General features: G+C 41.0%; 3 protein-coding genes and 3 pseudogenes across 3 annotated transcripts; 1 reads left to right on the top strand and 5 right to left on the bottom strand.

The window, feature by feature from the left end:
* Positions 1 to 815: 815 nt before the first annotated feature.
* Vopp1 (VOPP1 WW domain binding protein) lies at positions 816 to 66899 on the bottom strand. Its single transcript, XM_075955326.1, has 5 exons — positions 66680 to 66899; positions 36375 to 36433; positions 20210 to 20287; positions 7252 to 7388; positions 816 to 3231 (listed from the first exon to the last, which is right to left on the bottom strand). Exons 1-5 carry the CDS (start codon positions 66731 to 66733, stop codon positions 3041 to 3043), a joined length of 519 nt encoding a protein of 172 aa, XP_075811441.1. The 5' UTR covers positions 66734 to 66899; the 3' UTR covers positions 816 to 3040.
* A 7436-nt stretch (positions 66900 to 74335) lies between these two features.
* On the bottom strand, positions 74336 to 75228 carry LOC142839180 (vomeronasal type-1 receptor 100-like; annotated as a pseudogene).
* A 7675-nt stretch (positions 75229 to 82903) lies between these two features.
* On the bottom strand, positions 82904 to 83384 carry LOC142839504 (U8 snoRNA-decapping enzyme-like). Its single transcript, XM_075955664.1, has 2 exons — positions 83021 to 83384; positions 82904 to 82950 (listed from the first exon to the last, which is right to left on the bottom strand). Exons 1-2 carry the CDS (start codon positions 83382 to 83384, stop codon positions 82904 to 82906), a joined length of 411 nt encoding a protein of 136 aa, XP_075811779.1.
* Positions 83385 to 83507: 123 nt separating this feature from the next.
* LOC142839577 (vomeronasal type-1 receptor 90-like) lies at positions 83508 to 84425 on the bottom strand. The gene has a single exon (XM_075955795.1). It carries the CDS (start codon positions 84423 to 84425, stop codon positions 83508 to 83510), a length of 918 nt encoding a protein of 305 aa, XP_075811910.1.
* Positions 84426 to 105145: 20720 nt separating this feature from the next.
* Positions 105146 to 115240, bottom strand: LOC142839576 (putative vomeronasal receptor-like protein 4; annotated as a pseudogene).
* A 565-nt stretch (positions 115241 to 115805) lies between these two features.
* Positions 115806 to 117008, top strand: LOC142839575 (vomeronasal type-1 receptor 90-like; annotated as a pseudogene).
* Positions 117009 to 121896: the final 4888 nt, after the last annotated feature.

The following is a 121896-nucleotide window of genomic DNA, read 5'->3' as shown; positions in this document are numbered from 1 at the left end:
ATTCTTCCTCTGGAATCACCTATCCTTAGATATAGTCTTGAGCAGAAGGACTGAGATACCTCCAACCCTGCCCTTCCCGCTTCCCCAAGAGGATTATACAGTTTACAAATCTGTATAGTAGAAGATAATACAGAAATAAGATGCTTCTCAAAAATGTTCAGTGATAACAACACGGCCTGGCAACGGCCCTGAAACAAATACCCCAGATGTGGGCCGACAAACAGAGAAGGGATCAGGCTTCTCAGACAAGTATTTAAAGAAGCTGGAATATAAAACTCTGAAAACTTTGTCATTTAGCAATTCACCCAAAATGGAGCTTAACTCTGGCAGCTAAATCCCCAGTCATATCCAAGAAGCACAGTTCCTGACTATATGGACCAGGACATTTGCAGGCTTGAGGTGAGAATGGGCTCTGTTGTCTTGCCTGTCTTGGACTCCTGCACTCATGCAGTCCTTGGGCCTTGGGTCTCTGAGCAGCCAAGATGACACCTGTGGACACCACATCCAGTAGTACTTTAGAGGGCTAACTTCCTGCAAGAGAGCAGGGCCACATTCCTGTCCCCAAACAGCATCCCCTGTGAGATAAACACTTCTGCTTCTCACTTGCCTCCGGCGACTTTTTCCTGTCTTGATTTTTGAAAGTGTGTCATTGGACCAAAAGGCACACAAATTCCTGGATGACATTTAGCTTCCAGCTATGTAGGTAGGGAGCACCATCTACTCAAGCCCACTTCCCATATGAATTCATGGTATAATTTCTCATTAGGAACTTATCTCCATCCCTTTCCCACACCCCAACAAACAACCACAGCACATGACCAAATTCACTTTTATTTTTGTATACATAGGAAACAGGACCCTATCAAAAGAGAACAAAGAAGAAATAGGAGCCCAGTGTTGCCAGGAAAGAGCATGCGCAAGTCTCCTTCAGGTCTGGCCCCAAGCACCGCTCTGTAGGACCTCAGCACACGTAAGTGGAGCTGCAGGAAAGGGCAAACATTACTGAAGACAAGAAAACAAGAATGCTGGGGACTGTCCCCAGAAGTGCAATTTCCATAGGCTTTGCCCGTGTTTACGGCTGAAGGAATTCCAAGGCAAGCTCCATGGCAAACAAAATTTATCTGACACAGACACTGGAGTATAAAATTGCTGGGCCCTATCAGTCGCTCAGTTTCTCAAAAGGATTTGCTATCAAAAAGATAAAATGTAGTCATGGATGCTGAATGCCTTGATTCAGCTGTCCCCTGGTGCAGACAACAGGAGCAGCTCTCACTGTGCTTATTTTTAAAAGGAACAGAGGAAACTAAAATTAAAACCATAAGGGAGCAGAAATGCTTGGACCGTGTAGTTGTCTTGATTGTAAACAGCAGACATTGTGCTTTGTTGTCTTGTTTAAAACGAGGACCCAAACCTGGAGGGGTACTGGATCCAGGACAGGATGCAGGGATGCCAGAGACACAAGGGTGCTCAATGATACGGGCAGCAGCACTGTGTCCACGAACTGCCTTAAAGGGTGTTCATTCCTTCCCTGGAATTTCTATGAAACTATCTACCAAGTCCCCATGCTTCCTGTCCTTAAAACTAAGCCTCTGCTGCTACTGTCCTGATTCCTGAACCCCTGCCCCATTTAATACCCCAATAGAGCAGGACACCACGCTTCCTGGTCTCGTAGGTGGTCAAGAACATTCCAGGAATATGTTTGGATACCCAATCCAATGAGTAACAATTTATCAAAAGGCTCTGATTGGTTCATTTAAAATGTCAGTCCCCTTACTCCCAGCCCCAGTCCCCACAGTACGACACATAAAGTAAATCTAGACATCTCAGCTATACTGCCTTGCTCTTAGTACACAAGGTCTCAATCTGGGTTTAAATACACATCAACGTGACTAACTACGCAAGGGAACACACTCCTCACTGTTAAGAACTCCCTCGGCTACTTGTAAATCTATGGGTGAGCTCGGATTCTCACCTGGGAAATAGCATCTCTAACTACACTTTCTTTCTCTAATTTGGTTATGTGGTCTGTGCAACTAAGTAGGTTTCCACTGTATCCAGAAACTTCCCGTCTTCTGAGTCTAGCACATCCATGCTAGGATCAAACACAACCCTAGTTCTTCTTCAGCAATGCTGGCCCTGCTTTGCTGAGCTCCTTCAACTCCTCTCTCCCCCTCCAAGGGTCTGTGTAAACTAACCAGTCTACTGTGTCTCCTGCTCCGACCTGGCCACGAAAGCCATCACCAGAACTACCTAGGGGAAGGGTTTTGAAGCCCTCTGGGCAGTGACCCCAAGGGTTCACTCGCCATCTGATCTTGAAGGACAAGACTCTCACTTCAATAAATGCAGAAAAAGAAAAGTTCCCTGAAGCCACAGCATGATTCATAAAATGCAACGTCTCATTTGGAGCAGGGAGTGGTTTTTCCTAACTTAAAAGACTTTCCTCTTTAATGGTCTTTAGTTAACTGCAGATGTCCAACTGGGGCCTGATTCTGACCCTCATCTTGCACTGGAAACAGGATACACTTGGGTCTTTACGGTCCCTATAGAGGAAAGCCTATTTTCGAAACGTGAGTGGAGGCCAAGCAGCTTCAGCAGGCCTCCCCGGCACATTTCCACTGCTTCTATGAGGAGAACGGGCTAGGACAGTGGACAGCGGCCATTCAAGCTTCTCTTCCCACTACCACATGATGTGAGTCTTATTGCATCCTGACCCCTCACCTGCCCCGACATAGGCTATGCCTTCCTTTCCTCTCAGCCTCTCTCCTGAGGATCTACCCTAGCCACCGCAGGAATGTCAACCTTCGGGGACTGCTACCACACTCTCCCAGAGAGCACAGACTACATCAGAAACAGAAGCGACAGAGGAGACACAGTATGAAATTCAAATGTCCTCCACAAAAAACTTGAAAGAGAGCTGGCTTGCTTTGAAGATATCAAAGAGCAGTTGCCCTTGGACCACCCTGTCAGCAAGTATCAGTGAGGATGGGGAGGACACACAGAAGGGCCTGTCCAGCCTCTTTGCCTTCTGGGTAGCATCTTGCTACTTGTCCTTCACCACCTGTTCATAGGGAGGTGGAGGTGTGTTGCAGTAGGAAGGAGGTGGTGGGTAGGTTGTGCCTCCGTGAGGTGAATTGGGTTGGACCTGGAAAGCCATTGCCATGGTATTGCCAACAGGATTCATCCCGGGTCCTCCAGGGTCAGTGTAATATGGCGGCCCCATCTGCTGGGTTCCTGAAAGACAAGATATCCGTATGTGAGTACAAAAGAGAAAACCCCACCATTTGGCACATCTCCGTACTACCCGGCCCCTTGTGCCCCCATCAGTCACTACTGATCTGTCTATAAGGAACCAAACAGTCCTCGAGACAGTAAACAGCTAGATGAGGTAACAAGCAAGAGAAACACGTGGTCTTGCCCTAGGGGAGCACAGTTCCTCTGGAGAGGTGTGCTGCTGAAATATCATCAGTCTCCAGAGTGCAATAAAGTACAGGAGTAGGAAAGAATGAGGGAGTGTCCTAGGGAGGCACTGGAGCCCATCACAAACTCCGGGAGCTGAAAACAAGGCAGCTCACTTTGCTGGAGCCGGTGAAGTACGTGCTGGAAGTGTGGTTGCAGGAGTGTGCCCAGTCCAGGTGGAAGCTGGACCACAGAGAGTCGTCACTGTGCCCTGGCTGTGAGAAGATCCCCTAAGTAATCTGTTGGCCCAGATTTATCATCGTCTCCCCAACACGGTTTGAACATAATTTACCAGAAATTCACTGTATCTGAAGGTGAGGTCTCCATTCCTGTACCACTTTATGAAGACAAAGGGTATCTGTCATCCAGGTGGGCCAAAGGGAACTCCCACAGGCCCATGCTGGGTATACCTGGCAGTTTCCTGATATATGCCTCCTCCTTCTTTGACAGAAGGAAGTGCCTATTATGTACACTGAAAGGACCAGAGGAAAAAAATGGGGGACCCAATTGCCTGTGAGAGGCGGGCATAGGGAAGGCTGCTGTCTCTGGGCTAGAGATATTGCTTGGCCTGTGTTTGTAATGTCCCCACAGTGGGGCTGCTCAGATTAACACTGGCTCGTGGATTTTGTAGGGATTGGCAAACTGGATGTACCTTAAATTTTCACAAAATATTTGACATAGAGATACATTTATGATGTTAGAAAAGCATAACAAACAAAAGGTGGGGAAGATATATCACACAGAGGGGAACAGAAAGAAGACGGATCCATGTTTGACTGAGCAGAGATGCATACTCAGGGAAGTAGAAGCAGAAAGACAGCGATGCATGCATGAAACCCATGGAGACAAGGCTGACGAGTTAGGCAGATATCCCCAGACCTCAGAGAGACCGTTTCAAAGACCTGTTCCCAATGTGCACATGATGCTACGGAAATGGAAAACTTCAGAACTACAGTCAACTGCATCACAAATGATACAGTAAGAACAAAAGTTCCCAAGGAAACCAATACAGTCAATTGTAATGGACAAATATGCAAAGCAGGATGACAAATACAGATTAAAGCTGTGAACCAGAGCAAAACTGGACAAGACCTTTGGGTGAATGAAGGTGTTAACACAAAAACCACAGCTCTCATCTCAAAGGGAGTGAGAGATGGTTTATCCTGGAGCCTAATCCGAGTGACCACGGCCCAGGAATAAGGAGCTAGGTCACCCAGTTTCTGTGTTCCAGAGTGGAAGCACTTCCGAGGGCTTTTTTTTTTTTAATGGGAGCAGAACAAAGAAAGTCATAAATCAAAGAGATTTTAAAATAAATTGGTGGGTACATCAGGGAAGTAGGTTACAGCAAGGCAGATGGACATTTCCGACACCATTCTTCACCTTGCTATTGGTGGAGAAAGGGGTTTTGCTATACATTCTGATTAGCTCAGAGTCTTACTCGGCCCATGCAAAAGCCCCAGAACTATGATGCTAGACCATCCTTCTCACCACCAATCAGCAGTAGCTCTTCACTGTGTGCCTCATCAATGGTGCTGGACACGGATGCTGGTCCTACCAGTACTATAAGTTCCCTCTCACACCAGCCTATAGAGTGCTGCCCTTTCCTGCCTTCCAGAGAATGAATCTTCTGCTGTTTCTTCTTCATTACCAAGCATAGTTTAAAAGATGTCTTGGTGCATTCCTAAAATCAAAGCACTGGACAGGCTGGGGCAAGAAGATATGAAGTCTCAAGATAGCCTGGACCACACACTGGTAAAGGCCAGTCTGGGCTACAGGGTGAGACACTGTCTCTAAAAGCCAAGGGCTGGGACTATAGCTCGGAGGGAGAGTTGTATTTGTGTCAACCATGGTCGAGCACACACATTGGTTCCCTAAAATCCAGTTTCTGTCCTTCGTACTACCAATAAGAGAAAAGTGGAATCCCCCAGCAAGTGCACAAAGTCCTTGCATACATCTCAGCATTGATTAGGCCTCTTCTGTGTGCCACCCAGCTCAACTAAGTTTATATTCTTGAAAAAGGAATTTGGGATAACTAGCAACTCACTGCAGAGACCTAGGGACCTAAACCAATGTCTTCTGCAGCTGGGATCCTTTAACTCCAGGGGGGTCTGCAACACTGGTGGTTATGGGGTAAATAAGGGCACTTGTGTTTCTGAATGCTTCCAGGTACCACTTAGAGCACGGATGGAATGGTAGCAAACCTCAGCACCCTCACTACGCCTCTTAGCCCCACGATAACAACTCTGATCTAAGATGTATGAGGCCAGTCCTAAGTCCTTGACATCCTCACACTGGCAGACTAACCAATGGTCTTTTTTTATGCTTTCACAGGTACTTTATTCTTTTTTTTTAAAACTCGGTGTTCCTCCTGATATAGACTGTTAGTATTTACTGCAGTTAACAGTGACTATTTGAAACTCTGTGGGCATCTTAAAGAGGCTGATGAAATGTCACTTCCACATAGTGTGCTCCACTAATCTTGTCTCCAACCCTTGTCTCCCTGCAGGGTGGGATGAATGGACATACTCTCCCCAAGGCCTCCAGGTAGAACCCATGACTAGAGCAGGGCCATGTGAACACAATCAAGATAGTGGCCTCAACTTCATCAAACATAAAATCTTTCGTTCAGAGAAAGGATGAGCAGTGCCTGTCCACTCTAGCTGCTGGGACCTTGCAACTCTCCATTTTCAGAAGATTCCATCCAAGGCAGGGAACCTCAGAGGCATTGTCAAAACTCACATACCAGCTGGTGCCTTGAGGGGAGGCAACACCAACTACCATAGGATGAGGAAGATTTACACATTTAAGGCAAAAGTGTCCTGTAAGAACTAAGAAATAGCTAATTCTCTTTGATCTTAAAAATTACTTGAGGTAATATGCTCTACAAGGCCAGTAGTGACTTCTATAAAAATGTCTACTGCTGCACTACTTATGAATATTCAAATAGGTACTGATGGAGGAAGGTCATTGGCTAATAAAGGAACTGCCTTGGCCCATTTTATTGGTTAGGACATAGGTAGGTGGAGTAAACAGAACAGAATGCCGGGAGGAAGAGGAAGTGAGGACAGCTCTCCTCTCGGGAGCAGACGACTCAGGGAGACGCCATGCTCCCAGCTCCAGGGAAGATGCACGCATGAAGCTCCGACCCAGGATGGACTTAGGCTAGAATCTTCCCGGTAAGACCGGTGCTACAGTTTATTAGAAATGGGTTGATTGTGATATCAGAATTAGCCAGTAAGGGCTAGAGCTAATTGGCCAAGCAGTGATTAAAAGAATACAGTGTCCGTGTAATTATTTCGGGGCATAAGCTAGCCGAGCAGGCGGCTGGGGTGTTGGGGACGCAGCCCCGCCACCCATATTACTACAAGGTACACAATGCATACTTACTGAGTAATTTTTTAAGATGCAAAACAGACAAACAAAAAACAACAAAATCATAAGCAATCATAAAAACACCAAATAAATTGTCTTTTAATAACATACTCCAGATGAATTAAGAATGGTAGGGTCATTATTGTTTATATATAAAAGTGTATATATTAAACAGCTTTTTAAAGGAAAAAGGAAAAGGCATCTATGCATATATGAACCGTGTATCACTCACACAGGGGACATCAACAATAATATAAAAACATGAGCTGATAGGCACAGAATATATTGCATTGCTACCAGCAGAAATAGCCAATAAAACCAGCCATTAGAAATTAATGACCAAACAGTCTGATTTATCTCTTTAAGCACACTCTGGGCATTATAAATGGCAGAAGAGGACAGACAAAGATGAGGCAGGCTGACCTGGAGCAGGGTTTGGTGGCTGCCTGGTGTAGGACACATTGAATGTGGGCTCCTCGATGAGTGGTGGTGGATACATGCGCCGGCGGATGAAGAAACCAGCTCCGCAACAGAAGAGCACACCCATCATCAACAGGAACCTGCAGAGATCAAGACACGAGGCCAGAGTTCAAGACACAGGCTGAGGCCAGGCTCTAGAATGGTAACAAAAATGCCGGATGATTCCCAGTTGTTTTTGGAATACTACTCCAAAGTGGCAAAGCAGAGAGATCCATCAAGCTGTGGGAAGCCTCCAGCCATGAAGGCATACGACTAGTGTTGGTCCTCCCCGAGTGTTTCACCTTGGGACAATCCTCCTATGGATGATATCAGTGAAATACTTGCCCTGCATTTTCTCAATGGAGGTTCTCTTCTCTCTGATGAGTCTAGCCTGTGTCAAGTTGACGTAAAAAAGCCAGTCCACTAACTATACATAATCATCTGTGCGGTGTGCTGGTTTTTTTTTTTTTCCAATTTGACACAAACATATCTGGGAAGATAGAATAGTAAATGAGAAAATATCTCCATGAGACTCCCCATAGGCAAGTCTGTGGGGGCATTTTCTTGATTGACTGATGTGGGAGGGCCAAACTCATTGTGAGCACCCCTGGGTAGGTGGACCTGGGATACAGAAGAAAGCAGGCTGAGAAAGTCATAAGGAGCAAGCCCTTAAGCAGTGTCCCTGGGCAGCTTCTGCTTCAGTTCTGGCCCTGACTTCCCTCAGTGACAGAACTTGACCCGAGAGTTGTGAGATGAAATACATCCCTTCCTTCCTCCTCAAGTTGCTTTAGGCACGGTGTTTTATCACAGTAGTAGAAATCCTACCAAAGACAGTCAGTGAGTCCCTTCCCCACACCTCGATGGACTTAATTTTTAATAGAAGAGAAACCGAAAGGCAAATGCACAAGTAAGTGATCAGAAAGAAAAATGAAGGCTGGAAGAACAGACCTGTGTGAAATATTTTCTATCAAAACTCCTCACTATAGTTTGAGTGTGTAATTCGGTGCACCGGGAGGCGTACACAAAGATACTATTATTGCACATGGGAATGGACAAATACTCTCCTCCAGCCATATCTGAGCTATGTTCTAAATGAGAAGGCGGTGCCTTGAGGAGGAACAGGAAGCCCGGTGAGAAGAAGGACATGTGTGACGAGGCCTGGAGCAGGGAAAGCTCAGGGGAGAGACGCAGGAGTTGGCTCTGGAGGGACGTGGGAAGTAGATTCTGAGGTCTGGCAAAGTAAAGAACCTCATCAGCAAAGATGCTGGAATCACACGAGGGACAGCATCTGTCTGTCTCTGCCTCCTCTGTCCCCCTGCCCCTCCCTGTCTCCAGCTTCCCTTCTCCCTCTCTCTTTCTGTCTTTTTCTCTCCCCCACTCTGTCTTTCTCTCCCCCCTCCCCCACTCTCGCTCTATCTCTATCAGTATAGTCCTACATCCCCAGACCCTTGTTTTTCACTACATTTTTCACTCTCAGGTCGGGTCTCATTAAACTGGCTCGAATGCACTCTATAGTCCATGCAGGTTTTCAACATGTAATTTTCCTGCCTTAGCCTCCCAGGCAGCTGAGATTACAGGGCAGTACCACTAAGCCTAGCTGGACTTGCCTCTTTAGGTTTATCATCTTACCTTTAACGTCAAGTCCTACAAACATATCTGAGAACAGTGACTCAAAGCCTAGAGTATACAGGGTTGTACACAGCAAGTCACTGCTGGCCATTCCAATGGATCTGGCTCTCTGGTTTGCAAATAAGTCATCTGTGGTCTTCACTATGATACGAGGTCAAGATGTTGGTTATACTGCCAAACGGAACTTTTTTCCCTCCTAAATGAAAAATGACACTGTACCTCACACTTCAGAAGCAACGACAGCACAGAGTCACTTGACAGACCAGCCGTGTCTTTGGGAATACATGTAATTGATCTGTTCCTCATTGAAATAATAGCCTGAGGACTTACTTCTAATAGGGGGAGGGGTGCTGACAAAGGCCAGGAAAGTGAACTTCAAGTTAGCTGGGTGAGAGTTGTGGCAATTAATGAGAAGAGTTGTTTTCAAAGGATTATATCCACAGGCAGGGTGCCCACTGTAGTCTGTCGTACAGCATAGTTTTGGGAAGCTTCCTAAGGGTTGGTTAGAAGGCAAAGTTGCTTTCATTTTCTAAAGTCAGAAGTAATCCAGTTTCTTTAATTCAGTTTGCCTTTTTAATTCTTTTAACATGGCAGTTTCCCAGCCTGCAATCTCCTGGGGAGGGGCACCAATAACACAAGACCCTGTTGCCTGGATCCATTCCAGGAGCGGTGTGGGAACCTCCAGGAGCAGGCTCATCCACACAGCTATCCCTGCCCATCTCTCCCATTTTGCAACATGTGCTTTACAATGCTAATGAGGGGTACAAACAGCCGCCATTCTAAAACTGGAAAATTTCATTCAAACCTCAGCTTTGTTTCTATAGCTGGCAGGGCCTCTTAAAAGCATTCTCCTCCCAACTGCAGTAAAGAAGCAGAGGCCAAGAACCTGGACAACAAAGAGGACCCCAAGAGAGACATACATGACTCTACATAGGAAGGAGAAAGAGACAAACTCTCCTGAGTAAATTGGGAGCGTGGGTGTCAAAGGGAAGGCTAGAAGGGGAGAGGGGAGGATGGGAGGTGAGCAGAGAAAAATGTATAGAGCAAAAAAACAATAAAAAAGAAGCAAAAAAAAAAAAAGAAAGAAAAGAATGAAAAGCAGCCGCAGAGGTCAGCTGAGGACATTGAACTAACTGATAGCGCTGACTTTTTCTCTCTCAGCCTGAGACCTCTTCTCCACCAAACTCTTACCTCATCATGCTGGGAACAACCTCACCAAAAGAGCTGCTCAAAACCTTTGCCACGTTTCCCCGAATTCCTGGCATTAGGAGTTTTGTGGAGGCTGGACAGATGGCTCAGCGGTTAAGAGTACTGATTGCTCTTCCAGAGGACCTGGGCTCAATTCCCAGCATCCACATGGCAGCTCACAACTGTCTATAACTCCAGGATCCATCACTCTCACGCAGACAATACATATGGGAAAAACGCCAATGCACATAAAACAAAAATAAATAAGAAAGATTTGCGCACTGTCTGCAGAGTACTCCCATATAATGGCCTACTTGTTACTGAAGGGTTAATGACCTAAAAGCCTCAGGTAGATGGAGCAAGTCCAGACAGTAAAGCCGACTTGTCTGATAACACCTGTGGGCTGTTGGGATCCAATGAGCTCCTGATAAGGAGATCGATGTACCTGCATCTGCTGCTATCTACCACTGTAAGGCTACAGAGGAACCAACCTGAAGATGTAATATACCACCCCTGTTTTCCCACGCACACAAAAGCCCCCCGTGCATGCACACAGTTGGAATGATGCAGGTCTAGAACCTAACTACTTTATCTTGGACTAGCTTTAGCCCCTAAATAGCCATGCCTTTCCCTCCTCTGTGTCAGGACTAAGAAATAGAGGAAAACCCTGTGACTAATAGATGAAAACTGTTTGGAATCTATCAAATTCTCAGGCTCCTCCTAGCTTCCAGGAACCCAAAAGCTAAGAATGTCATCAGATAGGCATCTACTGCCTGCAGAGAAGCTTTTTCTATCCTGCTGTAACCATCTCTCTGATGTACCCACCAATGTATTTTAAAATTGTCAGGACTTGCGACTGTCTTTATTCTGTAAAACCATTAGACTTCATGAGACTGTTTCCCTTCCCCATCCTGAAACAGGAGAATCATAGAGTCCATTCCAGAGGGTTTGGCCTTCAGCACCAGGGAGCCTCCCCCTATCTCCCTCTCCTAGCCCCCCTACTCCCGCTCCAATGATCTCTCTCTCTCTTTTTTTTTTTTTTTTTTGGTTTTTCGAGACAGGGTTTCTCTGTAGCTTTGGTGCCCGTCCCGGAACTAGCTCTTGTAGACCAGGCTGGCCTCGAACTCCCAGAGATCCGCCTGTCTCTGCCTCCCGAGGGCTGGGATTAAAGGCGTGCGCCACCACCGCCCGGCCTTCCAATGACCTCTTACTGAAAGCAGAGCAAAGCTTTGCTGAGGCTTTGTCTTAAGCTCTATTCCTGAGCCTCTGAAACTGCCCACACTACAAGGAAAGCATCCCCTGACGCAGGCTGAGCCCTTTGGAATGGACTCTAGAGTCTCTCATGTTCTGTTCTGCTAAGTCTCCTTTCTTGCTCTGTTTCTGAAACTAGTATGATTTTATCATCATCCACTTTACAGGATGACGGCTCATCAACAACCCTCAGTTTATGCTCCACAGATTTTAGCAGCCCAGGCATGGGTGTTCTGAAATAGCTTAAGAAATGTCAGGTGGTCCCTTGGAAGTCACATATGCCTGAAAACAAACATCATAAACTGCTTTACAACACTAGAAGGGCCCTCCTTCCCTGCTGAGAAAGGGTCCTGGTACATAAAAACAGCTTGGTTCCTCTGGAGGAAAGGTCTTGTGTGACATTTTACAATATAACGGTCACACTGTAAAGACCCCTTAGCCTACACCAGGTTAGATGTGACTACAGCCTTTTAACTTTAAAAATGCTACCCTCAAAGCCAGTACGTGCAGTAGGATCAAAAAACCCACTGCAATTGTTCTTGAGATCTCAGTATTCCTCATTGTCCGCTATGTTCAGCTAGTCCGGGTTTATCCCATGCTTTTTAAGACCTAGCCCAGCTGGCCTTGGTGTTCCTGATAGAACATCCCCATTGTCTCAGTGTATGGGTGCACCCCTCGTGGTCCTGAGTTCCTTGCTCGTGCTCCGTCTCATTCTGCTCCTGATTTGGACCTTGAGATTTCTGTCCGGTGCTCCCATGTGGGTCGTACTGGCTTTGTGGGAGCCTAGGCAGTTTGGATGCTCACCTTACGAGACCTGGATAGAGGTGGGCAGTCCTTGGGCTTCCCACAGGTCAGGGAACCCTGACTGCTCTTCGAGCAGATGAGGGAGGGGGACTTGATCGGGGGAGGGGGATGGAAATGGGAAGCGGTTGCGGGGAGGAGGCAGAAATCCTTAATAAATAAATAAATTAAAAAAAATAAAAAAGTAAAGCTTCAAAAAAAATAAAATAAAAAATAAAAATGCTACCCTCGTTTGTCTCTGCACCAAGTGTCTAAGGCCTGAGTGTACTCCTAGCATTCTAGAGAACTCACGATTCTCTCAATAGGCTTAATAAAGCATGGCGATCTGTAACGTCCTCACATGGATTATCATTTGAAGCCCCAGTGAGCTCTCCCACACCAACACAGGACCCAACCTCACTGGGCCTTCCGGGCTAAGGAGAGGTTGCGCTACATGTGAGGATTCCTTGACAAACATTCCAGGGTCACTGAAATCAGAAAGGTCTGGAAAGGCTGCTGTTTTCCCAGACAAAATGGATGAGTCCTTCTGACATCCTTAGGAGGTAAATTGGTGTACTGGATTCAGTTAAAAAGTTTGTGCCTTGTATAGGCCTCTTAGAGGAGCCTTCTTAGGGAGGAGAAGGATGGGCCTCTGAGGACCCATGGGGCAGGCCTCTTGGGGCGTCATTTTTTGATATTTTGAGGAAGATATGCCCCTTTGAGAAGCTTTAAAGTTTCTGAAGAAAATTTGTACTGAGGATCCGCCCCTTGTTGTCCTGTGCTATGCTGGGTTACCAATTGCAGAGGGCTTGGTTTTCTGATCCCACCTCTCAGGAGAGTTCTGGTTTGGTTTCAGTCTGCATGAATGACCAGCCAACTATATACATGACTCAGTACACACAGGGCAAGCTCTGTGGGGGTTGTTTTTTTGTTGGTTTGTTATTGGTGTTTCTGTCTTATTTTGTGCCCTCTCTCTTGGTTCTGAGAGGCAGGTGGACCGCACTCATTTTGGCTTCATGATGGCTTCTCTTGGCTGCACACTTCACTCTTGCTCTTTTGAGTCACAGGGTCACTGCAGCTTGGGTGCCTGGAGCATTCTTTACATTCTCTGTCCTTACGGTTGCCAGTATTTGTTATTTGCTCTGTGTATCCTCTCTTGTTATCAGTGGTCTTCCCAGTTACATACCCTTTCCTCCAGATCGGGGAATCTCCAAGCATACCAAACAGCTCCTGGAGTCACCTGCCTGGGAACCTTTCTTACTCCCGAGTCAGGACATGTGATGGGTATTACATAGAGTTGAGATGTCTATTTTTTATTGCTATTGCCTTTGCATTTATCTTTCTAATAAATTTCAACAAGCCACTTACTTTCCTCCTAATGCGGGGACCACCCAATCCAAGATTTTCACCCCTTCAATGTATACTGAAGAGATCTGAGGAGGACTGTGGTATTTCACTCTTCAAGGAAAAGCCGCACACTTTTTGTGAAGCCGACTGGCCTTCTATGAAGTAGATTGAACATTAAACCTCCCAAGGGTTTTTGGCGTTGGCTGCTGGTATAGACGCTGGGAGACTATGTTACTTTGAGAAAGCCTTCCTGTCCAAACACTCACAAATGAAAAAGCGCTAGTTCAGGAGCCACTACCACAGTTAAGGATGGTCCGCCTGGGTCACAAACTCCTTGTGGTGGTCTCAGATTGCCCCTTTCCTCTTCTAAGCAGAGATCTTTGAAGATTAGGCACTGCACTCCTCTTACTCCCCAGGACACTAGAATGTCCTCTGCCTGTCCACAGCTTAACCCAACGGCCCTTCTGTCTGAAGACCATTTCCTCACTCGGTCGTGCCGCCCAAATGATTCTTCCTCTGCTCCTCCCTGGCTCTCAGTCTCAGAGACCTACCCCACCTCTTCTCATCCTTGTCACTCAGCTCCCACTTAACATCTCACTCAGAGCCTGGAACTTAGTCAACTTCCATCTTCCTTCTCTCAAAGGGCTCCCCTGGTCCATAGGCAGTGAGCCATAGAGGCTCGCTGATGGAACCCTGTAAGACAACCCAGCTGCAACAGGACAGCAAATAACACAGGGTAAGTGGTGGCTGCAAGAGCAAGGGAGCAGGGGCTGCGGCTGTGATGCAGACAGGAACAAAGCAGCCCCTCCCATTTCCTTAGCCCAGCCAAGACCCCTGGCATCCTGATAGCCTTGCCAGCCTGGGAATCCAGGACCCCACCTCAGAATGACCACAAAGTAGAAGGCAAGTTTCAGTGTGGGGATGCCTCTTAGCTGTGTGGCTCAGGACAGACTGGAGGTCGGCTCTATATTAGGTCCTAATGCCTGCCATTTCTACTGTGTCTCTAAGTTTGCTTCTCCTGAGATAGGATATTCTTCCTGTTCTTGGGCCTCCTTTGCCTTAAGCCTGTGGTCTACCTTTGCCTCTGCCCTAGAGTCTGCGTACTCTTGATTTTATTTGTACTTTTCAGTTTTAAAGACACAGACATCAAGAGGGGGTGTGGGGGGAGGGGAAACAGCCTGATGTCAGAAGTTTTGAGTTCCTTTGTCTAATTTTCACTTTCTGTTTACTGCTCTTTAGTTTATCATACATTATTCTGCAACCTGATGTCTTTATAAGAAAAAAAATACTTATTAAGCTTTTCAAGTTGTTTGCCTCCACCTGTAGACACACACACACAAACTGGTTAAAGATCTGGGTTAATCCATGATTATCACAGGAAGCAGAGATGCAAGGCAAGGAGCTGAGAGCTTTCCATCCTGACCCACAGGCAGAGAGACCCTGAGTCTGGTCAGGGCTTCTGAAATCTCACCCCCAGTGACACACTTCCTCCAACAAGGCCACACCTCCTAGTCCTTTCCAAAGGGTTACACCAACTAGGGATCCAGCATTTAAATACATGAACCAATGGGGGCCATTCTCATTCACACCACCACAAACACTCCATGTCTGAAACCTCCCAATAACAGTTCCAGCTGTGGCCGAGTACCCAGAGATGGGCTTGGTATGTTATTACTCCTTTAAGAAAGGAGCGACAGGCAAGTCCTGGGCCCTCATCTGAGTATCCAGTCAACTCCTCGCTCTTGCCAGCTGGTTAAATGCAATCAGCGCTTAACTGTATTTGACATCAAGGTTGGAGAAACTAGGGCATACAGGCTAAAAAGTAAGAATGGGAAGAGGGCCCACCAATGCAGCAAGGAAAAAGCTGTTATATATATATGTTGTTTAAAGACCCCAGTGAAATTAGATATTGCCTAGTAAGCCCCCTTAGGAAAAAGTTCTTACAACAATGGTAAGTTTATTTATGACTAGTATTTGAAACTGTTAAATCAGAAAGGTTTATATATAAAGGTTATAATGGCTAGCTGTAATTCCAGATGCCCTTTGAATACATACACCCTTCTTCGTTCTGATTTACAAAAATGTTCCCCCATTCAAGCTCATGTATATCTTTAAAGCTTTTGCTGAAATTTAAACTTTCTTCCTCTCAGGATCTGTAAGACCATTGCGGGGTGGAGGGGGAAAATTGAAAAAAAAAAACCAAAACAAAAAATAAAACTATAAAATTCCAATCAGAAAAATAGCTCAAAACTTACAACAGAAAAGGTTACTACTTAGCAGTCTGTATACAGGTAATCTCAATTTGCTACAGTATGCCATGTATATAATCTGAATCCAACTATTGTTTAGAGTAATAAAATTTAAAAATAAATAGATACAAAAAGTCTTATAAATTATGAAGCTATTTATTTGGTTAAAAAGGTTAAAATATTGTAGGTAAGGATGGATTTTTTTTTACAATAAATAAATTTTGTCAAAAAATGATGGAATTTAAGGATGATGTATGTTTGATGACTGAGATTTACAAATTCCTAAGTTTATAATGGTCTATTCATGTTAGCAAAAAAATTAGATAAAGATAATGCCTAATCATGTATATCTTTGCTAACTTTGTTAAGTTTAACTATTAGAGAGACTGAACACATCAAAAAAACTACAGTAAAAATTAATTATACACCTTTTATTCTTATGTCTCTTTGAGAGTCGATCTTACTGTTCTTTCCTGTAACATATATAATTATATATGATAAAATGAGCTATTTAATAGAAATTATTCTTCAAATTAATTTAGAGTTTATAAAATTGCACTATAGAAGGATCAAATGAGGTCCCCAGTTTCCCCATTGATGGTTTTTACAGTTTAAAATGTATTTTGGTACTAAAAGGGCTTCATTTCAAAACTGTAATATAAAGGCTTAAAATCTTAACAGATAAAATTACGAAATCTTGCCAGTCTATTATAAACTGTTACAACAAAGATAGCTAAGACATAAATGTTAATTATTAGCCACCTTATAACTGATCAAATGTCTGCTTTTTATTTTTTATTGAGCTACATATTCTTTTCTGGCTTCTCTCCCTTCTTACCCACTCCTCTTCTACCTTTGCCAGAGGTACCCATGCTCCCCATTTACTCAGGAGATCTTTTCTTTTTTTACTTCCCATGTAGATTAGATCCATGGATGGCTCTCTTAGGGTCTTCTTTGTTGTCTAGGTTCTCTGGGGTTGTGAATTGTAGGCTGGTTTTTCTTTGCTTTATGTCTAAAAGCCACTTATGAGTTAGTACCAATGATGTTTGTTTTTCTGGGTCTGGGTTACCTCACTCAATATGATGTTTTCTAGATCCATCCATTTGCCCACAAATTTCAAGATGTCATTATTTTTTTCCCCACTGTGTAGTACTCCATTGTCTAAATATACCACATATTCTTTATCCATTCTTCAGTTGAGGGGCATTTAGGTTGTTTCCAAGTTCTAGCTATGACAAATAATGGTGCTATGAACCTAGTTGAGCACATGTACTTGTGGAATGACTGAGCATCCTTTGGGTATGTATCTAAAAGTTGTATTGCTGGGTCTTGAGGTAGGTTCTTTCCTAATTTTCTGAGAAATTGCCATACTGATTTCCAAAGTGGCTACACAAGTTTGCACTCTCACCAGCAATGAAGAAGTGTTCCCTTTACCCCACATCCTCTCCAGCATAAGTTGTCATCAGTGTATTTGATCTTGACCATTCTTACAGGCGTAAGATGAAATCTCAGAATTGTTTTAATTTGCATTTCTCTGATGGCTAAAGATGTTGAGCACTTCCTTAAGTGTCTTTCAATCATTTTAGATTCATCAGTTGAGAGTTCTCTATTTAGGTCTGCACCCCACTTTTTATTGGATTATTTGTTCTTTTGATGACCAATTTCTTGAGTTCTTTGTTTATTTTGAAGATCTGTCTGATGTGGGATTGGTGACGATCTTTCCCCATGACCAAATGTCTTTAATGTGTCCAAAATGTGTTTGTTGTTATGCTCAGCCCAAATCTAACTCGTTTACAGAGACAGAATGAGAGGGAGAAACCAATGTACCTTCCACTATACAGTCTTACATAAATGCTGTCAAAGTTAAGCCTAACTCAAGTTACTCAAAACAAGTTTAAAATAAGATTTGTTTAATATAAAATAATATTCAAAACCAGGTGTATTTTTTTTAAAAAGCTGGTTATAGAAAATTGAATGCTTTAGTAATGTAGGTTAAATTTACAGTACACTTACATGACAAGACATCCCCACGTTCAAGTAGTGCCCTTTCCCTTGAATGGACACAGACGCCATCAGAGTAAATTTCATTGTTACAGGATGAGAATGCATGGGAAAACAAAACTTACTGCTCTTGGTGTGTAGGCCAGAACAAGGAACACCTCCTCTTTATCTACAAGGAAGATGAATTCCTTTTCATGTCTTACATGACAGGGGACGAATTCTCTAACTCAGTGGATCTTAGTGTCTGCACCCATATCCTAAATATTTCAAGCAAAAGAGAGGCAAATAGCAATTAGTCTGTCCACGATGTCTCCTCAATTAACATGAGGCTGCTGCAAAAGGGGGAACCTTGTACCCCCACCAACCACCTGACTCAATGAGACCTGCATACTAGTTCAGTTGGCTATGACCATTACCTTGACTTTGATTGTTTTAGTGAAAACTCATCCCCAGGGCTAAGAGGTAATTACTTGATGTATAGGAAGACCCCCCCCCCAAAAAAAAAAGTTTTAGATAAGGTATGATAGAGCCTCTGCCACAGGGCCTGCCAGGCTGAACTATGGGAACTCATTTAAACACTAAGTTGCAGGTACCATGCCCGAGGAAAAGACCTGGACTGTGACAGTCCACTTTGACAGCCTGAGTCACCTTCTAGAGACTACAGGGACAGCTTCTCCAGCGCTGCCGCCATTGGAAGCAAACAGGTCTCCATGGAGCAGAAGCTTGAGGAACTCAACAGGGAACATTTGGAGATGGGCGTCACTATGACCTATCTTCCCTTCAGACTCATGGCAGTATTAGTCACCAAGTTTCCTATAAGACTAGTCACAGAGGTTCCCTAGGAATGGGGTCTGACACAAAATTTTAGAAACTACTACATTTGTTTGTAGAAAAGATCAAATCATGATTGTCCAATTAAAGCAAGCTGTATTTGGGGGTGAACCTGGGACTGGAGAGCTGGCTTTCTCACCCTAAGTTGGGATTTGAGAGAGCTCTCCCTGACGGCCTTTTGAAGTCTCTTTTATAGGAGACTTGCACAGGTGCAAGAATTGGCTGTTATACGTTGTTAGAAAGATACAATGAAAAGGAAGGAATAAGGGTAATGACATCTTGTGAGTGGGTTGTAAGCAGTTTATATCAGAGCTAAGAAGCAGGAGCTTATTCCTGACTACAAATAGAAACCTTAATTCACAAGGACTTAACACAGGACAAACAGGAACTTAAATAACTACAAACAGAAACCTTAGCTTGCAAGGACTTAAGAGAAACAGAAACTTATTTTTAATGTCTTAGCTGCAAACAGAACCCTTAACCATCAAGGTATATTGTTCCTGTTTCAGTCTCCCTTTAACTCACGAGGTATTTTGTTCCTGTTTTGGTCTCCCACATGATCATAAGCAAACCAAACAGACGAGTTCAAGAAATGATCAGTGCTTTTTACAGAAGTCCCCTTTGTGGCACTGTGCCACGGCCCACATGTAAAATGCCTCTTGGCTACAGAGCAGAGTGTATCTCCAGAGACCTTCGGAGAACTAAGACTTGCCCATGGCTACTGTCTGAACGACAGTGTGCCTCCCACCCTTCTCTCAAGGTGCAACTGATGGATCTCGTACGTTACCCAAATCTTTGTGAGGAGCTTGGGGAAGGGTGAGGATGTAGGGTTCCTGTCTTGAAAGCTAAGACACTGTAGATACAGATGAGGGGAGGTTTTCAGGCAACAGAAACTTTGTCACAAGTCTCAGTCTGCTGATTCTGACTCCTGAACACAATCTGCCGTGACACCATTTGATGTGGGAGGTCCTTTTGTCTATGTGTTGTTTTTATTGGTTAATGAATAAAGAAGCTGCTTTTGGCAGAGTATAGCCAGGCTGGAAGATATATATATATATATATATATATATATATATATATATATATATATATATATATATAGAGAGAGAGAGAGAGAGAGAGAGAGAGAGGAGAGAGGGCAGAGTCAGAGAGTCATGTAGCCCCACCAGAGACAGATGCTGGAACTTTACCTGGTAAGCCACAGCCTTGTGGCAATACACAAATTAATGGAGATGGATTAATTTAAAGTATGAGTTAGCAAAAAATACACTTAGGCTATTGGTCAAACAGTATTACAGATAATATGGTTTCTCTATGACTATTTTGGGGCTAAGCAGCCGGAAACAAACAGGCGGCCTCCTACAACAACTATTTCAGAAGCTGGCTAAGGAGTTGCTCATGGCGGAACTTGTACTTCTCCAAGCTCCTCTTACCCAGACAGCAACAATGGAGTCGGAAAAGGCTCTGCAAACTCCTACCCCAGCAGCCCAGGAAGAAGGCAAGCCAAATGCTTTTACTCAGCCAGACTGTCCCAGAGACCAGGGCCATGATGATGACATGGAACTGAGGTTGTCACTAGACTGAGAGTGGGCACTTGAGGCAAAACTAGGGAAGGGCACTCAGAAGAAGAACAACTTGTAACCTACCAAAAATACCACAGCCTCTGGATGGAGAGGGCCCGCACACAGCACCTGGAGCCACAGCAGTCTTCATAGGAGCGGCATCTGCAGGAGAGAGGGCAGAATTCTGGGTAAAAAAGATTCAGTTTTCCTCATTGTGTGGTTCCATCAGACTCCCTACAAGCATAAGCACTTAGAAAAATCACAATGGATTCCTTCTGGGGAGTCTTCAGGACCAGAAAGGGCACTGAGTCTACCAGACTCATGCTCCAAGGAATCTCTGCAACACAGGAATACTAACAAGGACTTGTCCTATGCTGTGGGTAACCTTTGACCTTGGGGAAGGTGGGACTGCCTCCAATGCCCTCGCAAGCTAAAAGCAAAGGTTACAGAGTCAAGTTAAGAGAAAGGGCTTTGTTCTGGTCGGACACTTTCTATCTATGTGATTTCTCTTATTAAATCTATCAACCTTAGCTTCTTTAATAGCAAATCAGATAGAATGATGGGGACCCTTCAAATGCTGATTTCAGGGCCTCGTCTTTATAAAGACTATGTGTTCCCATAATCCTTTACCTACCCAAGGCCTCTGGCAGGACCCTGAGTCACGGGACATGTTCAGGGGCTGTCCTAACCCAGAAGAGCCACCCATGAAATTACTTCTTACAGGCACCAATCTAAGTGTTTTGTTAAAGTCTAGTAACCATATGTAAGGTGCAAACAACCACAGAACAACACTCCAGGACTGCTGCACCCCCTCTTTGCTCTGGTTACTGTCTGCTGATAGCAACAGTGAACTCGCCTGGGGTGACGCCTAACCTTGATTGTTAACCTGACCAGACGTGAACATCTGGATGTGGCTGAGGATGGGTGTTAAACTTCCAGAGGTTTAACTAAAGCAGGGAGACTGCTCTGAGTGTGAGTAGGCTTCGTGAGCTGTGGTCTCAGGTCGACAGACAGTGAAAGTGAGCGTAGCAAGGACATTCACACCCTCTGCTTCCTGGATGCAGGTGCACAGAGACGGGCTGCCTCATGTTCCTACCGCCTCAGCTCCAGCCATGCTCCCCGCTATGACTTCTCACCATGACGGATTGCAGAAAGGCAAAATAAACCTTCCCTTACTCAAGTGCTTCTCTCAGGAGTTATTACTTTTTAACAACAAGGAAAGTCAGCCAGCCAGGAGGTCAGTAGCTTCTAGAGCACTGTCACTTTGAACACAGCACTGACAATGGGGCACCTTCTCTACTCCCACCTGATTTACCTCTTTGTTCTTAGCCCCGCTGCTTGGAAACTGAAAGATGACATGAAAGCAGTACCCTTATGCCCATGGCTGGAGGTCCCTTGAGCTGAGCCTATAACAGGAAGCAGAAGCTGCTCTTTGATTTCAACTTCAGGGGTTCTTTGTACTGTACTTTGCATTGAAACTTTGTAGTGGCTATAGAGACTCTGAGAGAAGACTGCATTTATGTTAAGCTCTCGCTATGGTTAGCAGGTAACAATCATTAAAAGCCTGGCATAATGTGACAAGTGACAGAGGTACAGGTGTGGTGTTGGTGTGGGGGGGACCCACATGTACTTAACAATAGTTCTTTTCCAACTGCTGCAATCTCTGTGGTCTTAACTAATGTTATGAAGGTGAAAACGGATGAGAAAAGGTTAGATGTCTCCTTTTATAAAAAATATTTTCTGAAACAGACTTCTGTTGTATACAAATACATATGCAATAGGCTGTAACATAAATTGTATTTTTCAGAGCAACTTTTGGGGATGTCCAAACAAACAAATAAAAAAAAACCAAAAACCTGAATATGATTAAAGTGCTATTATATCCAAAATTGGCTTCTGTCTTCTCCCTGGGCACATCTGGGTGTCCCCAAGTCCCAGCCTCTGGGCTCTGAGGTGACTTTCTACTGTCAGTAGCCCCAAGATAAGATCTTCTGATCTCTTACATCTTCTGGAGTAATACAAAATTGGCCAAATGGTCACTTTTGCTTCCAACTGTACTACTTGATATCTTGCAATCATCAATTTTACAAGGTGTAATTCTCACAAGGGTACTGTTAATGGGAACACTCTGTTCACCTGCTGCGGACAGGCACTGTTTTCTGTCCTGCCCGCACAGGGGCTTTGGGGAGCCAGGTGAAGCTCTTCTGAACTACTGCTCTCCTGCTCTGCAAGAATCCCTCTCTGGGCTTTACCTCAGCTCTAACAGGAGCTGCTCTCCTCCCCTGCCAACTAGAGAATCTGTGTATGTGGCAACAGTAAACCAGAAGGGAAATCTCATTCTGTGGCCAGCTGCCTGATGGGGTCTATTCAATCCACAGTTCTGCATAAAAGATGCCATGGGTGGACACTGATACATTTAATGCTCAGAATGGTTTTCACACACTGCATTTGCTAAAATGTTTCACTTTTCCTGTTACCCTTCTAAGGAAGCAGCTACTCAACCCAAGCCTAGACATCCTACAGATCTTCGAGGCAGGAAGACAGGCCAAGCTTATAAACATACTTAGAGCACCTTGCCTAGAATTCTGGGAGCTCTTGTATATTTAGAATTTGAATATATAGGTAACGATTACCTGCATTTGTTGCTGTAACAACAGATGCAGCCCTCCATCTGAAAACCCATCTCTCCCAGAATATCATGAGCATAGTGGGTTGTGAGTTCTTCATTCAGACTCTTCCTTTCAGTAAGACTCAACAGCCGAGCCTAAGTTAGGTTTTCAGTTTGGAAACTGCAAGCACATACTGACAAATGACTGTTTTCTCCTCTCAAAACACAAGGCATTCATTATGGCCCCTTCAGCTACACATCCGTTCACTCTTCAGCATCCTTAGGGCTCCTCTGCATCTCTGGCCTGACTCTCAGTGTCAGATGCCCGCAAATGTTTCCCAGCGAAAGCAACACACACCTATTTACCCAAGGTTAATACTCTCACCCCCTCTCCTTCAACTGCTTTCTTTCCAGTAGACTGGAGGATGAGGCACATCCTGCTGCCATTTCAAATATGGGCAATTATAAACTAAATGCTGACTACAACCTCGAGCTTAGTTCAGTGTAGAAAGTATTACTGGGTGGCATAATGTACTGAATAAGTCCACCCTCTAACACACGTGCCCAATGCCTGAAAAAGCATTTGTGTTCCAAAGGAAGTCATTAATACCAAACTGGGTGCAGAGCAGATGGTGATAACAGAATGGATTTTCCATCTCGTTCTACTGTGGACCAGATACACCAATCCCCAGACTGGCAGTAGAAAATAACACCATTCTTACCCACACTCACTGGTCAGCACTTCTAATTATATGGGCCTGCAGTTTCCGTTTGGAAATGGCTGTCTGTTAGCCAAGGCTTCTCGCTGCACGCTGGGATCCAAATGTAGATCGCATCAGAGAACAGGACACATTACCCTGAGCAGGTGTTAATCTGTAATTCAGTATATTCCAAAGATAACGCTAGGGTGTCTATGTTTCTCTCCGGATGAATGAGAAGTAATGTAATGTAGTCCTTAGGGTGGCAAGAATAAGTCTGGGTACTTGTGGGCCATGAGTTTGCAGTCTGTGCCAGCGTCAGTTAAATAATATAAAAAGTGAGACGGTCCTTCTGCAGAGTTTTTAAGGATGAGAAATAAGCACGTGTCATTATTAGCACTGTCCAGAAGTAAACAGGATCTGGCCTTTAGACACATTTATTCTATAAATGGAATAGGTGGACATATTAAGTTAGAGAATGTTCAATGTCAATAAAATACAAATATTTCTAGTTTGAAAATAGTAAAATATTGGCATATAAATATTTCCTTTTGGGTTTGGTGTGGTGGTCCAAGCCTTTAACACCAGTACTTGGGAGGAAGATGCTGGGAGATCCCGTGGTTTCTTAGCCTGGTCTACATAGTGAGTTCTAGACCAGTCAGCACTATATAGTGAGACATCGCAGGAAAATAATTCCTTTCCCTTTTGGTTACTGTGATGGACTAGATGAACTTGTCCCCCTCTCCTGCATCTACCACAAGATTCATATTCAGAAATGCAAATCACTAATAGGACGGCATGTTAAGGTAAGTCTTGGCGAGTCATCAGGTCATTAAGGTGACGCCCTTGGGAATGAAATTAGTGCCTTTATAAGACCAGGCAGGAGACAGCTTGCTTTTTCTCTACAGGGAAGATGGCTGTCTACAAACCACACTGGGTCAGCTGGTACCATCATAGGTTTCTAGCCTCAGGAGTAATAGAAATACAAATGTTTGCTGTTTTAAAGCAACCCTTGAAATTGTAACAGTAACCTGCCCAGGCAGATGCTAAATAGTTATTAGTTAAAATGATATGTAGGAAATTAACCCTGAATGTGGTAGAGCAGCTGTAACCTGAGCGAAGGGGGGCAAAGTATAAGAGGTCGTGACAACTGGCAGCTGCTATCATCATGGGGCAGTGTTGGACAACAGGATATGGCTAATAATTAAGCTGTATACTTTTATACTTTACATACTATTTGACTTACTATTTAATTGTCAGCCAAGGACAGTAGCATGTCTGCAGTGACAGCAAGTCAGGAGCCTAAGGCAGCAGAAGAACGATTTAAGTCCAGGATTTCCAGTTCAGTCTTGGCAACACCGTGACTCTCCAACTTATTGGAAAAGAAACCCTTTCCCTGAATACAGCCTTCAGTCTCCACAGAGCATTCTCTTCCTTTCCGTGTTCGTCACAATAGCAGGGTTGGCTTTTTATTGTTGTTTTTGTTTCCTTTTGGCTTTGTTTGTTTCTCTGCAATATTAACTATTTTCATTTGAAGTCTGAACCTGTTTATACAACTCTACCAATTACAATTCTTCCCTCAATGGGAGACCACGCCCACGTTGGATACAATCTTGACTTTCCTTTATCAGGAAGAATCCCAATTTGTTCCCATTTCCACACACACAGTTAACATTTTTACCAACTATAACACATGGTAGAGAACCTCCCACCAACTCAACCCTTTTAAAAAACATAGCTCTCACCTTACATGGAATGTGAAAGAGTTTATTCTGGAGCCATTTTAAATGACATGGCCCGGACACACAGATTTAACCTTACCCTAACTTCCATGCTCCAACATGGAGGCAGTTTCATGAAGTCTTATAGTTTTACAGAATAAAGAAAATCATAAATCCTGACTATCTTAAAACGCATTGGTGGGTACATCAGAGAGATTGTTACAACAAGATAGGGGGAGCTTTTCTGTAGGCATTAGATGCCTATCTGATGGCATTCTTAGCTTTTGGGTTGGTGAAAGCTAATAGTCTGCTAAGTTAATAAACTAGGTTTTATCTATTAGTGACGGGATTTTAGTTCTGATACAGTGGTGGGAAAGTCTACCATTAACATCCAATTCAGTCTTTGTTTTTCATGTATAATACAATTTCATCATTTATGGACTCCTTCCAGCACAATCTAAAGGACTACTTCTCAAACCTTACTTTTAGGGTGTTTTCCTATCCTAGAAAAGTTCTCCCGATCTGAATGAGGCGGCAGGAAGTCCCGCCCATGTAGAACCTTTTTAACCTATTTTAATTGCCTACACCTAGCAGGTATGTGTGTGGGGGTGGGAAGTGTGGAGTCCAGGTGGATGGGGAAAGCTGTTTTGCTTTTCTAATCAGTTCAGAAAAATTGTTGACGTATAACTGATATACAAAGAGCTGCATTTATATGATTTGATTTATATAATCTGATAAGTTTGGAGTGAGTCTGGATGCATGAGATCCTCACTGTAGTTCATGGAACAGACATTCTGAGCATTTTAATAGTGTACATCTGTGCATATGTAACATATCTTTTAAAAATAATTTCCATCTCTACAGCATCAGGGCTTTTATCTATCTTGCTATCAGGTCAAAAGCGTCACAGATTGAGGATACATTATACATTTCTGATTCATTTTCTGTAAACCTCAGTTGACTTTAGGTCAGAACCTTCTTTCCTGGTCTGTTTCGATTTCCCTACAAGAAGGGGTGTGCTTGTCTGTTGAGACAGACTATGATGGTCATTAAACTCCTATCTGATCAATATGTCTAAGATCAAAGCCAATGGGGTGGCTTCAAGGAGAGACGCCGGCTGCCAGCCCTTTCTTGTGAGATCTATTTATTACAGGCAGAAACCTCCTCAACCTTGAATAAGCACAAATTACTTGCATTTAAGGTGGCTTGTAGCATTTATTGGAAGAAATCACACTTTTATTTCCACTCTGAGGGAAAGTATCATAAATATTGTAAACCCTATAATTAACAGTCCAGAGGGAATAGAAAGAGCTCATTTTCTTATAACTGGTACTGCTGAATAACCCAGCTACAGCAGGTCTTCACACTTCTGCTGAGCTTAACTAACTCCACAGAGTTTTGGGAAGTGTATACTCTGTTCCTAGGATCTAGATTTTTCTTCTTTTTCTTCATTTTACAAATTGCTGCACATTTAAAATCAGTTCAATTCAGGTCTGTCTTTGGAAACAGGCTTTCTAATTTCTGATTCAGTAAGATTCAGATTAAGATATGGTAAGATTAGGAAATATGCACCCTGCCAGCACAGCAGGGTAAGATGGGAAATGAAAAAGTCAAAATCTTCCCAGAACCTTGTAATATTTTAATCTGCTAACAAATTTATAACCATTGAAATCACACAGCACACAAAATGCAAATGAAGAAATATGAATTTGGCAATGTGGTACGAAAGGGAGACAATTCTATTACCCTGATCTAGGAATTGGAGTTTAGGTTGATGACTGACATATTTTCTCAGCTTAATCCTTCCTTGCTCTGCTGTCTCAGTCTATGTAGGCAATTTAAGAAACAGTACAGGTTGGGTGATTTATAAGCGTTCTATCTCCAGCGCTCCCCAGGCTGGGAATCAAGGGCTGTGCTCAGCTGTCTCACTCACCACAGAGAAGAACGGGGTTTTAGAAAGCAAGGGGAATGGGTGCTGGGGAGCACACTGGAACAAGAGTTTGTCTCCATACCCCTCTCCAGAGTGAGGACAGACCCTGTTTTAGTTACTTTTCTGTGACAAACAAACAAACAAACAAAACAAAACAGAACAAAACAAAATGCCATGACCAAAGGTAACTTAAAAAGAAAGGGTTTATTTAGTTTCTTGCTCCAGAAGGATAGCGCTCATTATGGTGAGGAAGGAATGACGACAGGCAGAGAAAGATGGAGACAGAGGCAGGAGCTGGCTGAAGCAGAGCGAACAGGAAGTAGGGCAAGGCTCAAAGCCCTCAAAGTCCAGCCCCAAGGACAGACTTCCTCCAACAAGGTTACACCTCCTAAACTCCACAACATGCACACAGGGGCCACCAACTGGAACCAGGTGTTCAAATTCATGAGCCTCTGAAGGCCATTTCTCATTCAGATGACCACAGGCACCGAGCGTCAGTCCCAGTGTCCACACTGGGGCCCCGAGAGGTGGATCTCACACTGGTACCTCTATAACACAGGTAAAGTGACTACAGGCACTGGTTCACAAACCTTCCTGGGCTCATGGTCAGCTGCACTGCAGCTTCCTAACTAAGACACTCCCTCTTCCAGAGAGAAGGGAGGCTCAACAGTCTCAGGAAGCAAACAAAACTTCCATATCTCTGAAAGCTAACGCCTACAATATTCTCAAGGTTATACACCAGTAAGCAACTGCAGGGGACAAGGTGCTTCTTCTGGCCAAGCCACCCTTCAGCTCACTTAGGGAGCCCCAGAGATGCAACGAGTCATCCCTCATACTGAGGTAGGCTTTTCCATGGCACCACTGCCTTAGAGTGACTTCGACGCCTCTCGTAAGTAGCCCGAAAGACTCACTAAGGTACACTTGAACAAAACAGTTTCTTTGGTTGGCTGTTAGCATCCTATCTGCGGTAAGTTCACGTCTCTCCAGGAAAAGCTGTTCAACGCAGTATGAAACCCAGAAATGGCAATTTACTCATTCGATATTGCTTATAACACAAGCCGACTAAGTTCTTGAAAAGAAGCTTCTGTGCAAGAGCAGACGTGGGGCCTTTAAAGGACAGCGGCATTCAGAGCAGAGCTAGGAAGAATGGGCCCTGTCGGGTGTAGACAAGCCACAGACAAGCCTATCTCCATCTTTGATTGGAACACTGCCCGTCCTCCTAGGTTCTCTTCCATCCTTTCCCTCGGTCACTCAGTGCATGGCTTCCCCTCCAGCAGTAAGGACTCATTTTCAAAGAAGCATCTTCATTCCTTCAAGTACATTAACATCTGAACCAGAACCAAGAGCTCTTCTGTCACTCTGCCCCGTCGCCATGTCAGAGATGTGACTCAAACATGCAGAAGGCATCTGAAGATATTCAGGTCCAGGGAAATGGCCAGGCATACAGTGATCTGTTATTGCATTGATCTTAAGGTCTCCTCAAGCATCCTAACAGAGTCAAGTCAGGCATCGTCTCTGAGGTAAAATCTGCCAACACTTATACGACTCTGGGGTTACTTCCTGTTTTCAATCATTTGTTTACAGTCAAAAAGACTCAATCACTAGCCAGGTAGTGGACAAACTTGAACAGGAGCACTTAAAAGCCTTCTTGGGTGGGCAGTACACAGTGTGTGATCATTTCCCTGCCTGGGCCAGGGGGACAGGCATAAATCATGTGGGCGATCCATTAGTTTAGCTCATGATACCCTAGAGAATTAATCAACTTCAATAGAGATGACATCAGCCCTTCTCCACTTTCTCCCATGGCCAAAAAAAATTCCTCAGATAATAGAATACAATGGCTTTTCCCTCCCTTTGAAACCTCTCTCATTCTGGAAATTTCTCTCACTTTCCTCAAGTGTGACAATGCAGTATTATGACAATATCTCTCACTTTCTAAGAGACTGGAACTTTTGCTGGACCTCACAGCCAAATTAATAATCTACCTTTAAGTCACTTAAGATTGAAGACCCATCTCCTACTGTGTACTCAAACTAATTTGCCTTTAAGAGAACAATGTACCAACCAACCCTGCTTGCCTTGGATTCCCCAGGTAACCAACTTTCACAACCTAAGCTAATGCAGGGCTGGAATCTTAAATTATGTACTCTCCCATGCCCATGACCCAGATAACGCAAGTGTTATCATTTACTGAAAGCAGCAAATACAGAGGTTGAAGGCAACTTCCTAAAATCAGCCGTAAAGGTCGAAAGCATCCATTTAAGGTTATGGGTTGGTAAATAATGATGTTTGTTATCTGGGTCAGTTGGGGTCCATTGGAATCAGAAACTTAATCCCTTGTGAAAACATAAAGATTTCCCTAAAGTATCCCTTTCCTTCCCCAGGTGATGCTTTATATGCTGTTTAAAAAACACAGAGTGAAGTCTTTTGTTAGGGACAGACACATGTGAGACAGAAGACACAAGGAACATGAAGTAAAGAATTCAAATCTGGACTTGCTCTTGGCTAAATCTCTCCAAAGTGGAAGTGTTTTGATTTCTTTCCTTAATGTGACACCAAGGCATTATTGGTGACTCAGCTAGTCATTAACACATATACTTCATGCATGCAATTTCTCACTTTGGAAAAGTTCTTTTTAAATTTTTTAAAATTTTATTTATGTGTACTGATACATCATTTCCCCTCTTCTCCCTCCAACTCCTTCCATGGTCCTTGTGTTCTCCCCTAAATTCATGGACTTTTTTCTTTAATAATTGTTGTTACACATATATTTATATCTGTGGTAGTTTAAATAAAAATGCCCCCTCCGGTCCCATAGGCAGTAGCACTTTTAGGAGGTGTGACCTTGTTCTAGCAGGTGAGGCCTTGTTAGAGGAAGTATGTCACTGGTGGGCTTTGAGGTTTCAGATGCTCAAGCTACGCCCAGGGTGCCACTCTCTTTCTGTTGCCCCAAGGTTCAGATGTAGAACTCTCAGCTTCCTCTTCAGCAAACAGACTCATCTCTGAACTATACGCTAGCTCCAATAAAAATGCTTTCCTTTATAAAAGTTGGTGTGGCCATGATGTCTCTTCACAGCAACCTCGTTTGTTCTGAATCTTTGTTTTCTGAGTTCTTTGTTATATACTCTGACTATTAACCCTCTCCCTATATAGCTAGTAAAGATTCTCTCCAACTCTGTGGGCTTCTTCACTCAACTGATGTTTTCTTCACTGTATAGAAGCTTTTTATCATTACGAGGTTCTACTTGTCATTTGCTAGCCTTAAATCCTTGACAAATGGAGCCCGATTCAGAAAACCCTTTCCTACACCTAAATCTTGCTGAAAACGTGTTATTTGATCCATCTGGAGTTAATTTCTGTGTAGGCTGGAAGACATGGGTCTAATTTCATTCTTCTATATACGGACATCCATTTTTCCCAGCACCATTTGTTGAGAATGTTGTCCTTTCTCCAGTGTGTATGTTTTCAGTAATTTTGTCAAATATCAGAAGGTGGTAGTGTGTGGACTGGCATTTGGTTCCGCTAGCTGTTCTATTGATCTCCATGACAGTTTTTGTGCCCAGGGCCATGCTTTTTATTACTGTTGCTAAGCAATATACGCCACAAATTTCAAGTGGAAATCCTTCCAGCACTGTTCTTTTTTTGGTTCTGGGTTGCTTTGGCTACCCAAGGACTTTGTGGGTCCATATGAGTTTTAGGATATTTTTGTCTGTCTCTGAAATATGTTGTGGGGGTTTTGGCTGGGACTGCATTGAATCTGCAAGTTGCTTCTGTTAGAATGGTTATTTTTTTTTGTATAATAATTCTAAAGAGCATGGGAGGTCTTCCTATTTTCTCATGTATTCCTCAATTTCGTCAGAGATGCAGTTTTAATTGTAGGTCTTTAATCTCCTTGGTTAGATTCATTACTAGATTTTCTTGGGTGGGAGTGTTTCCATAATCTTTCTCAGCATGGTTATGTTGATATATATAGAAAGGCTACTAGTTTTTGCAATCTGGCTATGAACTCTGCCATTTTGCTGCAATCACTGATGATTTCCAGAAGTTTTCTGTTGTAATTTTGGGAATCAACTTTCGTATAACATCCTCTGCAAATAGGGATGATTTTACTTATTTTTATCCCTTCGATTTTTCTTTCATCTGACTGCTTTAGTGCTAGAGCAATTTTACTCAAAAGAAATGGGGATAGTGAACAGCCCTGTCTTGTTCCTGATTTGAATAGAGTTGTTTTATTTTTCCATTTTGCATAAATATTGGCTGTATATCTGTCATGGACTACCTTGATTATTCTGAGGCGCATTTCCTCCAGTCTTACAATCTCTAGGACTTTAATCATAAAGGCATGTTGAATTTTGCTTCCAAGCTTTTATTGCGTCTACTTATACAATCATGTGGGTTTTGTCTGATTTATTGCATTTATTAGTTTACATGTGCCAAACCATCCCTGCGTCTCCAGAATAAAGCCAACTTGATGACAGTACATGCTTGTATTTGGGTTGTAAGTACTTTATATCATGTTCATCAGGAATTCTGGCTAGGAGTTCTGAGGTTTTATTGTGTTTTTAACTGGTTTTTGTACTTGTACTATCACTGTTTCAATCTATGTATTTGTTATAGAGCTGTTTAGGTCTCTTGTTTTAACTTTCGTGATTTTGATGAATCTAGAATTGTTTTAACTTTGGTGATTTTGATGAATCTAGATTTTTTTCCATTTATTTTAGATTTTGTAACTTAATGGACTCTACGGTTGTAAAGCATTCCTTTGTAATATTCTGAATTTATTTGGTATTTGTTGTAATGTTTCTCTGTTAATTTCTGATTCTGTTCATTTGAGCCTTTCTCCTCCTCCTCCTCCTCCTCCTCCTCCTCCTCCTCCTCCTCCTCCTCCTCCTCCTCCTCCTTCTCTTCTTCTTCTCCTTCCTCTTTTTTTATTAGCTAGGCCAACAGTCTGTCAATCCTGTCTAACTTCTCAAAGAATCAGGCCCTAGATTCATTGATTTTCTGTATTATTTTCTTTGTTTTTATTATATTACAATTTTCTATGGTTTTTACTATTTCTCCTCAAATACTTAATTTGGGATTGGTTTGTTCTTTTTTGTCCAAACTTTTGATTTGTATTACGCCATTTGTTTTTGCTCTCTCTATTTTCTAGTGTAGAGGCTTAGAGCTGTACCTTCCCTTACAGGACTGCTTTCCAGTGTGTCCCAGGGGTTTTGTAGTATTGCATTTTCATTTTCACTTATTTCCAAGAAAACTTTTCTTTCTTGATTTCTTCTTTGACACATTCATTATTCAGTAATGTGTTGTTTAGTCTTAATGAGTCTCTGTAATGACTAGAGATTTATCAACACTTGGTCAAATAGAATACACAGAGTTATTTCAGCTTTTCTAAATTTATGATTGTCTTGTATCCCTATATGTAATCTATTTTAACAAAGCTCCCGCTGGTTGCTGAGTATGTGCATTGTTTGGTGTTAGGTGGAGGACTCTGTAGATATCTGTTAGGTCCATGTGTTTAATGCCAATCAATCCTAATGCTTCTGTTATTTTCTCTCCAGGCCACCTGTCTTTTATTAGAGACAGTGAGGTACTGAAATCACCTCCTATTAAGGAGTTGAAGCTAGTCCGTGTCTTGAAGTCCAACAGTATGTTCTTTCTGAAACTGCTGTCCCCGAGTTTAATTCATAGAATGTTTGGAACAGCAATGTCTTTCGATTCACTGTTCCTCTGATTAAAATGAAGCAGCTTTCTTTATCTCTTCGGATTAGTTTTAACTGGAAATTTATTTTGTCAGATATTAGGTTCTTGACACTTCCTTGCTTCTTGGAACATTTACTTGGAAACAAAACACCAATTATTAGACTTAATTAAAGCATTGTTTGTACTGTTCATTTCCAAGCATGACTTCATCTTGCTACTTGGAACAGAATGACCTGGAGAAATACCTAAAACCCAATAGTCTGTTAACCTTAAAGACCTGACCACAAAAGCTTACACCATTCAATTATAACATATGCCTTAAAAAACAAAAACAAAAAACCCTCGAAAAGCTGACCGCCATATATGCCCCTGTAAAATCTCACCTGCTTGCTCACTGCACCGTGTGGTTTTAGAGAATAAAATGAGAAGGCAAACTGGGCCTGGGACCAAGGCATTTCAGGAGCACCCTGGCTTCAGGCCACTGGTGAGCACATCTTCTCTCTCCCACTCTCATTGGTGTCCAAGTACTTATTCCAGAAAGAAACCCACATTAATTATTGAACTGTTTACATTGATTACTGTGATTTTATTGGGGTTTTTGTTGTTGTTGCTGCGGCTGCTTGTGTTCTTAGTTATATTTCTGGTGTCAGTCATTATAGCTTTATGTGATTTCTTTTGGTTACCCCTTGGCTATTCCTTCTTATTCACAGCTTCCATCTGAAGCACTGATTCTAGTATTCACTGTAGGACTGGTTTAGTGGACATGAATTATTTTAGCCTGTTGCTATTATGTGACTTGTTTTTTTTTTCTCTTGTAGTTTTCAACACGCTTGTTTTGTTCTATTTAGTGTTTTGACCATTATATGACACTTTTTTTCTGGCCCTATCTATCTGCTGTCATATGTGCCCTTTTATCTATATGGATTTGTCTTGCCTCAATTTGTGACCTTGTTGAAAATCTGATCTATTCCATTAACCTGAAATTCTTCTCCTTCATCTCTGTCTATAATTTGAAGACTGAGCTTTCCCATCATGTACCACACTTCCTGCATGTTTGTTTGATTTCCTGTAGTTTTTAATTTTGTTTTTTAGGTTTTTATTTTCTTTGCTTATGTGGTCTAGTTCCTGTACTCGAGCTATGCTTGCGGAATATATAATCTCTGGCCACTTCCTGGAAGCATCCAGCAGATATAGAGTATGGTAGGTAGTGTAGTCAGTAAGGACTATTCAAGATGCTGTACCAGAGCTGAATGGAGGTGTGCCATTTCCACATTGGTGGGAAGGACACTGCATCAGAGAAGTCATGAGAAAAGGAGGGTGGCAAGCCGGGGTCTGTGAAACATCGAACGTTGCCTGTGGGTACTGAGGACTGGAAGGAAGAGGCTGACTCACCCTTCAGGAGACGGCTGGGGAATGGCACAGAACATGCCAGCATTTAAGTCCTTGCCCTCATGGCACTCAGAGTAAAGAAAAAACTACTATTTAAAACTGGCTAAAATGTTGAACCTTGATTTAGATGTTTTTAAGCAGAAAGGGGACATGAAAAAATAGACAGAAGAGAGAAGAGAACTAGAGAAAAGCCTGAAAAAAAGAGTCTTGGCACTGGTTCCAACAAGCACCAGAGGGGCCGTTGCCAGGCAGAAGAAGAAAGACAGGAAGAGCAGAGGTAGAGGGCTGGCAGCTACGGGTTTTCATGGGTGGTTGTGAAACTAAACAAATTACATGATGTGTAAAGGAAAACACCCACCTTATATTAAGCACTCAACTCAACATCCTAGTCATTAGAGTGTCTCGACTGTGAGAATTGAGCAACTGAGGGTTTCAGGCCCTTTTTTCTACCACTGGATGAGAATGGAGAGGGAATGACAAGAGCAGGATACTGCTCTGCAAGAATGTCAAGGGATAAAGAAAAACCAGCAAGTAAACACAACAGTAGCTGCCACTACCAACTTCTGAAAAACCTGAGGAACAAAATAAGCGGGAAAGCATGTTTTCAAAGAACATCATGTTGAAAGAAGCAGCTGTTAATATACATTAATGCAAGAAGCTGAATAAGAGAAACAATGTCCAGCAATAGAAAAGCTTTATGCTGAGAAGTACCAAATATTTTATCTCCTCATTTATCCTGTAAGTACTGTTTTCAACATAACAACTCTTCAAAGTCCTGATGTTGCTGCTTAATTTTCCCAGCAGGTTTTGTCTTTTTCGAGCTACAAAGGCTTTCTTTCATGACCTGTCCTCAAAAGCAGGCAGTTAAGAACCCCCTCCCCTTTTTTTTCAGTAGGAAATCTGCAAAAGACCCTGGCAACTATCTAGGTTTCACAGCAACATCCCTTGTCCCACTATACTCCAAGCAGGAAAGGTCAGAAAAGTGTGGCCAGGACAATTAAGAAATAATCTTTGTTATTACAGATGTCCTCAGTTATCTGCATGAACCCCTTGGATGCCTTAATGTAAGGATGCTCAAATTTCTTGTAAAATAAACTAGCATTTGCATATAGCCACGTCATATCTGCAGTAAATGCAGAATCATCTCTAGATCGCTTATACCTAACACAATATAAGTGGTACTTGGATAATACTTGCATTGGTTAGAAAACAGGGATGAAATTTCAAAGTCTGAACATTTGACGTAGGCATAATTTTGCATTATTAAAATACGCTGAGGATTACAAAACCCATGATAGAAAGAGGTGACTATATTATGTATTTCCTGTTCAATTACTTCACATGCCCCCAAACCTCATTTATACAATGTTTCTGCTGTAATAATTTATGTGCACTTCTGAAAATGCTCATATCTGACAAAATTTAACATTTGTTTGGATTATTTGACCTCAAACCTATGGCACCTCAAAGCACAATTAAAAACAGTAGCCAATAACCTGGAACAACCAGCCGCCTACCTTAAAAAGGTAGCTGGCTCTATATAGTTAGTAACTAACACCAGACAATAGCAAAAAAAAAAAAATACTATAAAACAGAGAAAGAGCTAACAATGATTTAATTGCAGTGAGCCTGATTGGCGTACAGGATGGAATATAACCCGTTTGAGCCAAGGCCATCACTGTATCTATCTTGGAGGAAGATAATCATTATAAAATTTCAAACCCACCCTCTTTCTCCCCCCTCCCCCACCACAGACACACACAGACACACACACACACACACACACCCCAACAATTAAGTTGAGGCCCTTTCTTCTCAAGCATAAGGCCATGAGTCTACTCCTAATATCTTTGTTCTCTTTGTCTAGGAAAGCTTATATAAACCAACACCATGTCTGTCTTCTACAGACATCACAACATCACCAATCCTGTTGGAACTAATCGCCTAGCAAAGCAGAACATGCAGCATTTCAGAATCTCAGAGTAACTCATCTTAGGATGAATGGCTCCGGTGAGGTGACCCGCTGTCCATGAGCAAAAGTAGGCATAAAACCTGGCAAGGGTGGAGGGGGGCGGAGTTGGGGGTATGCAGGCCACACCTGGGCTTTCCCTACTCAACAATCGAGTCCTATACCTACTAAAGAAACTTCTCCCAGAGGGGGAAAATGAGCATAGGCAAATCAACAAGAAGGCACAATACTTACATATAGTATGTGGGATAGAGTCCTTCAAAATACCAGCAATGTTTTTTGGCTTCTGTGCACTAAAAATAAAAGCAAAAGAAAAAAAAATCTTTGTCAGTGGTAAGTAACTTATACACTACGGAGAAGGTCTCAGAAGTTAACAAGGAAAGAACGGCAACGGCAGAAAGCACAAAAAGCCAGTAGATGATAAACATAAATGGCAGGGAGAAGTCCATCTCCTCCCTTCCTCAGAGTGGTTTTACTTCTTCAAAACATTTTTAAAGGGAAGGAAACAGAAGCAACTATTTTTCTAGCTTCCCATATCTCTAAATACACTAGATACAAACATTTCCTTAAAAGGGGAAATGAGAGACAATCCTTTGGGGATGAGGGTTAGGGCTAGAAACCAAACCTATGGCCCTATGTATGCTAGGCAAGCACTCTAACCACTGGGCAACACCCCAACCCCACTTAAAAAATGTATGACACTTCAGAATAGCCCAGGTGTTCCCTTAGAAAGGAGAGGGCTGCCACCACTGCCTGCCTCAGCCCCTCCTCCTACCCAACTGCATCCCCTTGGGGCTGGGCCACCAAGTGGCATTGACACAGGTCCCCCCTCGTTCTTCCTAGTTGCTCTCCCCAGCCATTCCTCCCAGGCCATCTGCATTCCTTTGAGAGTCCCCAGTGACCTTACAGGGACTCCACAAGCACCACACTTGGCTGGGACCCAGGTCTGCTGCTTATGCCTTCTTTTCCACTCTAGTCTTTCTGAGGTACACCTAATCTGACCAGTCCACACACCACACCCATCCTCCCAGCAAATCCCATTCCCTTGGGACTCACCGCCATCCACAGCCAGACCCAGGGTACACCCAGTGCTCCCTCTGCTGCCCACCACAGGGCCTACTTAAAAGATCTCCAGAGTCAGGGCCCTGCCTCCTGACGTCCTTAAGACAGTGGTAGACAGTGCTAAACCTCTGATCATTATTCACCAGTATTGTGTGAATTGTTGATTGGGTGTTTTTTATTCTATTAGACTCTGAAGGATTCTAAGTATTATCCCCCCCCCCCATTTTTTTTTCATTTCAAGAAATACTGCTTGTAAGAAGCCTCATCCTCTAACTTCTAAAAATATTGACAAAGTGCTGCTGGAAAAGAGAGCGTCCTCCAAACCGAGACTGAGCAGTTAGCATGTAGGGAATGGATGGAGAGTCAAACACAAGAGTTTAAGCACGCTGTTCCCATCACTAATGGCACTTCAGAGACCTTGAGGATTTCTCACAAGCAATATTTCTTCAAGTCAACCACTCTCTTAAAGACTATGGGGACATGCACACTGTAAGATGCAGGTTAGTCCCAACTACATATCCCGGAAAAAATTCTTTTACTTTATGAATACAGTTTCTCTGCCTGCTTTCGGGTTTAAATTAAAGGACACATGACAGCAGATACTGCGAGGACCTGAAGCCAGTTATGATAAAAACCTTATCTCCTGCAGATAAAATTATTCAATAACCAACATTAAAATTCTACCAAAAGAAAACGTCTATACAGTAAGAGTAATATCTTCAAACAACTGAAAGTTGGCAGAAGGAAAGACACAAGGAAATGATCAACTTCTACAATAGAAAATTATAAAATGGAAAATCTAGGGAAGGGAGGGCTCCAGATCTGGAAATGAGAGCGACCACTGCTCTCTTACAGACTACAGATAGTGGTGGGGATAAAATCCCAGCATGCAGAGGCGAAGTGGGTAGGAAGTACCATCCACAGCTAAGAATCTACTGGCAGCCGATAGCTCCTGGGAAGGGGGAATCACTCTTCTTGAAGTGTGGCCCTTGGTTCCTACCCTGCTTAAGCTCGTGTCCTGCCTTTCTTTGGTGGTGCGGGAGAATTGTCTGTATTCTGCCAATCATGTTATAAATAAACACTGATTGGCCAGGCAGGAAATATAGGTGGGAAAACCAGACAGGAAGTAGAAATGATGTAATGAGAACAAGAGAATTCTGGGAAGGAGGAATTTGATTCCTCCTACTCCTGCCCAGACCACCAAAGCAGCAGGATGTGATCTGCCTCACTAAAAAAAGGTACTGATCCACATGGCTAACATAGATCAGAAAAATGGGTTAATCAAGATGTGAGAGCTAGCCAGTGAGAGACTAGAGCTAATGGGCCAATCAGCTTATAATTTATGGAGACCTATGTGTGATTTTCTTTGGGGCTAAACAGCTGTGGGTACCGGGTGGAACAAAAACCAACAACAACAAGTCTGTCCCCTGTTCCTGTTACACTTTGGTGATGAATAGCAATGTGGATGGATAAGCTGAATAAACCCTTTTCTCCCCAACTTGCTTTCTGTCATAGTGTTTCACTGCAGCAATAGATACCCCAACGAAGACACAAAGTTACCATACACCCAAAGGAAGCAGCAGTCAGCATTCACCTTCATATTGTGGAGAAACATACTAATTTAGGAATATTCTGCTAAGAAAGCCAACAAAGCAGCATTTCTAAAATCGCATAGTTTTCTTATATATTAAAAGAGAAATGAAATAATATGAAAGATTGAACAAGAAAACATAAGTCAAAGGGGATAAGAAACAGTTTATTCCAGAGTCAAATATGAGTGACCATGGCCTAGGAACACGGATTCAGATTACCAAATTCCAAGTTTCAAGGTAGTAAGTGGTTTATGAAGCTTTTTCATAAACACAGAGCAAAGAAAGTCATAAACCAAGGCGTTTTTAAGAACACTTGTAGAAACGTTAGGTAAAGCAAAGTGGGTTATCTCAACTCCTGAACATGACACTATGTGACTATACCCTTCACCCTTTGGCTGGCTCGAGCCACAGGTCTACTGATACATTTCAAGAGTTTTACCTGTCAGTCAGGAGGCTGTTAGATCAGACCCAAAAGTGAGTCAAGAATGGCTACTAAGGGGATAAAGATAACCTAAGATAAACTGTGATTAGAGGAGGGCCCTGCCATAACCCAGTCATTCTACAATCACTCAGCTTCAATCAGCCATCACCCTTCAGAAGGTCCAGTCAAGGACTGCTTTCTTTCCAGAAATATCTGTTCATAAAGGCATATGCTGTTGGGAGCCAGACCAATCCAAGGCTTTCTCAGAGGGCCTGATACAGGGACAAAAGAAAACCAGTCTGTGTCCTTGCCCAGGGTCAGACTTGGCAAGCTTCAGTCTTGGGATGGGACTTGGCCTCAAAGGAGTTAAGGCTTGGAGCTTTTCTACCTCAAGAGACTGGAGTTATCAGTTCTAAGGCCTCTGTGTGCTGTCTGCAATGCTCTTGAGTTAGCTATGTCCCCCTTGGGCAGTGTTACTTGATTAACCTCCTGCTGACCTCATCCTATCATAGGCCAGTTTCTGTAGACGCTGTCCCATGTCTCCCTGGGAAACAGTATTATAAAAAGTATCTCTTAATAAATCTGATTGGCATAAGACAGAGCTTGTATAAGAACTCCCAATCCAAACTTTTCTATGTTCTTATCTTCTGACCTTCAAGTCCTCTCTCAGGACTTTGTCACTAAAGAACAACCTGCTTGTCTGGATCAATGTATCAAAATAGTCAAGAGCAGTTAGCTTTTATGTGGTAGCAGAGATGTTTTTCTAATGTATATTTTGATAGTCTCCAAGTTCTTTTATAAAACTCTTAACATTTTGCCTTCAATTATATCTTAGAATGTATTAAAGAGCTAGAAAGTACATATGGAGAGATATTTAAGATATAAAAATAGAGCCATTTAATAAAGAAAATTATCCATCCAACAAGGAATTAAATAAAAACTAACATGGGCAAAGACTATGAAAAGTACTATGTAAAAGAAGAAGGATGTGCCAAACAATACTCTCATAGTCAGGAATTGAGGCTATAAAAGGGTTAACATGGAAAATGTTCACCAGTCAAAATATCACTAAGTTGAAACTAGTGAAAATAAACATTCATATATGTAGAGAGTCATTTTTGAATGGCATAATCTTTACGATTACTGCAAAAATACCTCCTGAGAACTGAAGTTCAAGGAGGGTGGGTGACTATTTTGCACCTACACTTGTCCCTTAAGTTCTTCAGCTAGCCAGAATTTGCTGTGTAGAAGACAGGAGGAGCATAAGAATGTAAGTCAGTGCAAAGGGCAGGAGCCACTGAAAGTCCCCACTTACACTCACTCAGGCCCCAATTACACTACTCCCACCCTTGTGAACAGAGTACTGAAAATCTTTCTAGCAATCTTTAAGACACAGCCATAAAATAAAATTCAAAAAAAAAAAAAAGAAACTATCAGGAAAAAAATGTCACAGAAAAAAAAAATTCAGGAGACAGTCGGGGGAAGCAAGTTCCAGCTCGATTTACTGAGGTTTAATTTGTGTACCACCCACGCTGTCCAAATACACTGCTGTCTCTTTTTAAGAGTCAACCAAGGGCTAAAGACATGGTTCAGTGCTTAAGGGCATCAGCATTAGCTGTCAAGCAGTTTGGTGAACTCCAGGAAATGGGTTCAGCGGTACTCTCTTCACCCCACGCCAGTTTCACAAAGCTTTCTGTCCCCAGAGTTCTACAACCACTCCATCTCCTCTCTCATTTCCAAGAGGTACTTTCTGCCTTTCTATTCTACAGTCTTGCCTTTTCTACAAGATTCAATAAAGGAATCCATTTAAGCTACATTTTCCTCCTGGATTCTGTCTGTTACTGCACTTCATTCATTTTTAGTCCTTTGTCCCGCTGTGTGGGAGCCCCATTCACAAGCTGGTAGACATCTGGGTTGTTCCTACGCCAGGCTAATATATCTGCTGCTGCTGCTACTGATGACAGGTGGTAGAAACAGGACAGGCAGCTGAGAGACAGAAGCCTCAATTCTTGACCTTGGACAGAGACAGGAAATGTCTTAGAATAACACTGGCTGTAGTCCAGAAATACCAAAAGTGCTTGGGAGCTCTACTCCCTGCTCTGATTTCTAAATGGTTTTAGGGTTACTACTTCAGAAGGAAGACTGTTACAGAAGGGAGTAGCTTGGACCCTAAGTCCCATTTCCCTGGTGGCACTACAAAACTAAACATCAGATTTGCTACTCCTTAGAACTTAAATTGCCAGGTGAAAAGGTGACCTTTTTTCAGTGAGGCAAAGTCAAAAGAACAGAATTTAGCTTCCTGTCCTGGCTGTAGAACAAAATACACTGCTATCTCTTTTTAAGAGTCAATCCAAGGGTTAAAGGGATGCTTCAGTGCTTAAGAGCATCGGCAGAGGTGCTCTTCCAGAGGGCAGGGTCCAGGTCACAGCACCCACAGACTGGCTCACAACTGCTAATTCCTGATTCCCTCTCCTGGCCTCCTTGCGCACCACTCCAATGTGAGGCAGACTTACAATATGACCTAAACACCCATACAGGAGTGTGGTGGCACACACCTTTAATATTGGGGCAAGAAGATCTCTGTGAGTTTGAGTCCAAACTAATTTACACAGTGAGTTCCAGGACAGGCAATGCTATGTAGAGTTACTGCCTCAAAAAGAAAACAAACAAACAAAACAAAACAAAAAATAACTTAACCCAAACTGACCTACCAATCACCTGGCCCACCCCCAGCACTGTGTCCTGCAGGACTTCTGATTCGCCTGACGTGCTCAGGAGAGGGAGAGATGCTTCTGTGTGATTATGCTTGTCCTTCTCAGGGGAATCTTCCTTATGCAGCTGTCTGTAGAGTTTCTACCATATAGATAGCACTGTGGTCCCTCTGTCATTTGGCCTGCCCACTTTCCTGCATCCTCATTTAGAGAAGTCTAATTCCCCCACCCCCTTTCAAAATCTCTTTTTGGATCCTGACACAAATCTGAGAACATTTTCCCTGACACGCCCTGGGCATTCCCACTCATTCTCTGATCCTCTGAGATCTCACCATCCTCCACCATGGTTTGTTAACCCCATTGCAAAATTACAGCCCTTCTCATTCCCTCTGCTCCATCTGCCTACTCTAAGGGGCTACCAAGATTTCCAGCCACCCCGAGCATGCCAAACATGGCTCTGGCAAGTCTTACCCTTCTCCCCCACCCTCTCTGCCTTGCTAAAAACTGACAACATCCCTAAAGCTAGCCACCAAGTTCTATTACCTTATTTGGCTACTTCCTCCTCCAGAGGCCGACTAGCAAAGTCCAAATATCAAAGTATTAAGTCCAGCAACCAAAAGCCTCCCTTGGCTCACCTAATTAACATATCCACTTAAAATTAAACACCTCATCCTAACACAGGGTTTCCCCTTTTACCTTTATAAACCGCCATTTGCCTGTGGACCACGTATGTTTCCTCTTCATCCAGAGACAGTCCTTTATTCCTCTAGGGCAAATATCTCTTTCCTTTCTCCCCTTGTTCCCTTCCCGCTTTCCCTCATCCTCTATCTCCCATCTTTGTTTCTTATTCCCTGCCCTCTGTCCCTGTGGGGGAAATAAATTTCCTTTGTGCTGAGAACTTGTTCTTGGGCTGTCTTGAGCCTACATCATTCCCTTTACCTTTCCTGTCGTTTGCTCTCAAATTCAAATAAAATTATCCTCGAGCTTCCTTCTGAGTCCATTTTTAAATTATTTTCTTATTAAGACTAGGAACCCAAAAAGGAAACTCAGTTTCCTTGGTAACTTGACAAACATTTGCATGTGTGTCCTTATATTCTGGGTAGATGCCTAGGAATAGAATTCCTAGGCAACAAGACTCAGCATATATAATTTTGTAGTGTCTTTTTTTAAAGTGATAAGGTTTTGAACTTTCTGGGTTGAGGTGACCCCACTACTTCCTGGTCTCCTGATTATCTGAGAAAACAGGTATTCATCTCTATTCGTGGCTTCCTGATAGAAGTTTTTGGAATTGTCAATGTTTTCCACACCAGTTACATCACCTTACAGTCATACTAAACATACCACAAAGCTCAACTTTCTCCACATCTGACAATTATCATCTGTACATTTGATATTAGCCATCTGGCACCATGTTAGTATCTCATGGTGGCTTAGCTGATATTCTCACAATCCCTAATAATGTATACTTCTTATTCCAGCCATGTTAAAAGGAGGGAAATGGCAACTGATATTATGTATGCAAGGTGCATGCATGTGCGTGCGTGTGCATGTGTGTGTGATTAACCACAGATGATTTCCATATGAAATCCCACTTAACGTCATGGTCACCCTGAGAGTTGTGTGAGATATCCATTTATGAATGAGCAAAGGCCACTGAAGAGTGACTTGTAAATGCAATGGGGAAAGCAAATACAAAATTGGAGCAAGTTATGTTGGTTTCAAATGTGTGTGTGTTTTCTCTGAACATTGTATGGATGTCAAAATTTCTTGTATCACCACCAACCAAACATCCTACCTTTTAGAGTATCTACCACATCCTACATAGGAACCGGCATGAGATTTACTATAGAAATTATTTCACTAAGAAAAAATGAAACTGATATCTGAACCCAAATGAAAGAGCCTCAACTCCAATGACCTTTGTGACATTATCTTTCAGCATCCTTGTGGTGGTTTGAATGAGAAGGGTACCCACAGGTTCATATATTTGAATGCATGGTTCCAAGTTGATGGAACTCTTTGGGAAGGATTAGGGGCATAGCTTTTTTTTTTTTTGGAGGAAATGTGTCATTGGGGGCAGCCTTTGAGGTTTCAAAATTCCGGGCCATGCCCAGTTAGTTCTCTCTGGCTCACACCTGAGAATCAAGAGATCTCTCAGCTACTGTCCAGGACCATGTCTGCCTGACTACTGTCATCCACGCTGCCATGACTGTCGGAGACTCTAGCCCTCTGAAACCATACGCCCCAACTTTTATAAGTTGCCTTGGTCATGGGTTTTATCACAGCAACAGAAGAGTAACTAGACAGAAGTTTGTACAGGAGGTGGGCATTGCTGTACCAGCCCTCACCATGCTGATTTAGGGGAAAATGTGGAAGACCCCTGACTAGGAAAGTGACAGAATGCTATAAGCAAAGCCTAACAGGCCATGCTAGGAGGAGCTTGGAAAACAATGGTGCTGAGAATGGTAGGGACTATGGAGACTTAAAAAAATCACAAGGATTTAGTATTTTAATATACAAAAAATAGCTATTTCATGTGTATTTGTGTGTTCTTGCATGTGTGCACGCACAAGTCAGAAGAGGATCTCCTAGACCTAGAGTGGCAGAAATGTGGGAGTCACCATATAGGTGATGAGAAATGAACCCAGGTCCTCTGTAAGAGCAGTAAGTGCTCTTACCTGATGAGCCATCTCTCCAGTCTGTACTTACAGATGTAACTTTAGACCACTAGGTAATATGAAACTAATGTATGAGCTTCAGCTAGAAAGGTTTATGTAATAAATTTTCCAAATGCCACCAAAAACACCATCCTTCAAAACTGAAAACTGTAAAATTGAATAAGAATGTTCTATAAGCAGTAGTGAGACAAACAAAGAGAATCCACCTTTACCTGGGCACTGGGCAAGTATTAAGCACCGCTAAAAACCTCTTAAAAATCATTATTAGTGTCAGGATGAACTTATGCTAACAGTGTAAGCATTTTGGGTGTTTATTTTCCTATAAATAAGTAAAAAACAGTGGAGACAGAATATAGCTCCTTAATCAGTGTTAGACTCTGTCTTGCTGCCCAAGGTGCCTTGAGCAAAAGAACTAAGAGTCAGCTAGACTATCCTCATGCCAACGTTAGCCACCGTGAGCAACCTACGAATACCCTGAGATACATGCTCAGAACAGCAGCTAATTGTCCTGGCTCTTGCATGAAGGAAAAGTCCCAGTCAGGGCTGTGTGAAAAGGTATAGTAAACTTTTTTGCAAACATAAGCTTCTGTGAACCATTTCCAGCTGGTCAAAAGGAGAGAACCTCCCCTGGTAGAAGGACATCAGTGGTATTATGGTTTAAGGTGGTGACTGGTCTAAGGCACACGCCTTAGTGCCTCTGCCTGGTGAAAACAGCGGGTGGAAATGGCAACAACAGGCAGGTTGTTATTGTATCTTGCAGGTTATAGCGGGGTGAAGTTGATGATCGCTTTTCTCTTCGAGCAGCACATGCATGGGTTTCCTGCCTCAGTTTCCTTTGATGACAAAGTTAATGATTACATGGACATCCAGGCCAAATTAACCCCTTCCCCCTCAAGTTGATTTTGGTCAAGGGTTTTACCACAACAAAAAAAATAAATCCAAATGTTAGTATCTGAGTGTGTGGGTTCTTGCTGAGACCTGGCTATGTTTGGGGTGGGGGTGGGGGATGATTGCGGAAGTGTTTGGAAGTCTGGACTGGAAAATCCTTTTGAGTGTGCAGAGATTAACAGGCCTTTCTGTGCAAGCTGAGAAGTGAAGGATCGAAAGTAATGCAATTTGTGGTTGTCACCCGGGGCTACAGAGTAGGCCTTGGTTAACAACAGACCAGCAATAATGACGTGAAATCTTTGTGGTACTTGGACAACTGATGATGGTGAACTGGAGCTGGAAAATAATCAATTATGATAAAGAAGAGACCAGCAGCACTGAAGGAATCACTGGGAAGCAGCATGACAGTCTTCCGCCTCACAGTGCTTTAGAAGGCAAGAAGGCGTCATGAACAGCAGAACTTGAAGTAGTCTGGACTTAACTATAGAGAGACCTGCTTGGGCGTGTTCACTACTCCTCTATCCGTAACAGCCAGGAAATGAAAACATCAGCTGATGAACGGGTAATAACAAGGTGGGACAGTTATGCAATGCAATACTATTCAGCTGTTAAAAATAAAATATTGAGGTAAAAGACAGAACTAGAAGCAATCATTCCGAGTGAGACATAACTCAGGCTCTGAAAGACAAACATTGGATTTTTCTCTTACGTGGGGATCTTAGTTTTAAGCTTTAACTGTGTGTGTTTCATTCAGAATACAGGTTGGGGAATCTGTCCACTTAACCACAAACGTTAGGTGGCTTTTAAGGGATCATGGGTGAGAAGGGGATCGTCCAAAGAAGGGGAAATAGAATATAGAGTCATAAAGGGAAATGACAAAAGCAAGAACTAAATGTGGTGAGGCTTGGAAGGCATGGTAGAAGAGAGATGACGGGAAAGGGTAACTACCACTAAAGGCTTTGAAAACGCTGTATGAAAACATACTACTGCAAGAGCTTCTTAAAGTATCTGCACAAGCAGAGTTTAAATGGAGACACTCTATGACTGGGAAGAATACTAGACAGCACGTGCTTCTTAAAAAAGCCCCCAGTACCTGAAAGGAGTTAACATCTTTTTTGAGTTTGTGAGGTTCCACAGATCCCCAAACATTACAGGCTACTGGCAATGCTATGGGTTACCCTCCGCATCTTGATAGCAAGACCCTGTTGCTGAAGACGCTACATACATATGTCATAAAACTCAGAGAAATCTAACTGGTACTCTGCTAGAAGCTTTATCCCCACTGACTAGCATTCAGAGTGCTGTAAGATGCTATACATGCTGCTCCAAGAGAAAAGCGATCATCAACTTCACCCCGCTATAAACCTGTGAGATACAATAACAACCTGCCTGTCAAGATATACACATTGGCCCAATGTGGCCGCTAATGTCATCGGAGTAATCAACCACTCTTTTCTTTGGATTTAAAGTCCTTTCTATGAAATGGAATTCATATCTGATGCTGTTGATGAGTCCAAGAACCTGAGGCTACATAGCTCATGGGTCCTAGGGGGAAAACTACTACATTATTTGACTAAATGAACACAGCAATAAAATGATCCTAATGACATTGCTGTGCCCGCGGATCAATGCATCACTCCTCTCATCAGAGAAGCTCCTTCTTGCAGTAGATGTAAACTAACATAGAGAGCAACAAATGAAAAATGTGCAGAGATTCAGAGACTTTGAAGGCTCGGTCCTAAAATGGGTGACTGTATCCCAACTTTCTCCTCAGGGCTCAGGGATCGATGCAGCAGAGGAGGCAGTAACATCCTAAGAGCCAGGGGTGGTGGATGATTTGAAGTAAACTCTTTTCCAGACACACATGGCAGATGCACACATGAATTCACAGAGACCGTGTCAGCATACACAAGACCTGCACAAGCTCGAGCCAGACAAGAACCCCAACATGGAGGATGGGAGAAAAGCCTGGAGTCCAGTCCCTAGCCAAGCAGCTATTGGCATTTGACTGCTACTGGAGGAGGGGATTTGTTAGGTCCCAAAGAAACCCAGCTGGCCATGGGGCTCTCCTAGCATCACTCAGTACCCAATACCAGGAGTCCTGGCTCTCCTCAGCACTTCTCACTCCACCCACACCCTAAACCTCTTCAGCCCCAGCTTCTCTTCCCTATATAACAGCCATTTCGGCTGCATGCCCTCTTGGCTCCTCTCTCATCTCTAGCGCTCCCGCTCTCTTCCTCTCGTGGCTCAGTCTATTCTCCTGGCCAGGTTCAGTCTGGAACCTTCCAGATGCCTACGGCTATGCTCTCCCTCATAGCTACAATACAAACTTTTCAACTCTACCTAGGGGCAGGCATGTCTTCATTTTCGTTCACCTCTGATTTTAGCACAAGACAAACGAAAATGAAGGCAGGACTGCTCCTAGGTACAGTTAGGGTTTTATTATAGGTATGAGGTGGAAGAGAAAACATAGCCAGAAGCATCCGGAAGAGTCCAGAATGAACTGGGCCATGGGGGATGGAGAGAGGGGAGGCAAGAGAAGAGAGAAGACTCAAGATGCCAAGAAAGTACATGGGAACCAAGAGGGACCAAGACTGCACAGAGCCAAAATAGCTGAGGTTATATAGAAAGAGAAGCTGGGAAGATGGAAGCAGAGTTCAGGGGCTGGAGAGTTTTAAAGCATAGGGGGAAGGGTGCTGAGAGGAGCCAGGTCCCTGTTAGAAGGCAATTGTGAGGCCAAAGAGCCTGGTGATCAGTGTCCACTTTGATATGCTAAATAGGCATCTCAGTTGACCATCTGTCCCAGGTTTCTTTGAGACTTAACAGTATATTGACACATTCCAGGGCAGGCACAACATCCAGGAGTAGCTGGCCAGCTGGGGCCAAACAAGTTGGACTCCTAAATCTTACTAATTCTTTTAAGAGAGACAAAGAGAGAAAATGTAGTAGAGTGGGTAGGAGAGGAGGGGAGGAGCTAGAGGAACTGGGAAGGGAAAAGAATATAATCAAAATATTGAAAGACCCGGATAAATTCAGACCCCTCTAGCAGAAAGAGTAGAGCCAAAAAAATCTAGCAGGGAGAGAAGAACCAACCAAAAATCTAGGTTAGCCAGTTCAGTGACGCTGTTCCAGGAATTAGCTGACCATAAAGTCAGATTATAATCTTGAGAACAATCTTGACAAACGGGGACTTACCCCCTTGTGATTATCACTGGTATTATCAGAATTTTCCAATGACGCCCTCCCTACCCCCTTTGGGTTGTGGTTTCGTTTCTTCCCTTAAATACCTGACCTCTACCCCTGTGTGGGAAATGAGTTTCGGCCCCAGCTGGTTCCTATCCTGTCAATAAACCTTGTGTGATTGCAGCAAGGACGGTCTCTCGTGAGTTCCTGGTGGGGGAGGGTCATGTTATCCTGAGATTTGAGTGAGAGTCTCCCCACTCCGGGGGTCTTTCAATATACTGTATGAAATTCTCAAAGGATAAATAAAAACATTATTTCAAAAACACAAACACAACAAAACAACAAATTAAAGAAAACAAAACTGTGTCGTTCTGACCTAATCCTGCCTGCACATTCCATGCTCCAGTCCTGAAAGGTGAGTCCTAACTGCGCTGTCCCAATTCTCAGACTTAGTCCAGGTCCCACATCAAGTCCCCGTCTCATGAGCCCTGCCTGTGTCATGCCCACTCCAGGCTTTGGTGATGAATTATATCCTGTGTGCTAGCTGGACCCACGTTTTCCCGATCTTATCTTTATCCCGTCATATCTCAGGTATCTCAGGCTAGACTGGTCCACACATTCTGTGCTCCACCCTAGCCTGGTGAAGCTATCTCACCCTGTCTACATCCACCCCAATCCTCAGACCTAGCCCAGATTGCACATCCAGTGTATAGGCCAGGGAAAAAAGACCGAGTGCTCCAAACAGACCCCAAGGCTTGAGCGAGAATACACACCCTGTGTACAACCCCTCATGTGTCTTCCTCAACATACCCCACTGACAGCACATCCGACCTTCAAGCCCAGGCCAGCATGTACCTCCTATGATCTGGCTCTCCTACCCAGGTGATACACTTCCCAGTCCCCAAAACCACAGGCCCAATCTAGATTGGTAAATTCCATCCACACCTCCAACTCAATAAGAGATTTCAATACCCACTGTCTCCACTAGACAGGACATATGAACAACAACAACAGACCAGAGACATGTCCAATTAGCAGAATCAGAAACGAACAGGGAAACATTCTAATAAACAACAAAGAAATTCAGAATAATAATGTAAGGGAATACTCTAGAAACCTGTGTGCCACCAAGTTTAAAAATCTAAAAGAAATGGATGGATTTCTAGATTCCTCCAAGCCTCCGAAATAACAAAGCGGTCAACAACCTAAACTGATCACTAACAAATTCTCCATTGAAGAATAATAAAAAGCCTTCCAGACAAGAAAAAGTCCAGGGCCAGACAGATTCACAGAAGAATTCTATCAAGACTTTCAAAGATCTACAATTAATACTTTTTAAATTATTTTAAAAAAAATAGAAACAGAAGGAACACTCCCAAACTCCTTCTTTAGGATACTATAGCCACGTAAAGACACAACCAAAAAACAAAAGCTACAGGTCAATATCCCTGATGAACAGTTGCAAAAATCTTCATAAAATACTTGTAAGTCAAATACAGACATATATCAAAAGACCATCCACCATGATCAAATTACCTTTATCTCAAAGATTCTGGGATGATTCTATATAAGCCATTAAATAAGTAATATAAATAGACTTAAGGAAAATAATCACATGATCATTGCAATAGATTCAGAAAAAGTCTTCCACAAAAATCCAATATGCCTTCACTATAAAAATCCTAAAGAGAGTAGGCCTGGAGGGAACAAACCCCAACACAATAAAGGCTACAAAGGACAAGCCTACAGCTAACATTACTCCAAATGAAATAAAACTTCAAGCAATCCCTTTAATATCAGCGACAAGATAGGGTTGTCTATTATTCCCAATTGTTTCCAATAAAGTCCTGGAAGCACTAGCTGGAGCAATAAGCAAGAGAAGAAAATTAATGGATACAAATAGGAAAAGAAACCAAATTATCCCTTCTTGTAAATAATATAATACGCAAGAGATACCAAAGCTTCAAACAGAAAGCTTGTAGAAATCATCAATAATTTCACTGAAGAAGCAAGATACAGAATCAACTTAGAAAAGCCAGTAGCCTTCCTAAAAAACAAAATACACATTCCCATTCACAAAAGTCTCAAAGAAAATAAAGTACCTAGGAAGAAATCTAAACAAGGAGGTGAAAGACCTCTACAACGAAAACTTTAAATCTTTGAAAAAAGACATTGAAGAAGGCACTAAACTGTGGAAAGACTCCCATACTCAAGCATTTGTAGAACTGGTGCCGCGAAAATGATCATTCTACCCAAAGCAATTTACAGATTCAATACAGTTCCAATCAAAATTCCCACAACATGCTCCATAGAAATGGAGAGGACCATCCTAAAATTCACATGAAACTACAAAAGACTCCAGGTGGAAAAAATAATCCTAAGCAAAAAGAACAACGCTGAAGCAATCACCAGAACAACAGAGCTCCAGTTCTGGCTCAGAAACACACAGACTGACCCACATAGCAAAACTGAAGGTCCAAACATGAGTACACATAATTACAACCATCTGAGATTTGACAAAGATGCCAAAACATATGTTGAGGAAGGAGAAGGAAACATCTTGCCCGAGGCATTCCGTGGGCAGGCAGAAGCATTTCTCTCAGGGGAACAAGCAGAGCTCTACATGAACACAGTACACACAGACGAGACTATAGGAAAGTCTATTATGGAGACTACAGACACACACTGGAGAGCAGACAGCATTGCCAACAAATGATAAACTTGGAAAACTGGGTTTTCACACGGAGAAGAATGAAACTGATTCATATCTAGCACCCTGAACAAAAATTAACTCCAAGTGTATCAGGGATGTCAAAGAGATCAATGGGAAACCTGAAATGTTGAAACCTCTAGAAAAAAAAAAGAAAAGCATAGGCAGAACCATACAAAATGACTTTCAGCATGGAACTCCATCTGCCCAGAAATTATGGCCATTAGTTGACAAGGGAGCCCTCATAAAATTAAAAAGCTGAGCACGGCAAAGGAAATGTTTTAAAGAGGAAGGGCAGAAAAGAATCCCTATCATCTATATATCTGATTAATATACAAAATATACAAAGGGCTCAAAAATGGTCAAGAAGACAATGAGGTTTTAAAATGGGCTACGAATTTGAACAGAGAGTTCTAAAACAAAAAAAGAAAAAAATGTCTGGGAAATACTTCAAAAAAGGATCATCAACCTTAGCAATTAGGGAAGCGCAAACCAAAACTTTGAAATTTATCTCACCCCAATCAGAATGGCGAAGGAAAGGATGCTAAGAGCCAGACGTGTGGAAATCCAAAAGTATTTCCTCTATGAGACACGATAAACTCAGGAACTCACAGCAGCTGTGGAGGCTACATAACACCCACACAAGCCAGTCAGTATTCTAACAAGGAGTGGGAAATGATTCGTGAACCCCACCTGTAAGTCCTCAAGTTAGGAGCTATGGACAGTGCCTTCAGGGAGAGGGAGAGTCAGTTTCGTTTAAGGATGGAGGCTGGTAGGCCCACCACCACCCGATGGATAGCACCACACCCTGGAAACTGGACTTGAGGGGTTCCTTTCTAAGAGAGAGATAACAATAAAGTTGGGGGAGAATGTGGCAAGGTGAATGTAGACCTTGAATGGACCAAATCTGGGGAGTGAAGATGACTAAAATACATTGCGTGAAATTCTCAAAGAATAAAAATACTCAAGTGCATGAAATTCTGACATTCTACCTAGCTCAAGAGTCAAGAAACTTTAAATACACATAATTAGAATTAGCATGGATTTAAATAAAACACTGATACACACACATATACTACATTTGTATAAAGTATTCATATATAGACATATAAATACAATATGTACTAGAACGTATACAGTATCTTATTGTATTTGTATTGACAGAGATAACAAAATATACTGAGAGGCTAGACAGACAAAATAATGCAAACACTGTTAAATCAAGACTGAAAAGTGCATGTATACTATTTTTCAAATGTAGATATATTACCAGAACCAATTAAAAGAACTGAAAGTACTTTCCTCTAAAAAGTAAATGCCAACAGCAGGCACAAAAATTCCTAGCACCCACATGGTGGCTCACAGCAGTCTGTGACTTTAGTCCCAGGAGATCCAATGCCCTTTGTGGGCATGCATATGATTCACAGAATTGCATGCAGGCAAACCACCAGAGCTGACTACTCAGTGCTACTGAACTCATGGTTATTGGAGGAGAACCCACAACTCCAGTTTACTAAGCCAGCATAATCCCTGGCAACAATATAAACATCTGTCCTTGGACCCACAGACGAAGACCACTACAAAAAAACCACACTCAATCAAAATGCAGAACTGTGGAGCCCAGTCCTGATGGATATGTCTACAAAACACTACTAGCACCTAAGGCTCGGGGAACTCTCCCGGAGAGGTGATGAAAAGACTGCAAGAGCCAGAGGACCAGGGAAACTACTCTGAGTTTGTGTCTGCTAGTACTACCAGAAGCCACACACATAAAATCTCATGTCCAAACATGAGCTGAACAGGATGACACCAGCATGCACAGGGAAAAGCCCACAAGGCCTCAACCGTACACAAAGGACTACAGGCAACCGAGTAAAGCTCGGGAGTGCGAGATGCAGTCTCCCCCTGGGGAGAGCACTCAGCTCTGAAAACACACATATACGTAGCAGCCCATAGACCGAAAAGGTTATAATATTTAGGACTACATACACACACGTGTGTGTGTGTAGGTACATATAATACACAAACACACATGTGCATGCAACAACAATTAGTGGAAGAAGAAGCCATGAATTTGAAGGAGAGGGAGGGAGGGTTTGATCTATGAGTGAGTCCTGAAATAGAAAGAACATGGGCCATTAGTGGTAGTGAAGAAAGATGAGAAACCAACAACAGTTTATAGTTCTATGCCGGTGCCGAGTTTTACTGTTAACTGTTCAAGCAACCGTACCATGGCAGTGCAAAATTTCACAAAGGGGGAATTAGATAATCGCTACAGAGGACTCTGCATAACTTTTGCAGCTTTCCCAAATCTAAAAATTATTCTAAAATTAAAAGTCAATGTAAAGAACATACAAATCTTGGTGCATCATCATCCTGTATAGCCAAAAACCCAAAAGCTAACAAGAACCAGAATGAAGGCCTCTGACTTGGGAATGGAATAGCGGGGCTAAGAGCAAAGAGGCTGGAGCATGCGGGCTGCGATCCCACGGAACCATGTGTGTTAAGAGCTGAGCCTGGATGGATTTTCGCTCTGCAGGCAGCTCCTCTGGGAACACAGGATTCCCCCACTCTGCCCTGAGTGCATCTGGAACACAGAAGGGAAATCTGCCTTGCAAATGAATGAAACCGCATGGCACTTGACCTGTACTACACTAGCTGGCAGAGGGCCAGGCATACCATAATCCCACTGACCTGGATTTTAGCAGCCCCAGGTGAGCTGTAAAATCTCAGAATACTCGTAAGTTCTTGGAAGTGCAGAGAATTGAGTTTGATTCCTCTGTTTTCAACTACCACCTACCTGCTCATATCCAATCTTAACCCAGCCTGCCCCCCACGGAGTCAGGGGAATTAAAATAGACACTCCAGAAATACCACAGACACAGGACCTTGGCAAGGCTAAGACTGCCTATCCCCCTCAAAGCAAGATAACTGTGAGAAGCAGTGAACCAGTTCCAGTGACTTCTGAGGCTTTCTAAGAAGAGACAACTTCCTAGCCTTTAGGCTTCTTAGGTTCATTTTAGCACATTTTACAATGAAACCTTACACTTCTCTAGCATCAAAGTATATGGTGTACATGGTCTTTAAATTCACCTTATGTAAGCCAGTAAGTACATCTTCTCAGCTTCCGGCAAATTACAGAATTGCACATAAATGTAAGAGACAGCAAGAAAACCTCTGCGCACACTGAACTAAACATACACATTAAGTAATGTGTATACACTCGCAGACCTTTCCAGAAATTGAGCTGGAGTGATGATCTCCAACTACCCACCTGTGTATGTTTTATTTATCCTATAGTGACTTTAAGATATAGAAACTTAATATAAAATCTAGATATTCATTTCTTTCTGGAAAACTGAAGACTTACTGAAAATCTACTAGAGCAGACTAGAGCGGCAAGTACCCCACATCCCCTATCCCCAGAACCACTCACTTCTCAGAAGACACAGTGAGCTTGGCCTTCTACATATGGAATCCATAATTACCATACAAGGTCCATAATTACCAGCATTTTTGCCATGATACATTAGAAATAAGACAACAACAAGGCAGTCAATACATATTGCTAACGTCGATGGTTGGCACTTCAGGATAATGAAATCCTAGAATTTCCCATAACCAATAAAGCCTTTCAGTCAGGGAGTGGAGATGCTGTTTCAACGCCATCTAGAAGGAACCTGGGGCGGCTACAATGGGACTAGGTGCATGGAGACGTGAGTGCCTAGGAGCTGGTGGTCTATGAGGTTTTGACTCTGGGTCAAGCTCTGGGTTTTGACTCTGGGTGAGGTGTAGGTGCTGTGCTAGCCTGCCTAGCAAGGCTAATCATATGCTAGAGGTTTGTTACAAAACAACCAACAGTCCTGGCACACAGAAGCCAGGGATCCCAAGTCAGCCCCAAAGAATACGAAGCTTTGACAAAAGGTATAGAGTTAGTTCATTGTGATGACTCTCAGTCATTAAAGATGTCTAAGCTCAGAAATCAAAGGTCAACTTTGATGGAGGAAGGTCATTGGCTAATAAAGGAACTGCCTTGGCCCATTTTATTGGTTAGGACATAGGTAGGTGGAGTAAACAGAACAGAATGCCGGGAGGAAGAGGAAGTGAGCTCAGACTCGACAGCTCTCCTCTTGGGAGCAGACGCCTCAGAGAGAGAGACGCCATGCTCCCAGCTCCCAGGCAGACACACACTATGAAGCTCCGACCCAGGATGGACAGAGGCTGGAATCTTCCCGGTAAGCGCACCTAGGGGCACTACACAGATGATTAGAAATGGGCTAAATTAATATGTGAGAATTAGCCTAGATAGAAATGGGCCAAGCAGTGATTAAATGAATACAGTTTGTGTGTTGTTATTTCGGGACAAAAGCTAGCTGAGCAGGCGGCTGGGGTGTTGGGGACGCAGCCCCGCCGCTCCTTATTACTACACAACTTATTTACTATACACAGACATGGAGCAAAAATGGTAGCAAAGATTCTAATCGTTCACCCCTCTTTCAGGCCAGGTAATCTAGAAAAGGCATCTACCCCAAGGTGACTGACAGGAGCCGGGATACACCAGCAGGGCAGCCATGAACCTGGTGCACTGCATAGCAACCATGAACACACAAACAAAAGGAGAAAGTGTCTGCAAACGAGATTCTTTTTTTTTAATCTATAACATTCCCCCTCAACAGGCCATTCTTCGTAGATACATACACCCACATCATGAAGATACTGCTTCTTCTTTATAGTCAATATATAATGGAAATATTCCATAAGAAATCTCCATTATAAGAAAGGTCCCACATATTAGCCTTCAGTTTCATCAGCTCCCAATCTGGTCACGTTCACTGCAGAGATGGACTGCATGACCAAGAAAACAGTCGATGGGCCATTCACATCCAGAGCACAGTTACTTCCTCGACACAAGGCAGGATTACTACACAACCCAGGTTAGGGGACTGGGAAGCTAAGTCCCAGAAAGACAAAGTACACAGAAAATGCCTATGTTTCTGGAAGAACGCAGACATTCCTTTGCTGCTTAATAAGTACAAGAGCTTCTGGAAGAAATCACTCCCTGATTAACACATTGCTCTTAGATACTGCTCTAAAGCCACGCCTGTCTGGGGCCACTCTGGGCACTATGATGGTCATGGAATAACTCTCTGAAATGTAAGCAAGTCCCCAACTAAATACTTTCTTCTAAGAGTCGCCTTGGTCATGGTGTTCTTTCACAGTCCACAGCTTCTGCTTTAGCTCCTGCCTCCGGGTTTTGGCTTTGAGTTCCTGTCTTGACTTCCCTAAGTGATTGAAGTATAAATGAAATAAACCCCTCTCCCCCCAAGTTGCTTTTGACTGCTGTCTTAAGCACAGTAGAAACCCCACCTAAGATATCCAGAGAGCTAAATGAATGGTCATAAAAATAATGTGTATATTTCACAGTTGCTAATATTTTCAAGCTTAAATACATATTTATTATAATAAAATTCTTTAGGAAAAGTAGATGTTCATAGATTTAAGAAAATTATATTTCCAACTGGTATAAAAGGTATTTATGTATTTCAAAGGAATAATAATCAGTATCAAATCACTAATGGTAGTTGGACTCTACTAAATACATTTGAAGATTGTGCTATAATTTTACTTCATATTTTTATAATATATGAGAAATCAAACCCATTACAATTCTTTAAAAGCAGTAAGAAAACGTTACATATTTACCTCCAGCCAGACCAAGGACTCATGGCAATGAACACGTGCTGGTAAGGATGAATGGACTAAGGGTAAGCTGTGTGATTCAACAGGCCACACTATACAGCGTCCACAATAAGATATTCTCATTCCCTCTCTCTCTCTCTCTCTCTCTCTCTCTCTCTCTCTCTCTCTCTCTCTCTCTCTCTCCCCGTTTTGGCTTTTCTTTTACAATTGGTTTTCTTTGGAGCAGGTGTCAAGGGCAGAAGGTGGATTGGATGCAAGGGGACAGAGAGATAAGTGGTATGAAATCCACAAAGAATAAAAGTTTAAAAAATGATATGAAAGTAATACAGATTTTGCAAAATTCTTAGGCAAATATAAAATACAATCACTAGGTCAAGGAAAAGGATTCCAGAAGTAAAGAAAAGATTGGGAGAAAGAGAATAGGAAGGAAAGAGAATAAAAAGGAACAAAAAGAATGAAAGAAGGAAGGAAGGTAAGGTGTTTTAATTGATCTTGAGAGGAACAGAAATCTAAGCCTGCAGGATACTATTTAGAGGCAGTCTACAGGGGCGTTAGAAAATGCCTAGGACACAGGGACTGTGGTTGTTTGAATGAGAATGGCCCAGAAAGGCTCTTTTTGAATGTTTGGTCACCAGGGAGTAGAACTGTTAGAAAGGAATAGGAGATGTGGCCTTGTGGAGTAGATGTGGCCCTGTTGGAGAAAGTGTGACACCGGGAGGGTGGGCTTTGAGGTTTCAAAAGCCCTTGTCAGGCCCAGTCTTGGTCTCTGTGTCTCTCTCTCTTTATACCCTCTCTTCTTGGCCCCCCACACCATGTTCTCAGTCTGTTGAGCAGTTCTTGGCATTCAGAAACTATGAAGCATCTTGAAAAGGCACTTCCCATAAAACTGGTGATCAGAAAAGGCAACTGCTTGTTGGAGTTAAGTAATCAGAACTCTGGGAAGACAAGGAGGTAATGGGGATTCATATACTTAAACACTCAAAATCCATGGAAGCAGAGCTATGCACTCAAAAGATTTTTTTTTCTTTTGGTTTTTTGAGATAGAGTTTCTCTGTAGCTTTGGAGGCTGTCCTGAAACTAGCTCTTGTAGACCAGGCTGGCCTCGAACTCAGAGATCCGCCTGCCTCTGCCTCCCAAGTGCTTGGATTTAAAGGCATACACCACCACCGCCTGGCCTTAAAATTTTTTTTTAAAGACTACAACAGAGAGATGTTATTTTATAAATAAGATTTGAAATTGATTGGTTACTTGCTTAGAGCACAAGAGCTATCTGGGTAGTTAAGGCTCATGTTTGGATGGCACCGTGACAATGTGATACATGTTCTCGACTCTTCATGTAATAGCTGGGAATCTTTGTATAAATTATAGATTTAGGCTCTCCCTCTCTCGTTGATTCATCTGTAAAAGAGCATTGCCTTGACACTGAGAGAGCTCTCTGGAAAGTCCCCATGTGGATTTAACTGGTTCCATAGGTTGGGTTAAGAGATTCTGAATAGGAACCAGAGAGATGGCTCAATTAAGGGAGCATACTGTTCTTGTGGAGTACCAGACTTTGGCTCCCAGCATCCAGTTGGGTGGATCAAATTCCACAAGATCTACTGTTTTCATGTGATCCCCCTATATGCACATAATTAAAAATAAACATACATTTTTAAATGAGATTATGACTATTACAACAATTCCCAAGCAAAGGTGCTATGCCCTGGTCCCTACCGGGATCAGCTGTCCACCCACAAGAGAGCCCCAGTTAATCTTTTACTTAAAAGTTGTGCTTCTGGAAAGTTGCCCATGCTCCAAAATATAATCCTGCATCCGTGTTCACACAAGTAGCCCTAATTAAAATCAATGGGTTCCAAAAAGCAATAGCAAAAAAGAAAAAAAAAAGAACCAAAGCAAGATTCAAATAAAAGGGGTAAAAAGGGGTAAAAGGTAATGGAGGATGATGTTGTTGACGAATAAATAAAAATAATAAGGCACTTGCTTGGAGTTTTAGCATGTCAGTTATTAGATTAACACCTGGTCACATTCTTCTATGACGATGGAAAGGATGGTTGTGGCTACTGTCATCATCCTGGCTCTTCCTTTCTAACTGGGGTAAACCAATAAGACAAAGTAGCCCTTGCCTGGGATGCCACGGCAGGGTCAAGCACAAAGCATCAGCTGTTCATGTGATATGCTGGCTGTCCATTACCTGAGAGTAGAGCTGGCCACCATCTTGGTCACTTGCTGTTTTATGTGTTTCATTGTCAACAAAAGAGTCAAACTAGGCAATAGTGAGAACATGAGACCGGGTTCTGACGAGACTGTCTTTCTAGATGGTTCTGGTTCCTGGTTCTTCTTTCATGTAAATAGAAAAGCCTGATACTGGGTCCCTGTCTTAGTCACTGTTCTCCGCCTTGAAGGAGACACCATGACCAAAGCAGCGGTCTCATAAAAGGAAGCATTTCATTGGGGAGTTGCTTACAGTTTCAGAGGTTTAGTCCATCATCGTGGTGGGGAGCATGGGAGCATGCAGAAAGGTGTTGTAGCAATTGCTGAGAGCTTTACTAAACCTAAAGTCTGACTTATTACAGTTTAGGCTATCCTGTCCTCCACGTTAAATCGCAAATATCTCAGACTCGACTCTGCTCAATGTTTTTATTAGTCAGTTGGATAAAACTAATGGTACAGTAACCAAAACTGTCGACACAAAATAATAATAATAATAATAATAGATAAAAAACTATATTATACAGCTAGATTGTGATAAGTCTAAGACAAATAATTTAGAAATAGAACCAATTTACATTTTTAATGTAATGAACAGCTCCGTGACCACTACATTCAATAACATGTGGTGGAAAGCCTGCAGCTGCACCGCAATTCAGTGTGAGCCTGCTTTGTTTCAGAAGTCGGGGTGGAAAGTAAGAGCACAACCTAAGACAATCGTAACAGCATAAGGACAAGGCGGGGCAATAGGGCTATGACGGTGTCTTACTATTCACCCGCGTGTCCATGGGAAGAACTAGAACCAAAGCTTCAGGACACAATGTACCACACCAGTGAACTTTTTCTTCTGAAACAACCCGCTTCTCACTAACACTTAGCTCAGAAACCAAACTGACCACAGGGTCCCAGCTGAGCATAAAAGCAATGAACAGCCAAGTAATCGTACAGATCTCACAAGGTGCAATATGACATTGTCGTTAACGAAGAGACAAAAGAATTTGGCGGTTCAGCTCTGCAATGATCTAACATATACAGAAGGAGAATGTTATTTAAATAAAGGCTAATGCTGGGGGTTGGTGGTGTACATCTTTCATCTCAGTACTAAGGAGACAGGCAGGTGGATCTCTGTGAGTCCAAGGCCAGCCTGGTCTACAGAGCTAGTTCCAGGACAGCCACGCTGCACAGAGAAACACTGACTCTCCCACCCCTAATAAAAACCCCAACCAACCAACCAAACAAACAAAAAACTCTAAGGAAGTTGGAAGGGGCCTGGGACTGGTGACTAGAACAAATAACTAGGGTGAGGATGAGTGGCCCTCAGTATGAAATGAGATAACTTACAAGTTCAACAAGTGCTTCAGGAGCTTCATGCACAATGCACAGGCACCCTCTCTGAGGGCCTTATTATTTTCCTTCCTCATACCATATCCCTGCCCAGCTCCTGCAATGTGATTACTTACCCATTTATCTATTTACTCATTCAAATATTTACTAAGTTTCCATTATGTGCCAAGCACTATATGTGTGTGTGTGTGTGTGTGTATACATACATATACACATACATATACTTGATGGCACTGAGAAAAGACCTTCAGGCTGTGCATCTACAATACTAACACTCTACCACTGACCTATATCCCCAGTCTCCTAGGATATTTCAGTTAGTAAATGGTATTAAAATATTTGTCTCTAAACTACTTGTATAGTAGAAGACAAATTCCATCATATTTTGGGCGGTCAAGTGCTGTGGGAAGTCCTTCTGTATATGTGTTGTTTTTATTGGTTAATGAATAAAGAAGCTGTTTTGGCCAGTGGCTTAGCAATATCGAGCTAGGCGGGGAAAACTAAAGTAAATGCTAGGAAAAAGAAGACAGAGTCAGGGAGACGCCCCAGAGGGGAAAGACACAAGCTGCCACCTGGAACCTTGCTGGTAGGCCAGGAGCCTCGCGGTAAAATATAAACTAGCACAAATGGGTTAATTTAATATGTACGAGCTTGCTAGGAATGCTATAGTGATTGGCCAAGCAGTGGTTTAATTAATACAGTTTCTGTGTGGTTATTTCGGGAGTCTGGGCGGCTGGGATATGAACAAGCAGCCTAATACAACAGTCAAGATGGCTACATTGAGGAGACATTCGAGAGACTACAGAGAGAGAACACAATAAAAGTAAGTGCTAGGAATGAACGCACAATGGACCTAAACAAGTGGCCAGTCATGCCTATGACCCTACCCTTGCTGTGTATGTCTCCATCACCCCTGTTCCCAGTTAGCCTTCATCATCTGCATAAGCTAAAGGAAAATGAAGGCCAAGTAGAGCCCCAGCTCCGGACAATGTTCCTGACTCCCTGGACATCTGAACACGGCCATTCCCTATTTCAGAGCAATGCCCCTGCTATGTGTGTCACTGGCTCGTCTGTCTTCGCCATTCCCCTCTCGCCTGTAGCCACCCAGCCCTCCCTGGAGTTCCCAGAGATAAACCCGAACAAAGCCTTTTCCATTCAAACTGAACTGTTGCTCGGATTTTAAATATTTTTTGAGGTAAGACAACTTGAAAGGTTTATTTTAGAAAACTAACAGGTTGGCATTTTAGGGCACGAAGCATTCAACAAACAACAAAAATCCCTTACTCTGAAACAATGATGTTCTAATTTTGAGGTTCCTGAGTATCAAAATACATTGAACTATAGATAAAGCACTCACTAATCTTCTATTTTCCTAATTTCAAAGAGCAACATCCACTTCCTCACTCTCTCGCCCAGGGATGACCACCCTTTCTTCCAAGCCAAGAACAGTACTCCTTCGGAGACCAGCCTTGAAGGAAAAGACAGCCTCACTTAGTGCACAGCTTTGGGGCCAGGGACCTATCAGGAAGACACTGAGGGTGGTTCCTCCTATAAAATGAGTTCATGCCCCTGTGAACAGATGAACTTACAGACTTGTCCTGGTGACTCATATTGAAAATAATATTCGAGGGAAGTGTGGGAGGGTGTATAGCTCAGAGGTACAGCGTTTGCCTGGCATGCACAAGAGCATCCACCACACAGGCAAAATATTAGTAAAAATGAATACATCTGTAAATAAGATTTTAAAGTATACATTTCAGGAAGGATACAGCCCCTTCCAACAGAGACTAAATGTATTTCAAAAGAGTCACCGAGGTAACTTGTAGAAAGAGACTGCTGTGAAAGAATGGGCTACGAGGAAAGTCCTCGAAGGCCTCCACGTTTGGGGTCTAGTCTTACTCCTGTCTGAACAAGGTGCCATCAGCTTTAGCTTGTTCCTGCAGTTTCCTGTGGCCCACCAAAGGCTACTAGGAATTATCCCAGCAGCACGGACAGGAGCTGGTCCCCTGTTCTCTTTTCCTACCAGGAGCTCTTTTAAGCCAGCCAGCAAAAACTGAAGCAGCAAACCTTAGAATCTGAGGACTCAAGGGGCCTTTAGGCTCCCATTCCTGGGAACCAGCCTGTGACCAACCTATAGGGTATGGTACATTGCTGACCTGCATTTAACCTTGTATTTAACCAGCTGTTAGACAGTGACTGGAAGGTGTGGGAAGTATAAGGATTCCCCTTAGCTGATCATATAATTCACAGGAAACTAAATTGGGGGGAAAGGGTGGTTCCAGGAAATGAGCTACAAGATGCCTCTACCGGGTAGGAAGATGTGGTCAGTGGCCTCTTCCTGTTTAAATCCTGACCTATGAGTCTGGCCGAACAGCCAAGATTCCTAGGATGTTCTGCTATCATACCGGTGTCTGCTATCCAGTACACATCCAAGTTCACTGTCTGAAATGTCACATTTAAGTGCTAGATTAGATTATCCCTCTAAGGAGGGCAGACTCCGGTTCCTGGAGGAGTTTTGGTAGTTTGCCTGCATGTTGGAATGCACACCTCTGCAAATCTCTCTGGGCTAATGCAAGGCGTAGATTCCCTCCATAGTCCCGTGTATGCACACTTTGGGGAAGAAGCAGAACATCATGGTGGCGGAACAAAAGAACCAATTGCCTGAATATATATCTCAACCCCCTCACTTAACAACAGTGAAACCTGGGAAAATTATACAGTATCTCCCACATGAAATAACCAGGGGCATGAGGATAATTACTGGGATGAATCACGAATTAGCCTTAGTAAAGTTCTCAGCGTGGGGCTTGGCGACGGCGTAAGTTATTCTCGGAACGCTCACTAAACAAAAATACAAATTTCTCCATCCCGGTAAACGTCTATAGAAGGATGTCGGGGTGAGACAGGAAAGCCCTCTCCAAACTGTTACGACTCTCTCTACTCAAGGATATCCCCCTAATAAAACTCCCAAGCCAGATCTTCGAGCGTTCACTGAGGGAAGGTTGTAAAGGCCAGAAATGGGGTATCCGCTGCCAGAAAACATGTTCAGCGTCAACTACAAAACAAATGCACACATCCAGCAGCTAAAGAAACAAAACGGAACATCCCTAGTGTCAGCCAATAGTCAGACGCTGGAGCCATGAAATGCCTTCCCTCATAGATTTAATGTCCTCAGAGGGGACCCTAGGCCTCCTCACATACTCTGGGGCTCTCACTGCACAGTTAAGCAGGCGATACAGGATATCAAAAACATCTAAAGTATGCAAATAAAATATTCAAAGAAAACAGTGTAAAATGGAAAAGTTCAGACTAAAACCTCACATTAAACTTGCCCGTGAGAAACTGTTAAGAAATCGTAGAGAGGCACACATCTCTACCAGAAATCAGGCACTGAGGATGGCTTATCACGTGTAAGCGGGCTACCTAGAAAACAAATGTTTCCAGCACTCACATAGTGCACGCTGTGAAAATGAAAGAGCACTGCCTTTGGGGTCTTTTCAACCCTTCAAACAAGTTTTAAATTCCCTGTTAAGATAAAAGGTCCATCTAGACATGGTGACCCATCCCTGTAATGACAGCCCTTAGGAGGCCGAGGCCTGGGCTTCACAGGATGATCCTGTCTTAAAAAAGAAAAAAAAGAAAGAAAGAAAGAAAGAAAGAGGGACGGAGGGAGGGAAGGAGGAAGGGAGGGAGGGAAGGAGGAAGGGAGGGAGGGAGGAAGGAAGGAAGAAAGGAAGGAAGGAAGGAAGGAAGGAAGGAAGGAAGGAAGGGAGAAAGAGAAACAGGGACTATGGCTGGATAGAGTATTTGTCTAGAATGCGTAAGAAGCCCTAGGTTCAATCTCCGGCAGTCAAGAAAAAAATAAAATTAAATGAATAGGAATGCAACCCAAAGGTAGAGTGCCTTGTTCGACTACTATGTTCAAGGCCCTGATGTCTTGGGTTCTATTCATAGCACTAGAAAAAAGTTCCTATGCAACAAAATAACTTATTGGATAAAACAAAACCTTCCGCATTAAAAGATTAGGTGGTAGACAGATCCCCAACAAGCAGAAAAGGAAAAGAGTTTCTAGGTGGATTACTATTCTTTTCACTTGAACATTTGAGGCGACCAACTTCCTGCTCCTTCTCCCTCACTAGTGGGCTTTTTCCTGTCAGAAAGTATTCAGTGGGCTTTCAAATCTCCCACAAGAGGGGGATGGGGGCTCCTACAGTAGGAACCAATCAGCTTCCCTTTCTTTGTCTGGATTATCCAATCTCCTGCACTAGCCCAAACCAGCCAATTAAGAGAGAAAGGGGGAACTCAATCCATCCCCAAATATAAAAGTTTTGGTTCTGCCAAACAAACTCTGATTTTCAGGTCTGGATCCCCTCTCCACTGGGGTTGTCTCTCTCTCTGTCTCTCTATTCTTTTTCCCTGTCCTCCCTTCTCCCTTCTCCCCACACTCCTTCCCCTGCCTCTAGTGTGCTTCTGCTTGCAATAAAACTTGGCTGAGTGCTGAGACCCTGTTTTTACTGCCTTCTTATTCTTTAAATCAGCAGGGGGAAAAAAGAGCCCATTCCTGCAGCTTTAGAGAACACCACCGTAGGCAGTAGATTTAAAAGTTGAAAATAAAAACTGATGTCAGGCAACAATCACAGGTTATCTATCATACTTGAGGTTACTTTTGCTTCTTTTTTCCCCCAGAAGCTAACACAGTTTGGAGGTTTTTCCAATTCCAGCCCTTGACTGTTGGCATGCCTAGCAGTAGTCTCCTGCTCATATCCTCAATAAACATCATTGGAATAAAAAAATATAGAAAAGAAAATAATAAGCACAAACAGAAAGAACATCCGCCCCCCCCACCCCGTGCAGTCTTTTAGCATAGACACACACAAGGCTAGGAAGGATCCAGGAGTGGCACAAACTGAAACAGGAGAACCTAGATAATCTTATCAAGCACTGTACACACACACACACACACACACACACACACACACACACACACACACGCTCAAATGAGGTTATCGGATTACAAAACTTGGCCGAGAAGTGTTAAGGCAAATGCATGTTTATTTTTGTAAACAGTGGTCTCTGGTTTACTTTTTCACAGCAGTCCATGTTGAATCACCACTCAGAGGGCTTCGTTTCTAAGATTTTTAAAATCTGAGCAAGTGGGAAGAAAACGAGAGGTGGCACTTCTCAAAAAAGCATTAAATGCCCTATAAGAGATATTTCAAAGAAAAGCAAGCAATCTTTGCTCCGCTTTGGAACTTGGAGCAAGGAGAAAACTGTTCCACTAACCTTCCTTTCTAAAGAACTAAGACTTTGTCTCCAGCGTCTCCAAGAAAACCAGTAAGTGATCCCAGCACTGCTGACACCCCAACCAAGGGCAGTTTACAGGTCTCAAGGAAGGTAGTAGGACCGAGTCAGTCAGGGGGTTACCGCGTCAGTCGGGGGTTACCGTTACCCACTCACACTGACTTTATTAATGCAAAATTCTTTCAAAATAGTGAAGCTGTGGGAGAGCGAACAAACCCCCCAAGCCCCAATTCAGATCTTACACACCAGAAGTGCACTATTTTGACTTTGAATGAACCCGCTGGAGCAGGAAGGTGTCTGGCGTCACAGGATGTCGCGGTTCAGTCGCCCGCAGCCGCGGTCTAACCCTGGCTGTGCTCCCACCCACCCACCATCAACTTCCCGCGGCTTCACCTCAGTACACCCACCACCCCAGCTCGCCGTGGAATCCTCTCCTCGCCTCTAAAACCGGCACTTCATTTCCCAAAGCAGCAATGTCCCTCTCCCTCCTAACAGCTGCGGGTGGCGCCGCCCCAGGCCCTGTGCAGCGGGGAGTGCGTGTGGACACGCACAAAGGTCCCTCCTCACCCCAACCAAGCGGCGGGGGAAACCGGGGCGCAGACAGGACGCGGCGGAGCGCGGGCAGGGCTGGGGGTTCCGGCACCAGGCCCCTCCGCCACCCCACACCGCAGATCCGGGAGCCCCGCAACTGCCCTTCCCGCGTCCCCACTCCGGGCAGACGCGGGGAGCCGGCGGCCCTACCTCCAGCAGCAGCCCGAGCAGCAGCGCCGCCACCCTGCCGAGCCGGCGGCTCATGGCTCCCGCGAGGCCCGTCCGAAGCCCGGCTGCGCGGCGGGCTCTGAGCCGGTCCACACCCGGGGACCGGCGTGCAGACTCCGGGGAAACCGGCCGACGCCGGCACAAGGACGCGCCGCAAGCCGGCGGAGCTCGAGGACGTGCCGGGCCGCCCTCGCCGCGCGCCCCCGACCCACCGCACGGGCGCGCGCTCGCGGGCTCGGAGCCGGCAAGGTCTGTGGGGCGCGCTGCGGGACGCGGAGCCGGCGGGCTGGGTGCGAAGTCTGCCAGGTGTCTCCTTTCCAGGAGGAGACCATCTTGTCTCACCTCGATCGTTCTGGGAAGATTTATTAAAGGACGCCGTGTTTGGGGAGACTGGGGGATGGATACGGAGGAGCCCACTACTGGGGCCTTCCTGAAGTTTCTACGGGAGACCTCACTGTGGCTTCTGCAGGTGAGGTGGGCTGCGCATCCCGGGGGCCCCAGCATGATGGAAAGGACAATAAAATCGCAAGGAAAGGACAGCTGACTGCAAAAGGTTGGTGCAGGTTTATGCCGACATCTTTCTGTCTGGCTCTGCTAGGACCTCACCTTTGAGTCCCTTAATGTACCTCACCTTTGAAGGAGGCACTTTGACCACAGAGAATGCTGTTGACAGTAGTGTCCACTCTCACTCACAGACGCCGTCTTTGTTTTTCCACAGGCTCAGATGCCACCTAATTCAAGAAATTACTGAAGCATTGGTTGACCTTGTAAGATGTATCGTACCTAACCTAGAGGCCAAATACACAGAGGTGGATGAGAAAACAGTCCATAGAGTCTAAAGAGAGATCCAGTTTAAACAACTGTGATACAGGGTGCTGAGTATAGAGATCAGGAAGTTAGAGTTGTTTAGGATCAGAGCCGTCCATCAGCCGGTAAAAATATTTGCCAGAAAAGCCGGAGGAAGATAATTCCACCCTGGAATTCTAAGACAGGAAGAATCAACTCATTGACCTCCACATGGACGCATGGAGCATATGCATGCCTTCACACAAACACATCTCTCTCTCCCTCTCTCTCTCTCACACATGCACTTACAATAATGAATTAAATAATCTTAATAGCTAGAGTTGGTTAAATGACAGAAGTACCTCCAACAGGCATGCAAAGAAGAAGTTTACAGAAATAGATCTCTCATGAGGCAAGTCTCAAATACTTAGGCAACTTTCAATACAAGCACTTATTTGGTTAAGATAGAACATGTACATGAAACTACACCTGTTAGAAATGGCAAGAGAAGCAGAAAAAAAGATGTCTTCATGCTTACCCCAAGTTCCACGTTCCATCAAAGTAATAGTTTCGTGAAGTTTTATAGTAACAGAATAAGAGGGGCAAAAATTAAGCCCTTTGATGAAAACATTAAGTAGGTAGTTTACAGGGAAGCAGGGAAGGCCACTTTGGGCCTGATGATTTTCTTAGCTCTCTGGTCACTAGAAGTAGTTTCTTTTGGGGAACTTTTACGTGTACACAGAACTGACTCAAAGCCTACGAAGGATTATTGGACTGTGGTTAACTTTGCCTTCTTTAGAAGTCTTTTTAAATTAACCTTTTTCATTTTTTGAAGAATTTCATATGTGTGTACTATATATTTGCATTCCCACAACTGTATCTCCCCTCTCCGATTCCTTCTGTGCCCTCCCACTTCCCTCAAAATATATGATCTGTGTAGATGGACTTTCTTTTCTGCCAACAGCTCCAAATAATGACATGGAGACTTCTTATTAATTGTGAAAGCATGGCCTTTAGCTTAGGCTTATTCTCAGCTAGCTCTTGTAACTTCAACTAACCCATTTATATTAACCTGTCATGTGGCAGTAGCTCTCGTTTATCTTGCAGCTCTTATTTCCTTTCCATCTGGATAGCAACTCTGCCCTTCTTCTTCCCAGAAATCCCACCTATCCTCTTTCTAGCTCTTTACCATTCAGCTCTTATTACACCAATCACAGCAACACATTTTCACACAGTATACAAATATCCCACAACAGGCCTCTTCAATTATTACTGTTACATTTATGCACGTGCACATATATTATATTGCATTATATTATATACCATACTGAGTGCACTTAGTGTTGTTCATATGAACACATTTAGAGCTGACTGCTGGGGTTGGATAACCTCAAAAGGGACTCATTCCTAAAGAAAGCTTCATCCCCCCCCTCTCTTAGCAACTGTTCATTGCCTGCACATAGCTCTTCATCTAAGAACGGGACCTTGTGAATTTCCCCCATCTGGTTTAGCATGTCAAATGGTTTGTACGTTATGCCGGTCTTATTTGAGCAACGTTTTATTATTATTATTATTGCCATTTCCAATAGTAATCCTGTCGTATCCAGAAACCATTTTATGTCAGTTGGTGTCCTGGTCCTCTGGCTCTTAGAATCTTCTGTGCCCTGCTCTATGATGTTCACAGACCGTTAGATAGGGAGATTGTGTTGTGTGTGTGTGTGTGTGTGTGTGTGTGTGTGTGTGTGCGTGCGTGCGTGTGTGTATATATCCATTGAAGTTCCTGTGGTCACTTACTCTCTGGATTTTGGCCAGTTGTGGATCGCTATAGTAGCCTCCATCTACTGCAAAAAAAGAAACTTCTGTAGACAAGCAACAAGAACTACACTTATCTGTGGATATGAGAGTTCATTTTTTTAGAGTACAGTTAAAACTGTATTCATTCAGAAAAAATGGCAACAGTATGTTCTCTTTTAAGGTTTATGAACTCTGCAGCCCCAGGTAACTGACTAGGCTTTCAGTACCAAGAATTCCTGTCTTTTGAACAGAACTGATTAGACAGCTTTGGTTACCTGGAAGATTTAAGCACCCACCATTGGGAATATCCTGCTGGGTGGGCCAGTCATTGTTGTGGTTTGCAGGATTTACAGCTGGGTAGGACTTTTGATTGCTTTTCTCCCTGTCAATTTACATAACACCTTCTCTTACTACAGCAGCCAATCCTCAGGGAAGAGGCTTGTTTTAGGTCAGGTACAGCGCAATTCCTCCAGATCCTGTGTCCGCTGTGGAGTCTTCACCAACAGGTCTTATTTCCAAGTTCTGGGAGGCAGTCAAGGACATTGAAAGTAGCCTGAATTGTCTAAGGAGTCCTTAAACTCCCCTGACCAACAAACTGAAGAGTGTTTCCCATACCTAACTGTCTTAGTTAGAGTTTTTATTGTTGTGAAGGGATATCATGGCCATGGCAACTCTTATAAAAGAGTGACTTACAAGTTCAGAGGTTTAGTCCATTATCATCACGGCAAGAAGCATGGCCGCATGCAGGCAGATGTGGTTCTGGAGAAAAAGCCACAGCTTCTACATCTGGATTGGCAGCCCAGCACAATGGGCCTGACTTGAGCATTTGAAACTTCAAAGCCTTCCCCCGGTGACACATATCCTTTAACAAGATCTTGTCTTCTAATAGTGCCATTCTCTGTTGACCAAGAAATCAAATTTATGAGCTTATGGAGGCCACTCCTATTCAAACCACCACACTGAAACTGAAGTTTTTGTTAGCCTATGGTTATTAGGGGAGCATTGTCACCCCATGAAGTATAAATTTATTTTTAAAGTTTTATAGATTTACCTGTGAGTATTAGGACAAATGTTTAGAATGCACTTAGGTATTGTGCTGGTTTAGTAAAATGACGGTTGTCTCTTGTCCCCCAAATCCATAACTTCTTTAGCCCTTGGAAGTTGGCTAGATTCCCTGTACAAGACCTGATTTTCTTCTTGTAGAATGAGTCTTAAATCCGATTAGAGAGCTATTAGTTACATAAAGGTGTGTGTGCCACTATTTCATCCTTAGGTTTATTGTGCCATGCTGGTCATTGTTGTGACTCATGGGTATCATATCTGGGTAGGACTGTCGGTTGATTCCCATTCTTGAAAGCTTTCATGATATCTTCTGGTGTCGTGAAAGTAATTCTTAAAGAGGAATCATTTAAGTTAGTTCCATCTCAGTGACCTCTGGGCCCTGTTTCTGAAGTATATGGTGTCTGCAGCAATAGGAACTTACTTTCCACCTCTTGGGGGACAACCAAGGGCAATAGCTATAGTCTGTAATGTTTTGGGATTCTCTTGGACAACCCTGACCAGCAAGTGAAAAATGGACTTCTCATGCCGGGTGTTGAGAGTTTTGTTAAGTGGTCATTGGCTCTTGGGGGAAGCATTGCCAGCTCAGGTAAGAAATTTTCATTTAAATCATATCTATATTTATACATAGATTTATATGAATTATAGGTGTTTTCTGTTTTTAGTTTGGGGGTGTTGTTTTTTAAGATAGTGAATAATATGATTTCTTACAACTTTTTCAAGATATCATTACTATTTTACTTTCCTCTTTCCTTTGTCTGTATTGATTTCCCTCTCCTAAACATAATAAAGGCAATATTCAGCAAGCCAACAGTTGACATCAATCTAAGTGGAGAGAAACTCCCAGCGATTCTACTGAAATCAGGAACCAGACTCGTTGTCCACTCTCTCTATACGTATTCAATATAGTTCTTGAGGTCCTACCTAGAGCAATAAGACATAAAGAGGAGATCAAGGTGATACAAATCGGAAAAGAAGAAGTCAAATTCTCACTGTTTGCTGATAATATGATAGTTTACATGAGTGATCCCAACAATTCTAACAAGGAACTTTTACAACTCATAAACACTTTCAGTAATGTAGCAGGATACAAGATTAACTCAAAAAAAATCAGTAACCCTTCTGTACACAGATAATAAAAGGGCTGAGGAAGAAATCAGAGAATCAACACCCTTCACAATAACCCCAAATAGCAAAAAATATCTCTGAGTAACTCTAACCAAATAAGTGGAAGACTTGTATGTCAAAAATTTAAATCTTTGAAGAAAGAAATTGAAGAAGACACCAGAAAGTGGAAAGATTTCCCATGCTCTTGGGTAGACAGAATTAACATAGAAAAAATGGCAGTTTAACCAAAAGCAATCTACAGATTCAACGCAATGCCCATCAAAATCCCAGGGAAATTCTTCAAAGACCTTGAAAGAACAGTACTCAACTTCATATGGAAAAACAAAAAACCCAGAATAGCCAAAAACCATCATGTACAATAACAGAACTTCTGGAGGCATCATAATTCCTGACTTCAAACTCTACTACAGAGCTACAGTACTGAAAACAGCCTGGTATTGGCATAAGAACAGACAAGAGGACCAATGGAACTGAATAGAAGACCCAGATATCAATCCACACATCATCGAACACCTAATTTTTGACAATATAGCCAAAACTATTGTATGGAAAAAAGAAAGCATATTTAACAAGTGGTGCTGGCATAACTGGATATCAACATATAGAAGAATGAAAATAGACCCGTATCAATCACCATGCATAAAACTCAAGTCCAAGTGGTTCAAAGACCTTGACATAAAGCCAGCTACAATGAACCTTATAGAAGAGAAAGTGGGAAGTACACTTAAACGCATTGGCACTGGAGACCACTTCCTAATATAACTCCAGCAGCACAGACACCGAGAGAAACAATTAAGGAATGGGACCTCCTGAGACTGAAAAGCTCCTGTAAATCAAAGGACACGGTCAACAAGACAAAACGACAGCCTACAGAATGGGAAAAGATCTTCACTAACCCTACATCAGAGGTCCGATCTCCAAAATATACAAAGAACTCAAGAAACTGGTCACCAAAAGAACACATAATCCTATAAAAAAATTGAAGTACAGCCCTAAACAGAGAACTCTCAACAGAGGAATCTAAAATGGCTGAAAGACACTTAAGGAAATGTTAAACATCCGTAATCATCAGAGAAATGCAAATCAAAACAACTCTGAGATTCCATCTTACACCTGTAAGAATGGCTAAGATCAAAAACACTGATGACAACTTATACTGGAGAGGTTGTGGGGAAAAAGAACACTCCTGCATCGCTGGTGGGAATGCAAACTGGTATAACCCCTCTGGATGTCAGTGTGGTGATTTCTCAGAAAATTAGGAAACAACCTTCCTCAAGACCCAGTAATACCACTTTTGGGTATATATCCAAAGGATGCTCAATAGGACATGTACTCAACTATGTTCATAGCAGCTTTGTTTGTCATAGATAGAACCTGGAAACAACCTAAATGCCCCTCGACCGAAGAATGGATAAGGAAAATGTGTACATTTACACAATGGAATACTAAACAGCAGAAAAAAATGACATCTTCAATTTTGCAGTAAAATGGATGGAGCTAGAAAACATTATTTTGAGTAAGGTAATCCAGACACAGAAAGATAATTATCACATGTACTCACTCATAGATTGTTTTTAAACATAAAGCAAGAAAACCAGCCTATAAACCATAATCCCAGAGAACTTAGACAACAATGCGGACACTAAGAGAGACTTACATAGATCTAATCTACATGGGAAGTAGAAAGTAGAGAAAGACAAGGCCTCCTGAGTAAATTGGGAGCATGAGGACCTTGGGGGAGGGTTGAAGTGGGGAGGAGAGAGGCAGGGAGGTGAGCAGAGAAAAATGTAGAGCTCAATAAAAATCAATAAAAACAAAAACACATGGGATATACAATTGTAGCCATTTTGGCAACAGACAATGGGCCACACATGTTATTACTTATAACATTATAATATAATTATACACACATGTATATATGTGTATATATGTATATATATCATGAATAAAGTCAGTGAAGAAAAAAACACCTCATGCTAATGTGGGGTTTTCCCTTTTACCATTTTTTTTAATGTGCATTGGTGTTTTGCCTGCACCGGTATATCAGGTATCCTGGAACTGGAGTTACACAGTTATAAGCTGCCATGTGGGTGCTAGGAATTTAACCCTGTTCCTCTGGAAGAACAACCAGTGTTCTTAATCATAGAGCCAACTCTCCAGTCTCCTTTTCCTATATAAACTCCCATTAGCTAATGCCCAACATCTGTCTCCTCTATATCCAGAGGCAGTCCTTTGTATCCCTGGGACAAATACCCCTTCCACCTATCCCTTGTTCCTTTACCCCTCTCCCTCAGCCTCTCTCTCCTGTGTTGGTTTCTTATTTCCTGCCCATTGTCCTTCTGTGTGAAATAAATCTCCTTTGTGCTAAGAACTTCACCTTGGAGTATCTTGAACTGATACTGCTCCCAACAACTCAGACCAAGGGGAAAACCAAATGCTTCTGTTCAGTATTAAAGGAACGTTTATGATTGAAAGTAAAACAGAGAGTAAGAGATTCCTGTGGAAATAGCAGCTTATGGTGTACAATGAAATTAAAGGATTCTGGAGTACTTGGCAACAGAAACATAAAAGATTGTGTATGAGTTATAGCAAAAGTTTAATTTAAATCATAGGAATAATCTTGTTTTGCTACTTGAATAATTAAGGTTTAAGAAGAATCAATGTTTTAGGGGAAAAAAAGCAATTATTAGGGCTGTAGCAGATTGGCACTATGCCACCATCTCTAACTCCAGTTCCAGAGGATTCAGTGACTTATGGCCCCTGTGGGCAATGGGAATGCACACATGCATATATGTTGGCAAAACACTCATTTATATAAATAAAATATACTTTTTAAAAAAGGAAGAGAAAAGGTCTTCTTTTAAAAAATATCTAGTGCATGTGTCTCAATATATTGGTTATTCTATTTTCAGAATTGATTTGTAATAAAGGAGTAATTGTGGGATAGACATTCATCGCAAACTTCTGAACTCTCAGGATGACTAGGTCGTACATCCATGACAGGACTGCAGTGGATGAGATGACAAAGTCCACCCAGTACATGACCACAAATAAAGCCACCAGCAGCAAGATGGTCTGGGTGGCTCTTTGCTCAGGGGATGCTCTCCGGTGGTGGAGGCTGTGAAGATGCTCACATTGCCTCTGATGTCTGAATAAGATAATTACCATGTATGCACTTGTGGTCACCATCACTCCTACGAGAAATACATCTCTAGACATTGTCATTGTTAAAATCAATCCTCTGATAATGTAGTTCATGGGGAAGAGTGAGCAGGATTTAGTGACCTTCATCTGTTTGGTTTCACTCACGTTGGTAAAAGCACCAGCATAGAAGATACAGCTACTGCTGAATGATAAATTGAGAGACCAAATATAGAAGGAAGCGTTGGTCATATTTTTTTTCATTTTTTCATTTTATGTTTAAATTTTGCCAACCAAGAGGTACTGGGACTGATAGTGACAACCTGGAACACACTCAGGAGGCAGGTGATGCAGATGGAGAGGCCTCTCATCACTCTGTTTATGTAAAATGTTGTTTTACATTTGAAGTCATTTTTAATGTTCAGTGACTTAAAAATGTGGGTAAGCCAGATATCCCCTCCAGTGATGATCAGCAGTGTGTGAATGAAGGCCAGTTGACAGATCATGTCCATGGGCTTAGGTCTGTGACCTAGGATTATGAAAGTGTAGAAAACAAGGAGAAACATATTGGCCAGGACTCCAAGTCCAGCTTGGAAATTAAGGACATTCTTTAATGAAGACATACATGGAACATGTATTCATTGTAACATCATAGTAGAAACTCATTTCATACATCTGAAAAATAATAGAGTATACATCAGACTTGTGATTCACTGGTCAGTGTGTCTGTATTATCATTCTGTTTTATCTACTTATTCTTGATTAACCTGTCTCTTTAATTTTGGAAGTACCACATTAGACATTGCCTATATTTCTATATACCCTCAATATATCGCTGTATATAAAGCGTATTGAGCATAATAAGTGCATTCTCAGCCACATCCGACACAGGATGCACACTTTATGTGCCTGTATTGCACCTAGACCTCATGCCTTAGAAATTCAATCCTACTGATTTGACTTTCATTGCCTCATTTTATAGCTATCACTGAAAAAAGTAGTGATGAACATTAAATATTAATCATGTTTGTACTCCTAAATAAAAATTATGTTGACCTGTGGAAAAAACATGAAAGAAATTCATAAGAGTGAGGTGAGTCAGTTTCATATTTTATAATTTCAGTGAGCTCTATTTTACAACTATCCATGTTTTTATTCATAATTCTAATGGAACCACAGTTGATAATTCATGATAATCCCACTGTTTTAATCAGAGCTATGTCTATCTCAATTAGTCTATTTTTATTTTCATTTTTCAATGAACTCACCAACCCAGAAATGGAATTAAAGACAATGATACAGTTGGAGTTCATTAGTGCACTTTCCACACCCTATTAATTTTATACCCATTATTGTTATGAATGCTCCTAGATGTCTCCCAGTTTACTTCCCATTCCGTTTAAAACTTGTGTGAACTCTAGTTCTGGTTTAAAGAATTATCTCCTGGTTACCACTATCATTATTTTATCCAGTTAGTATAATTCATTACTTTAAAATCAACTCTGTGATAGAGAAATAGAAGACTACTATACAAAGATTCTAGTGAAAAAGAGTGTTCAATTGTATTTTCAACTTCACTTGCATATTCTACATATATAAGTGCATATTGTATATATAGAAATAATGCAGAAGTCAGCATATGAGACAACCCTATAACATCCCCATGAATATGACAACATAAATCACAAGAGCAAACATTTTATACATAACTATGCATAATACTATAATGTTTGCTCTTAAAAACTACATCTAGTAAAGAAATAGATTCATACCAATTGCCAGAGCCAAACGTATGATTATTTCACTAACATACATTTACAGTAGCTGCACAGTGGTGTTCTTTTTTTTTTAAGTTCTAGCATACAGGCTGGAAAGATGGCACAGTGGTTCAGAGCACGTTTTTCTCTTGTAAATGATCTGGGCTAGATTCCCAGCAATGATATAGTGGCTCATAACCATCTGTAACTCTAGTTGTAGTGAACCTGTTGCCTTCTGTTGTATTGTGTGTATGCAGGTAAAACATGTTAATATGTAAACAAAATAAGTAAATTTTAAAGTAAGAAACAAACAAAGAAAATGCGTAATTTTATTTATTAAGAATAATGCTTAATTCAAGCTTTGGTCTCCAAACTGAAAGAACTGTAGCACATTCCAATTTTAAATTGGAAATAAACAGGATATGTATCAACAGTTTATTAATTATACACCTATAATTTATTAATATGCCCAAGTATTATAATAAGTAAAAATATATTAATAAAAGTTAAAGGTGGTAATCTAAAAATTTTTTCTCATCCCACAGCTATGAACTTCAACCTCTCTACTTCATACCCATTGCTTTGTAAATATTTATCATCTACAGAAAATGACACATCTTCTCATTCCTTATATGGTTTCTATCTCTGGGGTTCACTGGAGGGGAGAATGGACCCGAAAAACCACAGCTACCAGGCCTACAAACTGATTTGTCAACATGTCCATAAACTGAGACAAGTCATTTGTTTTATTTGAAAACAATGCAGTGCTTGGGTGTTCACATTAGCTTAAGTTGCAGTCCTGAGTTGTAAGGACTAAACCTAAAGTGTATCTGTAAGCATTTGTAATAGTACGTATGCCATCACTATTAAAGGGATCCAGACCAAAAGACCTGGCGGGCAGCAGGCAGCTGTCTGAAGAAACGTGCAACAAAAGAAACAAAGAGCTGTTTTCTGCATAACTCTACAGTCTTCTGAGAAAAATCACTTTCCCCTTTCATTATCACAGTATTTGATTTTAGAATAGACTTGTTTTTGAATTTATGGTAGTCTTTGTATTCTTCTCTGAGGTGATAATAATATAATTAATGAGCATACAAGTATATTAGATCTAAAGTATCATTTTCATTTTAAGTTTTACCATAATTAGTGAGTAATGACCTAAAAGCAGTGTTACTGCTCAGAGAGAACATGGAGTGATTGTGTGACTTTCAGGTGACAAGATACATGGTGTTGGCTGATGAATTATCTATCCACTGTCTGCAACATTAGTAAGTCTGTAATTCTCTTTCTTAGCTTTGTCTGAGATTCCATCTTACACCTGTATGAGTGGCCTAGATCAAAAACACTGATGACAACATATGCTGGAAAGGAGGTGGGGTAAAGGAAACACTTATGCATTGCTGGTGGGAGTGCAAATTGGTACAACCCCTTTGGATACCAGTATGGCAATTTCTCAGAAAATAGGAGACAACCATCCTCAAGACCCAGCAATACCACTTTGGGGTATATATCCAAAGGATGCTCAATTGTACCACAAGGACATGTTCTCATGCTGTTCATAGCAGAATTATTTGTCACAGCCAGAACCTGGAAACAACTTAAATGCCGCTCGACCAAAGAATGGATAAGGAAAATGCGATACATTTACACAATGGAGTACTATAGAGCAGCAAAAAATAATGACATTTGAGATTTGCAGGCAAATGTATGGATCTAGAAAACATCAAATTGAGTGAAGTAACCAGATCCAGAAAGACAAATATCATATGTACTCACTCATAAGTGGCTTCTAGACATAAAACAAACAAACAAACAAACAAACAAAAAACTAGCCTAAAATTCACAACCACAGAGAATCTTGACAACAATGAGAGAGACATACTTGAATCTAATCTACATGGGAAATAGAAAAAGACAAGATTTCCTGAGTACATTGGGAACATGAGGACCATAGAGGATGGTTGAAGGGGAGAAGAGAGGAAGGGAGGGAGCAAAGAAAAATATACAGCTCAGTAAAATCAATAAAAATAAAAATAAATAAATCATTAATATTTGAACTCTTGCTATTAAATCATTACATGTAAAAATCATCTTACTCCTAGAGATTATCTAGTTGGTAATACTGACATGTGACTTATTTCACAATGTAGTTAGTTTGATTTCAATTTTTTGGATGAATATTAAGATTTATTGTATAGAAGATAAAGTAGTTATTTATTGTGTACACACTGACTATTACAGGAGGTACAGCAATACTTTCTTTAGATCTTCATTACAAAGTCGTACTAAGAAAAACAGCGTTGGACTTGCATCAAACCTGAAAATAGATCAGTTGAATATACAGAAGTTACAGGCATGAAGTCATTAATCTGTAGTCACTGATCTTTGACAAAGATGCCAACAATAAATCCTGGAGAAAAGCCAGCCTCCTCGTCTTTCAGTACTTGAAAATTTTATGTCTCACCTTCACAAAAGTCAATTCCAAGGGTCTTTGAGACATTAATGTAAGACCCAAATCAGAAAAGATTAAAGGAAAAAGTAGGGGAACTTCAGCATATTGACAGGCAAATTTCTAATTGAGACTCCAGTTTCACAGGGAATAAAGCAAACAGGTGACAAATGGGACCTCATGAAAATGAACAGCTTCTGCATAGAAAAGGAGACAGTTAATAAAGTGAGAAGACAACCCACAGAATGGGAGAGAAATCTTGGCCTGTTGTACATCTGACAGAGGAAAATTAGCAAACATATACAAAAAGCTAAAGAAATGAAACGAAATTACACAATACATTAATAAATTGACTAATGAAATACAGAAAGAACTAATGTAATTCAATAAATACATAAATAATTCAGTTTGAAACTAGGGTATATATAGGTTTTTGTAGTACAAAATAACAACAGATTTGGGAAAACATGCATAGTATTACTCATTACCGTGGAATGGCAAACAATGTGGATATTACTTCAAATATATTACAATAACTTGAATCAAAATCTCAATAGGTAATAAGGGTTAGGAGAAAAAGTAATTCTTTTCATTTTCTGTGAAACAGTTCAAGCGTTGTGTGAAAGACTGTTGTGGTTTCTCAGATAGATTTGAAGTAGAATTATCAAATTCAAAGTAAGATTCCAGTTTTGCGAGCATGTATACAGGACATTCAATTGATATCCCAAAGAAATAATTGCATTCCAATATTCATTTCAGCATATTCATAAAAATTAAAAGATAAAAAATATCAATATCTTATGGACATCAAAATATATGCATAATATGATAATGCATAACATAAAAGTTATTAATATAAGTACACTTTCCTTTGGTAGAAATATATATAAATCTCTATGATATTATCTGAAATACTTTAGATACAAAAAAACAAGAACCACCTAGTTGACTGTTAAATAATAATAACCGCAGAATTGACTATTACCAGAGATTAAGGGGCAAGAGAAGAAGGGAAGAGAAAATATTGGAGATGTGGTTAAATTGTTAGTTAAAATATAATTTATAATATATAAAAGATATTAAATAAAATATAATTTAATAGAGTTCAGCATACATAATACTGTGAAAATAAACACTAAAATCTACAACATTGTTAATTGTTAATAATTATTCAATGTTAATCAAGTGATTTTTTTTTACTGCATAAACAACTAACTGAGGGAGAAGGAATGGAAATGATCAAAACACATCATTACATGTACAAAATATTCAAAAACAGAATTAAAAAACCTGAGAGTCCACCTGCCTGGACTCTCTGGAGGTTCAGCTACCTCACTAATCACTGGGCTCAGGAACTATATTGGGCCCAACCAGAACCATAATTAGGGATCCCAGAGCCAATCTACCAGCCTGACAGCCACCTTACTCATTGCTGGGCTCAGAAATCAGAATGGACCCAAGACTGAAAAATCAACTATCATTTAGATGAGCCGGCTCTCAAAATTAGTGGTCTCATTTTCCCAGTAAAAGATACAGAACGGATTCCAAATCAGGATTCATCATTCTGCTGCATCCAATAAACACACCTTAAGACCAGGGTTAGATGTCACCTTAAGGTAAAAGGATGAAAGAAGACCTTCCAAGGAGATGACCCTAAGATGGAAGCTGGCATATCCATTTTAATATCTGACAAAAGAGACTCCAAATCACAATGAATCAGCAGGGATACAGAAGGCTACTACATACTTATTAAAGAAAAACTCCACCAAGAAAATACGGCAATACTTAACACCTGTGTACCAAACAAAAGGGTACCAAAGCTCATAAAATAAATACTATAACTATATCAAACACATAGCTGCCCTCATGTAGTCATAGTGGGTGATTTCAGTATCCCACTCTCAACGATATCAGGTCATCCAAAAACTAAACAGAATTACTGGAGCGAACTGACATCAAAAACCAAATGGACTTAACAGGTAGTTACAGACAATTTTAGCCAAACTCAAAAGGATATACCTTCTCAGCAGCTCATGCAATGTTCTCCAAAATTGAACACAAACTTTGATAAGTTGACAAAGTTTGATAAGTTTGGTAAGTCTCAAAAAACACAATAAAGTTGAAGGAACAATTTGCATCCTACCTGGCCACCACAGAGTAAAACTGCATATTAACAGTACAAAGCTTACAAACTCACTGAAAGTGAACAACTCATTACTGAGCAACAAATGGATCAAGACAAAAATTATAAAAGAAATTAAAGACTTTCTATAATTGAACAAAAATGAAAACACAACATACCCCAAACACAACACATAGAGTTCTAAGAGGCAAGTTAATAGAAATAAGTACCTACAAGAGAAAATTGGAGAGATTTCATTTGAGTAACTTAGTGACACATTTAAAAGATCTAGAACAAAAATATGCCATAACACCCAAAAGGAATAGATGGCAATAAATAATTAAACTCTGAGATGAGTTTAATAAAACAGAAACTCAGGACCGCGAGGGGTGCACCCACACACTGAGACAATGGGGATGTTCTATCGGGAACTCACCAAGGCCAGCTGGCCTGGGTCTGAAAAAGCCTGGGATAAAACCAGACTAGCTGAACATAGCGGACAATGAGGACTATTGAGAACTCAAGATCAATGGCAATGGGTTTTTGATCCTACTGCACGTATTGGCTTTGTGGGAGCCTAGGCAGTTTGGATGCTCACCGTACTAGACCTGGATGGAGGTGGGGGTTCCTTGGACTTCCCACAGGGCAGGGAACCCTGATTGCTCTTTGGGCTGACGAGGGAGGGGGACTTGGTTGGGAGAGGGGGAGGGAAATGGGAGGCGGTGGCGGGGAAGAGACAGAAATCTTTAATAAATAAATAAATTTAAAAAAGACTATACATGTGTAATAGCACAAATTTTCTTTAAATCATTAAGAATCTAGATTTATTACTTGAACTATTAAACAACTTAAGAAAAATCTGTGTTTTGGAAAAAATAATTGCAACCGGAATGATGCCTTACAACCATCTGTAAGTCCAGTTGAAGGGGGTGGGGTGGGGGCAATAGCCTCTTCTGACCTCTGTGGGTACCAGGAATTCACACATACATACATGTTGATGCAATACCCATACAAATATATAAAAGTAAATTAATCATTTTATTTATTTATTTATTTGCCGTTTCATCAGTACTTTATTGGGACACAACAACACAAACCATGTATCATGCGGGTAAGTTTGACATGACAGAGTTAAACGGTTTCCGAACACCACGTGCCAGACAAAGCTTATAATATTTACCATGTAGTGCTATTTATGTATGATGCAGTGTGCCTACTCCTCACTCAGAAGTCTGGAGGACAAGAGTATTGGGCTTCTATTTCAGTTGCCATACCTCCCACCTAGCAGGGGTTAATTAACCCATATATGTTGAAAGAACTGGAGGGATCAGAGCTCCACCCTGCCTTTTTGGATGACTCCTTTTGGCAGGGCAGGCTAGACAGAAGCAAAGGAAGCTCAAAGATGAACATACTGGAAGAGAGGCATCAGGACTGGAGTCTCAGGCACAGGTTCAGCCCAAGAATCCCTTGACACGTGCGTGCCAACCCTCAGCAGTTGGGGAAGAAGAGTGCAGGGCTGCTTAGGGCCCTACCCAACTTTCTGAAAGCCACAGCTTTGCTTGGGCCTCAGGTAACCTCCCCGCCTGACCCCATGGCCATTCTCAGGGAGAATCCCCCTCCTCTGCTTCCCTAACAAGAATGGACTTGGCTGGATCCTGGACTGCAGCAGGTGGGAAAGAACCCAAACCCTCCCATCATTTACCAGGAAAGAGTTGGATGTGCCTGAGGCCACATCACGGTTAACCTGGACAGATGAGAGTGTGCCAGCTGTGTAATCACAGACTGCGCATGTGCGTACCTGGAGCTTCCATGTATAAGGGGGACTCAGATACAACCAAGGTCTTTGATCCCTAATGCTATCAGACAAGGTCCTCTGCTGAAAACACACCTCTGCCTTCAATCTTATGTCAACTTTCACCTCTCAACCCCCAAAGAGAACGCATTTGCCTCTCCCTCCCTCCCTCCTTCCCTTATACCGAAGTCCTCATCTTGGTTTCCATGGGTCCATGGCGGGCAGATTCTACTTAAAAGCTGGGTTCTTGAGTTTGCAATAGTGCCAGGATTCACAAGTTCCAAGTCCTGAAGGGCTTCTAGTAGCTGTTCCCAGGCAGTGCCAATAAAGGTGGGCAGGTCTCCTACACCATCACGAAGGATGTACAGAAGCACCCGCACCAGGCCCAGCACCTCTAGCCAGTGGTCCTTCGCTTGAGGTGCCCTGGCTTCCACCGCCTGCAGCTGCTCCTGCGTGAGGCGCTTGGCATAGAAATGGGCCACCACGCACTGTCCGTCCACAAGGTGTGAGCTCCGATAGTCGGAGTGCTCCATGCGGAAGGCGGCCACCACGTTGCCCCGCTCCCTGTGCAGTTCGCGGTTCATCCCGTCCAGGCTGCTGCCCTGAGCGCCCACGAAGCTGCAGGGGAAGCCTAGGCGCCCATCGAAGCACATCTGCATCAGCACCGAGAAGCGCAAAGGGCAAAGGGAAGCGGCCTAACAGCTTGCAAGGGTCGGGCATATAGAGCAGCGCGTGGGAGGCGTGGCACCAGCCCTCTAATCATTTTATTAAAAAGGAGAAAATTACCATTTTAAAAAACTATGGTGACATTTTGACCTCAAGTTTTTCAGCATTTTGATTATTCTAATATCAGAACTGATTTGTACCAAAGGAGTAATTGTGGGATAGGCATTCATCACAAACTTCTGAACACTCAGGGTGACTGGGCCGTACATCCATAACAGGACTGTAGTGGATGAGATGATGAAGTCCACCCAGTACATGACCACAAATAAAGCCACCAGCAGCAAGATGGTCTGGGCGGCGCTTTTCTCAGGAGACGCACTTGGGTGGCTGAGGCTGTGAAGATGCTTGCATCGCCTCTGATGTCTGAACAAGATAATCACCATGTATGCACTTGTGGTCAGCATAACTCCTACAAGAAATACATCTCTGGAGATTGTCACTGTTAAAATCAGTGCCCTGATGATGTAGTTCATGGGGAAGAGTGAGCAGAATTTAGTGACCTTCATCTGGTTGGTCTCACTCACGTTGGTAAAAGCACCAGCATAGAAGATGTGGTTGCTAACGAATGACAAGTTGAAAGACCAAATAAATAAAAAAGCATAAATCACATATTTTTTTAGTTTATATTTAAATTTTGCCAACCAAGAGGAACTGGGACTGATAGTGACAGCCTGGAACACACTCAGGAGGCAGGTGACACAGATGGAGAGGCCTCTCATCACTCTGTTTACGTAAAACGTTGTCTTACATTTGAAGTCATTCTCAATGTTCAGTGATTCAAATACGTCCCAAAGCCAAATATCCTCTCCAGCAAGGACCAGTACTATGTGGATGAAGGCCAACTGACAGGAAATCATGTCCGTGGGCTTACGCCTATGACCTAGGATTATGAAAGTGTAGAAAAAAAGGAGAAACATATTGGCCAGGGCTCCGAGTCCAGCTTGGAAATTGAGGACATTCTTCAACGAGGACATAAGTGGAAAGTGTATTCATCTTACGTCATATTAATAGCATATTTCATATATCTGAAAATGATAGAGTATATATTAGACTTGTGATTCAATGTGTCTATATCATCACTCAATTGTCCCTACTTATTCTCGATTAACCTGTCTATTTAACTTTTGATGTTCCAGTCTGAATATCATAGCCCACATTTCTATATACTTCTCCATGTATCTACCTGTGTATGAAGCATACTAGAGATGATAAAGGCATTTACAGTCATATAGTATACAGAATGAACACTTTGTGGGCCTTAGAAATCCAAACCTATTGATTTGCATTACCTCGTTTTCTAGTTAACAACTAAAACAGAAGTGATGAACACAGAACATTAGTTACATTTTTACAACTGAGTAAAACTTACTTTGATCTGGAAAATATTCACAGAAGAAATCCAAAAGCATGAGGTGAGTCAGACTCATGCTGCATAATTTTAATATGCTCTATTTAGCAAGTTTCTATGCTTTCAGTCATAATTCTAATTGAAACACAGTAATAATTTATGATAGTCCCATTATTTTAATCATTAAAATGTCCATCTTTGTTTATATTTTCCTGTTTTTATGTTCCTTTTTCTGTGAAATTTTACATCTCCTGGATCGGACTTAAGAAATAGATAAGAGGTGGAGGCTATTATGACATTTTCACAACTTATTAATTAATTAATAGCCATTAATTATGGTTATAAATGGTCTTAAATATCTACCTATGCAGTTTGTATTCCGTCACCTTTTGAAACACTTCACTTCAGAGTAAAAGAACTAAGACCCAGCCATCAAGACAAACATTGGTTTTTCTTTTATTGAGGATGTGAGAAAATGATTAATAGTAAGATTCCCTATGAATTTTCTCTTTTTGTCTTGTTACTTTTTCAGCCGTCTATATTTTTATTTTACCTACCTCCTTCTTCTGTGTTTATCTTCCTCCATCTTACCTAAGATCTCTCCATTACATTTTCCCTATCAGCTCAATTGTATTCTGTTTCTCCCCTCTACGTCCTCCACCATCTGCATTACTTACTTCTGTCCTCTCCCTCTTTAAGGATCCCTCCTTTTCCATTTCCCTCCTGAGATCACTTGTAGCCTGCTATGCTCCTTTCTAATGCTCCACACACCACCCCAGTCCTTGTTTGCTCTGGACTCTGAAGTTACTACAGGCTACATACTACATCTGCAGATGTGGAGCTAGGAGTCTCCAAAAAGAGCGAACATGCTACACTAAGACAAACACTATTTTCAACACATCATGACAAACACAAACTTGCCACTGATGACCAGATAGTGATCCTGTTTTGCAATTTCTGTGGTTTTTTTTTTTTTGAGATTCCTTCCCATGCAGTGAAAATCAAGGGCCCCAGTGTTATCATACATCATCAACGCACGGACTGCTTTTAAAATTTCAATGAAAAGGCTTATCTTTGATGCTTATGTTAGTTATACCAATGTAGTTATTTTTGTCAAATTACTATAATTCAGTATTTTCAAATATCTTTGTGATAAAAAAAATAGAAAATCACTACATTTTTACAGACTCTTGTGAGAAAAGGAGTCCCCAAGTAAATTGTCAAGTTCACTTATATATTTCACACATATAGATGGATGCATGCATGTGTGTGTAGAAATAATAGTGAAGTTAGTGTATGAGCCTAGCCTATAACATCCCCATAAATATGACATAATAATTCATACATTTTATATTTACATTTTTTTTTTGCTCTTCAAAAGCTCAATCTAGTAAAGACGTAGATTCATCTCAATTGCCGGAACCAAGCATCTGATTCTCCCAGCAGCATACACCTACAGTAGCTGCAAAGTGATGTTCTGTTTTTTTAAAGTTCCAAGATACAAACTGGAAGATGGCTCAGTGGTTCAAACCATGTTTTATTCTGCAAAGGACCTGGGTTATAGTGTCAGCAATGACCTGGTGGCTTATAACCATCTGTAACTCTGGTTCTGGGAGATCCATTGCCTTCTCTCAGACATGCAAGTGGCACATAGACACATATGCAGGCAAAAAAACTCATATATGGAAAACCAAATAAATAAATCTGAAATAATAAATATTAAATAAATAGATATATAAATAAGTAAATTAATGAGTAAATAAATAAATGTCCCCAAATAGTAGTTAGTTCATGCCTTGGTCTCCAAACTTAAAGAATGGTAGACCAATTACATTTACAAAATTGAAAATGTACAAATCATATATGTAAAATAATTTTCATTAATTGTACATCTATAATATATCAATATAGCACATGTATTATATATAATATAAATAGCTGATACAATGGAGGGAAAGGTAGTAATCTAAAATTTTTCCTTAGCCCAAAGATATGCCCTACAATCTGCAAATTTTATATGCATTGATTTGTAAATATCTATGACTTACAGAAAATCAAGCATCTCCTAAGTCATAATCTTTCTGTGGAGCTCACTATGGTTGAGATTTAACCAGAAAAGATCATATCTACTATTAATACAAACTGAACTATTAACAAATAAATGCAATGAGATATTTGTTTTACTTGAAAAAGGAATTTGCAGTGCTGGGGGCTTTATGCCAGTTTTGGTTGCAACATTTAGTTATCAGCACTAAAACACGAGGTGTGGCCATAAATATTCACAATATGCAGAAGCCATCACTATTAAATTGTCCCAGACCTAGAGACCAAGCAGTCTGCAGGCAGCTGTCTGAGGAGATGTGCAGCAATAAAATCCTAGGGCTGCTGCGTGGATACATAGCTCTGCATTCTTACAAGAAAAATCACTTCACCCCTTCATTATCAGAGTACTTGATTTTAGAACAGTCTTGTTTTAAGACTTACGGCGATCTTTGTATTCTTCTTTGTGGAGAGTAATAACATAATGAACATAAAACATATTAGACCAAAAGTATCATTTTCATTTTAAGTTTTGCCATATTTACTGAGTAATGACCTAACGGCAGTATGACTGCTCAGAGAGAACAAGGAGTGATTGTGTGATTTTCAGGTGACAAGATACACGGTGCTGGCTGATGTGCTGTCCACTGTCAGGAACATTAATAAATCTTCGGGAATCTCAGGAAGATGAAGACCTTAGACGCTCATTTTAGGTTCATGAGGAGATTTTTGTGAAATAGATATCCAGTAGAAATAAAGAGTGATTACTTATTTAAGGTATTAATTCATAGCACTTGCTCATCTCTTAAACAATTTTAAAGTATCATGTACTCTTTAGAAATTGAATTGAATTCACCAGCAACTGGAAGCTCACAGACGCTCACTAGAACTTTACAGTCTCACAGTTTCGAGCCAGTTCCCCTGCGATGAAGCAGCAGCAGCAGTGTCACTGCAGAGCCTGTGGGCAAGCAGTCAGACCCAGAGCTCGATCACAGGTCACATGGTGGAACTGTGGGAAAGATGTGAAAATGTTAACTGGAAGTGTGTCTGTCTGTCTGTCTGTCTGTCTGTCTGTCGGTCTGTCTGTCTGTCTCTCTCTCTTTCTCTCTGTGTGAAATGACTAAGAATAGATCAATAGTGTCTTGTGTGCTGAGGCTTCTCAGGAGTATGTGTACAGCAATTGCATGAAAAACTGAGAGCTCTATCAAATATGTTCATGAAATAAATTAACTTTAAGGAAAATGGGGAATGTGTATCCTTTGTGTTCTCTGAGACTTGATCAGGTCAATGAGGGTCCTGCCTAGTGCATCAGAACAGACATTTAATGTGCATTCTGCAAAACAGATTGAAAATTCTGTAACGCTTGCGAACAGAAACTCCTGCTTCCTCCACCTGTTCTCATGCTGTTCACAGTCTGTGTCCAGTCATGAAATGACATTGACCTGCATAGTTTGTTCCATTCCTTAAACAAATTCGTAATTGTACATTTTCTGATTTCCATTGTAATTTTATTGTATATATGTGTGTGTGTGGGAGGGTGCTGTCTTGACCTGTAGTTCAGACTGGCTTTAATAAAACTCAAGATGCTCACAACTTAGCCTCCAAAGTGCTGAGATCATAGCCATGTGCCACCTTCCCTGCCTTCACTTTCCTTGCCATCTCCTGTATACATTAGTAAGTGATATTCCAGCGATATAAAGATGGACTTACGACATTCAGCAGTGAAATTTACTTGGCATTTTTTTTGAATGTGTATTCTAATGGGCTATTGTATTTTCTAACTATTAGAGGGAAACCTTGGGGAATTTGACTTTAAATAATTTTATACTATTCAGTAATTGAAACACTTTCTCACTACTAATGAAAAGCTTATCCAATATTATATTGAATATCAAAATAATATAATGAGTATCAATGTTGCAAAGTTCAATTTAGTAGACTTGAAATAGTCTTGCGGTGGTGGCACGTGTCTTTAATCCAAACACTCGGGAGGTAGAGACAGGTGGATCTCCGTGAGTTTGAGACCAACCTGTTATATCTAGTGAGTTCCAGAATGGGGTCCAAAGCTACAGAGAAACACTGTCTCAAAACAAACAAACAAACAAAAAAACCTTGAAATATTAAACTTAATTTATTTTAATTAAAACACCCAATATTTTTCCAGTTTACATTTTTGTAAGAATAACTTTACAAGGATTTAATAAAAAAGTGAGATGAGATTTCCAGATATTTTTTAAACATACAGAAAAGATTTGCTTTATTAGAAATCACTGCAATGGAGTAAATAAATATAAGTAAATATTGTAAAACTCATTTATACAATGTTAAGACTATCCTATGTTTTAGTAGGTTAAGCTGAAACTTATCTCAGAATTCCTAAGTTATGCAAACTTGACTCAACACAAAATTACTATTAAACACTAGATTAGTTATTTGTTGTATTTTCTGTCTTAAGTTTCATATAAATAAATTTATAGTCAGTTAACTTAATAAAGTAAAATGAGGAAAAAAGTATAATTTAAATGTAATTTAGTACTCTAAATGTACTTCTGCAAACAGATAAATTCGTGTTCTCTGTTTTTTACCCTCTAATTTATTTCAGGCGTTTTGTGACAAGAATGGAAAACGGAGACATTGGGCATTACTAGCTGGAGCCATGTTCTCAGAATGATTACAGAACATACAGGAAAATCCATAGTCATATGTGATCACTAAAATATTCCATTTGGGGTTACTTTCTACATGTGTCCTAGTGTACATTCCTTGTAAGCATTTCTTGACACTTTGATTCAGTCCTCACACTGTTAATCTGTCTCTCTCTATCCACACTTCTGTTAGGCCCTGTGCTCTTTCCAATAGACCACCTTCAACAGGCACATACATTACAATCAGAGGATCATGGTAAGTGAAATCTACATTCTTTACAAATCATTACACTCATGTGTTATGTCTACAAGCATCTGTGTTGTTTGCTTATGACCCAGTGTGGCTCAAAATTAAAAATCTAAGCAGAGCATTCTCTAATCATTTCACTACTGAAAAGCCGTATTCACTTGCCACCCACTTACAATTCTCACTATTAATGAACAGAAAAACAAACAGACTTACCTGGCTGGGTCTTTGAGAAACACTATGTAGAATGAAGCTCTAAGAAGCAGTTATAAGGAAGAAATGTCATTAGCTCATCTCCCTCTAGAAAAATAATTTTCGTGTAATCAGTAGAACTCAGTTCTGATTCTGAAGTTGTTAGAAAGTGCAAACATCAAATGAGAAAGTGAACTTTCCTAATTCCAGGAAAACAGTGCAGTAGGAACAGCTGAGCTCTGGGTTTCCCGTGTGTGAGCTATTCTCCCCAGGCCCTAAATGGCTGTGTGCATTAGCTGATCCTAGTCATTGTTAAAAACCAAAAGTAAAAAATAATATTATACCATTTAAAAGAAGTAGAAAAACATTTTCACTTCCCCAAGGCATCCTCCCTTCTTCCAAAACATTCCTGGTAGTTTCCATACTTACTTGACAGCTGCTTCAGAGTCTCATCTAGAAATTAACAGCACTTTTGCTGAAATTAACAAAATGTTCAACCAGCCACATAACCTTTGGCTTACAGCCTGGCCTGCCTATCGGATGTGCTAGAGTAAGTATGACCTACAGATTGAGCCAATGACCTATCTAGCACAAAACCCAAGCCAGGAGTGTAAGCCCACCCCTGACACTGTCTGGAGCACCAGGACCAAGAAGCTGGTTGTCCCAGAGACCTAGGATAGAGCCAAACATGACAAAAAATGTTAATGTAATGATGCCTAATGACATTGCTATACACATAGATTGGTGGCTAGCCCAACTGTCATCACACAGGCTTCACTCAGCAACAGATGCAGACCCATAGCCAAACATTAGACAAGAAGAAGAAGAAGAAGAAGAAGAAGAAGAAGAAGAAGAAGAAGAAGAAGAAGAAGAAGAAGAAGAAGAAGAAGAAGAAGAAGAAGAGCAGGAGGACAAGAAACATTTGTAGCTAAAAATTGTGCTTTGAACAATTCAAAAGGAAATACTCAAAAATGCCTTAGGAAATCATTCAGCCAGTAACCCTTAAGATACCTGCCCTCTTGGGCATGGCCTCTTATACTATAAATGTTGATGTAAAGTATGTGCTCCTGTTCTCTTACAGTTGCTAGATTTGGTTGTTGTTCCCTGTTTGAGCAGAGGGCTATAATCTGTGAGTCTACCCCTAAATAAATAACGCTTTATTATACTCAATTCTGAGCAAGTGTGGAATATCTTTTTAACATTTATCTTCATTTGGAGCCCCACGTGGATCCAAATTCCACACCTACAAGGTGGACCAGTCTAAAAGGCCTAGAAGTTCCACAGCCCAGAAGGTCTCCCACCTCTGACCATCTGGCTTGCTATCAACTACTAAGTGTTTTTTTAAACCTCAGCACAGTGGAGATTAGTGAGACCATTTGGAAATTTCCCAGGCTCGTGCACACCCCCCTCCCATTCTCACATTCCCTGCAACATGACGACTTGTGCAGTTTTTGGTTTGTGCTCTCTGCTTGTGAGTTCTGGACTCATTGCTCCGTGTATGGAATTGATTTAATTGCTTTTAATTTGCTTGTGCCATTGCTGGTCATGCCTCTTTGCCACATGGCTGCAAATGCAACACCTGCTGGACAATAAAGATTATTATACCTAAAATAATTTACAAAAATCTCATAACAATGGTAACTATTTGATTAATAAATAAATCAATAAAGTTGAAAATCATACAGTGGCAGATATTATTACCATGCAGAATTTTAATAACCTTTTGGCTAATACTATGGATTGTATTCTGCAAGGCTTATATCGTTATTGTGACATATTTATTGGATATTGGGACCCAGTTTTTTCTTGATATTATACCTTCAAGAAAAGGGTTTGATAACAGAGCGAAGAATGAGTCACTTTTAGAAATGATACAATATTTATGGATTGATAATTGACAGCTAGCTGATAGGATTAATACAATTGAATATCAAAAGTTATCTGAAAAACGTTATTGAAAACTATAAAAGTAATATGACAGCATAATTAAATCTATGTCAAAGGGTACTAAGAAATTATCTGATCAAATTCATACCTTTGAATTTGACAATCAAAATCTGTTTAAAAATTTATGATAGGTTAACAGATAGAGCATCTCTCCAGGAAGGCAATCTGCATGCTATCAAAATAATGTCCAAAGATGAGATGTTATCTTTAAAGGAGAAATGTCAAACCATGGAATCACATGTGTAGAATGAGGACCAGAGGCTAGGTGCCTCAATAAAATCACTAGAAATATATACATGCCAGGAGATTCAGGCTTTACAAAAGACAGTAATAAAAAGGTTTGAAAAGATTGAGGAAATTATTGGAGCTGATGAACATGGAGAGAAGGTACAAGGACAGGATTTAACATCACCAGTACCTGTCAGAGATGACTTACCCAGGGTTTTAGCTTCCTACCCTGTATTAACTCTGAAAAAGCATCAAGTTCTAAATGCCCAAAAGGATCCAAAGAAGGTAGATAAATACATATAGTAAAGAATGATCTAAAAGAAATTAAGCAAGCAGTAGTATCTTATGACTTGCATTCAAGATTTGTCAGGGAGATGGTAAAGACATGGGCTTCTAGCAGTAATGATACTCTACATGTCTGGCTTCAATTAGTTTCAGTAGTCCTAGCTGATGGGCAAATGTTATTTGTAAGAAGAGACAAAAAATTTAGAACAACAGGGTAAAGCAAAAGAAATTGAGACTTCCCAAGATCAAATTCTTGATGAGGTCACTTATGCTGACCCACAGATTCAAGATCTTTATTATGAACAAATGTTGTCCCTATGACACAAAGGAGCTTTAAATGCTTGGGACAAGATTCAAGAACTAAGAAAACAATTTGAAATATATACCAGGGTTAAACAGGGCCAGAGAGAACCCTTTAGTGACTTTTTATAAAGATTAGGTAAGGCTGTACAAATAGAAGTAACAGACCCAGAAGCTAAAAGAGTACTTATTGAATCTCTGGCTTTTAAAAATGCCAACTTAGAATGAAAAAAGATACTTGGGCCTTTAAGGTTAGATCAGCACTAATGGATGAATGGATCCTGTATACAATGAACATTGAAACACTTGACTATAATACTGAATCTTTGGTAGACATGATTTCTAAAGGAATGAGAAAAAATCAAAATGACAAATGTTTTAATTATGGTAGAATAGGACATCTGAGAAAGGATTGTAGACAAGGAATTCCTAAAAATAATGTCTCCTCTTGGAATGGCAACAACCTTTTGGATTATGTAGGAGGTGTGGCAAATGCTGACAATGGACAAATAAATGCAGATCAACAAAAGTCAGACAAGAGAACCCAATACCACCAGGAAACTCCTTGGGGTGGCCTCTAACAGGCCCCCAAATCAAAAGTGGTCTACAGATGAAATGTAATGCCCAGCAAAATTCTTCACAACCTTGAAAAACAGTACTCAACTTCATATGGAAAAGCAAAAAACCCAAGATAGCCAAAACAATCCTGTACAATAAAAGAATTACTGGAGGTATCACAATCCCTGACTTCAAACTCTACTACAGAACTACAATACTGAAAACAGTCTGGTATTGGCATAAGAACAGACAGGAGGACCAATGGAACCAAATCAAAGACCTGTATATTAATCCACACACCTTTGAACACCTGATTTTTGACAAAGAAGCAAAAATATCAGATGGAAAGATATAATCAGGAATAGGCTTTGTCTCATATATATAACACACATCTGACCCCATATGGGTCTGCCAGGCCCTCTAGCACAAAATTTCATCTGTAGATTGCATTTGGTATGATTGCCATTTTTACTATGTTAATTATACCTACTTAAGAGCATCGGAGATCTTTCCACTTTCTGGTGTCTTCTTCAATTTCTTTCTTCAAAGATTTAAAGTTCTTGTCATACAAGTCTTTCACTTGTTTGGTTGGGGATTCATCCTCCATTTTTATCCCACCATCCAGAATAGTATGGTTTTTTACAGAAGACACTAGATTTTTTAATTTTCCTGATGAGACATATCCTCTACAATGTCTGGGAATGAGTGTGTGTGTGTGTGTGTGTGTGTGTGTGTGTGTGTGTGTGTTCAGTGATGTTCGGACACACACACACACATACACATATATATATATGTTGCCTATTCTAATAATAATAATAATAGTTATGACTCACTTTAATATCAAAGCTGGCTTTGGAGTTGGACAATGACTCTGTTCTTCTCTAAATCTGAGCATGTTGTTAAAAGAAAAATTCAGTGTTTCTGCCTCATGTCAGGAGCCATCTGGTATGAGACAGATAAAATTTAGGAAAAAAATTTTACTTTTCTTCATACCTATTTTTGCCTTTATCATACATTTAATTCAATATATGTCTGTATAAATAATGTTTAAGTTTTCAACACTGAACAATGAATTTTCCTGCAGTAATCTTTGAAGTTTCCAGGAAGATGGGGCCCCACAACAATGACTCCACCTGGTTGATATGACATCATGATGGTGATAGAGGTAATATAAGACCCATTTTGGGTACTGGCTGCTTAAGATGGTTCCAATTTGGTTACCTTAAATGGTGTAACTTTTTACAATGTTCTGGCCAGAACTCCAAATAGCATCCTCAGAAAATCTGTACTGAATACTCAGAGAGTTTTTGCAATTGTACCAGACAGTAATTTTGGAACTTAACCATCATTTTACTTTCACAGGATCCCATAGAATGAACATTGGCCTCATGACAACTGGAAGTAATTCTAGAATTCTATGTCCTTTCTCCCAAAAAAATTTGTCCTCAGGGTTAGAGACATCAATTAGAGGTTGATTATAATTGATACAGGGTTGGGGGTTTGGGTGAAAATTATGTAGGCTCAGGGATCTCTTTGAAAAAAAAGAGGGAATTTGGATGGAATTATAGATTCTTGTGAACTTACTCACACTAATAATAATAGTATGTAATAGAATGAATACTTGTAAACTACTATTTATAGAAAATTTACATTGTTATAGAGTCTTGTATACTGATACAAATTTAAATTATATTGAATATGTTCCTACTTTTGTCTACAATATTTGTATGCCTAAGCAAATTTATTTTGTCATATTGTAGGCATGCATGTTTCTACCTCTGCTTAAGACATTTTGTTTATTGATGAAAATTTAGGATATATTTATCATATTGAAATATACGTTTCTATCTCTGATCAAGATGCTTATACATTGTTTTCCATTTTGAGGTCATTGTCCTCATTTGTTGCACAGTTGTTTAAAGATTGTTTAATATTCTAATATGAAGTCTTAGTCTTTAAGCTACCTAGGTATTAAAAATTATAGGTCAATAGTCATCCATGTTTGCCATCTTTATAGTTAGACTAATCAGGTTATTTTAGATACATAGAGGTTGCATTATGCATAAACAGATAATCTTCAACCACTTCAAAGAGCTGTAGAATATGACATTTAAATATCTTAGGGTTCTGTTGACATGAGACATGATTGCTCCTGGCAGCACCAATCTATTCCTGAGAAAATGTTGAGAACTGAAGGCACTCCACTTGGAGCTTATTTTCTTCTTGGCAAAATTGGCCTTTGGGCAAGGAACTGCTCATGTATCAATCATTGACAAATGCACAATTTCCAGACAAGACAAGCAGGAAACAAAAAAAAAAGACTGTCAAATCTTGCCAAGACAGGGTAAGATGGTTTTGAAAATTTTCCTGCCTTTGAAAATGGTGTGTCAGTTACTCTAGGCATTAGCCAAAGTTGGTTGCTCTACTGTTACAAATGAGACTTTGGGTGATTACCCAGATAGCCAGTTGTCTCTGTCATTTGTTGTACATTTTGGAAGTTGATTGATTGCACTTCCTGCTTACTCAAGTAGTATTATTTCCTTTATTAGGTCTTTGATGGGGTTGGAGACTAGATATTTGTAGTTACTTTCCTCTCATGACTTGGCCAAGTTACTTATAATACAGGATTTATATTCCTTAGGATAGGATAATTATTGAAACATTTATCATGTTTCTTGCTTGATATTGTTTATGCTGGTTGTAATTCTAATTTTTATACTTGATATTTGTGTTTATTGTATATAATTTTGTATTAGGCTTAGAACTCTCTTATATAAACAAAAGAGGGAAGTGCTATAGGAAATCCTTCAGCCACATGTGTGTGGCCTATTATATTATATTATAAATGCTTATGTAAAATGCACACTCCCCCTCTCTTCAAGCTGCTGGATTTGGTAGCTGTTCCCTATTTGAACAGAGGACTGTGATCTGTGAGTCTACCCTTAAATAAATAACCCTTTATTATACTCAATTCTGAGCTAGTGTGGGATTTCTTTATAGTGTTATCTTCACAAAATTTTTCTACAATATCTAAAATAAATCCTGAAGCATAGATTTTTTCACTTTTTAAATATTATTTTTTAAAGATAACAAACTATCTTTATTTCATTTTACATACCAATCCCAGTTCCCACTTCTTCCATCCTCCTATTCCCTCCACCTACATCCCCACCTCACCCCTCATCCAGTCCTCAGAGAAGGTAAGGCACACTGCTTTGGAGAAGGTCCAAGGCTCCCCCTACTATATCTAGACTGAGTAAGGTATCCCTCCAAAGTAAATAGGTTCCCAAAAATTCAATAAAAGCAGAAGGATAAACCTGGCGTCACTGCCAGTGTCCCTGAAGGCTGCCCCAGCCAACCAGTTGTCACCCACATTCAGATAGACTAGTTTGGACATATGCTGTTTCTTTACCTGTCCGGTTGGAGTTGGTGAATTCCCATTAACTCAGGTAGACTGTTTCAGTGGATGTACCCTTCATAATATTGACCTCTTTGCTTATATTCTCACTTCTCCCACTCTTCAACTGGACTTTGGGAGCTCAGTCTAGAAGCAGAGATTTTAAGGTTGCTATACAAATACTAAGATATGAGGCACACAACAGAGAATCTAAATTGGACCAGACCTGTCATAGTTTAAAATGAGATGTCCCCCCCCCCCCCGCCCAGAGTCTTGGGCATTTTAACACAGTTTTGGTTGACATTGTTGTATGGGAGGTTTAAGAGGTGTGGTCTTTTGGTGTGGGAGAATTGTCTGTAATCTGTCAATCATGTTATATTAAACACTGATTGGCCAGGCAGGAAATATAGGTGGGAAAACCAGACAGGAATTAGAAATGTTGTAACGAGAACAGGAGAATTCTGGGAAGGAGGAAGTTGATTCCGCCCAGTCCTGCCTAGACCACCAAAGCAGCAGTATGTGATCTCTTCCACTGAAAAAGGTACTGAGCCACATGGCTAACATAGATCAGAAAAATGGGTTAATCAAGATGTGAGAGTAAGCCAATGAGAGGCTAGAGCTAATGGACCAATCAGCTTATTATTTATGGAGACCTATGTGTGATTTTCTTTGGGGCTAAACAGCAATGGGAACTGGGCAGGACATAAAACCCCAACAACAAGCAGGCCCCGTTCATGTTACAGTCTTTATGAAGCAATCATGCCACTGGAAGCAGGTTTTGATTTTTTTTAAAGACTTATACTTTTTCCACTTCTCTCTGATTTATGCTTATCTTTCCAGAGGTAAACTCCTGACTTTCTGCTCCTGACACCATGCCTGCCTCTTGCTGCCATGCCTTCCTGCCATAATGGACTCTTAACCCTGTGAAACCATATGCCCAAATAAACTCATTCTTCCATTAAATAAATAGGAAGAAAAGAAATAAAGAAAATGTTACCTCCTCCAAACACACTTGGGTAATCTTTCTTACAGACAGCATAGATGTGAGGTGATGCATCTGTATTAGCAGATAGGCTACAAACCAAATACAAGAACACATCAAAAAGATCATCCACATCTGATTTAGAAATCCACAACCAAGCACTAGGTCAAGCTCCAGCAGTCCAGTTGAAGAGAGGGAGGAGAAATGGGGGGGGTCAAGATCATGTTCGGGAAACCCACAGAGACAGATGACCTGAGCTTGAAAAGCTCATGGGCTCTAGACCAAGAGCTAGGGAGCCTGCATATGACCAACCCAGGTCCTTGCATTTGGGTGACAGCTGTGTAGCTTTATCTGTTTGTAGGGCCTCTAGCAGTTGGGACGGGACCTGCGTTTGGTGCATGAGCAGGATTTTTGGAACCAATTACTTATGGTGGGATGCACTGCTCAGCCTTGATGTAGAAGGGATGAGCTTGGTCCTGTTTCATCTTGATATGCTATGTCTTGTTGACTCCCATGGAAGGACTTACCATTTTGAAATGGAGATGGAGGAGGAGTGAACAGGAGTGGGTAGTAGGGAAGTGTTGGGGAGAGAATGGGAAGAGAAGAGGGAGTGGAAACTGTGGTTGGTATGTAAAATAAATTTAAAAATTAATTAAAAAACATAAAAATCATAAAATGAATTTAGCTTGAACTTAAGGAAGCCTAGTTTTATATGTATTTGACCTTATAAACATAAATTTGAAATTTGATGCATAGAAGTTAAAACAAAAATTTGACTATTTTTCCATTGCAATAAAACAAAATGTAGCTTGTAAATAACTCTTTTTCAAATTTCCCCCATAGATGTGAATTTCCTTTAATAAATCACAAGCCTTTGTTTGAAATATTTCCATCACTATGTGTGTTACTGAAATTATAGTCATTTCATTTCTTCATGGAAGTAGGAAGAAGAAGGCTTAATTTTGTAAAACCTGACTTCTGATCAGCCAAGTAACTGTGGTTTAGCTCATGACTGTATCCAATGAAATCAGTAGTTAAGGAATAAACTAATCAACTATTTCTGAAAGAATGGCCTCAAAAGGATCCACCTGTGGTTACCCTCGGTACACCATGTAGAGTTATTTCTTGGTTTGCATCCTTGGGGGCAAGCTGTTTTAGACTGTTCCTTGCTATTGCAATGATGACATCATGAATTTGCAATACCTTCTCTGATTTATGTGTGTAGTTCACATCAGAAACTAAATTAAATAAAGATATGCTAGGAATAAAATGATTTTAATCAATTTCAAGAAACTTGTCTGACAATCTTACAAAGGTAGAAAATCAATGGAGATTTTAATTTATGCCTTGTCATGAATGAACATGTAATAAAAATATTTTCTCTTTTGATATGTCAGCACAATAACAACTGTTCTTTTTAAACACCAGTCTTCTAATCAGCTAATTATTAACTCTAAGGATAAATTATATTCTATAAAGGATTCACTGAATTCAGATTGTGTCAATTTAAGTTTAACAATGTGGAAGCACCTTCAAACAGACACCAGAGTAGTATGAAGGAAAGGAAGAGAAAGGGAAAGACATTGCTCCAAGTCTACAGATTCAATTAAAGCAAAGGAAGAAATGGCTTAAAAATATCACATTGCAGCACAGGAACATATGTAGCTAGTATTTGTCAACTAGAAATAACATTTTAAATGTCTCCAAAAGTCACTGATACCAACTGTTACCTACTCCAAAGAGTGATCACAATGAAGCATGACTCCCAGAAATGTTTGAGTAGAGACACTGTTTACAGAATGGGAAGAAGCAAGCAGGAGAGGAAAGCAAGCAGAAGGGGAACTCACAATCGTAAAGCATGGCGGCAATCTGGGCAAGGTTATTTGAAAATGTGCTGGAGGGGATAGAAAATAATGTAGACTTTTAAGATAACTTACAGTAACTTACACTTACCACAGGTTAGTTCTGGTTGTGGGGCCACATAACCTGATAAGACTTCACCCCACTGTATTTGTTTGCAGGGTAAATTTTAGGAGCTTTCCTAGCAAATTTTCCCCAGAATCTTGTACTGGGAAAAGGAAGGTGCACAAGAAAGAAAGGGAACTGATCTGCTGGAATGGGCTTTACAACTTGTCATACCATCTCATGGGATGAGAACAAAGACCCTGTGATGATGGACGGGGCCTTGCCTTGCCTGGGACTGCTTAGATAGCCATATCCATGGCCCATCGTTTAAACTTTGACTTCACATTAGGACTCAAGAACTGGATGGAAACAGTGAATCTCTGTCCCTGTTTCCAGTGTGGTTACAACGAACACATCTACTTTCATTACCATTTACTATGAAAAACAGAAAAGTCATCCCTAGAAAATGAACTAGGAGAAACATTGTTTCCACTATTCTGACACATCTACATTTTATAAGATTTCCAAGTTCCTATGGCAGACTTCTTTAGACACAGGTAACAAGACCACATGAGTTTCAGGGACTAGGTGTTAGGTCTAAGTGGCCCCCAAAGCAGTACTGAGAAGGCATGGTAGCTAGGTAAGAGCAGCCTTCCTTGCTGTAAGCACAGTTGTTTCTTTCAGTTGAGTCAATCCTTATCCACAGCACGCATCCCTGCCATCTTTTTAATAAAATAATAAAATTAAAACTGGATTGGTGAAATAAGATTACACATTGTTATCTAATTTTGGCTTTAACTTGGTGTTAGATTGTCACATTAGGTGCTGTATAAAAAAAGTAGACATAATTAAAGTAAAAAAAAAAAAGACCATTCACCATGACCAAGTAGGCTTTATCCCAGATAAACAGGGATGATTCAATGTACAAAAATCTGTCAGTGTAACAGAAGGAAAAAAACCCACACGATCCTCTAATTAGACACTGAAAAGGCCTTTGACACAATCCAACACCCCTTCATGATAAAAACTTTGAAGAAATCAGGAATACAAGGAACATACTTCGACATAATGAAAGCATATACTGAAAGCCCATTGCCAACATCAAATTAAATGAAGAGAAACTCAAAACAATTCAACTAAAATCAGGAACAGAACAAGGTCACCCAATTTTCCATACATATTCAATATATGTACTTAAAGTTCTAGCTAGAACAGTAAGACAACTAAAAGAAATCAAGGGAAAACAAATTGGAAATGAAGAAGTCACAGTATCACTATCTGCAGATGATGTGATACTATTCATAAGAGATCCCAAAAAGTCCACCAAAGAACTCCCACAGCTGATAAACCCCATTAGTAAAGTAGTTGAATACAATATTAACTCAAAGGAAAAAAATGTAGCTTTCCTATATACAAATGATAAAGGGGTTGATAATGAAATCAGAGAATCAAAACCCTTTACAATAGCCTCAAATAATATAAAATATCTTTGTCTAACTCTAACCAAGTAAGTAAAAGATCTGTATGACAAAAACTTGAAGATTTTGAAGAAAGAAATTGAAGAAGATATCAGAAGATGGGAAGATCTCCCATGCATGTGGATCGGTAGGATTCACACAGGAAAAATGGCCATCTTACCAAAAGCAATCTACAGATTCAATGCAATCTCCATTAAAATTCCAACACAGTTCTTTTCAGAACTTGAAAGAACAATATTCAACTTCATATGGAAAAACAACAACAAAAAAACTCCAGGAATGCTAAAACAATCTTATACAACAAAAGAACTTCCAGAAGTGTCCCTATCCCTGATTTCATGCTATAGTAATAAAAACCAAATGGTATTGGCATAAAAACAGGTGAATCGACGGAATTGAAAGACAGACCTAGACATGAATCTACATTCTTATCTATACCTGATTTTTGAAAAAGGGGCCAAAATTATACAATGGATAAAAGAAAAAGCATCTTCAACAAATGGTGCTGGTCTATCTGAATGTCTGCATGTAAAAGGATGCAAATTGATCCATAGCTATTCTAAACTCAAATCCAAGTGGATCAAAGACCTCAACATAACTCCCAATACTTTGATCCTCATAGAAGAGGAAGTTGGATACAGCCTCGAATGCATTGGCACAGGAAATAACTTCCTGAACAGAACATCAGTAGCAAGACACTAAAACTGAAAGTTAATAAATGGGATGTCATGAAATTGCAAAGTTTCTGGTATGCAAAGGAGACCATCAATAAGAAAACACAGCAGTCTACAGAATGGCAAATGACCTTCAGCAACCCCATATCTAACATAGGACTGATTTCAAAAACATATAAAGAACACAAGAAATTAGATATCAACAAACCAAAATATGGGATACATTCCATTGCCTGGGGAGGGAGAGTACAGCTTCTAGAAGTTTGGAGCTCAAAGGAAATCCACAAAGTCAGCACAAGACTTTTTTTTTTTAATCTGAGGGGGTAAGGGAAAAAGACTCACACTCTCTTGATAATTTTCCTTCAGACCTTTTCTTTATTCTTCTCTTATAGTCTGTATTCTTATCTCTATACAGAAATGTTCTTTCTGTCTTTCTTGATGTTTTCCTCCTAAATCTCTTTTTCTTGACCCTTTCCTCCCCATTCTCTCTATTTCTCCTGTTACAGCTTATATGCCTCAGCAATTTTGGGGGGGGGCAATATGGAAATTACAATGTGATTTTATTCTGTTTTCCAAGTGAATGATTAAAATGAATACAAGTTTTAAAAAAAGCAACATGTTTTCCATATCATGATTAAACATTTTATGTAATATAGGTGAAAAATAAATTGTCCCTTTAACACACTTAGATTCACACTCAAGTAACTTGTTACAACTTAACAGAGTGCAAGATCAAATTAAATGGAGAGAAACCCAAAGCTATTTCAATAAAATCGGGAACAAAACAGGGTGGTTGACTTTCTTCATACCTATTCAATATAGTACTCAAAGTTCTAGCTAGAGCAAGAAGAAAACAAAAGATGATCAAGGGGATACAACTTGGAAAAAAAATCAAACTTTTGTTATTTGTAGATGATATGATAGTATACATAAATGACCCCAAGAATTCTACCACAGAACCCATACAGCTCATAATAGCCTTAAGTAATGTAGCAGGAGCAAGATCAGTATCCCTCCTGTATTCAAATAATAAATGGGCTAAGAAAGAAATCAGAGAAACTTTACCTTTTACAATATTCAAAAATAATAAAAAATACTTTGGGCTAACTCTAACCAAACAAGGGAAGGACAAGAACTTTAAGACTTGAAAAAGAAAAGTGAAAAGATATCAGAAAATGGAAAGCTCTCCTATGCTCTGGGGTAGGTAGGATAAACAAAAAAAATATGACAATCTTACCAAAAGCAATCTACTGCTTCAATGTAATCACCCTCAAAATCTCAAGATAATTCTACACAGACCACAAAAGAACAATACTTAACTTCATATGGAAAAACAAAAAGCACAGGATAGCTAAAACAATCCTGTATAATACAGGAAATTCTGGATGCACCATCATCCCTTACTTCAGGCTCTACTATAGAAACATAGTCATAAAAAGCATCTTGGTTTTGGCATAAAAACAGAAACATGGACCAACAGAATCAAATTGAAGACCCTGACATTAAATCATGTGCTTATCAACATGTGATTTTTGACACAGAAACTAAAACTGTAAAATGGAAAAAAGAACATCTTCAACAAGTAGTGCTGGTATAACTGGATGTCATCATGTAGAACAAGATGAATATATTCATACCGATCATTACGTACAAAATGCAAGTTCAAGACAGGGTAGAAGGGGAGAGGAGGTGAAGTGAGGCCAGCAGAGAAAAATGTATGGCTCAATAAAATCAATAAAAAGAATTTAAAAGAAGAGAAAAATCAAATACCTCAACATAAATCCCAGTGCAGTGAACTTGCTGAAAAGAAAGTAGGAGGTTGCCTTGATGGCATTGGCGTAGGAGACCACTTCCTAAATATAAAACCAGCAGCATAGACACTATAAACATCAATCAATAAATAGGACCTACTGAAACGAAAACCTCTGAAAAGCAAAGGACACCATAAATAAGACAAAATGACAGTCTACAGAATGAGAAAAGATCTTCACCAATCCCACATCAGCCAGAGGGCTGATGTCCAAAATATATAAAGAAATCGAGAAACTAGAAATTTGAAACTAATTAATTACAAAATAATCCAATGAAAAAATGGGGTACAGATCTAAACAGAGAATTTTCAACATAAAAATCTCAAACGGCCTAAAGACATTTAAGGAATTGCTCAACATCCTTAATCATCAGGGAAATGCAAATCAAAATGACTCTGAGCTACCATCTTACACCAGAATGGTCAGAATGGCTAAGATCAAAATCACTTCACACTTCTCTCAGTTGGGCTAGTTCCACTCCCTATTAGCAGCTTTCTATTAAAATTATTTTCTAACAGAGCCTTTCAGCCATTGCAAAGGAATCCAATCACACCAAATTAAACCAAATTAAATGCCCAAATTTAATAGACGGTGGACTCCTGGCTGGCTGGGAGCATGGCAGGGGGAAGACAGAGGGAGTGCACATGCAAACCCCAAACCACAAAACTCTATTCAGGATATACTGTATGAAAAAAATTGTTTTTTTATTACAAATAAGAAAGTGGAGTGCGGTGTTGCACATTTGGAATCCCAGAGCTGGAAAGGCAGAGACAGGAGAATGCCTGGGACTATCATCTTGTCTTACTTGGCAATCCCCAGGTCACTGAGAGACACTATCAAAACCAAGGTGAAAAGCTTCTGAAGAAAAACAGCCAATGTTGTCTCCTGGCCTGCATGTACACATGCACACACATCTTTCTTCTGTGCACACAAACATGCAAACATACACACATACATAAAAATACACTGTACATTATGTATATATAAACAATTTTTGTTTTACCACTAACATGTCAGTAAGTATTGCTGAAGTACAAATACAAAGGCACATGGAATTTTCATATAAGGCCCATTAAGTAACTGTGGTAAAAAGGGAAAATTTAAATTTGCAAAATTTTAATGGATCCAGATAAACTATACTTAGTAAGAGAATTAAAGCCACAAGAGGACATTAAAACTACTTTTGAGGACTGAGAGTAGATTAAATTTCCTTCAAAAGAAAAACATAAAAAGTCAGCAACAGCAAGAAGCCTTTTTTTGAATAACCTCAGCATCCGGGAACATTTATGATATAAAGTAAAGAGGAGAGAGAAAGAGAATTCCTGTGGAAATTTCAGCTTATGCTATACAGTGAACTTAAAGAAATCAACAGCACTTGGCAGCAGAAATGTCACAAGAATGTGCATGTGTAATAACAAAAATTTTATTTAAGATATGAAGAAACTTGATTTGCTAATTGAAAGGGTTTAGGGAAAATATGGGTTTGGAAAAATTAGCTGCACCTGCACCTGAGTGATGCCTTTAAACCATCTATATGATCAGTTATAAGGAGGTGGGGCAATGGTTTCTTCTGACCTTGTGAGGACCAGCAATTCACACATATGTACAAGCTGATATAATACTCATTAATAGAAAAAACAATATATGAATCATTTTATTAAAAAATGAGAAAAATTATCCTTTTAAAAAATCTGGTAGCAAACAGACTACATGTTTTCAGAATATTGATTATTCTTTAATTAGAATTGATTTGTATCAAAGGAGTAATTGTGGGATAGATAGTCATCACAAATTTATGTTAGGGATGACTGGGTCGTACATCCATAACAGGACTGCAGTGGATGAGATGATGAAGTTCACCCAGTACGTGACCACAAAGAAAGCCACCAGCAGCAAGATGATCTGGGTGGCCCTTTTCGCAGGAGATGCTCTCAGGTGGCTGAGGCTGTAAAGATGCTTGTGTTGTATCTGATGTCTGAACAAAATAGTCACCTTGTATGCACTTGTGACCAGCATAACTCCTACAAGATATATCCATGGAGGTTGTCACTGTTAAAATCAGTGCCCTGATGATGTAGTTCATGGGGAAGAGGGAACAAATTTAATGACCTTTATCTCATCGGTCACACTCACATTGGTAAGAGATTCAGTTGCTACTGACTGACAAGTTGAAAGACCAAATAAATAAGAAAACATTAATCGTATATTTTTGTTTATATTTAAATTTTTCCAACAAAGATGTACTGGACTGCTAGTGACAGCCTGGAACACACTCAGGAGGCAGGTGATGCAGATGGAGAGGCCTCTCATCACCCTGCTTATGTAATAAGTTGTCTTACATTTGAAGTTATTCTCAATATTCAGTGACTCTGATATGTCCCAAATCCAAATATCCATTCCAGTGAGGAGCAGCAGTGTGTGAATGAAGGTTAGTTGACAGGAGATCATGTCCATGGGCTTAGGTCTGTGACATAGAATTATGAAAGTGTAGAAAAAATGGAGAAACATATTGGCTAGGACTCCAAGTTCAGTTTGGAAATTAAAGAACAATCTTTAATGAGGACATAAGTGGAAAGTGTATTCACCTTAAAAATGTAAAATGAGAAAATGAAATTTATGCCCTGGCAATGCTGACGCATGCATGGATAGCCCATATATGTTGGTTCTGTTATCCTTGTCAATATTAAGTTTCATGGTCTAAGTTTATGAGGACGACTAATCAGGTCTCTTCCTCAAGAGGGCACCAGATTCCATTGCAAATGGTTGTAGAATCTTATTTTCTATATCTGAAGAAAATAATAGTGTATTCCTCAAACTTGTGACTCACTTAGTGTGTCTATCACCTTTCTGTTTTACCTACTTATTCTTGAATAACCCATCTCTTTAATTTTTGAAGTTCCACATTAGACATGGCCTATGTTTCTATATACACTCAATATATGTCATGGATATACAGCATATTGTTCATAATAATTCCACTCTTAGCCTCATCCTATACAGGATGCACACTTTATGTGCCTGTATTGCACCTAGGCTTCATGTCTTGAAAGCTCAATCTTACTGATTTGACTTACATTGCTTTATTTTATAGTTAACCCTGAAAACAGTAGGGATGAGCATAGAATATTAATCATATTTACACAAATGATTGAAAATTATCTTGATCTAGGGGAAAAAATCACAAAAGAAATCCGAAAGAGTGAGGTGAGTCAATCCCATATTCCATAATTTTAATAAGCTCCATTTTAAAACTATTCATGTTTTCATTCATAATTCTAATTCACAGTTGATAATTCATGATAATCCCATAATCAGTGGTATATCTATCTCAATTCATCTATTTTTATTTTCTTTTTTCAATGAACTCACCACCCCAGAATCTGGGATTAAAAACAATGATACAGTTGGAGTTCATTAGTGTACTTTCCACACCCTATTAATTTTATACCCATTATTGTTATAAATGCTCCTAGATGTCTCCCAGTTTATTTCTCAACCATTTAAAACTTCAGTGAACTCTACTTCTGGTTTAAAGAACAAACACACAGCTATCAAGACAAACATTATTTTTTTTTCATTTTTCCCCTGTGATGAAGCAGCAGCAGCAGTGTCACTGCAGAGCCTGTGAGGAAGCAGTCAGACCCAGAGCTTGATCACAGGTCACATGGTGTAAGTGTGGGAAAGACATGAAAATGTTCACTGGAAGTGTGTGTGTGTGTGTGTGTGTGTGATATGACTACCTGGACTAAGAATACATCAATAGCATATTGTGTGCTGGGACTGCTGTCATGAGTACATGAAACTGCACTTGAGTGAAAACTGAGAGTTATATCAAGTATGTTTCTGAAATAAAATGAAATTTAAACATCATGGTGGTGAGCAGGATCATGCTTCCTCATCAGAGCCCAGGGCAGTTCATTCTGGACCTGTGTGTGGCCTGGTTGTTGATGGACAACAAGAAGATCCACATGCATGCTCATGGTGACTTTCCACAGGCTCCAAGGAGAAAACCAGATTCACCTGCTGCCTGTGGTGCCTGGCAAATGGGTACTATTATGGTGAGCAAATGTATGGTATGATATGAAAGCGAGAGGTATAATGTTTCATGTGCTGTGGACAGAGGCATACCTGAAGAGGTGAAAGTGGGCAGGAACAGGCTAATGTGGCTTGATTGACACCCAGAGCCATGGTGAGGTCTGTGCCTGTTTTGCTGCAGGAACCATATCTAGGTTCATGGCTCGGTGCATACATGGTTTGTGTTGTCATCCATGGCTCCGGATTCCACCAAAGCCCTAGAGGATTGGGCTGTATAGAATTGATCTTGCCCCTCACTGACTGCAACACTATGGAGAAAGAACACCTACTGAAGCACTGAGGAGAGAGAGGCCTAAAGCTCCCCCTGACATCACAATAGAGATGACCTTATGTGCATGGGCATGAGAATGGGAGAGCAAGTCAAGCCTGTCATGTGGCGAAGGAAAGACTCTTCCCCATTCCACTAGCCAACTACAGCAGTTGAGGGAGGACCAAAAACAACAATGATAGCTTATGCTAGAGTGGATGTAGAGTAAGAGGAGCACTCTTCATTGCTGGTGGGAGTGCGAACTTGTACAACCACTCTGGAAATCAGTATGGTGATTTCTCAGAAAACTGGGAATCAACCTACCTTAAGACCCACAATACCACCCTTGGGCATATACCTAAAAGATGCTCAATCATGCTACAAGGACATATGTTCAACCATTTTCATTTGTAATGATTTGCTTTGCATTTAAATATATGGTCTGTTTTAGAAAATTTTCTTTATAATGCAGAGTAAAATTGTATTATTTCATATTTGCATAGACTGTTCTGTAAGCATTTTAAAGTCCGTTTGATATGTGAAGTCAATTAATTTTGATTGTTTCTCTGTATATTTTTCTTTGCAAAATCCTGTCTATTGGATATTAAATTCACCTACTCTTAATGGATTGGTGTTAATCTGTGTCTTTTAAAACAGATTTTTTAAAAAAATCGTCTTACTTTTGTGTACATATGTTTAGGGCAGCAATGTCTTCTTGGTTAACTGCTCCCTTGATCAGAAAGCAGTTTCTTTCTTTATTTCTGTTGATCAGTTTTAGTTCCAAGTCTATTATTGTAGGTGTTTGGATGGTGATGCCTCATTTTGTTCTGGTTACATTTGATTGGAGTACTTTTGTCTATCCATTTACTCTAAGGTGGTACCTGTCTCCATAGTTAGATCTTTTTCTTGTTGGCAAGAAATAGATTTTGTTTCTTAATCCATTCAGTAACTCTCTGTCTTTTGAGTGGAGAATTGAGGCCATTTGTGCTTGAATTGTTACTGAAATGTGTGTGCTAGTTCTGGTCATCATGTTGTTGATTTTTGTTGTGTTCTCAGTGGTCTTTGTAGTAGGAGGCTGCTTTTTTTTGTTCCCAGCTGCTCAGCCCAGAAATAATCACACAGAAACCATATTATTTGCAATACTGTTTGGTCAATAGCTTAAGCATATTTCTGGCCAACTCTTATATCCTAGACTAACCCATCTCCATTAATCTGTGTATCACCATGTGGCTGTGACTGTGGCTTACTGGGTAAGGTTCTGTCCCTGGCATCTGTCCCTGATGGGGCCACATGGCTTCTCCCGACTCTGTTTTCTTTCTCCCAGAATTCAGTTCAGCTTTCACTGCCTAGCTATAGGCCAAAGCAGTTTATTTATTCATTAATCAAATAAAAGCAATACATAGACAGAAGGACCTCCCACACCAGATCTTTATGGTTTAATAATTATGGCTCTTGTTCCTTTGAAAGTCTCTCTGTTTTGCTTAATCATCCATACCCCAAAATAAAACTTCCTGTATTACCTTAGGTTTGGTTTGTTGAATATAAATTATTTTTAGGCTGTAAATGTTTGTAAAATTGTTCCTTTTCCTTCAATCATGGCAGCAGTTTTGCTGGGCATATTATTTGAGGTTGGCTGTCATTTAGGACTTGGGTTATATTATTCCAGTTTCTACAGGCTTTGAAAGCTTTCCTTGAGAAATCAATTGTTCTTTGAAAGGTTTTCTTTACTCATGATTTGTAGTTTTTCTTTTGCAACTTTCAATGCGCCTTTATTGTTTTGTCTCCTTAGTATTTTAAATATGAGAGATCACGGAAGTTTTCTCTTCTGGTCTTATCTTTAATGTGTTCTATGTACTTTATTTTATATGTATGGGTGAGACTTTCTTTAGTTTGGGACTGTAGTGAGGAGCAGTGGGCCGCTTCCCACTGCCCGCTCCCACATGGCTAGCTATACACCCGAAATAATTCCACGGAAACTGTATTCTTTTAAACACTGCTTGGCCCATTAGCTCTAGCCTCTTACTGGCTAATTCTCACATCTTGCTTAACCCATTTCTAACAATCTGTGTAGCACCACGAGGTGGTACCTTACCAGGAAGGATCTTAACCTGCATCCATCTTGGAGAAGAGAGGCATGGTGTCTGCTTGAATCTGCTTCTTTCTCCCAGCATTCTGTTCTGTCTACTCCACCTAACTAATTTTCTGTCCTATCAGGGCCAAGGCAGTTTCTTTATTAACCGATGAAAGTAACACATAGACCCTCCTCTATTATGGGACAATTTTCTTCTAAGATCTTCTTGAAGGTCTTGTGTTTGTCATTGACTTGGGATTCTTCTCAATCAGCTATGCAAAGAACATGAAGATTTGATTTCTCCTTGGTATCCCACATAAACAACAATGTCTAGTTATGCACTCTTCCAACTGACTTACATCCTCACCCCAAAGCTCACTATCTGCTGATTACATCACCTCATGTCTGTGCTGCCTGTAAGAAAGATTACTTTTCCCGTGTGTATGGAAAGTGTTTTTAATTTCTTGGTGAGGTCCTGAAGCTACTGTCAAGTAAGTATGGAGACTATTAAGGAATATTTTGGAAACAGGAAGAATTCTTTGAGGAACTGAAATATTTTCCTACTTCTTTTGAATGTGGTGCTATTTTTACTTTAGTTTTTCCAGAAGGACTGGGATGAACCAATCCACATGGACAGATATGGCTTGGGGAGAATAACTCACACTTGGGAAACCCAGAGCTCAGCTGCTCCTTCTCTATTGTTGTCCTGTAATGAGGGAAGTTTACTCTTCCAGTTAATGGTACCACTTTCTAACAACCCCAAGCTCAGAACTTCCCCTTTTAAGGTGACATGATAATTATGGGTCTAGAGAGAACTGATGACATTTATTCCTTATAACTACTTCATTGGGGCCTCATTACTTATGGTTGTTTATCAAAGATCCAGCCTGGTGAGCATTTCTTTTTCTCGTCATTAACAGTGAGAGCTGTAAGTGGTATTATGAAGCAGAGTTTTCTGTAATTAAGTGATTAGAGAATTCTCTGTTTAGAATTAATTGTTGAACCTTAGTGTATCAATAGCAAACATAACAGATGCCTGCAGACATAAAATATCAGTGTAATGATTTGTAAAAGAGCATAGATTTCACTTGCTATGACCTATGATTGTAACGTATGTGTCAGTAGAAGGCAGTTTTTTTGGAAAGAGGACAGGGCCTAGCAGAAGTATGGATAGAGAGACAGGAAAGGTTAATAGGGTGAAGCTGTTCAATATATTATATATTGAATTAAAATATAATGAAATCTATCTCGCTTTAGAATAAATGTGCATTCATATCTCTGTAAAAAGTGACCTCAAATGGAGTATTTTAATGAACATATCTGGCTATGAAGTTTCCTCAGTATGTACTTTTATAATTCTGAAACATGGTTCCTTATAGCTAATGGTACCTGTATTAAATTTCCAACCCACTCACAAAACACCTGAAATGACTTAGAGAATGGAACACAAAGAACACACACTCATTTGTTTGCGGGAGTACATTTATAATATTAAGATGCACTTAAATTATAGTTTTCTTCTTTTCTCAAACATACACATTGATTTATATGAAACTTCACCAGGACTATGCAACAAATATTAACTAATTTAGTGTTTATCAGTGATTTTCTGTTCTGTTAAGTTTGCGTACACTTAGGAATTCTTTGGAGAGCTTTACTATATGGGTTAGTAAAATGTAAGATGGTCTTAACATTATATTAATAAGACTAAAATTTTTCATAGATTTATTTTATTGTAATAATTTCTTTTTTGCCAAAATTCAAACATTTTTTAATGTTTTTATTGAGTTATACATTCCTCTCCACTCTCCTCCCTCTGTCCCCCTCCCACTCTCTCTCATGGCCCCCATGCTCCCAATCCACTCAGGAGATCCAGTCCTCACCTTTTTATGTAGATTCATGTATGCCTCTCCTAGTGCCCCCCTTTCCATGTAGGTTCTCCGGGGCTGTGAACTGCAGGCTGTTTTTTCTTCACTCTATTACTAAAAGCCATCTATGAGTAAATAGACATTATATTTTTTTCTTGGTCTGGGGCACCCTACTCAATACATCTTGAAATTTGTGGGTAAATGGATGTAATAATTTCTAACAAAGTAGATTTTTTTGGTTATCTCAAGAGTATCTAGAATCCTATTTCGCTTATTCATTAAATTCTTTCTTTCTTATTTTTATAAAGAAAAGAAACATTATAATTCTCTTAACGTTATCTTTACAAAAATGTAAACTGAGTCATTTTCAGTAGGAGTTTGAGTGTTTTAATTAAAATGAATTAATTTTCAATATTTTCAGTTTTCTAAGTTGTACATTGTTATACTGCTACTGATCTAATATTGAGTAAGCTTTTCATTAGCAGTGAGAGATATTTTATTTATTTATTTTGAAAAAAGAAAACAAACTATCTTTTTAAATATGCATAGCAATCCAAGTTCCCACTCCCTCCTTTTATCCCATTCCTTTCCACATAGTTCTCCATTCCACCCTCTTCCACTCTTCTGAGAGGGCAAGACAGATTGCTTTGGGGCAGGTCCAAGGCCCTTCCTGCTATATCTAGGCTAAGCAAGGTATCCATCCAAAGAGAATAGGTTCCCCAACAGCCTGTACAATCAATAGAGATAAATCCTGGTGCCACTACCAGTGGCCCCTCAGTCTGCCCCAGTCATGCAACTGTCAACCACATTCAGAGGGGCTAGTTTGGTCCTATGCTTGATTCTTCACAGTCTGGCTGGTGTTGATGAGCTGCCATTAGCTCAAATACATTGTTTCATTGGATGAACCCATCATGGTCTTGACCTCATTGCTCATATTCTCATTTCTTTCACTCTTCAACTAGACTTTGAGAGCTCATCCTATTGCTCCAATGCGGGTCTCTGCCTCTGTTTCCATCAGTTGCTGGATGTTTTATGTTCTATTGTGATATTTAAGGTATTCATAAATCTGACTACAGGGCAAGGCCAGTTTGGGCTCCCTCTCCTCTATTGCTTAGGGTCTAAGCTGGGATCATCCCTGTAGATTCCTGGGTATTTCTCTAGGGCCAGGTTTCCGATAGCCCTATAATGCTTCCCTCAATCAAGATATCTCTCGAGCCGGGCGGTGGTGGCGCACGCCTTTAATCCCAGCACTCGGGAGGCAGAGGCAGGCGGATCTCTGTGAGTTGGAGGCCAGCCTGGTCTTTAGCTAGTTCCAGGACAGGAACCAAAAAACTACAGAGAAACCCTATCTCAACCCCCCCCCCCAAAAAAAAGATATCTCTATCCTTGCTCTCATCTCTGATTTCTTTCATTCCTCTATTTCAACTATCCTGTTCCATCAAGTTTTTCTTGCCCCTCCTCCTTTCCCCATCTCATTATTTTCTACCCTCTTTTCTCCCCAATCCCTATATTCCCAGTTTTGTCAGTTGACCTTGTCTATTTCAACTTGCCAGGTGGATCTATATATGTTTTTCTTAAGGTCCACCTTGTTACTTAGCTTCTCTAGGATCATGAATAGAGGTTCAATATCCTTTGTTTAAAGCTAGTATCCACTTATGAGTGAGTACAGATTATATTCATCTTTTTGGGTCTGCATTACTTCACTCAGGATGGTGCTATCTGGCTCCATCCATTTGCATGGAAAATTCAAGATGTCATTTTTTTTTTACCACTGAGTAGTACCCTAATGTGTAAATGTGCTACATTTTCTTTATAAATTCTTCGATTGAGAAACATCTAGTTTTCTTCCAGGTTCTGGCTATTACAAATAATGCTGCTATGAATATCCTGAACAAATGCATTCGCATTATGATTAAGCATCTTTGGGGTATATGCCCAAGAGTGGAATTGCTGGATCCTGAGGTAGATTGATTCCCAATTATCTGAGAAACTGCCATACTAAATTCCAACATGGTTGTACAAGTTTGCATTCCCATCAGTAGTGGAGGAGTGCTCCCATCATCACTCATTCTCTCCAGCATAAGATATTATTGGTGTTTTTGATCCTAGCCATTCTGACAGGTGCAAGTTGGTATCTCAGAGTTGTTTTGATTTGCATTTCCCCAATTAAAAAGGATGCTGAACCTTTCCTTAAGAGTCTTTTAGCCAATTGAGATTCTTCTATTGAGAATTCTCTGTTTAGTTCTATACTCCATACTTTAAATGGGTTATTTAGAATTTTGATTCCTAATTTCTTGAGTTCTTTTTTTTAATTTTATTAAAAATTTTCACCTCCTCCCCTCCTCCCATTTCCCTCCCTTTCCCTCAACCCCCTCCCCCTCCCTCTCCAGTCCAAAGAGCAGTCAGGATTCCCTGCCCTGTGGGAAGTCAAAGGCCCTCCCAACTCCATCCAGGTCTAGAAAGGTGAGCATCCAAACCGAGTAGGCTCCCACAAAGCCAGTACATGCTGTAGGATCAAAACCCAGTGCCATTGTCCTTGGCTTCTCAATCAGCCCTCCTTGTCAGCCATGTTCAGGGAGTCCGGTTTGATCACATGCTCCATCATCCAGCTGGCCTTGGTGAACTCCCATTAGATCAGCCCCACCATCTCAGTAGGTGGGCGCACCCCTCGCAGTCCTAACTTCCTTGCTCATGTTCTTCCTCCTTCTGGTCCTCGTTTGGAAAGTAGGAGCTCAGTCCAGTGTTCCAATGTGGGTCTCTGTCTCTAGTTTCATCCATCGCCAGATGAAGTTTTTATGGTGATATGCAAGATATTCATCAGTATGGCTATAGGATAGGGCCATTTCAGGCTCCCTCTCCTCAGCTGTCCAAGGATCTATCTGGGGACAGTTTAGAGACCAAGCCTTGAAATAATCATTATCCCTATAAAATCTGATAACATACTTTCATTTTTTGTTTTTTTCTTTAAGATTTACTTATTTGATTTTACATATATATATGTATACATATATATCATATATATATGATTCCTACATGTATATCTATGCACCTCTTGCTTTCAATATCAGAGAAGGCTACAGATTCAATATAACTGTAGTTAGAGATGGTTATGAGCCACCATGTCATTGCTGGGAATCTAGCCCAGGTTATTTGCAAGAGTAAAACATGCTCTGAACCACTGTGTCATCTCCCCAGCTTGTATGCTAGAACTTAAAGAAAAAATGAACATGGCTTTGAAACTACTGCAAATGTCTGTAGGTGAGAAATCATATGTTCGGCTCTGACAGTTGGGCTGAATCTAGTCCTCTACTAGATCAAGCTTTTTAAGAACAAATGGATAGTTGTAGAATGGAGCTTATTAAAATGATAGAATATGAGATTGACTCACCTCAATCTTTTGGATTTCTTTTGTGACTTTTTCCCCAGATCAACATAATTTTTAATCAGTTGTACAAATATTATTGTGCTCATCTGTTCTCATCACTACTGCTTTCAGGACTTACTATACAATGTAAGTCAAATCAGTATGATTGAATTTCTAAGGCATTAGGTCTAGGTGTATTACAGGCACATAAAGTGGGAGTTCTGTATAAGATGTGCCTGATAATGCATTTATTATGTTCAGTATTCTGTATGTTCAGGAGATATGTTGGGCATATAGAAATATAGGCCATATTTAATGTGGAAATTCAAAAATTAAAGATATGGGTTAATCAAGAATAAATGGCAAAACAGAATGTTGATATGAACATACTGACCAGTGATTCACAAGTTTGCTGAATACTATATTTTTTTTTCAGATATTTGAAATAGGTTTTTACAGCCATCTGTACTGGGATCTGGTGCCCTCTTGAGGAAGAGCCCTGGTCAGTCATCTTCATCAACTTAGACCATGAAACCCAGTATGGACAAGGTCAACAGCAGCACCATATATGGGCTGTACATTCATGCGCCAGCATTGCCAGGGCATAACTTCATTTTTTTTCATTTCAGTTTTTTCATTTTCATTTCCTAAAGTGAATACACTTTCCACTTAATGTCCTTATTGAAGAATGCTCTTAATTTTCAAGCTGGACTTGGAGCCTGGACAATATATTTCTCTTTTTTTTCCCTACACTTTCATAAACCTAGGTCACAGACCTAATCCCAGGGACATATTCTCCTGTCAATTGGCCTTTATCCACATAGTGCTGGTCCTCACTGTAGCAAATATTTGGCTACAGACATATTTGAGTCACTGAACGTTGAGAATGACTTCAAATGTAAGACAATTTTTTTACACAAACAGAGTGATGAGAGGCCTCTCCATCTGTATCACCTGCCTCCTGAGTGTGTTCCAGGCTGTCACTATCAGTTCCAGTACCTCTTTGTTGGCAAAATTTAAATATAAACAAAATTACATGATTTGTGCTTTCTTATTTATTTGCTCTATCAACTTGTCATTTAATAGCAACCAAATCTTCTTCTTCTTTTTTTTTAAATATTTATTTATTTATTATTTATACAGTATTCTGTCTGCTTGTATGCCTGCAGGCCAGAAGAGGTCACCAGACCTCATTACAGATGGTTGTGAGCCACCATGTGGTTGCTGGGAATTGAACTCAGGACCTTTGGAAGAGCAGGCAATGCTCTTAACCGCTGAGCCATCTCTCCAGCCCCAGCAACCAAATCTTCTATGCTGGCACTTTTACCAACATGAAAGACCAACCAGATGAAGGTCACTAAATTCTGCTCATTCTTCTCCATGAACTACATCATCAGCTCACTGATTTTAACAGTGACAACTTCCATGGATAAATGTATTTCTTTTTATTTCTTGTTTTTTTTTTTTTGAGACAGGGTTTCTCTGTAGCTTTTGGAGCCTGTCCTGGAACTAGCTCTTGTAGACCAGTTGGCTGGCCTTGAACTCACAGAGATCCACCTGCCTTTTAAGTGCTGTCATTAAAGACATGTGCCACCACAGCCTGGCCCCATGAATATATTTCTTGTAGGAGTTATGCTGACCACAAGTGTATATATGGTGATTATCTTGTTCAGACATCAGAGGAGATGCAAGCATCTTCACAGCCTCAGCCATCCAAGTGCGTCTCCTGAGAAAAGTGCCACCCAGACCATCTTGCTGCTGGTGGCTTTATTTGTGGTCATGTATTGGGTGGACTTCATCTCATCCACTGCAGTACTGTTATGAATGTACAACCCAGACACCCTGAGTGTCCAGAAGTTTGTGATGAATGTCTAGGTCCAGGACCTTCTGGCTTTCAGATTGTTCATTGATAAGTTGGGTGTAATTCTGCAGCCGTAAAGTTCCAAAGAATCCCACAAAGGTCTACATTAATAACAAACTGATCAGCCCATTTGCTCAGGCTTCCTTTTTTTTTGCTTTTTTTTATTGAAAAAAATTCCCGTCTCCTCCCAGCCTCCCATTTCTCTCCCCCTCCTCCCACCCCTCTCCCCCTTCCCCACTCCTCTTCCCCTCCCTCTCCAGTCCAAAGAGAAGTCAGGGTTCCCTCCCTGTGGAAAGTCCAAGGTCCCCCCCCTCCATCCAGGTCTAGGAAGGTGAGCATCCAAACTGGCTAGGCTCCCACAAACCCATAGCCATACTGATGAATATCTTGCATATCACCATAGAACCTTCATCTGGAGATGGATGGAGATAGAGACAGAGACCCACATTGGAGCACCGGAATGAGCTCCCAAGGTCCCAATGAGGAGCAGAAGAAAGGAGAACATGAGCAAGGAAGTCAGGCTTCCTTTTAACTAATTCTTACATCTTATATTATCCTACAGCTCTTGTCTGTGTTAGCCATGTGACTTGGTACCTTTTTCTGTGAGGCAGTCACATCTTGCTTGCTCTGTCTGGCTACCTCTGCATATGGGTCATGACTGCAGTCTCAAACTTCCCTCTTCCCAAAATTTTCATTGCCCTACTTTCTGAATGGCCACTGGCCAATCAGCATTTTATTAAAAATAATACAAGTAACAGGATAAAAGACCATTGTCCCACAGCATAAGTATATCCTTGTTTAGGTTGGGCAAGTTTTCTTCTATGGTTTTGTTGAATATATTTTCTGTGCCTTTGAGCTGGAGTTCTTCTTCTTCTATATGTATTATTCATAGGTTTGGTCTTATCATGGTATCCCAGATTTCCTGGATGTTTTGTGTTAAGAACTCATTGCATTTAACATTTCCTGTGACCGATGAATGTATTTCCTCTATAGTATATTTAACACCTAAGATTCTCTTTTCCATCACTTGTATTTTGCTGGTTATGCTTGCATCTGTAGTTAACTTTTGTTTACCCAGATTTTCCACTTACATAATTCCCTCATTTTGTCTTTTCTTTATTGCCTCTATTTCAAGTTTTGAGCTACTTCAACTGTTTGCTCTACCTGTTTTTTCCTTTATTTTTTGGATTTCTTTAAGAGGCTTATTGACAACTTGCAATATGTATGTATTTTCTTCCATTTCTTTAAGGGAACTTTTTATTTTCTCTTTGAGGGCCTCTATTATGTTTACAAAGTTATATTTAGGGTTGTTTTCTTCTACTTCTTCTGTGTTAGGATGATCAGGTCTTCCTGCTGTATGACCTGGTGTTACCATCTTGCTTTTTAGGTTTTTGGATGAATTCTTGAATTGGTGGTTACCCATCTCTTCTTTCAATAGGTACAGAGAGTGTCTTTGCCTCTTTTTCCAATCCTTGCAGTTGGTATCTGTGTCTTAGGAATCCTCTCTTGGACCAATTGTTGAAGTTCTGTCTGAGTCTTAGGAATCCACTCTTCATCTGCTCTGTGCAGTCACTTTCTGTGCCTCAGGGAGCTCCTGAGATCTCTGGGGATCAGTGGGATTGGGATAGAGTGGGAACTTGTAAGTTAAAACCCCCTATGATTGATAGGGGGTTGTTGAAGCAGCCTGCCTGCAGGTGGCTTACCTGCCTACTGGCTAGGGAAGCAGAGGCAGTGGGGGACCCATCTGGAGTTTTGCCCTACTACCAAGGGCCTAGGGACTGAGATCTCCAGCAGGGGAGCTGTTCACTTACCTCTTGGTCTGCTTGTGCGGTTGTAGTCTGCATATCAGAGATCCTCTGAAGTTGTGTAGAAAGTAGAGGTTTGGGAGTAGAGTGGGCCTTCTAGTTTATAATCAGTCTGGGTAGTTAGAGAAGCTCACCTACAGGAGGCTTGCCTGCTGACTGGCTAGTGCAGCTTAGGCATGTGGCAGACAGACCTGGGATTTTGCCTGGTACAGAGACTAAGGAGTCCCGATGGGTGGTGATCACTCACTTCTTGGCCAGCTCTGTGCAATTGCAAACTGTGTGTCAGAAATTCTCTGAAGTCCTGAAGGATTCCTGAGTTTAGGGACAGAATGGGACTTGTAGCCTACATTATCTGATTGATGGGGGCAGGGGGGGGGTTGAAGCAGCATACCTGCAGGAAGCTGGCCTGCTGGCTGGCTTGTGAAACTGATGCAGGTGGGGCAGCGGCCCAGGACTTTGTTCCAGTACCAAGGGTCTAGAGATTGGGCTGTCCAGCTGGGGAACTGATTACTCACCTCTTAGTCTACTCTGAGCAGGCCCAGTCTGTGTGTCAGAGATCCTCTGAGGTCACAGAAGATAGGTCCATCCATGTATACCTGCTTGCACCTATTCATTGCAAAGCATCACTTGTCTGGTTCAAGGTCTATGGTTTCTGCTACACTACTGATGCTGGTCCCTTATGGGCATCATCTTGGATATCCTGTTGTTACCATGTGTTGTGGAGATCCTGAAGTTTTGGGTCAGCAGGATCAATCCCTTCCCATATTCCATCAGATTTTAGGTTGGGTGGATATTGGTATGCGTCAATTAATAACCATCACTCTAGAGCTGGGTAGATGCACAGTTGGTGTACCCACATGTTCTCCCCTGTCTCGCCACCAGGTGAGCTACCCAGCATTGCCCTGGGTAGTCAACTACTTGTGGGGAATGACAAGGGATAGGGTCAGTTCTGATTTCACACCACAGGGTTGACTCTCCCACACCTCCATTATCAGGGAAAGCTCTAATTTGTTGTCCAGGCAAGGTTCAGGGGCCGATTTCACAAGTTGTACAGCTAGTGTAGGGCAGGACAACTCTCTCACTCTTATGATCTCTGGGTCAGCTCTTTCACCTGCCCCAGATGATGGGGGAGCAGGGCATGGGCGAGGCATCTCTCCCCCTCTTACATCACCATATTTCAGGTGACAGGCAGGGTCATATCTCCAAAGTTCTTTTCTTTGGTGCTTGTTCTAAAGCTTCCCTGTCAATAGAGTCAGGAAAGGTTCAGGGCCCACTTTACTGAGTGCTGCAGCTGGTGGGGGTGTTGTGTCAGGCCCCTCACCTACTGTAGTTGGTTAACAGAATGGGGAGGAATTTTTCCCTCACTGCATGGCAGGCTTAACCTGCTCTTTCATTCTAATGCCCTCACCAATGCCCATGCAAATAAGGTCATCTCTGTTGTGCACATCAGGGGAGGTTTAGTACCCTGTTTCCTGAGTGCATCAGTAGATGAGGTACAGGACCAGTTCTCCCTAGTGTTCTAGACAGTGAGGGGCAGGACCAACTCTGTACAGCCCTATCCTCTAGGGCTTTGGTGGTATCAGGAGCCAGGGACATCAACACAAACTGTGCATGCAATGAATCCAGACATGGTCCCTGCAGCAGAACAGGCACAGACCTAACCATGGTCTCGGGTAACAGTCAAGCCACATTAGCCTGCTCCTCACTGCTTTCACCTCTACAGATATGCTTCTGCTTAGAGAAATGAAACATTCCTGGTCACTCTCTGTCTCATGCCACACCATACATTTGCTTACCATGGTAGCGTCCATCTTCCAGGCACCACAAGGAAGCAGGTGAATCTGGTTTCTCTTTGGAGCCTATGGAAAACTGCCCTGAGCATGCATGTAGGTCTCCTTGTTCCATTCAGTCCATCATGGTGCTGGACAGGAACATGTTTCCTCATCAGAATCTGGGGTAGTGCACCATGGACTGTCTGTGGGTCATGTTGTCTGATTCTTTTTTTTACTGGTCCTAGGTTTCTTGTTTATTTGTGGGTTTGTGTTATTGGAGCAATTTCTTTTTATGATCTTACTGATGGTCTTATCTTTGCCATTCACTTGGGATTTTTGTTGCTCTTATGCCTATAATTTAAAAGTTTGATGTTGGGCAGTGGTGGTGCATGCCTTTAATTCCAGCACTTGGGAAGCAGAGGCAGGTGGATCTCTTTGAGTTCAAGATCAGCCTGATCTACAGAGCAAGTTTGAGGACAGGTTTCAAAGCTACAGAGAAATCCTGTCTTGAAAAAACAAAAAAGAGAAAGTTTGATGTTTTCATGGTATTTCACGTATAAAATAATTTCTAGGCATGCACTCTACCAACTGAGCTACTGTAGTGATTTTCATTTGTATTTTAATAAATAGGACTTGACTGAAGATCAGAGAGTAAAACAAACTCACTGGTCAGCCTTATAGGCCAGGCAGTGGTGACACTCACCTTTATTCCCACTAGCCAAACTAGTTTGCTATAGAAACCAGGCAGTAGTGGTGCACATCTTTAATCCCAGCCCTAGAGAGGAATATAATATAGGAGGAGACAACTTTAGACACAGTCTTATTCTGAGATTTTTGAATGCAGGATCATCATTTCAGACTGAGATAGAGGTAAGAGCCTGTGGCTGACTGTTTTGCTTTTCTGATCTTCAGGCTGAATCTCAACATCTGTCACTGGGTTTTTATTATTATTGCTACATTTTGAGCCCAATGTTTAGGTTATGAATTCACAAAATAAGCCATTTGCCTGAGGCTTTTTAGCCACTGGCTCAGGCCAGAGATAGACCCAAATATAGTCACCAGGGTATCGAAGAAAAACTACTACCACCCTGACTAATTTTTCTTTCCAGTCCTTCCCATTGACCAGGGGCTTCCTGTGATACCCGCCTTAACTAGATGTGATTGGTTAAAAGAACTTCCTCATCATCTCCCCCTTTTGTCTAAAGAAGATCGATCCAAATCCAATACAACTGTATACAATAGGAACAGATATCAAATATAAAATTACAAACAATAAAAAACATTAAACAAGGAATGGATAACAAAAGTTTTACCATCATTCTATT

Source organism: Microtus pennsylvanicus, chromosome 21, assembly GCF_037038515.1.
Source record: "Microtus pennsylvanicus isolate mMicPen1 chromosome 21, mMicPen1.hap1, whole genome shotgun sequence".
In the NCBI taxonomy this organism is placed as follows: domain Eukaryota; kingdom Metazoa; phylum Chordata; class Mammalia; order Rodentia; family Cricetidae; genus Microtus; species Microtus pennsylvanicus.
The sequence above is the reverse complement of the archived record's forward strand: the minus strand, read 5'-3'. Positions and strand labels throughout refer to the sequence as shown.

What these genes read in the sequence shown, in the direction of transcription:
- Vopp1 (XM_075955326.1), bottom strand. Translation starts at nt 66,733, where the DNA reads ATGAGCCGCCGGCTCGGCAGGGTGGCGGCGCTGCTGCTCGGGCTGCTG. An exon ending in TGCTCGGGCTGCTGCTGGAG is followed by an intron (nt 36,434 to 66,679) that starts GTAGGGCCGCCG and finishes TTTTATTTTTAG; the next exon opens with TGCACAGAAGCCAAAAAACA. An exon ending in CAGAGGCTGTGGTATTTTTG is followed by an intron (nt 7,389 to 20,209) that starts GTAGGTTACAAG and finishes TGATCTCTGCAG; the next exon opens with GTTCCTGTTGATGATGGGTG.
- LOC142839504 (XM_075955664.1), bottom strand. Translation starts at nt 83,384, where the DNA reads ATGCAGATGTGCTTCGATGGGCGCCTAGGCTTCCCCTGCAGCTTCGTG. An exon ending in CTGGGAACAGCTACTAGAAG is followed by an intron (nt 82,951 to 83,020) that starts CCCTTCAGGACT and finishes TTTAAGTAGAAT; the next exon opens with CTGCCCGCCATGGACCCATG.
- LOC142839577 (XM_075955795.1), bottom strand. Translation starts at nt 84,425, where the DNA reads ATGTCCTCGTTGAAGAATGTCCTCAATTTCCAAGCTGGACTCGGAGCC.